The sequence below is a fragment of the Heloderma suspectum genome, chromosome 7, assembly GCF_057233095.1.
Source record: "Heloderma suspectum isolate Gila_16-S chromosome 7, 16-S_ref, whole genome shotgun sequence".
NCBI classification, from domain to species: Eukaryota; Metazoa; Chordata; class Lepidosauria; order Squamata; family Helodermatidae; genus Heloderma; species Heloderma suspectum.
This window is the reverse complement of record NC_139464.1, coordinates 102159631-102303809: the sequence shown is the minus strand read 5'-3', so window position 1 is coordinate 102303809 and position 144179 is coordinate 102159631. Positions and strand designations below refer to the sequence as shown.

Genomic DNA, 144179 nt, shown 5'->3' with positions numbered 1-144179 from the left:
TCAGAAGATGGTTAATTTGCCAGCAAAGGATTGGTTGGCTAGCAGCCATAACACCCAAGTCTTCAGTGCTCTCTTTCCCAAAGGAAAGTAACTGCGGTGGTACTGTCCCTGGAATTTCTCACTGCTTGGGGAAGTAGAAGGCATATAACAATGTGTTGTTTTTATGTTGTTGTATTTTTAATTGTGCTTTAATATATTACTGGTATTATTGTTTTAATCAAGCTTTAATTTAACTTTTTAATAGTTCCCATGATTGTAAGCTGCTTTGAGTGCCATTTTCCTGGTAGAAAGGCGAGGTACAAAGCAAATCAGTCAATGAATCAACAATGTTTGATTTCAAGTCTTTGCCTGAGTTGATAGCAACATTTGCAGCCAATTATTATGGTGAGATTTGGTATACTGTGAGATTCGGCATACAGCAGCCAAGCAGCTAAAAGGTTTCCCAATTCTCCTTTGTTTTGTAATATAAACCTGCTCTGCCTTAAGAGAACTATAAGCAGAGCTGGTTTGACCTTTAGGCAGAGTGAGGCAACTGCCTCAGGTAGCAGATTCACAAGGTACACAAAGGTAGCAAATAGTCAATTATTTAATTTATTGTTACATTTTTACTGTGAGACACTGGGACAGGTTGTGTCAGGCACCAGAATGTTTTAGTCCAGCCCTGCTGTTAAAGTAAATAAGGGTGCAACCCTGTGCGTGTTTAAACAGAAGAAAAAGTCCTACAACTCCTAGCAATTCCAGGCTGGCTGGGGAAATGCTGAGATTGTAGGATTTTTTTCTGTCTAAACATGCATAGGATTGCACCCTAAGAGAGCAATAAATTGAAGGGGGAAGGGATCTATGTCTAAACCTGTAAAAGAAATAAAGTTTCTACACTCATTGCAAAAACTAAAAATGGCTATTAAGTTGCAGAAAAAGAGAAAGAGGTATATATAAGAAATCACAATAGGTACTATAACATGTTGTTGTTGTTGTTGTTCAGTCGTTAAGTTGTGTCCGACTCTTCGTGACCCCATGGACCATAGCACGCCAGGCCTTCCTGTCCTCCGCTCTCTCCCGGAGTGTGCTCAAGTCCATATTCATTGCATTGGTGATGCTATCTAGCCATCTCATCCTCTGCCGTCCCCTTCTCCTTTTGCCTTCAGTCTTTCCCAGCATCAGGGTCTTTTCCAGAGAGTTTTCTCTTCGCATTAGGTGGCCAAAATATTGGAGCTTCAGCTTCAGTATCTGTCCTTCCAATGAGCACTCAGGGTTGATTTCCTTTAGGATGGACTGATTTGACCTCCTTGCAGTCGAGGGGACTCGTAAGAGTCTTCTCCAGCACCACAGTTCGAAAGCATCAGGTCTTCGGCACTCAGCCTTCCTTATAGTCTAGGGATGGCGGAGAATTTCTCCCCGAATCTTCAGGGGGCTGAGCGCCAACGCATTCGGCCCCCCGAAATCAGCAGTGAAATTCTCTGCCACCCCCCCCCCCGGGATGGGACTTACCTTTGGCGAATGTCCCTCCCGGCGGTGGGTCCCGGCAGCGGTTCGTCGGCCTTTCGTTGGGGGCAGGGGCGGCAGCCGGTCGGAAGACCGGCTGCCGCCACCGCCATTACAAAGTGTAAAAAAACACAAAAAAACCCATGATAGGCTACGTAATGATTAATGTAGCCTATCACGGCTAGATTTCCAAAGTCAGCCGTTATAGGCTATGTAAATCGTTACGTAGCCTATCACGGGTGACTTTGAAAAAAAACAAAAAAAAAGCGCGTACGCAAATCGCGGCGCTCTATGGGCGCCACCATTTGCGTTCCTTATTTGGTCCCGGTAGTCTACGTAAAGATTTACATAGACTACGCCGTCTTTACGTAGACTACCAGGACCAAATAAGGAACGCAAATGGCGGCGCCCATAGAGCACCGCCATTTGCATACGCGCTTTTTTTTTTTTTCCAAAGTCACCCGTGATAGGCTATGTAACAATTTACGTAGCCTATCACGGCTGACTTTGGAAATCTAGCCGTGATAGGCTTCGTTAATCGTTACGTAGCCTACCACGCGTTTGTTTGTTTTGTTTTGTTTTTACACTTTGTTTCGCGGCTGGGGAGACAGGGCGCTTCCCCCCCAGCCTGAATTTCGGGGGGAGAAGTGAAGCACCCCTGTGAAAAGGTAAGTGACTTTCGTACATCCCTATTATAGTCCAGCTCTCACAGTCATACATTACTACTGGGAAATCCATAGCTTTGATTAGACGGACCTTTGTCGGCAAGGTGATGTCTCTGCTTCTTACTATGCTGTCTAGGTTTGCCATAGCTTTCCTCCCAAGGAGCAAGCGTCTTTTAATTTCATGGCTACAGTCACCGTCTGCAGTGGCCTTGGAGCCCAAGAAAATAACATCTGTCACTGCTTCCATTTCTTCCCCTTCTATATGCCAGGAAGTGATGGGGCCAGATGCCATGATCTTAGTTTTTTTAATGGTGAGTTTCAAACCAGCTTTTGCACTCTCCTCTTTCACCCTCAACAAGAAGCTCTTTAGATCCTCTTCGCTTTCTGCCATTAGGGTGGTATCGTCTGCATATCTGAGGTTGTTGATAATTCTCCCAGCAATCTTAATTCCAACCTGTGATTCATCCAGCCTGGCGTTTCTCATGATGTACTCTGCATATAAGTTAAATAAGCAGGACGACAATATATAGCCTTGTTGTACTCCTTTCCCAATTTTGAACCAATCGGTTGTTACATGTCCGGTTCTTACTATTGCTTCTTGACCCTGGTACAGGTTTCTCAGGAGACAGGTAAGGTGGTCTGGTACTCCCAACTCTTTACGAATTTGCCACAGTTTATTGTGATCCACACAATCAAAGGCTTTAGCATAGTCAATGAAGCAGAAATAGACGTTTTTCTGGAATTCTCTTGCTTTCTCCATGATCCAGCGAATGTTGGCGATTTGATCTCTAGTTCCTCTGCCTCTTTGAAACACAGCTTGTACTTCCGGTAGTTCTCAGTTCACATACTGCTGAAGCCTAGCTTGTAGGATTTTGAGCATAACCTTGCTAGGAATGGCAGAAAATTCCGCCATGGATTTCAGTGAGGCCGAATGCACTGGCATTCGGCCCCCCAAAACCCGTGGTGGAACGGCCTCCCAGCCCCTGCCACCCTGTGGAATCCCCCCCCCCCCGGGACAAAGCTTACCTGAGGCAGATGTTCTGGCGGCGGCGGCTCTGGTGGTGGCTCTGGTGGCAGCAGCTGGTCTCTCGGCCAGCTGCTGTGGCCACAAATGGCGGCCACTATAGTGGCCGCCATTTGCGTCCTGCCAGGCTGCTGTGATAGGCTACGTAACTATTTAACTGTGATAGTAACTACGTAACTATTTACATAGCCTATCACGGCAAAGAGCAGGGGGGCAAACGGCGGCTGCTACACCGTTTGCGCCACTGCTCTTTCCGTGATAGGCTACGTAAGTATTTACGTAGCCTATCACGGTAAAGGCAGCCACACGAATTTTAAAGGCAGCCACACAAATACTTACGTAGCCTATCACGGAAAGAGCAGTGGCGGAAACGGCGTAGCGGCCACAGTTTGCACCCCTGCACTTTGCCATGATCAGCTATGTAAATACTTACGTAGCCTATCATGGCAGCCTGGCAGGACGCAAACGGCGGCTACAGCAGCTGGCCGTGGCCGGAACTCCGGTTGCAGATGGCCCTGGCTGGCGGCTCCATGGAGCCGCCTCGGAGCAGAGCCAGCCCAGGGAGGATTCCTGGGGGAGGGACGGAGCACCTCCCCCCCCCCACGAATCAAAGCTGCAAAAAGGTAAGTGATTTTCGTACATCCCTAAACCTTGCTGGCATGTGAAATGAGCGCAATTGTACGGTAGTTTGAACACTCTTTGGGATTGCCCTTCTTTGGAATTGGAATGTAAACTGAACTTTTCCAGTCTTGTGGCCACTGTTGAGTGTTCCAAATTTGTTGGCATATTGAGTGCAGCACTTTAACAGCAGCATCATTTAGGATTCTAAATAGCTCAGCTGGATTCTAAATAGCTCATCTCCGCTAGCTTTGTTGTTAGTAATGCTTCCTAAGGCCCACTTGACTTCACTCTCTAGGATGTCTAGCTCAGGTTCAGTGACTGCGCTATCATGGCTATCAGGGACATTCAGATCTTTCCTGTATATTTCTTCTGTGTATTCTTTCCACCTCTTCTTAATCTCATCTGCTTCTGTTAGGTCCCTGCCTTCTTTGTCCTTTATCATGCCCGTCTTTGCACAAAACGTTCCCTTGAGATCTCCGATTTTCTTGAAAAGATCTCTAGTCTTTCCCATTCTATTGTTTTCCTCCATTTCTTTGCATTGTTCATTTAAGAAGGCCTTCTTGTCTCTCCTTGCTATTCTCTGGAACTCTGCATTCAGTTAGATATATCTTCCCCTTTCTCCCTTGCTTTTAGCTTTCTTTCTTTCCTCAGCTACTTGTAAAGCCTCATCAGACAGCCACTTGGCTTTCTTGCATTTCTTTTTCTTTGGGATGGATTTCGTTGCTGCCTCCTGAACAATATTACGGACCTCCGTCCATCGTTCCTCAGGCACTCTATCAGGTCTAATCCCTTAAATCTATTCCTTACCTCCACTGTATATTCATAAGGGATATGATTTAGGTCATACCTGAATGGTTTTCCCTACGTTCTTCAATTTAAGCCGAAATTTTGCAACAAGAAGCTCATGATCTGAGCCACAGTCAGCTCCAGGTCTTTTTTTTACTGACTGTATAGAGCTTCTTCATCTTGGGCTGCGAAGTACATAATCAATCTGATTTTGATATTGACCACCTGGTGATGTCCATGTGTAGAGTCGCCTCTTGTGCTGTTAGAAAAGAGTGTTTGCTATGATCAGCGTGTTCTCTTGGCAAAACTCTATTAGGCTTTGTCCTGCTTCATTTTGTACACCAAGGCCATGCTTGCCTGTTATCCCGGTGATTTCTTGACTTCCTACTTTGGCATTCCAATCCCCTATGATGAAAAGGACATCTTTTTTTGGTGTTAGTTCTAGAAGGTGTTGTAGGTCTTCATAGAACTGATCGACCTCAGCTTCTTCGGCCTCAGTGCATAGACTTGAATTACTGTGATGTTGAATGGGCCTGCTCTACATGATAATGTATTGTTTTATTATTTGATAAAACAGTACTAATTTATTTCAAATGGACAGAAATGTACATGGGCAGAAGAGACACTATGACCTGGTTTGCACATAATGACAACCCAGACTACGGGTTGAGTATGGATTGTCATTGAATTGTGGGTTGTTGTTGAATCGGGGTTGTCATTATATGTGAACCCTGCACTATGGTTTAACTATAGGTTGTTTACCACAAACAATCTAGAGTTCACAACCCAACAACAAACCATAGGTTCTCTTCCTGGGTTGTTTGTGGTTAACAGCCCATAGTTAAACCACAGTGTAGGGTTTGCATGTAAGGACAACCCATGATTCAACGACCATCCATACTCTGCCCATTCCATACTCTGGGTAGTCATTACATGTGAAAAGAGGTATAATTCTTAACCTCACAGGAGGAGTTCAGAATATGCTTCCTAAAAGTGTACATCTTTGCAAATCACAAATGTGGTTTGGAAAAATGGGCATAGGAACTTTTCAATCAACATGAAAAATGACCTAAGGCACTCCATGAAAATGTTTACACATTTTCTTCAAATTAAAATAGATAATATATTCAGCACAGTTGTTCTGCATAACTGAATGCAGAATTTGTTCTTTCATGTTTATTGCCTTAGCCAGCAACTACTCTGGTTGTAATGAACAGAATTGTCTGTCGACAGTAGAGGCTAAAGAGGCCTAAATTACATTGGTGAAACTATTGAACTAGCTACAAAAGTTGTCATCAAGGGCAATGGCCTTGATAGGGCAAAGTTAAGCACATTTATGTCTCTTTTATTTCAATGGCAGGTGTTGATTCAGGCCCTGCTGGCATAAAATTTATCTGGGAAAAAAAATCAAGCTCAATTCTAACTTCACACAAGAGGAAACTGGGCCATCATCTCTAAAAATGTCTGGATAGTTTATGACATAGCAGTCATGACATAGGATAAATAAGTCCTGACACATTGTTTTAAAAAGTGTTTCAAGCTGTTTTATGATATTCTATTGAAACAGACTCTAGTTTCATTTATTTACTATATTTATATAGCTGCCCCGTTATGTAAGTTCTCTGAACAGCTCACAAAACAAATACTACATGAAACTACAATATAAAACAATGAAAACAATTCAAAACTAAAACACAATTTTAAACTGAGATGCCCTGGTTATGAGACATAAGTTATTGAAAAGTCCTGGGTCAATAGAAAGGTCTTCATCTGGCACTGAAAAGACTATAAATCATAGAATAGTAGGGTTGGAAGGGGCCTATAAGACCATCGAGTCCAACCCCCTGCTCCATGCAGGATGGCACCAAACACACCTCTCTGGTGTCACTACAAAAAAGTCCCTCCCCTCACCCCATTTGATAAGGGTACAGCAAGGTGTTGTGTTGTAGGAGGTAGCAGCAAGGTGTTGTAGGAGGTAGCACCAAGGTGTTGGAGGAGAAAGCAGTGTATCATGGGGCCTGCTCTACACCCCAAAAGTTAGCCTGCTGCCTTCAGGTGTAGTGGAGGATGCTTTCCCATCATCACTGCTGAAGGCAGATCCATCCGCCAGTTTAGCTTTTTGTAGATGGAATGTGAGGGGGCACCATCCTGTTCTTTGCCTCAGGCAGCAAAAATGTCTTGGGATGGCCCTGGGTTGAGCAGTAGCAGAAACAACAAAACAACACAAATCTGGCAATGATAGCTGTATCAAGCTACTTTGAGAGCTTTACCTATAAGCAGGGTATCAGTAAAATTAACTGCTGTTATTCAACAGAACATATGCATGAGGAGTCTAGAGTAAGCTGTAAACAGAAATCATTTTTTTCTTTTTCTTCTCCCCAAAGACATCCTTGTGTCATCCCAATCTTGGTGATGTTTCCAAAAAAGAAAAGCATTGCTTGGCTGATTGTTGCTCTGAGTAAGACATCTACAATCATACAAGGGTCTGTAGCCAGAACTCCATGTTTAGTGGAGATCTGGGTCTCGATGTTAGAAGTTTCACAGCTGATTAGTGGCAGTTTGGTATTAAATTACTGCTGGGAGATCCAGAAGTGATTTACTGCTGCTTCAACAGCAGTGGAGTTGATAGCAGGACAAAAAGAAACTGGTGTGTGAGAGAGCCCTGGGCAACAACGGTTTTCTCATACCCCTTTCAACTTTCTTAAAAACTGGTCTGTGCCCAGCCTTGGTCTATGCACAAAAGAATCTACTTTATCCTCTCTGCAAGGGGATGAGGAGGAAGAACATTATTTATTTACTTACTTATTGATTTATTTCAATAGTTTGTTTTTATCCCGCTCTTCTGTTGAACAAGTATTTCATAGCAGCTTACAAAGATCAGTTTTAAGATAGTCCCTGCCCTCAGGCTTACAATTGAAAATACACCACCCAAAAGGAAAAGGCCTGGGGGGGGGGAAGCAAATTTGGACACTAGTTCTTAGTTACAAATCTCTTATAAAGACCAGCTGGAACAGAGACAGTTGAAGCAGAGAGGCCAACATTTGCTGGTCTCTCAGAAGAGCCAATGGAGTGGCATTTCTTCCCTTCTTTAGCCTGATGGAATGGCTGTTGCTTGGTGATAGATGATGGAAGGAGGAGTCTGATGGAGGTGGCTTCAGCAGAGCTGATGGTGGCCCTGCTTCCCTTCACTCCCTCTATTGCAGCCTAATGGAATGGCTGCTGGCATGTAATGGCTCAATAAGCCCTGTACTGCCCTTGCAAAGCATACAAATCATATATGTTGTCACTGAAGTTAAAGTCAGAGTAAACTATTACTGTGGTACAAATGCACCATCCCCTCCCCTGGTGTGTCATACTTTTTCACTGGAATTGACCGATCAAAATGTGCCTTTAGAATTTGAACTCTGTAGAATCGTTGCACCATCACTGCAAGTCTCCCGTTCGTAGGAGCTCTTACAACCCACTACACTGTGTCAAAGCCTTGCTTCGGTCTGAGTCTCGCAGCCGGTGTGCCTCTCTCCCTATTTACCATCTCATCTGCTCAGCTTGTCTGTTCCTGTTTGATAATAAATTGAGGAATGGATTTTATGCCACCACCAAAATTGAGCTCCCCTCTGAAACTCCACATGTCAGCATCTGTCTGCTCTATCTTGCTTGACAGCCAACGAGCAGAGCTATCGCTATGCAGATTGCTCTGGTTCCCCGAAATTATGACTTGACTTGGCACCTGGCCATGTCCAGCTTTGAACGTGTTGCTTTCAAGGCAAAATATGTTATTGAGGATATTCTCTGCCTGAAAGGTGTCGAGGGGAAATGGTACAGCCTCATGTGTGTTGGCCAATGCTGGAAAATGTGGCGCTATACGCACAGGCCTGCATGGCAAAGGTTTTGAGCAGCCTTTCCCAATCTGGCACCCTCCAGATGGGTTGGACTGCAACTCCCATCATGCCCAGTGTGCCCAAGGGGATGATGGGAGCTGGATTTTGGCTAGCTCCCCTGTATTTTGGATAGCTCTGTGTAATTCCAATGGGAATTACACAGAGAACGTTAAGTCCTTGGGGGGGGGGGAACGACATTATTTTTGGTGTCCTGTCTGTAGCAATGGATCAAATGTATTCCACACTTCGTACTGCGTACGTTGTATCAAGGTTAGGCTGATTGCAATCCTGAGTCATCTCTCTTGCCCCACACTTCTGTCTCAGAGATTTCTCACAGTCTACCATAAATGGCTGCAGCAGGTTAGAAAAGGGAAGGAAGCGAGGCCACCATCAGCTCTGCTGAGAGACCAGCAATTTTTGGCTCCTCCTCTATGAATTTGTTTACATTCCAGCTGGCTGTGATCAGATGATCAACAGTGCATTACAGCCATTCCAAGGGCATTATAGCTGGCTGTTGTAAGAACTATTATATTAACAAAATAATTGGTGCCAGAGCTTTCTTGCTTTCCTTTTTCCTCCCTATCCCTTTTCCTTTGGTGCCATGTCTTTTTAGATTGCAAACCTGAGGTCAGGGGCTGTCTTGTGTTTATTGATCTGTAAACTACTCTGGGAGCCTTTCTGTTTGATGGGTACCAATGCTGTAAATAAATAAATGTATGCATTTATAAATGCATTGTTATGCTCCTGCACCACTCTCCTGAGAGGGGAGGAACTCGCAGGGACTTCAGTGCTTATGCAGACTTCAGTTTCCTGGAGGGAGGGCACTGGAGACTTGTGTCTTTTCTTTTATCAAAGGTTTATTTGCATTGTGCTTGCGATAAAGGTCTACAGCATCAACAGTCCAAGCAAGCCCTGCTTCCTCTCAGCTGCCTAGGGATCTTCCTCTGCAAGACAAAAGCTGCTCTCCCTTTTTGTCTTAGGTTCACCCTTCCCCCAGATTCACTTCCTCCAACCCCCTCAGGCCTCATAGAACAAAGGTTACCAATTCAACAGTTACTGGTTGGGGGAAATCCTCAATCTCCTTGTACTTAGAGGCACTGAATTGTAAGGTGCCCCTTGGGGTAATTTAGACTGACCACAAACACATAACAGTATGAAGCTATAATGTACAGTCAGGTTCTCTTAACAGTTAACACACAGCTAACCTGTGCTAAGTGTCCTGAGGCTGCAGTCTTGCTTAAGAACATAAGAAGCAGCTTGACAGGTCAGGTCAAGGTCAATCTCATCTAGCATTCTTTGTAAGATTCCTAAGAACCAGCAGTTACCATGTGGTCCACCGGAAATTGGAACATAGTTTACGTTCTGCCCATCCTTGGTTTATATGACTAACTTATCTGGCAAGAAATCTTAAAGCACTTTCGAGACAGCTTTTTGTCTGTCTGTTGTTATACAGTTCCTATTACATCCAGTCATTAAAATGTATGAGACAAGATATTAACTTTTTTCTTTTTACAAACATGCAAAGATTTTCAATCCTAGTTATGTTCTATGACAAGTCTTTTCTTCTCTCTTTCTGACAGGGTTATAATGCCTGAGAGGTTTGAAGGAAATTACTCCAGCTTTGGAAGTTAAAAAAATACAAGTGGAACCAGCAACAAAATGGCTCTGAGGGCTGGTCTGGTCCATTCCTCCACCATTTCCATCCCCCTACAACAGTCAGCATTCCATGCCCACTGAACATGCTCAGCCCACATTGAGCAGGGTTGGGGGCGGGGCTGATGGTTTCCCCCGAAAGATTTTTTTGGGGACTTCTGCAAGCCAGCTGTTCCCTCCCTCTTGTTGTTCATCAGTGGTGATGGAAAACAGAGCCAGCCCTACCATTAGGCAGAGTGAGGCAGCCACTTCAGGTGGCAGATACTATGGAGTAAGAGGCAGATGGAGCTAAATGTGCCATGTGCCCTGCCTTGTGCCTGCTAAGCTAGCATCTAACCCTCAGGTGCAGTGGAGGGTGCTGTACCATTGCCAGTGTTGAGGATCCAGCTGCTAGTCCCACTGGCTTTTGTATATGGCATGAGGGAGGCACCATCTTGTCCACCACCTCAGGCAGCAAAATGTCTTGGGCCAGGCCTGGTGGAAAGCTCCCTACGTCACACCCAACTGAATGTTGGCAGAAATCCATGAAAGGTGGACACAGAATTTAGGGGAGGGGGAGGGGAGAGAGGCATACCCACAATGTTTGGAAATTCAAATTCATTTCAGTTGCAGACCCAGATGTGAAGTTTAGTGAAAATCCCCTGGAAGATAACACTGTACTGAAGTTTAGGGTGTCATATTTTAGGCTTTCCTACCCAATATGGTCCGTTTGTTTATTTTCGGTGGGTTTGTTGGATGCTACACTGTCCTAACAAAGACTGTAACCTATTTTAAAGATGGGGAAATCTCACTTCAATTCTCCAAATACAAAGTTCTCAAAACTTCCCCAGTTAGGCACCTGAGGTTCTTCCAGGATAGACAAGATTATTAGGTGGCATAAAATCAGTGCTGCTCCAGCCATCTGGAGTGGAAGTCATTAGAACTGAGGGTCACTTCATCAACCGTCATTGCAGCTTACTGAGCCAATGGAACAACTCAACAATGAAAGACAGCTTAGAGGGCCCCCTCTGCCCTGTAATTTCAACCATTTAGGCACTTCCTCTGCTCATGAAAGAAAACCGAAGATTTCCTCAGTCTGAAAGATAGTGATGTGGTTGGGAATCGACATAAGCTGAATGTTTTTCCAAGACAGCCATGTACTGAGGTGATCATAGAAAAGGAATAGTTTTCTTTCTTTCTTAAGATATATTTATACATCTTTTATTTAGTGAATTAGTTATTTCGTTAGCACATTTATATCCCACCTTTCTTTGGTCATGGGACACAAGGAAGCATACATGGGGTACCCACGCGGGGTGCCCCACACATGGGGTACCCACATATGGGGTACCCTCCAGGTACCTCCTGGGTACTAAGTAGGCCCAGCCCAAACCTGCTTAGCAGCTTAGGCCACCATCTTATGTGTGCTTAGAAAGAAAAAAATTCCTACTACTCCCAACATTCCTCATGCTGGCAGGGGAATGCTGCGAGTTGTAGGACTTTTGTTCTGTCTAAACACACATAACACACACTTTAAGAAGGATGCAGACAAGCTGGAGAGGGTTCAAAGGAGGGCAACAAAGATGATCAGGGGACTGGAAACAAAGCCCTATGAAGAGAGACTGAAAGAACTGGGCATGTTTAGCCTTGAGAAGAGAAGACTGAGGGGAGATATGATAGCACTCTTCAAGTACTTGAAAGGTTGTCACAGAGAAGAAGGCCAGGATCTCTTCTTGATCATCCCAGAGTGCAGGACACGGAATAATGGGCTCAAGTTACAGGAAGCCAGATTCCGGCTGAACATCAGGAAAAACTTCCTGAGTGTCAGAGCAATACGGCAATGGAACCAATTACCTGGGGAGGTGGTGGGCTCTCCCACACTGGAGGCGTTCAAGACGAGGCTGGACAGCCATTTGTCAGGGATGCTCTGACTTGGATTCCTGCATTGAGCAGGGGGTTGGACTCGATGGCCTTGTAGGCCCCTTCCAACCCTACTATTCTATGATTCTATGATAAACATGCATAGGAGTGTGCCTTAAAAGTCTTCTAAGGACAGGATGTAGTCTGTATTTTCCAAGTTACCCTTGTATTTGATATTTGCTTTGTGGTCATTCTTATCCCGATACACCTCTCCCCCCTTCCACTTCGAAACCTCATTTAGCTCTATCCTGCCTGCACTCTTAAAGCCCCCATGGACCCTTTTCCTTACCTGGTATTCACAGTGTTTTCTGAACTGAGTATCATCACTTTAAATCTTTAATATGCTGATTACTTTCCTGCTAACTCTAAATTACTGAACATTCAATAATGCTACCTTTTACACTGCAGCCTGTAGCAGGCCACCACCTCCCACAGCATGCAAAGGCTGAGGTGCTGGTGCTTCATTATGTCAGTAAGTTATTCCCATTACAAAACAATGAAATGGTATTGTTATGAACCCAGCTCCAGAAATATTTTTAAAGCTTCAGGCAGGCACCAGTTTAGGTCACCCTTAAACTTGTTTACTAGACTTACAAAAGGGGAAACTCAAGAATATTTAGGGGGATCAAAAACCCTATGTCCATATGCTTGCATTAAAGGAACATATCCTCCAGGGATGTGACAGATTTCTCTGATAAGGCAGGCCTGGAAAAGCTTGAAATTACTGAGCTTGTTCCAAATTAAGCTGAGGGACGTTCGCCCCGCACAAGCAACGGCAACATAATGTAGCCCCACATTTGATGTCTCACTGTATATTCTATGTGATATGTATTGGCTGCTGAGTTAGACAGGAGAATCCCAATGGAGGCTTGGGGAGGTGGGCAATAATCTAGGGCTGTCCATCGACTTCAGTGGGAGTGTTTTTATTTATCCCAGTGTGAAGTTTTGAGGACTAGAGGCAAGGAAAAGAAAAAGGTCAGGCCTAGAGGCCTGGAATGTTTTTTGGGGGAGGGGGTATCCTGAAAGGAGTAGTTTCATTTCTCTGGTTAAGTTTCAGTTTCATTTCCCCAGTTAAGTTTCATTTCTTCAGGTCTGAAGCAGTACTTTCAGTTTTGAGAGAGAAGGGTATAAAAAGAGAGAGTCAGAAAGGCCAGAGCAGGAAGAGCAGAGTCAGGAAGAGCAGAGCCTGAAGAAGGAACAGGAAGAAGGAGCCTGGAGAAGTCTAAGTACAACTAGGGTAAAGGAACTTGTATTTTGCAAATTTTACTTTCTCTTAATGCCTCTTTATCACTCCTCTCTATTGCATAAATTCTTTTTGTTGTGACTTGCTTGCTTTAATTTACCAGTAAACTGTTGTGGTTAAACCCTGTGTCTAGAGTGTTGACCATCCCATGTCTACAGCCTAAACCCCATGTTATTGGAAAGGGGAAGGTAAAAGAAGGAAGGTGGGACTCTTAAGGAGGCAAGAGATCCTAAAGGAGTTGTTCAGGGGATCCAGGTTAATGGTGGAACCCTGACACCCAGGTTTTTCATAGCTGAAACATTCTGCCAGTGCAGTGGGCCCTGAATAAGTCACCACCAACCAATCCTCCCCGCCTCTCTCCATGTCCAGCCTATGGAAGAGTTCCACTGGCAGTTGCTATGGCTGGTGAAATGAGAGTACCTCACCTGTAGAAATTTGAGACACTGTTGTATCCCTAGCCCCCTTCACACATTACTTGTGTGAAGGGGGTTCACGTGAGTAATGGGGAGTGAGGCTGAGCTCCTGGCCCTGCACACTGTCTGGTAGTGCAGATGTCCATGGTTGGTCTCAGGGGGAAAGCCTATGTGCGGGCAGCTGCCTGTGTGTAGGCTTTCGTGCAAATGGGATCGGGGGGGGGGGTCCTGATTGCTTAGAAGCCTTTGGCTGGGGCTGTAGCTCAGTGGTGGAGCACATGCTTTGCATGCAGAATTTCCTTCATTTGAGCCCCGGCTTCTCCAGGTAGGGAAGATAAAACTCCTGCCTGAAACCCTGGAGAGCCACTGCCAGTCAGCGTCAACAATACTGGGCTGGGTGGACCAATGGTCTAACTCTGTATACGGCAGCTTCCTGTGTTCCTAAATCCCTATGTAAGCTTCCACCTGATTAGCTGCTCAAGTGTAAGATTTCCCCCTGCAGATGACCATGCTAACACGTGGACATCTGTAGGGGTGGGGGCAGGAGTGTGGCCCTACTTCTTGTTATCCTCTCCACATCCAGCAAGTGCAATTCAACCATCAGATACACTGACCACTCCTTCACAGTGAGCTTTTATGCTGCGATTGAGATGGCTCCTTCACGAAAGTTTGTGGGCTCTTTACATGACGCCGTGATCATTCAAAGCGTCTCCTGCACTAAATGCCCTTTGTTCCATTTTTAAATAGATCGCAGATAATGAGCTGTCAAATTAACCCGTTGTGTTCTGCCTGAGTTCCCTCCGTGAAAAGAGGAAAAGCAGCAAGAAGAGGAGCGAGATCAATGAAAGATAATGGAAGGCTCAGATATGGGGAGAAGGAGGGGAAAGGCGGTGGGGGGAAAGGAAGCACATGAAAAAGGGAGTCATTGTGATCCTGCATTTAAAACGGAAGCAGAAAGCCCCATTTTAAATGCAGGATTCTAGGCTGGTGTAGAGATAACCCAAGTGTGATGGAATGAAGAGGCAACATCTCAGGATGTTGAAAGATGTGTAGTTTTATTCCAAAGAGTAGCCCACATGTTTTGTAAGGGCAAGGCTGGGCGATGTCTGGGGGTTGGGGGCCACATTGCTCCCCTGGGACCCCTAAGGGGCTCTGCCGCACCCCCACTGAAATTGCCAAAGTTTTATGGGGATGCTCTATGCTCCACTCATAGTTCAGTTCATAGTTGAGAATGTCAGCTGATGAAATATCATAAACATTACTTTAGAATGGCAGCAGAAAGGGGTGAATTCCCCAGAACCCCAGAATTTGCCCACCCCTGCTCTACCACACACATTTATGGTATTCAAGTCCATTCTAAAATTCAAAGAACAACTCCTCTACAGCTCAGTGGCTCCATCTTTGAATTCTTTTCTTTGGAAACAGTAAGCTACACAGAGCATTACTTCTACTTCCCTGGAGGGTGCAGGGGGTAGATTTAGCAAGCACATTCCCCACACACCAAGCCCGTAAAGAGATTAAGCAATCAGGAGACAATTAAAGTCAATTAGACCAATTTTGCAGCTGTGAAAGGAGACCTTTTTGTTGCGGGGATTTTGTCCTTATGGCATATGTAATGAGAAGCTTGTGACTAAGAAAAGAATTCAGTTTAAAAAAATAAATACGGGCAAAGCACTAAAAATAGGAAATGCTTTCCAATTTTTCATTTCTGTCACATGCTAGATGATGATGATGATTACATTGTGGATATGCATTTTAATCCTGCTTTCTCATTGCCTCTATCAGCCAAATGCAATACAATATTCTATTCACATGAAGCCAAAGCAGCCAAATCTGCTTGAACACTTCTTTGTAAACCAAATTCCGGTAGAACATATTAGCCCCTATACAGAAGAGAGTTAGGTATGCTTAAACCCACCCAGATCAATGGGCATCTAACAGTGTGACACTGCAGCCATTTTGTACATGGATTTGGGCTGCAATGCTGTTGGGTACATGCAAATCCTTCAGTCCCGCTGATTACACGGATGCTTAAACATCCTGAACCAAGTGTATGATTCCAGTGGTAACATTTTAAATAAAAGATCTGCTTAGCAGATTAGGATAATGTTTCCATAAAAACATTTACTTAGCTAACAACTTACTTTCATGTGGAACTGGATTTATAGACATATTCATGCTTTCATTTAATTCACACCAGTTTCATTTCAGCTGCAATTATCACATGCAAATCTCAATTGTAAAACTTAATGCTGACAATTGGAGCTTAACAGCTCAGTCTTCCAAATGCCCCGTGAGTGCAAACTGCATTCCCTTTCAATGGCTGTCAGTCATAGGGATGTACGAAAGTCACTTACCTTTTCGATAGGGTGAGTCACGATAGGGTGACTTCAGCCCAGCAAGGCATAGGAATCTTGGAAGACCCCGAATTCAGCAGCTTCCAAGCAGTGAGCAGTAAATGCAGAAAGTACTGACAGTGACAATTATCACATTATTAACAGTGATCAAGATAACTCTGCTGAGTTAGAATTGAACCTATTGATGAATTCTATCACTAAAGACTTGAATTGTGATATTTATCACACGATGTGTGTTAATTGCCTTACCTAGTTCCAGGATGTTTGTGTTATCAGCAGCAACTATTTTGTGAATGGCCACTGTTAATAATGTGATTGTCACTATCAGTACTTTCTGTATTTAATGTCCTTCTGAGCTTACTGTTTACACTCCCCACCACTATTATATGTAGTGTATTAAAAAACTAAACATTTCATACATTTGATGAAAAGGGTTATAGTGCATGAAAGTTTATGCCAGAATAACTTCTCTGTTTTTAAGGTGCCACAACACTCTTTATTGTTTTTATAACACAATATGTTAAAACAATTAATAAACAGTGACCTGGTTCACATATAACAATAACCCATGGTTTATTTAAACCATGGCTAACGTAGGTTTGTTGCCCTACCCAGGGTTTGTCTAGCACACTATGGTTTATTTTCTCAATCCCTGGATTGTTTGTTTCCCTCCTCCTTTGCCTACTCCCTGCTAGGGATATACGAAACCCCACTTACCTGGCTCTGCCGGGTTCCGCAGGTGGGGGGAGGTGATCCATTCCTCCCCCCCCCCGGAATCCTGCCCAGCTGGCTCTGCTCCGTGGCCAGGCTGCGGAGCCGCCAGCTGGGGCAACGCGCAGCGGGGCCTCCAGCTGCTGCCGGGCTGGTGCGGAAGCAAATGGCATCCTGTGTAGGGGACGCCATTTGCGTCCCTACGCTGGCCCATGATAGGCTATGTAAATATTTAAGTAGCCTATCACGGCTAAAGCAGGGACGCAAATGGCATCCCCTACGCCATTTGTGTTCCCACTTTAGCCGTGATAGGCTATGTAAATATTTACGTAGCCTATCACGGCAAAAAAAAAGGGAACGCAAATGGCAGCCGCTATGGCGGCCACCATTTGTGTTCCCTTTTTTAGCTGTGATAGGCTACGTAAATATTTACGTAGCTTATCACAGCCTCCGCAGGGACGCAAATGGTGTCCCTGTGTTGGCAGTGATAGGCTACGTAAGTCTTTACGTAGCCCATCACGGCCATTTGAAAGATGCAAATGGCGGCTGTAGACGTGGCCGCCATTCGAGGAGCACCGGAATGGCCGACCAAGATAGGCTCCGTTCTGGGCCCATTTTGCAGGGCGGGGGGCTTAGTTCTGCCACGGATTTCGGGGGGCCAAATGCGCTGGCATTCGGCCTCACCGAGATCCATGGTGGAATTCTCCACCATGCCTACTCCCTGCCTATATCCCAAATGCCTTTGTGGTACTGTAGTACTGGTATGTAGACAGCTGGCTTTTTTTTTTTTTTAACCACTCTTGCCTACTGTCAGGAGCACTCTAGCAGGTGAGCCCAAATGGCATCACTAAGTATTCATATGCTCCATACCAGGTGCCGAAACAGGTCTTCCACTCATCCCCTTCCTGGATGCGAATCAGATTGTAGGCACCACGCAGGTCCAACGTTGTGAAAATCTTGGCTTGCCCCAGGCGCTCCAGCATCTCTGGTATGAGGGGGAGGGGATACTTGTCAGGGATCTAGACCGAATTCAACGCTTGGAAGTCAGGCACTGGGCGGAGTTCTCCCGATTTTTTGCGCAAAAACATGGTAGGGGTGCAGGCGGGGGGGGAGGAGGAGGGGCGAATGAAGCCACGGCTGAGGTTTGTGTCCAAAAATACCCGCAGAGCTCAAAGTTCTGGCTCTGACATTGAATACAGCCAGCCGGCGGGGATGGTCGCCCCAGGAATGAGGTTAATGGCACAGTCAAAAGGGCGGTGAGGGGGGAGCTGGTCGGCCTCCTTCTTGTCGAAAACATCCCGAAAAGCCGCATACTTCTCTGGGAGGATCACGGTAGCTGAAGAACTACCAGAAACAGACGAAGAGGGGGAGGAAAGGGTTAAGGCCTGCACTGGGACTGGCGCCTCAGTCGGGAGGCAATGCTCCCGGCAGTAGGGAGACGCAAACTCCACTTGCTGAAGCCCCCAAGAAATGTGAGGATTATGCTTAGAGAGCCAGGGAACACCCAGCACGATTGGGTATTGGGGAACCTTGCCAAGTGAAAGTGAATCTGCTCAACGTGGGACTTGGTGCGCAGAGTGAGCGGAGCTATAATCCAGGTCACCGTGCCTGAAGAAAGAGGACACCCGTTGATGGTCTCCACTGCCAACAGGGCAGGAAGAGGCAGGGTAGGAATCTTGTGGAGGTGAGTGAATGTTTCATCCATGAAACTGGTCGTAGCCGCAGAATCCACTAAAGCTAGGGCCTCCACCCCACTCCACTGGGAGGAGTGGAGGTGAACATGCAATAGCAGATGGGAGGGTGGAGGGGTTGCGGAAGGCACCCACCTGGTGGGGAACCGACCCCCACACTGGAGACCCCCAGCAGGCTTGGGGGGCACCCTAGTCAGGCCTGGGGATGAGGAGGAGGAGGAAGGAGAGGAGGAGGAGGCAGTGGGGCTGTGGGTCTGTTGTGGTGCTCCACGCGCCGCCGCTCTAGTTCCTCCAGTGGCGGCAGGGCTCGGGTAGCTCCCAGCTGCATCAGGGTCTCCTCCACCCCCACCGCAGGGGTGGGGGCTGGGGGAAGGGCAGGAAACATGGGGGAATGGGAGGAAGGAAATCTCGGCGCCCCGCCAGGTCCGCCGGCGCCCTTCCAGCCAACTATCTATCTGGAGGCAGGTCTGGATGAGGTCCTCCAAAGTAGGCGGGCTTCTTTTCTTTTCTACTCTTTTTCAACTAACCATCGTTCCCAAAGCAGCTTATGCAAAAAATAATAAAACAAACAATTTAGAGCATAATTCTATATAGGAGACTGACTGGCTGAGGGGAAATAGGATTTGGTGGAAGCCCTGCTATGACAGTGGAACTTGAGATACACCACCACTAAGAAAAATACAGTGGCGGAACACCCCAGATACACTGACAAGACACTCCACTGGTGGAGCTGTTCCGCCAGTGAAGATAAGCTAGCAGAAAAGCTGAAATGGAGTGGAGTTGTGGCAGGATGTGGGTGGCACTGGGGAGGAGTACATTTACACCGTATCTTATACCCCAGCCATTCCCCAGTTGACCTGATGCAAAAAGTTTCCTTCCATTGATTTCAGTGGGAGGGAACAAATGTTAAAATAGCAGCCCCCCCACCAAATACTGCCATGACAGTATTGCCATGGCAGTGCATAGTAGCTCAGCTCCTAATCACTGCACACCACAACCAGAATATAAATCCCACATCGGAGAGACCATAACTCAGATGACAGGGTGTACAGCTTATGATTATCACACAACTGCTTACAGTTGCTGTACCCAACAGTTTATTCTCTCATTGATTTAAGTTTGGAATAGACAGAAACAAAGATGCTGTACTAAGGATTTATTTTCTAATGCCTGTTATTGTCATGTAGCAGCTTAAGGCTCTATCTACTTTACAAACCTGTGTAAGTTTTATACCAGTTCAACTATAATGGCGTCCCACCAGTAACTCCAGGAAATGTTGTTTGATGTGATGCTGAGAATTTTTGGCTGGAGATTGCTAACGTACCCCTCACAACAAACCCGGCATTCTCTTAGCCTTAGCGCCCTTCCCCCTGCAATGCAGGAATAATAACAGTGAGGGCTATTGTGACAAGTATACTCAGAAGCTCTTTGAACCTCAGAAATGTGCTATATAAATAATAAGTATTATTGTTAGTAGCATTATTAATTCCCCTCCATTTGGAATCTTTACAAGGATAGCAAGCACGGATATATCATTTCATCTGATTATCTTTGGTGAACAAATTACTAACAAAGCTTAAATACTGCCTTAGAACTTTTTTTTCCTTTTAAATCAACAACAAAATTGACTGAGCAATTTTTCCCCTCTGCTTCCATTCCCTTAATTGAATTTTCCCCTCTCTTTTATTGCCATGTCATTAAACTTTGAAAGGAGCTATATTAATAAAATGGAACGTATGTTTCTTGAGGAAGGAACAAACAAAATAAAAGCATTGGGGGGGGGAGAACAACACATGTGTGGTATTAAACTAAACAATTTGCTCTTCATCATTCACTGAGAGAATTGAGCAATAAGGCAGATGAATAAAGGACGCACAACTCGATAAGTCAAAATAATGCTATTCTCTGTAATGGAATAAGAGTATGGATGGATTTGATCCAGGTTGCTTTTGGTTTTGTACAGTATTGGTTTAATTAGGGCTATGATGGAGTATAATGGCAATATGTAATTGCAGCAGTGCCCATTATGTGTGGCATTAAACCCCAGAATAATTGCCCCCTTGAAGTGCTTGGGACCAAAGAATACCCTAGAGATCACAATATGCAACACATGAACATTATTCCAACCCTTTCATTTTCTTTTGGCTGTAGGCAAGGGTAATCTAATTCAAGTTATCCACCTTATTTGCCCTAACTTACCTCAGGATCCTTTGTTCATAGAAATACTAAACACTAGGGCAGCCTTCCCCAACCTGGTGCCTTCCAGATGTGTTGCACTACAACTCTCATCAGTCCCAGCCAGCATGATGGGAGCTGTAGATCAGCATATCTGGAAGGCATCAGATGGGGGAAGGCTGCAGTAGAGTATTATAGCTGTTGGGCATGGGGAATGACCATGGGAGCCAAGAGAAAGGCAAGTGAGCGTAGCCTGAAGGCTCATAGGTATGTGGGGCTGTTCCTTCCTCTCTTGATGAAAGCAATTGGAAAGAGAACAAGCACATTTTGCCCATGCTGCTGAACTGAAGAGGGCTACCACAAATGAATTCATGGAAGCATTAATTATGCCATTAGTTAATGGCACACCCTTGTCTTTTAGGATTTGGCTTCAGGATTTGGGGGATCCTTGGGTATGACACTTCCAGTGGGCCCCCTTAACCTACAAAAGGTGGAACATGCAACGTGAAATGAGAACACTGAGTGAGAACTGCTTGAGAAAGCTTGTGCTGTTGCGATGATGAGCTCGATCTGACCTCTGGACAATACCTGACCTCACCACCCTCTGGAGCTGGCCCTTCTGTTGCCCTTCAGTCTCAACTAGTGGCACTGTCAGGGGAGGACTTTGGGGCAGGTGTCCAGGGCTCCACTCAGCAGAATGAGCAGGATGGTCCCCAAAGGCAGCAGGGCTGATGTACCATATTTTAAAGGAAATGAATTGTAATACATATTACTACCTCCAGAGAGGCCACCTGGAAGGCCATTTGAAGTAAGTGAAATAATGATCATCTAAATGAGGGTGGGTAGGTGGAGGTGGGGGATAAGTCCAGACTATAAATGTACGTAACCGCACCCCTGACCTCAACAGCTCATGAAGTGCACAGGACAGCTTCCATTATCATTAAAAACAAAATGGGATGCCCTGCCAAATACTGGTTTGCTGAACACCTAGGGACAGAGGTCCGTAACATTGTTCAGGAGGCAGCAACGAAATCCATCCCAAAGAAAAAGAAATGCAAGAAAGCCAAGTGGCTGTCTGATGAGGCTTTACAAGTCGCTGAGGAAAGAAGGGAAGCGAAAAGCAAGGGAGAAAGGGGAAGATATACCCAACTGAATGCAGAGTTCCAGAGAATAGCAAGGACAGACAAGAAGGCCTTCTTAAATGAACAATGCAAAGAAATCGAGGAAAACAACAGAATGGGAAGGACTCATTCTCTTCAAGAAAATTGGAGATCTCAAGGGAACGTTTTGTGCAAAGACGGGTATGATAAAGGACAAAGAAGACAGGGACCTAACAGAAGCAGATGAGATTAAGAAGAGGTGGAAAGAATACACAGAAGAACTATACAGGAAAGAGCTTAATGTCCCTGATAGCCATGATAGTGCGGTCACTGAACTTGAGCCGGACATCCTCGAGAGTGAAGTCAGGTGGGCCTTAGGAAGTATTACTAACAACAAAGCTAGCAGAGATGACAGTATTCCAGCTGAGCTATTAAAATCCTACAAGATGATGCTGTTAAATGCTGCACTCAATATCCCAGCAAATTTGGAACACTCAGCAGTGGCCACAAGACTGGAAAACGTCAGTTTACATTCCAATTCCAAAGGGCAATGCCAAAGAGTGTTCAGACTACCGCACAATTGCGCTCATTTCACATGCCAGCAAGGTTATGCTCAAAATCCTACAAGCTAGGCTTTAGCAGCATGCGAACCGAGAACTACCGGAAGTACAAGCTGGGTTTCAAAGAGGCAGAGGAACTAGAGATCAAATCGCCAACTTTCGCTGGATCATGGAGAAAGCAAGAGAATTCCAGAAAAACATGTATTTCTGCTTCATTGACTACGCTAAAGCCTTTGATTGTGTGGATCACAACAAACTCTGTCAAATTCTGAAAGAGATGGGAGTACCAGACCACCTTACCCGTCTCCTGAGAAACCTGTACGAGGGTCAAGAAGCAACAGTAAGAACCGGACATGGAACAACCGATTGGTTCAAAATTGGGAAAGGAGTACGACAAGGCTGCATATTGTCGCCCTGCTTATTTAACTTATATGCAGAGTACATCACGAGAAACGCCGGGTTGGATGAATCTCAGGTCGGAATTAAGATTTCCAGGAGAATTATCAACAATCTCAGATATGCAGACGATACCACCCTAATGGCAGATAGCGAAGAGGATCTAAAGAGCTTCTTGTTGAGGGTGAAAGTGGAGAGTGCAAAAGCTGGTTTGAAACTCAACATTAAAAAAACGAAGATCATGGCATCTGGCCCCATCACTTCCTGGCATATGGAAGGGGAAGAAATGGAAGCAGTGACAGATTTTATTTTCTTGGGCTCCAAGATCACCGCAGACGGTGACTGTAGCCATGAAATTAAAAGATGCTTGCTCCTTGGGAGGAAAGCTATGGCCAACCTAGACAGCATAGTAAGAAGCAGAGACATCACCTTGCCGACAAAGGTCCGTCTAATCAAAGCTATGGTTTTCCCAGTAGTAATATATGGCTGTGAGAGCTGGACTATAAGGAAGGCTGAGTGCCGAAGAATTGATGCTTTTGAACTGTGGTGCTGGAGAAGACTCTTACGAGTCCCCTGGACTGCAAGGAGGTCAAATCAGTCAATCCTAAAGGAAATGAAGCCTGACTGCTCATTGGAAGGACAGATACTGAAGCTGAAGCTCAAATATTTTGGCCACCTAATGCGAAGAAAAAACTCCCTGGAAAAGGCCCTGATGCTGGGAAAGACTGAAGGCAAAAGGAGAAGGGGACGGCAGAGGATGAGATGGCTAGATAGCATCACTGATGCAATGAATATGAACTTGAGCACGCTCCGGGAGAGAGTGGAGGACAGGAAGGCCTGGCGTGCTATGGTCCATGGGGTCACGAAGAGTCGGACACGACTGAATGACTGAACAACAACAACAAACACCTAAGGGTCTCCAATGTGATGTCCAAGGGCACTCTCTTGGTCCCCTCCAGATTCCGCAACCCTCCTGATTTTTACTTTAGTTCTTAAGATTAAAAAAAATTCTGGGAGGCTGACATGCTGCAAAATGAAGCACTTTCTTTATTTGGGTTCAAAAGAGTGGCTTTGTGTTTTAGAGCTCAGACTCCATCTCTGCCTTGTACTTAGGTTCTTGGCCAATTTACTTTTCTTTAAGGGCTGCTTTGCATGAAGCTAAAATCTCACAACTTTACCGGGGCTTCTGCTTCCAGATTCCTTCTGGGATTATGCTTGGCTCCTTTCCAGGTGGTCCCCCTCTTTTTTTCTTTCTGAGCAAGTTCTATATGATTCATTGTAAAGCCACTAGATGGCACTGTGGTATTGCTGTGATAAAGCACCATGTCATCAGAACACCATAGATTTACTGCGGTTCATAGTGGAAGGAGGGGAAATGCTGGACTTTCATCATCACAAAAAAAACTGTGATAAAGGTTGCAAAGAGTGGGAAATGCCCTGGAAAATGACAACATCATGTATAGGACCTGCAAACTTCCATGAGTGACCAAGCACAACCACATGATAAATGCTTCATGTAGAAACGGCCTTAGTCTCATCAGTTTCCCATCTGGGAAATGAATGTTTTGTGACCAGCCATACCCACCATGGTAGCCATTTTATGAATGGGCAACCCCAGCCCCCATGGCAGCCATTTTATCAGAATGCCCAAGACACTCTCTCAAAATTACAAATGCGCCCAACAACCCCAAAAGGGTTGTGTTACCAAGCATTTGAAAATTGATTTTTTAGAAAGAAGTACAGTAGAAAACTTGAAGTGCAGAAGAACAAATGTTGCTATTTGTAGCCAGAATGGGCTCCTAAATAATAGCTATAATGCAGGAAAAAAACAAAAGGGGGGGATCCTTCCATAAATAGTATTATAACTCTATTTGCAATTCCATGTTTCTTCTCACTAAACAACAGTGTTATTTTGTTTAGGAGTGCAAAGACTGAGTCATGAAAGTTGTCTTTTTCTTGAGATGTACTAATTAATGACCTACCAGGAAGAAAGGAGAGGAGGTGGGGGCGGGGGAGCGATGGATGTTTGCATCCTCTAGCAGTCAACTTCAATTATACCATGAAATTTGGAAGGAGCAATGTTAGAAGGTAATTTATTCAGTGCTATACATTTCGTTTATTCTAGATAGAATAGACTGCATATAAGTTATATTTTCCTTTCCCCTGAAATCAGGTTGCTTTTTTAAAAAGCTAGCAAGACAAGTACCAGGTAATTAATCTGTGAACCACCGAGAGAGCTTCAGCTATAGGAAGGCATAGAAACGTAATAAATAATATTTATTTATTACATTTCTATACTGCCCAATAGGCGAAGCTCTCTGGGCAGTTCAGAGTGATGATGATGATGGGAAGAAGAAGAAGAAGAAGAAATAATAGCTAGGAATAGTTCCCTAAATGACATCAAAGTGTTGCCTGTGTTGCCTTTCCAGTCTTGCACCTGGTCAGAGGCTCTTTCACATGTTATGTTGGCAGTGCAACTCCTTCCAGCACTGCCAGGACTACAGCAGAAGCCCAGGACTGAGTGGGAGGAACCCATGCTACAGTAGGTGGGAGCCATGATGCAGACTCCTCCCATACACCCTAGCCTTCCCACATTGCCCCAGCAGAGCTGGAAGAAGCCACTTTGCAGGTGGTCCCACAACAGCTGTGTAACAAAGGAAGAGTGCACACCATATCACCTTACAATAGTTCAGAACAGTATTTCAGAGCAGTATTAGAGGCTGGACCTGTAGCTCAGTGATAGAATACCTGCTTTGCATGCCAAAGGTCCCAGGTTCAATCCCCAGCATCTCCAGGGGCTTCTCCACAGCAGGCTTTTTATTCCGCAGTTTACTGGGGCTTCTGCTTCTGGATTCTTTGCAGGATTAAGATCAGCTCCTTACACAGGCTGACATGGGCTTTTTTTCTGGGGACTTCTCTTGTCTGAAAGTTCTACATGTTTCATTATACAGCCATTAGATGGTGCTGTGGTATAGCGGAACTGCACAACTACACACGGTCATTAAAGCAGATTAACATTTATTATTGCATTATCCCCGATCTTTTTAAAACCAGGATAAAGGACAGAAAGTGTGGGAGACGCCCTGGAGGTTGACGATGTCGTGTAAAGGATCCACAAATGTTTGTGACCAATAACGAGCGCACAGTAAAAGCCTCATGTAGAAATGCCCCAGGTAGGTCTAGGAAAGAATTCTGCCTGAAACTCTGGAAGGCTGCTGTTGACAATACAGGGCTAGATGAACAATTGGTCTGACTCAGTATAAAGCAGCCATGTTCCTATGTTCCTGTTTGTGGCATGTGGATTTTTTTTAATGCTTTCTATATTCATGCCCATATTTGTAAGTACTTTTTAAAATGTTAATACAACTCTGGTGTGTTTAATGAATCCAACACAATATTGCTTACTAGCATGCCTTGTAATTATCTATAATGTTTTCTATGACATCCATTCAACACACACCATGTCACGCTTGGAACAACTTCTAGCAGGGCCAGCCCTAACATTAGGCAGAGTGAGGCAGCCACTTCAGGGAACAGATGCTTGGGGGAGGGGGTAGAGCAATGGAAAGGTGTTGGAGGATGGAGTTCTGTGTGCCATACAGACTGCCCTGTGCACCATAAGCCACACTGCTGTCTTCAGTGTGGGGGAGGTTATCCTGTCACCAGTAACATTCAACTATCAGTCCAGTTGGCTTCTGTATGTGGAATTGGAGCAGGGGGCATCTTGTCCTCTGTCTCAGGCAGTAAAATGGGCTGACCCTGAATACTAGTCATGCTCTGGAACGTCAAACACTTCATAACTGACATTTTTCCTACATGGAGATACCCTCAGCATAAGGAACAACATGTACACCACCATTGGATATAAATCAAGAGAGGGCTTTGTTCAGGTGTATTTTTTCTCCAAGTGATGTATGAACTACAAGATGGAGGGTTAGAAAAGTAAGATGAATATGCAAAAGAAAACTAGCCAGAAACGTATGTGAGATTTTTTTTTAAACCTAGTGGTGGCACAAGTATGACCCTCTGGTTATCATCACTGGGTATAATCTAAGTCAATTTGACATTCCATTTTTAAAATAGGCAAATCTAAAATGCTTTTAGGTTTTTCACCTACAGAAGCAGGAAAAGCTGTCTTACATTCAGGTACATGTGCCTAGAGATCATTAAAAATAATATAAATGAATGAACTGTATTCATCCTGGAGTAAATGTATTGACTTCTGTCTGTGCACACCTGTATCTGTCTGTTAAGGTTAAATTTCAAATGTAGCTGTCTCACAAATTGGGTAGATTTTCATTTTTATTCCTTGAATCGCGTAGTTTTACGCCCAAACTATTAGAAGAAAACATAACTTCAGAGAACAACAGCATCTTGATCATTATTCCAAATGAAATGCAACCTGGAAGCTTTGCTTTCTGTTTCTTTGCTTTATTCATATGTTCATGAAATTATTTTTACCAACTTGGTCTTTTCAACTATGCTTGAGGAAACATCATTAACTAGATATCATATATTAGCAAAGGTTCAAAAACCAAAACCAAGTACATAATGAAACAAACCCACTTGGATAATCTATCATAAGGCAGGCAAATCCAAACTGATCTTAAAAACTTGTATTTCTAATTCATTTCTGAATATCTCTGAATATTTATTCATATCTGAAACATGGGATGATGAAAAACATATCCCAGGGTAACAGTGGTTTGGAATCTTTGGATATAGTACAGCTGGAGCTAAAGAGGCTTTTGATTTCAGCATCTGTTATTAACAGTTCGTGTTACACAGTAAATCTTATCCCTGATTTCAGCATTTTTAAACTAGTCTTTTGCAGGCTAATTCCTATCATTAATAATCATGGAGCACTACTTTTTCTAGAGCGCTACTTTGCAAGCTGAAACCCATCATTTCATGGGTGTAATTTCAAACCTGTTTTGGCTTGCCAACCACAGGTTCATCAGTTGCAAACAGTATGGGAATTGGGAAAGGTTTAGGGCAGGATAGGGGAATGTGTGGCCCACCAGGTGACTGTAACTCTCGTTAACCCTAGCCAGCATAGCCAATAGTAAGGGCACTCCCTGCCCCTCCACGCCCCAGCTAGTGTGGAAAGAACCACACTGGCTGCTGCTACACGCTCGCAAACACGTTCCTGGGGGCGGGGACTTGCAAATGCTTCCCCAGCCTCCTTTTGCTAGACAGGCAAAATCGCCCATTTAGCTAAAATGCAGAACGGGAGGCACAACACATCTCCCGCTCTGCATTGGATAATAAGCCTCCAGGGTCGGAGGCTTACGAGTACCCAGGGCGCATCCCATTGGCTTACGCCTTTAATGGTTTTATGGGAGGGGCCCTTAGATGACTATGCTGTGAAGCACACAACTAATGTTTCTCTTCACCACCAAACACCATTCTATACTTTACAACTCCTACATTCCTAATACAATAAACAAACAAGATAGTTTGCCACTTGGATAATCTATCATAAGGCAGGCCAGTGTAGTGTAGTGGTGAGAGTGACGGACTGGGAGCCGGGAGATCCGGGTTCTAGTCCCCACTTGGCCATGGAAGCTCACTGGGTGACTTTGGGCCAGTCACAGACTCTCAGCCCAACCTACCTCACAGGGTTGTTGTTGTGAGGATACAATGGAGAGGAGGAGGATAATGTAAGCTGCCTTGGGTTCCTTGCAAGAGGGAAAAAGGCAGGATATAAATGCAATAATAAACAAACAAACAATGATAAAAAAAGAAATGCCTTGAACATGTACAGTTTCACATTTTAAACTCACTTAAGTCATAGCATCATTATGACCACAGGAATAAAATGGACTTTGCTTCTGCTGTCCTCATCACCTGCCACTCTCTGGGTGCTCTTTTGGGGGTGAGGGCTTGACTGTAGGGCTCAGTACCTTGGAGGTAAGTTCCAGCCCTAGCCCACTATATGTTGTCTGCATAGGCCCATTTAGGGTGCAATCCTATGGGGATAGGCGGCTGTCTCTGAACTCAGAGGTGACAGCCTATCCAATGCAGGGCAGGAGAAGCACAGAGGGGATCATTCCCTCTGCACTTTTTCTGCCCTGCATTTTCAGCTAGACAGACGATTTCGGCTGTCTAAATGCGGGAGGGTGGAGTACGGGAGGAGGCTGCCGGACGATACAGAGGATGTGTTGTACCAGCATCTCCGCCTTCCTCACCCCGAAACGCCCCCCAGAATGCCCCATTTTGGCTGCTCCACGCTCCTCCTCTGAGCACAGAGTGCTGGGCTGTTCTGTAAGGCAGCGCGGAAGGGGGGGGGGAAGGTCAGTTCTCCGGGAACTGTGGGTTCTGTTGTTGGTTCCCAGAAAACCAGATATCTATACTAGCAGCCATAGGATTGTTCCCCCCCATTGTTTATAATATAGCTGGTCATAGAGGGGCTCCTGAAGAATAATCACATCTCGTCTGAAGGCACTGGTGGGTATGTGTCAGTGTGAATAAGAGAGAAAGAGGAAGAGAAGGTCTGGAAGATTATGCAGTAACTCAGCATTCTGCTTCTTGATCTGTCAACAATCGCAGCTACTTGGCTTCTGCTCTCAAAGCTTGGCAAAGAGCCCTAAAGAGGGTTTCAGCAGAGTGGAGACTCCACAGATTTCATACGAGGTCATTACAGTTCAGAGCATGCAGCTATTTGTCCATTTCAGTGTGCTGACCAAGGAGAGTTTTCAACTTGCATTTTAAATTGTTTTACACCCTATGAGGTCTAGCTGTGGAAGAATGACATCGCCAGAGAAAGTTACTGTGCTTAAAAGCTTCAGAACAGAATGACTTTTAGTCTGGAATGCAAAATTTATGAATGTTAACACAGCTTAGAAAGCAGAAGAGATTTATAGCAAAAGTGTCTATATTACATTGTGCTCCTGGCAATGAAGCCTTTGATGCTGATTGGCTGAGCTGGCATGATGGCTTGGAATGCTCAGTTGCTAAAGGAACTAAACATTCTGTAGTTCAGTTTCTGTGAGGGAAGGAAAAGTTGTTAGTTGGGCTTGGAACCTCACCCAGGATTGCTGAGCATTGAAATCCCAGCACTTAGGGCAGGGGTGGGCTTCTTGTAGATCTCGAGATGTTGTTGGACTGCAGCTCCTATTACCCCTCACTATTGGCTGTGCTGGTAGGTCTGATGGGAGTTGCAGTCCAAAAACATCTGGAGGGCCACAAGTTTTTTACCTTTGACTTGGGGAGACTAAGGGACAAAGGGCCTAGTGACAAGGAGACTGATGCTGAGTAGGCAATATAGTGAGAAAGAAATCCAAAAGAAAAGTAGGTGGAAATGAAGTTTGCGGGAAAGGGCAGAGGAGACTAAGTTGTTTGATGTGGTGTGGGAGGAAGAGTGTTATGAAAGTTACTCTGGAAACAAGGTGGTTAAAGGTGCAATCCTATGCATGTTTAGACAAAAAAAGCCCTACAACTCTCAGCATTCCCTAGCCAGCCATACTGGCTGGGGAATGCTGGGAGTTGTAGGACTTTTTTTTCTGTCTAAACATGTATAGGAATTCACCTTAAAGGAAGTGGTACCAATTGGGCAATAGCCTGAAAAACTGGGACATAAAGGCAGCAATGGGTGGTGGAGAAAGTAAGCTAAGGTAATGGAAAGTAAGATTGGGGCTGTTTACTATTGTCAGGAAATAAGTAAGTGGTCAAGAAAGAGATCCAAGGAGGCATAATATTGCTAGGGCTAGAGCAAGAGTGAGCAACTTGTGGCCCTGCAGATGTTTTGGTCTACAACTCCCATCATCCCTCACCATTGGCTATGCTGGCTAGTGGGAGTTGTAGGCCAAAACATCTGCAGGGCCACATGGTGCCCATCCTTGGCCTATAGTGATGCTGGAATTCTGTCAGTTGTAGTTTCTATTGCAGCACTGTGGCAACCCTCAGAGGGAAATAAGAATCAAGAAGCCATGTGCGGTTGTAGTGAAGCTGTATTTCACATATTGATTTGAACTAAACCTAATTTGATTGCAGGCTTTGAGTTCCAAATTCAATATGTAGTTTCTCTCTGTCCCATCAGCCAGGACAGCTAGACTGGTGGGGACGAGGGAGAGGGCCTTTTCTGTGGTGGCCCCCACTCTGTGGAACTCCCTCCCTAGGGAACTCTGTCATGCCCCCTCTTTAATGAGCTTCCGTTGTGCATTAAAAACGTTGTTGTTCAGGCAGGCATTTGGGGTGGGTTAGGGTATTTTAGAAAATGTTTTTATTGTAGAATTTTATTGTTTTAAACTGTTTTTATTGTATGTTGTACATCGCCCAGAGTGGCTGGGTGACCAGCCAGATGGGCGATTAATAAATTTAATAATAAATAAAAATAAATAAAAATCTTCATGAATATATAGTGTTTCGCTCCTGCGCCCCACTCCAGAGAGGGGAGAACTTGCAAGGGCTTCAGCACTTACACAGACTTCATTTTCCTGGAAGGAGGGCACTGGAGACTTGTGGTGTTTCTTTTATAAAGTTTATTTAAACTGTGCTCAGGATGAAGGCCTACAACATCACCACTCCAAACAATCCCCTGCTTCCTTTCCCGTGCCCAGCAATCTCCTTCTCCAAGACAAAAGCAGCTCTCCTTTTGTCTTAGATTCATGTCCCCCCCCCCCCATCCATTTCCTCCTATCTCCTCAGGCCTTGTAGAACAAAGGTTACCAATTCAAGATAACCTTTGGGTAACTTGAGCAAAAGACTGCTTTGGGGGGAATCCTCAGCCTCTTTGTACTCAGCAGCACTGAATGGTAAGGTATCTCTGGAGGCAATATAGGCTGACCCCAAATACATAACAATAGTATCATGTGTGGGAACAGGAAGGGTAGTTATTATAGCCTTTAATTAGTGGGAGTGGGATATAAAAATGAGGGGGTTTCCTTCCCAGAGGTAATTTGAAGGCACACTGGCACAGGAATTTCTGAGAGGAACTGGGAGGAGCCATGGCCCCTGATTCATGTGGGTGCATGCAGCTTTAAGGAGGGCAAGGAGGGGCTTTAGGGAGGACAAATGGGGCCTACAACAAAATGTTGTAGTGTGGAGTGCTCCTATTCATTGTTCTACTCAGCCATATCTTCATAATACTCCGTTCCATTCCCACTCCCACCTACCCCTCCAAATCAGCTAACATTGTTCTCACTGAATGCACTCAGTCCTCAGTGTTTGGGGTGGGGGGATCCCCCAAAGAGCCCCCCACCCCATCTAAAGATTGTAGTTTTTCTCCCTCTCTCATAATACTAGAACTTGGGGTATCCCATGAAGGTGATTGGTGGGAGATTCAAGGAAGTACTTCTTCATACAGTGCATAGTTAAACTGTGGAATTCACTACCACAAGATGTACTGATGGCCACCAATTTGAATGGCTTTAAAAGGGGGTTAGACAAATTCCTGGAAGGCTATCAATGGCCACTAGTCCTGATGGCTATATGCTGCTTCCAGTACAGAGGTAGTGAACCTATGTATACCAGTCGCTGGGAAACATGGGTGGGAGGGTGCTGATGCCCTCATGTCCTGCTTGTGGGTTTCCTGCAGGCAGCTGGTTGGCCACCGTGTGAACAGAATGCTGGACTAGATGGACCCTTGGTCTGATCCAGCAGGGCTCTCCTTACATTCTTAAACCTTGGAGTTCCTCAAGCCTGCTGATACCTCCCTCTTGTGGATAGTGCCATTTTGGCTACATAAGGATCCACGCTCACTTGGCTTCTGAAATAGAAAGCAGTACTTCCAACTGCTGAGGCAGCAATCCTATGGGGAGTAAACTATATTGAACTCGGGGGAATTAATTTCTAGGTAAATATACACAGAAACAATTAGTTAATGGGATTTTTGCTGTAAACTGTTGCCCCTTCCTAAACCTTTGGGATTAGAGCAAGCTGTAAGCTCAGTAAGAACAACAGTAACAAATGAAAGCCAGTGTGGTGTAGTGGCGAGAGTGCTGGACTGGGAGCCGGGAGATCCGGGTTCTAGTCCCCACTCGGCCATGGAAGCTCACTGGGTGACTTTGGGCCAGTCACAGACTCTCGGCCCAACCTACCTCACAGGGTTGTTGTTGTGAGGATAAAATGGAGAGGAGGAGGATTATCTACGCCGCCTTGGGTTTCTTAAAGAGGAAAAATGGCGGGATATAAATGTAATAAATAAATAAATGATTTCCAGGGAGTTTCAGAAAAACATCTATTTCTGTTTTATTGACTATTCTAAAGCCTTTGACTGTGTGGATTACAACAAATTGTGGCAAGTTCTTGGTGGTATGGGGATACCAAGTCATCTTGTCTGCCTCCTGAGGAATCTGTATAACGACCAAGTAGCAATGGTAAGAACAGACCACAGAACAACGGACTGGTTTAAGATTGGGAAAGGAGTGCGGCAGGGTTGCATACTCTCACCCTACCTATTCAACCTGTACGCAGAACACATCATGCAACGTGCTGGGCTTGATGAATCCAAGGCTGGCGTTAAAATTGCTGGAAGAAACATTAACAATCTCCGATATGCAGATGATACCACTTTGATGTCTGAAAGCGAGGAGGAGCTGAGGAACCTCATGACGAAGGTGAAAGAAGAAAGTGCAAAAGCTGGGCTGCAGTTAAACCTCAAAAAACCCAAGATTATGGCAACCAGCTGGATTGATAACTGGCGGCAAATAGAGGGAGAAAACGTGGAGGCAGTGACAGACTTTGTATTTCTAGGCACAAAGATTACTGCAGACGCTGACTGCAGCCAGAAAATCAGAAGACGTTTACTTCTTGGAGGAGAGCAATGAGAAATCTTGATAAAATAGTTAAGAGCAGAGACATCACACTGACAACAAAGGTCCGCATAGTTAAAGCAGTGGTATTCCCTGTAGTAACCTATGGCTGGAAGAGCTAGACCATAAGGAAGGCTGAGCGAAGTACTCTGGCCACATAATGAGAAGACAGGATACCCTGGAGAAGATGCTGATGCTAGGGAAAGTGGAAGGCAAAAGGAAGAGGGCTGACCAAGGGCAAGATGGATGGATGATATTCTGGAGGTGATGGACTCGACCTTGGGGGAGCTGGGGGTGGCGACAGCCGACAGGAAGCTCTGGCATGGGCTGGTGCATGAAGTCAGGAAGAGTCGGAAGCGACTGAGCGAATAAACAACAACAAATGATTTAACAGTAACAAGTGATTTACGTGAGAAACTGGCCTCAACTTTAGTATGATTTGATGTTGGCAACTACTGTGCTTGAAAAGGGGACAGCATTTTTGGTGGGGGGGGGAGGAGTGGAAGGTGAAGAAACAGGAGCGACTTAATGGAGCTTCGCGTTTTCCAAAAATTCTAGGCATAGCTCCAGAATTACTGTTGTGCCTGTGCATCCCTCTGGCTCCGTCCCAATGCTTTCGGGAAAGCATGCAGCACTTTCCGTCTTTTACAAGAAACGGAGGGGTTCCTCTTTTCAAGCTTGCTGCGCCGCGCCCAGCAGAGCGAGAGACTTCCGCAGTCTTTCTCCTGCTGTTGTTCCTTCGCCTTGCTCAACGCTTCGGAGTTCTTGCGTCACCCTGCTTCAGACATCCACACGTATCACTCTGGTTCGATTAAAAAAGCATCAAAAAGAGTAATAACAATCCCTGGGGATAGCCTGTATACTTTTATTCTTACACTGTGTAACGTGCTATTTATATACTTTAAATTCATTTGGCCTATAGGAGATGACTCACGCATTTTGGGGGGGTGAGGATCTTTCCGCATTTGGGGGGCTCCTACTGCCCGACTTCCTTTCATGAAGAGGGGCGAGGCTCCATAGTGGAGCTTTCCTTCGAGGACAATCGACACGTACGACGATTTATTTCACACCTCATTCCTCTCTCTTTTCTTTTTTAGCAGGAATGCAAGATGTGGGAATTCCCTGTTACGCTGGTGGCTTCAGCCGATACGCAGAAAGCGGCAGCCAGTCACGTGCCCTGTACACGCCTACTGAGAAGTCCCGTTGGGTTCAATGAGACTTACTCCCTAGTAAGCGGGCACAGGATGGCATGCGGCCTGGCTTTTACGGGCAGCGCTGCATTGCACTTCACATCTGCCGTGGGGAGGTGTAACGTGGCTGGACGTTGGCGAAGCGCGGTCAGCGGGGCTCCCAGGCGCGTTTACGCGGATGGCGGTCCAAGCTGCATGTGCAGGCACAGTAGAGTTCCACACTGCACATGTTTGCCGAGGAAAACGCCGGTGTAACACGGGTGTTTTCCGAAGAAATTGTCGCCGCGGTGCTAGCCCGCTGAGATTTACAGCGCCGCTCCCTCGCGAGCAGCGGCCGAGTCCGGAACAGTGAATCTCCCGTGCGACACGCGCGCCCCTCGCACGCCCGGCCTCGGTCCCAGGCGGGGCAAGCCGTCGCCGCCGCCACCCCTTCCCGCAGCTCCGAGCGGTAGACCGCGGCGCCCTCCTCCCCCGCTTCTTTCCCGACACTCCAAGGCGCCGCTTGCCCCCTCACAGACGATGAAGCACGCCGCTTGTTCTGGATTTATCAACCCGGAACAAAGGATCGCCCTGCTTCGATTGCCGCCTCCGATTAGAATTCCCACTCCGCCTCGGAGTATTCCTCCGAAAATAGCAGCGGGGAGAGGCGTGCGTTGTGTAGCGAGGGGCGCGGGGGAGGCTCGAGTAACGCGTGCCCTCAGTGTTTTTGCAGTCCCGGGCCTGCGCAGGTCTGCCCGTCAGTAAACTGCATCCAGCTCAACGCGCCTTACTCCCAAGTAACTGTGTCTCATAGGACTGCAGCCTTGAAAGTAACACCGAGGGGGTAGCCAGGCAAAGCAGAGAACAGCGTCAACGCGCCCGAAAGAATTTCTTGAGTACCCCGACGAAACAGTTAACGCGCCGCTGCCCTTTCTATTTCCTGCGACTGCGACGCCCGGACTGACTCGCCCGCGCCAAGAACTAGGGGCACGACGCAAACTTTTCTCCCCTCAGGCGCATAGCCCCGCCCCCTGCTCCCGCGGCGGGAAGCAGAGCAAGCCAGCCGCGCGCCGCTTGGGAACCGTTATAAGAAAGCCCTCCCCCGCCCCCTTCCTGGACGGTTCTACTGGTCAACCGGGAAGGGGGGTCACGCGCGACTCTCATGGTGGTGACGTCACACACACACACACACACACACACACGCGCGCGCGCCCCGCTCTTCGTCCCCTCCCCCTCGGCCCCTTTCCGTCAGTCCGCTGTCGGCGTTTTTCGCCCGCGAGCTTCTTCGGCGCTGCTCAGTCGCTTCGCTCGTTCCCGCCCTCCTCTCGCCACCCGCCCCGCGCCATCTCGGTGCCTGCCCGGGAAATTCCGCTAGCGCCACCTCTCCCCCGTTCGCTCTGCCCCGCCTCTTGCCCTATGTTCGGTCCGGACAAACTGTTGGGGCAGCTGTCCAAGCTGGACAGATACGGGAATATGGCGTCCGTGGGGGATTTGAACCCGTCCAGCTCCAACGTCCCGGCCACTAGGGTGGAAATATCCGTGTCCTGCAGGTGAGAAAAGGGGGCAGGGCATGGGGGGCGGCTTTGGGTTGTCCCGGTACTGATATGCGTCTGACTCTGGCGGACGGGAAAGTAGAAGAGGTCGGAGCGGCGTGGCGTGGCGTGGCGTGCCGTGTGACAGAGGAATCCCCGCTTTTCCGGGTTTGTGCGGGTGGACGAACGTGTGAACGAGAAAGATTTAGTCTCGTGTTGCCGCCGTCTCGGGGGTGGTGGGAGGTGAAATGGCTTCCTGCTGTGGTGCCCCCTGGATGTGGAATTCCGCGACCACGGAGGGAGCGAGGCGCCTGCAGTTCCTCCATCCGAAGAGGAGCGGGGTAGGAATTCGCCACCGCGGAGGAAGTGGTTCTCGGTGGGCACGCACAGATCACAGCGTGACCCACCGATGGTGGTGCTGGTACGATGTTCTCTCCCCCTGGAAGTTCGTGGAGTGTGAAAGCCCTCCTCTGTGCAATATGGGGGGGGGGGGAGGTGACGCACACTCTCAGGGCAGTTAACAGCAGTAACTTGTGCCTTAATGGACCGCAATAAAAAAGGTAACTTAACAGGAACCTAGAGAGACGGGTAGGGAGAGCGTGGGGTGGTTGTGGAAATGAGAATTTAAAAAATATTAATACCAAGAGTACTTAAAAACAACGGAACACCACTCTTACTGCCTCCCCACATGTTCCCCCAGATATGCGAGGTGTATGACATCTGGTTCTACTTGTGGTGTGTTTCTTTTCTCAGCGCTCCTGCCATTCTGAAAAGTTGTGAAATGCATTTCCTCTGTTTGTTGTGTTTTGGGGCGGGCAACATGACCATCCTTCTTTCTAACCTAAGGGGCAACTTCTTGTTCCACCTGTGGTGGCACTTGCGTGGTGCTCCTGTAGGTATTAGACTTGTAGTGGGAGTGAAAATCCCCTTTGCATTATACATCTGAAATTATTTTCCCCTGGTGTTGCTTCCTGTATGTAACTTGGGCAGGAAAGTACTGTGCTTTACTTCCCATCATTTATTTTACCAGTGTTGGTTCTTGTGTATGAGAGGAGATCACAGTCTGTGCCTCTACACCATAGTATTTCCTAGATCTGAACGAAAGTCAACATTTCCATTGGTAACCTTCTGGGTTTGGATGGGATGAGAATCCCTATCTCTCAGTTGTGGACTAAGGTGGCAATCCCCTTCCTTTGGTGAGTGAGATGAATAGGATCAGGGATTGAAATGTATCTTTTGGCTCTGGTGACCCCTCCTCCCCCTCAAAATGTGTAAAGCATAGCAGGAGTAGGGTCAAAAATAAAAATCCCTTTTCTCCTAGAGTCTGATTGAAATCACAAGAAGGATAAGGGTGCCATCCTTTTCCTTGTGTTGGAGTAAAGTAAGGAAGGTTATGAAACCCCAGAAATTGCATGTTAGCTTTTCTCCATACACTGGGCATGAGGCAGTAGTGATTTATTTGCAGTGTCTTTGCTTGATCTGTGAGCTTGCTGAAGATACTTTTGTTGTTGTTTTGGGAATGAGTCAGCCAAGAATGTAAACTGGGGTACAAAAAGGCTGAATACTCAATGTTTCTTTGTTCCTTGTTACAGGGAGAAGGAAATGGTAGGGAAATGTTGATTGCATTCCCTTGGGAAGAGTAGTGTGTGTTCCTGTAATTTACTTTACTTGAGACAAAGATTTCTTAAATCAGATTTATCCTGAAGAAATTGCCTTGAAATTTTGTTGTTAGGGAGCAGGTCATTCAATCTGATTTCTTCACTATGCATACTTTTGAAATTGGTAATGCATATTATGAAGTCAGCATCCATTGTGTTGGGTTTTTTTTTAACTGTTGCCTCCTTATTTTAATAGGAATCTTTACAGAGTCTGGGGTCTTGGAGCTCTAACAAAGAATTATAGCTTATTTCTAATACAACTCCTGTCCTTGAAGAGGGAAAAATGAATATGTATATTCATGCTCAGAAACTTGTGGAGGAGAGGGAGAAAGATATTCAAATTATTATTGTCTCCAGACTTTTGCTTTAGCTGTTTCCTTGAACGGTTATACTCAGATGCCTCTATCATCAAGAAAATCAGATGAAAACAGAATATTCCTATCTTATTCCAGAGTGTTTTCTAAATGTAATAGTGTTTATTTTTGTAATGCTTAATTATAAAATAGACATCAAAAACAGTGACTCTGTACTTCTTTGCAACATAATTGGTTAGGTATCTTTTTCATGTAATCAAGCAAATGTAGGTACCTGTGTCTGATGCTGGCAAACATAGGGACCAGTGTCAGATGTTGACAAAACATGGCGTGATCCAGTTTTTGCTACACCTCTGTAGTCATACTTTGCTTGTCATGGGAGTAAAATCCCCTGGTGACAGATAACAATCTGTCTCTTGTACTGTAGTAGTACCTTTTAAAGCTGCACTCCAGATGTATATTGTCCTAATGTTTTGGAAACATTTGTCCCTTTCTTAGAGATGGCTACAAATGAAGAAGGAATATTGGGCAGAGCACACTGATGCTAATGCAGGGCTGGAAATACTTCTGGTGCCTGGTTTCTCAGGCACTTGGACATTTGACACTGAGGCCTAGAAATCTGCAGCATTTATTAAGCTGTTTGCAGAGATGATACTTACACATTTGATGCAATTTTCTAAGTAACAAACACACAAAAAGTGGTGTGGAAGTCTAGGAATTTGAATTAATGTTCTAGCCCTAATAACTTTACTGTAGGAAATGCTGTTCTTGTTACTAAAAAGCGTATGTATGATTGGACATACCAACCATGGACGGAGCAATCTTATGCGGATAGACAGCCGCCTCTGAACTTGGAGGTGACTGCCTATCTAATGCACAGTGGGAGGAGCACAGAGGGGATCATCTCCTCCATGCTCCAGCTTCCCTGCATTCGCAGCTCGATGGCCGATTTTGGCTGTCTAGCCACGGGACATCGGAGCGCAGGGTGGGGAGGCCGGACGACACATAGGAAGTGTTGTATGAGCACTTCTGCATTCCCCGCCCCTGGGAATGCCTCCCTTTGCCCTGCTGTGCGCTGCTCATATGAGGGCGGAGCGTGGGCATGATCTGCGCCACCTACAAGGGTGGGGAAGCGGTTCTCTGGGAACTGACCTTGGTTCCCAGAAACGGACCAATCCTATGGCCATCTAGCCGCTGTCTAGCAGCCACAGGGTTGGGCCCTAAGACACTCACCCGATTCACACATAACGGTGGCAGATCATGGGTTAATTGGTCCTATCAGAGATTGTTTCCTGATGTGTGAGCCCGAATGCTACGCCTCTGTTTGGATGTAATGGTAGCATCCAGTGGCAAATTGTGTCTTAATTAACCCACACGTTGTGGGGATGCGCATTGTGTGCGAGCCGCTTCCTGTTTCCATTAACAGCCTTTGAATGACACATTCGAGGACTGTTTCTGTGATGTCTGAACAAGGGCACTTGGGGTTGTTTGTGGGTTAAACAACCAATGTTAACCCAAGAACAAGCTATGATTACTTCTTAGGTTAACTGTGGGTTGTTTAACCCCCAAGTAACCCCTAGTGTCCAGGTTTGCACATCACAAAACAACCTCCGATCGGGCTGATTGGAAGGCATGCACTGGGCACGTGACTCAGCAAATCGTGGGTGAATTAACTGCATTTCAGTAAAAAATCTACATAATATAACATTTAAATCACATTAAGACCCTGTTCAGATGTTGCTCTAAACCATGATGGATAGGTGGTTTTTGCTAACAATGGTGCCTTAGCGTGTCGTGTGTGGGGAAAAACCCACGTTCCTCGTGGTTCGTAAGCCACCCCAGCTAGCCACCCTCCTGCAACAGGGTTAAGGGGTCCCAGGATGGGTTACCGTATCATCTGGAGGACTCCCTGGTGGTTAAAACGGGCTCCCTAATAGGCATGGCGGAGAATTCCACCACGGATCTCGGTGAGGCCGAATGCCAGTGCATTCGGCCCCCCAAAATCCATGGCGGAACGAAGCCCCCTCACCCTGCGAAATGGGCCTGGAATGGAGCATCTACCTGCTGCCGTCCGTGCTGCATAGTGAATGGTGGCCGCAGCCGCCATTCACTTTGTCCATATAGCCATAATAGGCTACGTAAGTATTTACGTAGCCTATCATGGCTAACGCAGGGACGTCATTTACGTCCCTGCGGAAGCCGTGATAGGCTACGTAAGTATTTACATAGCCTATCGCGGCAAAGCTAAGGGAACGCAAATGGCGGTGGCTGCGGCGGCCGCCATTTGCGTTCTCTTTTTTTCCTGCTGTAATAGGCTACGTAAATATTTACATAGCCTCTCGCGGCAAAACAGAGGGACGCAAATGGCATAGTGGCTGCCATTTGTGCCCCTCTGTTTTGCCGTGAGAGGCTACGTAAATATTTACGTAGCTTATCACGGCGGGGAAAAAAAGGGAACGCAAATGGCGGCCGCCGTAGCAGCCCCCATTTGCGTTCGCTGTTTTTTTTTTTTTCCGTGATAGGCTACGTAAATATTTACGTAGCTATCACAGGGTGGCGTAGGGACGCAAATGGCATCCCCTACACAGGACGCCATTTGTGTCCACAACAGCCCAGCAGCGGCTGGAGGCCCCGCAGGAGCGGAGCCAGCCGGGCAAGATTCTGTGGGGGAGGAACAGATCACCTCCCCCCCCTCGAGGATTCTAGGGGGAGGAACGGATCGCCTCCTCCCACCTGCGGAACCCGGCAGAGCCAGGTAAGTGGGGTTTCATACACCCCTACTCCCTAAGACTTCCAGGCTCTGACCATGGAGTCTGCCGGCTAGATCATCCACCTGCCGGCAACGCTCTAGCTGCCGCAGACTTTCTCTATGGTCACACAGCATTGCAGATGCCAGGAATGGGTTGTTTATGAAAGCTAATGAAAACAGAAGTGATGAGCAGATGGGAAGCAGTTTGCTTTGGTGCAGCCCCAACAATTCATGGATTAAACAACTCATGAATTGGCATCACAGGCAAACCATGGTTTACAGATGCTTGTTTGATTTCATTGTCTGTCTCCTCTGTGCTCCAGTCTGTACATTCAGTGACCATTGGAGACAAAGTAGTGGCCCTGTAGTATGCCAAACATGCCAAACCATAGGTAATGTAAAGCCACTTCAACCCATGGTTCTGATCTGTGTGGCCAATTGCAAACAGTGGTTATCAATTCAGATATTGCTCTAAACCAAAATTAGCCTTCCTAAACTATGATATGGCATAATGTTTGATTCCAGACAATGAGGCTAACTTCCCATTTTAAAAAGACAGCTGTCATGCATTTGACGTTAGTTTTGCGAGTATGAAGTCTAGAAGTGTATATTAAACATAAAATTTGAGAATCTGAGGTTTCTGGCAGTTACGCAGATTTATTTGAAGATACCTGCTTTGAACCTTTGAATCTGGAGGCTTAAGTAAATGTAGCTTTGTATCTTAAAAACAGATTACTTGTGTCACATTTTGTGAGCTGTATTTTTAAGGTTTAGTTCAAATGTAATATCTGTTGTATGATACTTGAAATTTTAAGAAACATATGTTGAGATGTGTAATCACATCAGGCTGGTATAATAAAAATATATTCAAAGAGCTCTTTCATAAGATATGCTTAGGTGATTTCTTTTTCCATATGTTAGGTAAACAAAGCAAACAATGCTAGTTATTTAATATTTATGCAGAAGAAATACAACTTTTTCAGTTGATTATTTTTGTATTTGCAAAACCAAAATAAGTCTGAAGAGTAGCCACCTTGGGCTCCTTGTGAAAAAGGGCGGGATATAAATACATAAAATGTTACTCTTGCATAGGTTTTTTTGTAGGCATGAATCAACTTTGTCAGATGGATGAAGTGATATCATCACTGGCATATAACAACACACACACAATGTTTTTATTTGGTTATATTTTTGTATCCCACCCTTCAATCCAATAACTCAGGGTGATGTACATGGTGTTCTTTTTTTGCCCATCCCAAATGTTTTCCTCATAGCAGCTCTGTCAGGTGGGTTAGGCTAAAAGAGTGACAAGCCAGGGCTGTCCTACGACCTTAATGGATGACTTTGGATTTGAAGCTGGGTCTCATAAATCTTCCCATATATAGTATATATTCCTTATTATAGACCAGAGGTGGACAGAAGGTAGAGTGGGATCTACTGGTAGAACTCCAGGTTATTTGTAGTAGATCAGCAAGGGTCTCTGAGTCCCAGTTGTTCAACAATATCAATGAAAAGACTGCAGTTCTGTGCAAATTTACCCTGATCCATGGACAAATTGTATAATTCTGAGCCTCTGTGTTACCCAGCTGTAAAATGGGACTTTATGCTTAAGAGTGCTGGCATAACTTGCTATTTCATAAACTTGCAATTGGGGTTTTTATAAAATCACCACATTTCTCTGACTCAGATGATCAGGGGACTGGAAACAAAGCCCTATGAAGAGAGACTGAAAGAAGTGGACATGTTTAGCCTTGAGAAGAGAAGACTGAGGGGAGATATGAGAGCGCTCTTCAAGTCCTTCAAAGGTTGTCACAGAGAAGAAGGCCAGGATCTCTTCTTGATCATCCCAGAGTGCAGGACACAGAATAATGGGCTGAAGTTACAGGAAGCCAGATTCCGGCTGAACATCAGGAAAAACTTCCTGACTGTTGGAGCAATACAACAATGGAACCAATTACCTAGCGAGGTAGTGGGCTCTCCCACACTGGAGGCAATCAAGATGAGCCTGGACAGCCATCTGTCAGGGATGCTCTGACCTGGATTCCTGTATTGAGCAGGGGGTTGGACTCGATGGCCTTGTAGTTACCTTCCAACTCTACTGTTCTATGATTCTATGACTCAGTATTTCTCACCCATAAAATAAGAGTATTAATTTGTTGCCTTTGACCAGGTCTTGATGCAGCTCTGTTGCCAGTTTTAGAGTTGTGTGTTAGAATCTCTGATATGTAGTCATTCATATGTAGACTTGTACTTGTAGTAGCACATGCAAGTTATTCAAGCATGTGGGTGTGCTGGGAGCAGGGCCTTTAATTACTGTGGCCCCAAGCCATGAAGGACTTTGTAGGTTAACATCAGCATCTTGAAATGAACTGGGAGCCAGTGAAAATGATACAATACTGGTGTGATACGGTCATAACACCCAGTTCTAACTGGCATATTTTGTACTAATTGAATTTTCTGGACTGTCTTCAAGGGGAGCCCCACATACAACACATTGCAGTAATCCAACCAGGAGGTTAAAAGGGTATAGATCACTGAAGCCAGGCTATTACTATCTAGTTAGGGTCATAGCTGGCATACAAGTCTAAACTGGTAGGAGGTGCTCCGAGCCACAGAAGCCCCTTTTCCTCTAATGGGAGAGCTGGCTTTCCAGTCATCCCCATTTATGCTCCTTTGGGGGGGGGGTGCGCACGTGTGCGTGCAAACCCTTCCAGGCAGATTGAAACCTCTCATCTGAACAGTCGAACCACCCACCAGCAGTACCTCCATCTTGTCTGGATTGAGCTTCAGTGTAAAAACTATAATTTTTATACCTTTTAGATAAAAAAAAAAAAGACTTCACAACCAGCATGACACCCCAAGTAAAGACTTACAAAACTGGGCTGAATATACACATAGCAGTTATACCATTATCGTACCATTATTATAACTATTGGTACACGTGACACCAGTGGTCACCAATAGTTATGATAACGGTATGATAATGGTATAACTGCTATGTGTAGCTTCAGCCTGGTCTGAATGTTGGAAATGCTGATTCTTACCCTAAAACAAAAGACTAGACAGCCTTTCCTGCCATAGCCATAACAGAAAGGAGTACTTTGTGAAGATGGCTGTCTCAAAGATGCACACTGAGGAAATCTATTCATGACATTCATGGCATATTGGACATCACATACCACATTTCGGAGAGAAATCACTCAACGTATGAGTTGCATACCTTGCTCAGTGTTGCCCTCTTGTCCTGCTTTGAGACATATGCATATTTGCAGGTCTGAATAGAATCTGATACTGCCCCATCTAGCCTTGTGCACGTGACAGATGTTTTGCATGATCCCTTTCTCTTCCTTTTCCCTCCTGGGCTGAGGTTGAAGGAAAGACTCCCAGCTTACTGTTCTTTTGCCAAGATGGAGTATGTGTGGTCTGCTCTAAAACTGAGGAACCTAGTAACAACTGTGTGTCAAGAAGTATTTCCTTTTGTCTGACCTGCATCTACTACTAATCAATTTCATTTGGAGACCCCAAGTTCTAGTATGATGAATGTGAAAAAATTCTTTCTCTCAACTTTCTTTGAACTACTGACAGTCTTATATACCTCTACCTAGGCATGTATGGATTCCCCACCATCCGTTCCGGTGGGGAATCCACCCGGGGGGGGGAGGAGATCCATTCATCCCCCCCCCGGAATCTTCCGGAGCAGCTCCGCTCTGCGAGGATTCTGCAGAGCCACCCGGCTTGAGGGCCGCTTGCCTGCTGGACCCGTCCCGTTCTCCTCCGTGCCGATCACCTTAAAAAAAAAAAAGGCGATCGGCGTGGAGGCGAATGGGATGGGTCCAGGAGCAAACAGCCAGAGCTCTTCCATGAGGAATCCTCCTGGAGCGGACGTAAGTAGGGCTGATCCCCTGAGGATTCCGGATGCCAGGTTCCAAAGAATCCGGCCCCATTTGAATCGGCAGCGGATTTCTCTAACATCCCTACCTCTACCATGTGTCGTTCCCCATCTTTTTTTTTCTAAACTAAAGAGGCCCAAACATTTTAATTTTTCTGCACCTTTTCCAGCTCTACAGTATCTTTTTTGAGCTACAGTTTTTCAAAAGTGGCTGCATCATAAATCTGTGTAAAGGTATTAGAGTACTAGTCATTTTATTTCCAATCCCTTTTTTTAGTCATCCCTAGCATTGATTTTGTCTCTTAACACCTCTATCACATACTGAGTTGGTGTTTTCACTGAGTTATATAACACAACTCCTCAATTTCTGGAGCTAGTACAGAGCCATTCAGTGTATTTGTAGTTGAGATCCCCCCCCCCCCGCCCCAATGTGCATTGCTTTACACTTACGTTGAAGGTCATTTGCCATTTTGTGGTCCATTCACCTGATTTAGAGAAGGCCTTCAATTTCTTTACAGTCTGCTTGGGTTTTCACTATATTGAATAATCTATATCAGCTTGGCTGCATCACAGTTCACTTTAGAGCATTTATGAATATTACCATCAGTCCCAATACAGATCCTGGGGGGACCCTATTTGTTCCCTCCATTGTGAAAATTTTCAATTTACTCCTACCCTCTTCTTCCTGTTTTTCAGCCAATTGCTGATACTTAAGAAGACCTGCTGTCTTATCTCATGACTGCTCAGTTTACTCAGGAATGCTTGATGAGAAATGTTGTCAAAAGCGTTTTGGAAATCCATGTTTATGTCTACTCACTGGATAACCCCATATACATGTTTATTTGACACTCTCAAAGAATTTTAAAACATCTGTGAGGTAGAACTTCCCTTTGCAGATGCCATGCTGATTTTTCCTCAGCGAAGTTTGTTCTTCTGTAGGTTCAGTGATTTAATAATGTTCTCCACCAATTTGCCTGAATAGATATTGGGGTAATGGGTCTGTAAATTACTTTTAAATTTCTGTTTGTAAAAATCAGTGCCCTATCCTCCTTTGTCAATGCCTTCTTGTCTCTGATGGTCAGAGCCACCTCCCTGACTGGTTTCATGCTTATGATGTATTCAAATAATTTTTGTTGTCTTAATTTTTTTTGAGTCAGAGGAAGAAAGTCTATGCCTACCTATTCTTCTTTGCAATTATGTGGATTTGGCAACAGTTCTGTTTTTTTTAATAGGAACTTAAAACTATTTCTGCACTGCAAGTTAACATGCTTTAACTTGTTTTTAATTTTCCCCATCCCATGTTTGCCCAAAAACAGGGCCAGGAAAAAATTTTGCACTTCCCCATGCCTGAGGAATGTGCGAAAATGGTTTTTTAAAAAACAGTTCTTTGGTTTTCCACAGATGCATATGTTCAGAACAATGGGAAATGGAAGGATACCGGCTGGCCCCTTCAGCATCCCTGTATGTTGCACTTGGCAAACATAGCGGAGTGCAGGAGTGACAAGCCTGTATCATGTCCCCTTCCCCGTAAAGATCCCTCAAGCTGCCTCTGTTTTGAGATCTGTCAAAGCTGAGGTAGCAAGAGTAATCTTTAGGGTGCTTTTAAATTCCTATGGGTTTGTATTACTGCAGTTATATGTTGGGCTGCCCTTGAAAACTATTTGGAAACTTCAGCTCGATTAGAACATGTTAGCTAGATTACTAACTGTAACAAGCTAGTCTGAACATATTTCAGTTGTGTTAAAAGATCTTCCCCTTTACTTAACAAAATACACTTTCGTCCTAATGCAAATGTTATCCTATAATATAGTTCAGTATTTTATGAATTCATGGTTTGCTCATATATATTGCCCTTAGAAATGAATATGGATGTCAGTGGATACTTTTCTTATCCTCTATTTAGCTACAACTATGAAAGATTTGATTTCATCATAAGTAGAAAATCTAGTTTGGGGCTAAATGTAGTAAAAATTAATGTTCATTTGGGGGTAAATAAAAATAAATCCTCTGATAAATACGGGGTTGGCTAGGTTTTCATTTGCCTAGTAGAGGGTAGTATATATATATTTAGAGGAATTGTTAGCAGAGCATAAAATAGTTCTGTTTTCTTAATCATTTTAAGGAAACTTTATACCCTCAAACATTTCATTGTAGAAAATAGAGATGTTACATTTGAGTAAGTCTTATAATGCCCTTTTGCTTTAGTGGCCCCTCTCTTCCTTTTTTATTATATTTTTTGAAAGCATTTCTCTACCTGCTTGTATTCATTTACTCAGCAATAGCCATTCTTGTTGTGTACTGGCTGTGTTAGTAAACTGACCATAACACTTCTATTGTTTTAGAAAATTACCAATGTTTAATAGAATGATTGATTTATTATTTTATTTATTATTAGCATTTATATACCGCCTTATCTGTTAAATAGCCATCAAGGTGGTGCACAACAATGTAAACAATAAAAGGTTTCAACAATAAAAAATTTAAGTACATTAAAAACATGAAAATATTAAACTACTCCTTTTAAAAGACTAAATTGGAAAAAATGCATCTTTACACCCTTTCTAAAGGCCAAGACAGCGGGAGTCAATCATAGTTCTTGAGGGAACACATTCCATAATTTGAGGGCACAGAGGAGAAATCCCTTTCATTGTGCCAACAGATGGTCCTCTGTGTTCATAGTGAGACAGGTGATCTCTTAGCCAGGTCCTAAGCCATTTACGATGCAATCCTATGCATGTTTAGACAGAAAAAAGCTGTGGAATCCTGGGAGTTGTAGGACTTTTTTCTGTCTGAACACGCATAGGATTGCTCCCCTAGGGATTTAAAGGTTAAGACCAGTGCCTTGAATTGAGCCTGGATTGGCAACGAGAGCAGATCTTTCAGGATAGGTGTAATATGGTTCTTATACCGTATACCAATTAGCAGCTTCTGGATACTCTTCAGAGGGAGGCCCAAGTAGAGCCCATTGCAGTAGTAGTCTAAACATGATGTAACCAAGGCACGGATAACTGTTGCCCAGGCAGACCAATTCAGGAAGGGTCACAACTAGTGCACCAAGCATAATTGTGGAAATACACTCCTTGCCACTGCTGTCATCTGAAGATCCAGGGACAATGTAAGATCAAGGCGCACTCCCAAACTAAAGATCTGATCCTTCAGGAGGAGTGCAAACCCTCCCAGAATAGGTTGAATTCCAGTCTCTGAGTCAGGCTTTCTACTGACCCATTAACACCTCTGTCTTTGCTGGGTTTAATTTCAGCTTGTTCATCCTCATCCAGCCCATTATTGAACCCAGGCAGCATTCAAGGGTTTCATCTGCTTCCTTGGTGATAGGTGACAAAGAGCAATAGAACTGGGTGTCATCAGCATATTGGTGGCACTTTACTCCAAATCGCTGCATGACCCCTCCCAGTGGTTCCATATTGATATTGAACAAAATGGAGCACAAGATAGAGCCATGTGGGACACAACAGGCCAATGACCATGGAGTCGAACAGTAATCCCCCAGCACCACTTTCTGGATGTGGCCTAACAAAAAGGATGGGAACCACTGCAAACAGCACCCTCAAGGCCTAGCCCTGCCAGATGATCCGAAAGGATGCCATGGTCAATGGTATCAAAGCTGCCAAAAGGTCCAAGAGAACGAATAGGGCTGTGCTTCCTCCATCCAGTTCCCAGAGTAGGTCAGTTACAATGGTGACCAAAGCAGTCTCCGTCCCATATCCCAGCAGAAAGCCTGATTGAAATGGGTCTAGATAATCAGTTTCATTCAGATGCATCTGGAGTTCCAGCACCACCACCTTTTCAATCACCTTAGTCAAGCATGGTACATTTGAGACTGGCCTAGAGTTAGCTCTCCTCTTTAATAAAATTCTTATTACTGCCTCTTTTAAGCAAGAGGGAATAACACCCCCCCCCCCTGCAAGGAGGCATTAATCACTTCCCTTAGCCATGGCATCAGTCCTACTTTGGCTGATTTAATCAGGCAAGGACAAGAGTTGAATACACAGGTGGTGGCCTTCATTGCTCTAGTTACCCTGTCCACATCCTCAAGATCCACAAGCTGAAAAGAATCCAAAAAACCCTGGACAATGTTTGCCAAGATTATGTCACTTCATCCGCAAAGAATGAAGCAAATTGTTCACAGTGAGCCACTGACTGCTCTGTTTCCCAGTCTCCAGCATTCTGCCGAAGGAGGCCTTGCACAGTATGAAAAAGCATTGCCAATCTATTCTTGGCGGATGTGATGGTGACAGAAACATGAGCTTTCTTTGCAGCTTTCACTACTGTGGTATTGGCAGCCAGTCCAAAACTAACCAGATAGTGATCTGATCATGACAACGGAGTCACACATAATTCCTCCACCTTCAGATTAATATCAAAGTGGATCTATTTGTACTTCTAGAATAATTGCAAATAGGGAAGGTGATTTACCTGGGATTGTTGTTCAGTCGTTCAGTCGTGTCCGACTCTTCGTGACCCCATGGACCATAGCACGCCAGGCCTTCCTTTCCTGCGCTCTCTCCCGGAGCGTGCTCAAGTTCATATTCATTGCATCGGTGATGCTATCTAGCCATCTCATCCTCTGCCGTCCCCTTCTCCTTTTGCCTTCAGTCTTTCCCAGCATCAAGGTCTTTTCCAGGGAGTTTTCTCTTCGCATTAGGTGGCCAAAATATTGGAGCTTCAGCTTCATTATCTGTCCTTCCAATGAGCACTCAGGGTTGATTTCCTTTAGGATGGACTGATTTGACCTCCTTGCAGTCCAGGGGACTCGTAAGAGTCTTCTCCAGCACCACAGTTCGAAAGCATCAATTCTTCGGCGCTCAGCCTTCCTTATAGTCCAGCTCTCACAGCCATACATTACTACTGGGAAAACCATAGCTTTGATTAGACGGACCTTTGTCGGCAAGGTGATGTCTCTGCTTCTTACTATGCTGTCTAGGTTGGCCATAGCTTTCCTCCCAAGGAGCAAGCGTCTTTTAATTTCATGGCTACAGTCACCGTCTGCGGTGATCTTGGAGCCCAAGAAAGTAAAATCTGTCACTGCTTCCATTTCTTCCCCTTCTATATGCCAGGAGGTGATAGGGCCAGATGACATGATCTTCGTTTTTTTAATGTTGAGTTTCAAACCAGCTTTTGCACTCTCCTCTTTCACCCTCAACAAGAGGCTCTTGAGATCCTCTTCGCTTTCTGCCATTAGGGTGGTATCGTCTGCATATCGGAGGTTGTTGATAATTCTCCCGGCAATCTTAATTCCGACCTGTGATTCATCCAACCCGGCATTTCTCATGATGTACTCTGCATATAAGTTAAATAAGCAGGGTGACAATATGCAGCCTTGTCGTACTCCTTTCCCAATTTTGAACCAATCGGTTGTTCCATCTCTGGTTCTTACTGTTCCTTCTTGATCCTCGTACAGGTTTCTCAGGAGACAGGTAAGGTGGTCTGGTACTCCCATCTCTTTCAGAATTTGCCACAGTTTATTGTGATCCACACAATCAAAGGCTTTAGCGTAGTCAGTGAAGCAGAAATAGACGTTTTTCTGGAATTCTCTTGCTTTCTCCATGATGCAGCGAATGTTGGCGATTTGATCTCTAGTTCCTCTGCCTCTTCTAAACCCAGCTTGTACTTCTGGTAGTTCTCGGTTCGCATACTGCTGAAGCCTAGCTTGTAGGATTTTGAGCATCACCTTGCTGGCATGTGAAATGAGCGCAATTCTGCGGTAGTTTGAACACTCTTTGGCGTTGCCCTTCTTTGGAATTGGAATGTAAACTGACCTTTTCCAGTCTTGTGGCCACTGTTGAGTGTTCCAGATTTGTTGGCATATTGAATGCAGCACTTTAACAGCATCGTCTTTTAGGATTTTAAATAGCTCAGCTGGAAGACTGTCATCTCCGCTAGCTTTGTTGTTACTAATGCTTCCTAAGGCCCACTTGACTTCACTCTCGAGGATGTCCGGCTCAAGTTCAGTGACCGCACTATCATGGCTATCAGGGACATTCAGATCTTTCCTGTATAGTTCTTCTGTGTATTCTTGCCACCTCTTCTTAATCTCATCTGCTTCTGTTAGGTCCCTGCCTTCTTTGTCCTTTATCATGCCCATCTTTGCACAAAACGTTCCCTTGAGATCTCCAATTTTCTTGAAGAGATCTCTAGTCTTTCCCATTCTGTTGTTTTCCTCGATTTCTTTGCATTGTTCATTTAAGAAGGCCTTCTTGTCTGTCCTTGCTATTCTCTGGAACTCTGCATTTAGTTGGGTATATCTTCCCCTTTCTCCCTTGCTTTTCGCTTCCCTTCTTTCCTCAGCTACTTGTAAAGCCTCATCAGACAGCCACTTGGCTTTCTTGCATTTCTTTTTCTTTGGGACGGATTTCGTTGCTGCCTCCTGAACAATGTTACGGACCTCCGTCCATAGTTCCTCAGGCACTCTGTCTATCAGGTCTAATCCCTGAAATCTATTCCTCACCTCCACTGTATATTCATCAGGGATATGATTTAGGTCATACCTGAACGGTTTAGTGGTTTTCCCGACGTTCTTCAATTTAAGCCGAAATTTTGCAAGAAGCAGCTCATGATCTGAGCCACAGTCAGCTCCAGGTCTTGTTTTTACTGACTGTATGGAGCTTCTCCATCTTTGGCTGCAAAGGACATAATCAATCTGATTTCGATACTGACCATCTGGTGAGGTCCATGTGTAGAGTCGCCTCTTGTGCTGTTGGAAAAGAGTGTTTGCTATGATCAGCATGTTCTCTTGGCAAAACTCTATTAGCTTTTGTCCTGCTTCATTTTGTACACCAAGGCCATGCCTGCCTGTTATCCCGGTGATTTCTTGACTTCCTACTTTAGCATTCCAATCCCCTATGATGAAAAGGACATCTTTTTTTGGTGTGAGTTCTAGAAGGTGTTGTAGGTCTTCATAGAACCGATCAACCTCAGCTTCTTCGTCCTCAGTGGTTGGGGCATAGACTTGAATTACTGTGATGTTGAATGGTTTGCCTTGAATTCGTACTGAGATCATTCTATCATTTTTAAGATTGTACCCCAGTACTGCTTTTCCCACCCTTTTGTTGACTATGAGTGCTACTCCATTTCTTCTAAGGGATTCTTGCCCACAATAGTAGATATGATGGTCACCTGAATTAAATTCGCCCATGCCTGTCCATTTTAGTTCGCTGATTCCCAAGATGTCGATGTTCAATCTTGCCATCTCATGTTTGACCACCTCCAGCTTACCTTGATTCATTGATCTGACATTCCAGGTTCCTAAACAATATTGTTCTTTACAGCATCGGATTTTCTTTTCACCGCCAGACACATCCACAGCTGAGTGTCCTTTCGGGTTTGGCCCAGCCGCTTCACTCTTTCTGGCGCTACTTGGAAATACCCTCTGCTCTTCCCCAGTAGCATATTGGACACCTTCTGACCTGAGGGGCTCATCTTCCGGCGTCATATCTTTTAGCCTTGTGATACGTTCCATGGGGTTTTCTTGGCAAGAATACTGGAGTGGGTTGCCATTTCCTTCTCCAGTGGACCACATTTTGTTAGAACTCTCTGCCATGACCTGTCCGTCTTGGGTGGCCCTGCACGGCATAGCTTATGGCTTCACTGAGTTACGCAAGCCCCTTTGCCACAACAAGGCAGTGATCCATGAAGGGGATTACCTGGGATAGGTAGCAGAAAAATTTAGTCTCTGGTAAGTAGGGATTGTTGGTGCACATTTTTATTATTTTAGAATGTGAGTAATTATTATTTTAAACAGCTATGGGTCCAGTCTAACCGCCCTGGTCACAGAAGGAGAATTGCTGTCATAGAACGACCCCCTTTCGTGAGTGCAATTTTCTTTCTCTGAACAAATGATTAAGTTGGATGCAGCCACATGGAAATAATCACTTGCCTAATGACCTATGATGAGTAAGAACATCCTCCAGGGGATCAGACAGGGAACTTTTTAAAAAGTAGGGTTTCCTTTGTTTTATGCTTCAAATGACTGAAATGCTAATGTTATTCACACTTTTGTGGTAGAACATAGTTCCAACTACACATGCATTGGAACAGGCTGAACCTAGAGATATAAAATTTCCAGAAATTTTGAGGCAATGGGGAAAAAATCATGGAAAAATATGTAATACTATTTTTAGCGCTTTTTACAGATAGGAAGTCATTTTGTTCCTTTAGGAATATAAAATGTATTATGCAAAACCTGTTTTTTCATTAAATTATCATTAAAATTAAAAATATTTAAATATAAACACAATAAATTTGTAACTGTTGTCTGAATAGCCTGTTCTTTAAAATTTATATACCAAACATGATAATAAGCAGACCAAATCATACATAATACAATTTACAGAGCAATCCTACAGTCCTCAGACATTGCCTGTAGACAGAGCTACAACCGCAGAGGAGTTCTGATCGTGGATCTTCCCTTCCCCCTCCCAGTTGCTGGTGGAAAGCTTCTCTTATGAGGTCGCAACTGTGACCTTGTAAGAGATGGAGAGGGAGAAAAGGGAGCAAAATGGTGGGAGGGGAGGGAGGACAGGCCTGGGTCTGCTCCATCGAAGAGCCTTGCTGTCCCCACCAACTTCTGCAAGTAGTCCCTGAAACAACTGAATCATCCTTCCTAGAAGCTAGAAGAAGCAGGAAGATATGGACTGTTGTACAGCATCTGTTCTTGTTTGTTTGGAATTGGTTGGGGTGGAGTTTAAGGAGGTCTGCTCTGAAGGAAAAGTTATCAAGAGCTTATTTAGCTGGGGAAGACATGCTTACCTATTAGGAATGGTAACCAAGTATATTTTTATTCCCTTTTGTAAATGTTTCCCCTTAATAAACACATTTATTTTAGTTTATTCTGAGAGGTTGTCTCTAGTGGTTGTATCAAGCCCATGGCTACACCATAGGAACCAGGCTACTGAGTTTCTTTTAGGTATAGAGGGTTTATTTTGGTGACAGCAGTAAAAAGTTTGATAGCTGAGGCAGCATTCCCTAATGGTGCAATCTAACTGTGTCCTTTATTAAAAACTCTGGCAGTGAGTTCCATAGACCCAAGCCTCAAAGTGTTTGTTTTTTAAAAGAAGCATATATGGAATAACCCACACGTTCCATTGCATGTGGTAGTAGTGGCAGGATAATATACAGTGTTTCTCTCATATGTGGGGTTTAGAATTATGTTTATTGACTGTTATAGCATCAAACCCAAACAAGCCCATAAAGATAGGACTTTAAAAACTCAAACTGTCAAGAATATACATTTTCTTCACATTTTATGGTATAGTGACTATAGTCACATGTTGGGAAACTGATCATGACTTAAGAGAATTCCTAAATATCTATGAGTAAAAGATACATTACATCAATTTTAATAAGGAATGAAAGTAATAATCACTCTGAGAATTTTACAGAGAGGATTAAAAAACCATTTTCCCACGTGGCTTCAAAATTTCCAGAAATTTTACGTATCTTCTCTTATCAGGCATGTACAAGAACTTCATTCACAAATTGTGGAAACATCTCCCGTTTGCAACCCTGAATGTGAGCACGGGAAGGAACACAGTTCTTGGGAAATTATCACAATTCCCTGAACTTGCATTCGTGTTCCAAAGTGCAAATATGCACAAGTATGCACTTCTGAAAAGGTGCAAATCCCCCCAAAATCTTCATTTTCACATTTTAGCCTGTGGGAGACAATGCGTATTTTTGATTGGGGAAAAATGCGCATTTAAAAAGGTGTGCGTGGGGGTTTCAATTGGGGGGAAATGCACACTTTAAAGAATGTGTATTTTTCTAGATCAAAAATGCACATTTTTCCCAGTTGAAAAAAGTGCTCACATTCAGAATGCAAACAAGATGAAGCAAGCTTTGAGGAAAAAATCAGAGAACCTCAACAAGCTTGAACACTACATGTTTGCCTATGTCTTACATAAAAGTCTTCCTATCACGTAGAAATCATTTTGTGACAGTAAAGCCAAGGTAGTAATAGATGAACACCTTGGCTTAGGCATTTCATTAATTCTAAAATAAAATACTTCATAATCCAAAATTGTTCTATTCCCCCCCTTTTTTCTTAGCCTTTGCACACAAATATGTAATCTTTCTTGATTTCAGTGTAAATTTAGGGCAGAAAGAGAGTCATTTTATTGCTGCTGTTGTTAAACAATTTTGAGTTTGGAAATCCTTGCTGATCTACTGCAAATCACCAAGAAATCTACCAGATGTTGATCTGGCTTCCATCCACCCCTGGACTATACCACTTCAGATTGCAAGAACATGGTTGCATGCTCCCATGTGTAAAAGCTTTCCCCTTGAAGGGTGTTAACAGATCAGATTGGTTAAGCTAAAAGGACCATACCATCTTCTTTTTTCAGTTCACGTTTGAATTTGTTCTATGCGATAGAAGAAAATTACATTTACATTGTTGCAAATCCTTTCTGGCCGCACTGAATCTTCTTTCATTCACACAGACCTTTGCGCACTCTCTCTCTTTTCATTCCCAGCCTCGAACCCTGCTATTTCTCTCCACCCAACACCTTTCCTTGCTATTTCTCTCCCTTCCCTGTCCCAAGCCTTTTTCTTTCTCTCCCTTTCTAGCCCCTAGCCTTGTTCTTTCTCTTTGACATACCCCTTTATCTTGCTGTTTTTCTCCACTTCCAGCCTCTAGCCTCACTACTTCCCCCCCCACGCCTCTTTATATTGCTGTTTCTCCCCCCAGCCTCTAGACTCACACTTTCTCTCTCCTCTACCCCTTTGCCTTGCTGTTTTCCTGTCCCTCCCTCCTAGCCTCTAGCCTTGCTGTTTCTATCTCTCCCCCCCCCCCCGCACCTCTTTTGACTATCCTGGCTCCCACGGCAGCTATTATGTAACTAGCCACATCCTCTGTGGGAGCAAATTTGTAGTTGTGCCCACAGCAGTTTCTCCAATTTCCAAATGTTCCCATGGGTCCGAAAAGGTTGGGAGTAGGGATGTACGAAAGTCACTTACCTTTCCACGGATTATGTTCATGGTGTGTGGGGGGGAGGCGTTCCGTCCCTCCCCCCAGAATCCTCGATGGGGGGGGGGAGGTGATCTGTTCTTCCCCCCCGGAATCCTCAACGGCCGGCTGTGCTCCGTGGCGGCTCCGCGGAGCAGCCGGCCAGGCCCAGGCCAGAGCCATCCGCAGCCAGATTTCCGGCCACGGAGGGCTCTGGGTAAACCCCCCAAAAACACGTGTACGCAAATGGCGGCGGCTACGGCCACTGCCATTTGCGTTCCTTATTTTTCACCGTCTTATTTACGTAGACTAATACGGCGAAAATAAAGGGGAATGCAATAGCGTAGTGGGCGCTATTTGCATCCCTTTTTGATTCACCGTTTTAGCCTACGTAAATATTTACATAGGCTAAAACGGCAAATCAAAAAGGGATGCAAATAGTGCCCGCTACGCTATTTGCATTCCCCTTTATTTTTGCCTTAATAGTCTATGTAAATATTTACGTAGACTAAGAGGGTGAAAAATAAGGAACGCAAATGGCGGTGGCCGTAGCTGCCGCCATTTGTGTACGCGGGTTTTTTTTTTTAACCCAGCTGTAATAGGCTACGTAAATCTTTACGTAGCCTATCACGTCTCTGTAAAAAAAAAACAACACACAACAACAATCTCCCGACTGCAGATGGCGGCGGCGGCGGCCGGTCGGAAGACCAGCCACCGGAGCTGCCGCCGCCGCCCGGAACATCTGCCCCAGGTAAGTCTCGTCCCGGGGGGGGGGATCTGTGGGGGGCCAGGGGTGGAATTCTCTGATATCCCTAGTTGGGAACCCCTGCTCTGCCCTATTGGTACTCAATTCAAGTTTGTAGGTTTCTGCAGTAGAGTTTCCTTAAAAAGAAAAAAAAGTCACGGGGAAATTATATGCATCTATATACAATGGCCCTGTTGGCATGTAATGGTGGCAAATTGTGGGTTAACTGTGGATTAAGTAACCCTCGATCTACTGCAGCGTGTGCCCAGCATGTGCCACAATAATTTTGAATATGCAATCTCTAATCAGACCAAAGGTTATTCCGTGATGTGCTAGCCCTGACACTATGGGTTAATTGAAGGTTAAACAACCCACATTTAACCTATGATTCGTTCTCAGGTTAACTGGGTTGTTTAACCCACAATTAACCCGTAGTATCTGGGTTTGCACGTTACAGAATAACCCCCAATGAGGCCGATTGCAGATTGCATATTCAAAATGGTAGCGGCACACAACCCCAGCAAATTGTGGGTTAATTAACCCATGATTTCCTGCCAATACATGCGAACTGGGTCTATGGGTTAATCATGGGTTAAACAACCCACAGTTAACCTAAGGTTATTTCTGAAGAAATGCCTGTAAAGTAACTATTGTGGTTCTGTAATGTGTACTTTGTGGGGCCTCTGTGAAGTTACAATGTATCTTGAGTATACCCGAGGCCTTGTTTTCTTTCTGTCAGAGTCCTGTGTAGTAGTTGTTGAGTGACATTCTGACGTGGGGGAGAGAGAGAGAGACAATTGCTTTGAATATTGTTAGATGGGGCCTGGATCAGGTAAATTCAATTCTGATTGGCTGGGGATTCTAGCTAGATGGAAAACAGTGGTTGGAAATGGCAGTTAAGGTATGGCAGTTAACAGGAGTTTAGTCAGAGTTTGTCTGTGGAGAGAGAGGGAGAAGGTCTGCTGGTTGGTATGTGGTGTTTTAGAAGGACTGAGGACAAAGTGAATAGCTATTATTTCTCTGTGGGATAACTAGGGATGTCAGAATTCCACCACGGCCTGCCGCCCGCCCCCCCGCGGATCCCCCCTTGGACGAGACTTACCTGGGGCGGATCTTCCGGGTGGCGGCGGCTCCAGCGGCGGTTTCTGCGGCGGTGGTGGCTGGTCTTCCGACCGGCTGCCGCCGCCGCCCTTTGCAGTCTTGTAAAAACACACACACAAAAACGACGTGATAGGCTACGTAAAGATTTATGTAGCCTATTATGGCTGGGTTTTAAAAAAAAACACCATGTATGCAAATGGCGGCGGCTATGGCCGCCGCCATTTGCGTTCCTTATTTTTGGCTGTCTTAGTCTACGTAAATATTTACATTGACTATGACGGCGAAAATAAAGGGGAACGCAAATAGCGTAGCGGGCGCTATTTGCGTCCCTTTTTGATGTGCCATTTTAGCCTACGTAAAGATTTACGTAGCCTAAAATGGTGAATCAAAAAGGGACGCAAATAGCGCCTGCTACGCTATTTGCGTTCCCCTTTATTTTTGCGGTCATAGTCTACGTAAATATTTACGTAGATTAAGACGGCCAAAAATAAGGAACGCAAATGGCGGCGGCCGTAGTTGCTGCCATTTGCGTATGCGGTTATTTTTTTTTCCCCAGAGCCCTCCGTGGCCGGAAATCTGGCTGCGGACAGCTCTGGCCTGGCTGGGATAACTAGGGATGTCAGAATTCCACCATGGAGTGGAATTCCACCACAGAGCTGCCGGGGAGCACAGCCGGCCGTGGATGATTCTGGGGGGGAGGAACGGATCACCTCCCTCCCGTCGAGGATTCCGGGGGGAGGGACGGAACGCTTCCCCTCGCACCATCAACATAATCCGCAGAAAGGTAAGTGACTTTCGTACATCCCTAGGGATAACCTTAGGTGGCTGGTGAAGATCAGTAGGAAGCAGGTGGCTGTGTTATCTGAGAGGCTGCCCTAAGATCTTGCCAGAGAAAGGTTATACAAGCAGGCAGTAAAAACCCAGATAAACTGTCCTAGCAGTCAGTAATCCAGTGGGAGGAGCTTTTGTTGTCAGAGGAAGACTGTACCCAGATGCTGGACCTGGATGTAAGGGTATTTGGCTGGGGTGGAAGTTTAGGGAATTTGCCTTAGGTAAAAGAAGTCCTTAGAGCCTTGTATCAGCATCAGTGTCTCTTGAGTCCTAGAGAATTGTCACTAAGCAGTCTTTTGAAATGCCCAAAGTAAATATTAGCAATCCCTAATATTTAGCATAATTAATATTAGCAATCCCTAAATATTTGTACAATATTTATGTACAAAATATTCCTATAATAAATTACTTCTTTAATTGTTCAGCTGGTCTCTAGTGTTTGTGCCCATCTCATGCCTAAGCCTCTTATACCAGTTACTAGGGGTTTTTAAAGTATTCTAATAGAATTGGTGACAGGAGAAAAGGGTCAGCTTGTGGAATTCTTGAGTTGTAGTGGCAGACTGTTCCTTAGGCCCATAAATATAAGTATTTATTTATTTATTTATTTATTTATTTATTTATTTATTTCTATACCGCCCAATAGCCGAAGCTCTCTGGGCGGTTCACAAAAATTAAAACCAAACAGCACACAATAAAACAATTTAAAATATACAGAACATTAAAACCACAATATAACAATGCAACCACAATAAAACCTAGCAGCAGTGCAGGAGTTTAAAATACAGATTTAAAACAGCAAAGCTAAAAGTTCAGAAAGCTAAAATGCTAAAATGCCTGGGAGAATAAAAAGGTCTTCACCTGGCGCCGAAAGGAATACAATGTAGGTGCCAGGCGAACCTCACTAGGAAGCTCATTCCAGAGCCGGGGTGCCACAGCAGAAAAAGCCCTCCTCCTAGTAGCCACCCGCCTCACTTGCTTTGGCAGGGGCTCACGGAGGACGGCCACTGACGATGATCTTAAGGTCCAGGCAGGCACATATGGGAGGAGGCGATCCTTCAGATAACCTGGCCCCAAGCCGTTAAGGGCTTTAAATGTTAATACCAGCACTTTGAATTGGGCCCGGAAATGGACTGGCAGCCAGTGCAGCTGGAATAGTACTTGCTATAAATAAAGTATTTGCTATAAATAAGATACTCCATAGATGAGAATGTCCAGTGAAGGAGCAGTTTCCCCATAGGTAGCGGCAGTAGTGGGGAGAGGAAATCTCCCTTACGTTCTTAGGTTAACTGGATTGTTTAACCCATAGTGTCCAGGTTCGCATGTCATGAATCAACCTCCAGTTGGGCCAATTTGAAGTTGATTATGCAAAGCAGAAGCAGCATCCGCTGGGCCCGCACTGTGGCAAATCGTGGGTTACTTGACCCACAATTTGCTGCTATTACATGCAAACCAGGTCAGTGTGTAGTTTGGCCGCCACTCTTTTATGCTATTATATGAAATTCATAAGCTTGTTAGTTCAGTTACTGCTTGCTTGCATGTTTAAACTATGGTTTACAATTCTGTTTGGGAGTAGGGGCAAGCACTTAGTTTCCTGGTTTGTATAACGCTTTGTCACTGGGGCTGAGATGCTTCATCACAGGGGCTCCTTATGCTTGGGGAGGAGGCTCCTGCTCGTTTGCAGGGGGCTCCTGCAAATATAGACTGCAGTCTATATTTGCTTCTTTCATTCCTGTCTTCCTCTCAGTTACAACCTACCCCAAACTTGCCTTGGTCTTATTCTAGATGGAATAATTCCTGAAGAAAATATTGATTGATTTTTGAAGTCTTTTTAAAGTCTTCTTTTAGTAATTAGTAATATTACTATTCTATTCTATGATTACCTTTTAACAAAAACAGAATTTGGTTTTCTTTCATTAATAGGAACCTTTTGGACAGAGACACATTTTCAAAATCCGATCCAAGTAAGTATTGTATTCTTTTGATGCTTCTCTGTTGGAATGAGGTAGTGATGAAATGATGCTTATTGTCTCTTCTATTCACTACTCACCACGTAGCTAAATGTTTTTCTTTAGATTAGTCTGAATTCAACACGGGATAGAATAAAAGGTCAATAAAGCCTCTTTCATGTATACTGTATTACTCAGGAATCACTGCTGATAATGACATTAGTTCTTGTAAATAAATCCATACCCCAGTACTGTAAAGCATTGTTGTTGACAAGTCTCCAAAAGGTACTAGCCTGCAAACAATGTTACTTGCCTGCCTTTTTTACACATAAAAGGGGCTGGTAGATGATGGACAGAGTACTTCATTCCTCCCTTGCCAGCCTCCCTTATGAGTAAAAATAAGGAATCTAAAACGTTCTGCAAATTACAAGTGCAGCAGACTGGCAGAAGAGGCATGAAGTGCTATCTGCCTTCTCTGCCAGCCTGTTGCATTTTTAAGCTTGAGTGCACAGGAGAAAGTGTTGAAAATGGAGGAGGCAAAGCCACCCATCTGGGCAGAAGAGAAATCAGGGAACCAGGCAACAAAGGCACCCGCCTGTGTGGAAGCAGAGGTGTTGAAGGAGATGGCAGCAAAGCTGTGCATTCAAATGGTGCCAGCTCCATGACCTTTACTCTGAGGCTGCCAACAAGAAGAAAAAGGCTATTTTTGCCAGCAAGAGCTGTTGCTGGTGTATGTCATTTTAATCCCCCCAATACCTGGTCTGTCCCTGATGTAAAGTTACTTGAACAATGCTCCATCAGGGCCCCAGGGATAGCATGAGGGAATTAAAGTGGCAGGCACTATTTTAACCTGCTAGTGGTTAGCCCAGCAGCATACCATGGGCTAACTGCTGGATTGTTTAGCCTCTAAACAACCCAGCAGTCCGGATTCACACATCATGCTGCACAACCTATGAAGGAGCTGATCATGGGTTGTGTAGTAAAGTGGAAGAGGTGAGCGTGCTGCAGGTAGCATGCCCAGTTGTGCATGACACAGCCCCGTTGGTTTTTAAACCGGTGGATTGTCGTTATGTGCAAACAAGGTCAATGACTAATTAAATACAAAGCTGCTGTAAAGTCAGGGCTGTAATGAAGGTTACCTCGCTTTAATCTGCTATGAATTGTCGTTTATCACTAGTATTTCAAGAAGGAATACGGTGAATGCACAAATGAAATGAATATTTGTTGTGGCATTCTAAATAATGTTTTAAGGAGGTAAAGACGGGGGGGTGGGGGAGATTGCAGGAAAGCCTCACTCCCATCATTGCCAGTAGCAGTGCCTTAGAATGTTGCTTGGGTAGGATGAGCAGACTGGAAGAGCCAACCTCTTTATTCCAGAGTGTTAAATTGTTGGAAGACACTGAATAGTTTCCTCTAGGATTCCATTGACGTGCTAGTTTTATGTGCAGGTGTTCTTAAATAGGAGAACGTTTGGAGATGTAGTCCACAACACTGATTGAGAAAAGTAGATTGATTTTTATTGGCAACGTGTCATGTGGGCACTTTGAAAAGGACTAGAATTTCAACACCTGAAACGTTTGGAACAATACATCTATATTACTGAGTTGTATGAATGGTATCTGGGTGTATTATCTTTTATGACTTTACAGTGGTGTTGCTGTTATAAACAAATTAACCATCTAACTGGCTGGCTATTGAATTGACTGACTTAATGGTTATTAATATAATTTTATGATAACTTTGAAGTCAGATTTGTTAGTCTGTTGGAAGAAGGTGGTCAGGAAACAAAATGGTTTATATTTGGTATGGGCTTGTAATTGTTTGGCATGTTTGTATATATTTCATTCCTAGCCCAATCTACCTTATAGATAAGATAGTTTTGGAGCTCCTGCCTGATCTCATGTTACCCTTTCCCAAGTTACCAATATTAAAATCTTATAGCACAACCATTGTTTTTCCTTCTATGTCCTTATTTTTCCCCATTGATGGTAATTACTTCTCTGACCTATAGATTGTGAAATAAATTTTATTTGTGAGAGGGTTTTTTCTCCTCCTCCACACAGCTGACATGTCTAACAAAAAGTTATTGTATCACTTCAAGTGATACTTTTTAAAATAACAAACAAATCATGGTTTAAGTGAACTGGAGTTTCCAGTCTTAATGAGAATCACATACGCATTCCAGTACAATCTGAAGCAGATGTACCTAGAAGTCAGTCCCCCTGAGCTCAGTGGAACATGCTCTTGAGTGTTTTTAAGATTACAACCCTTGATTCTGTAAGTATGGTTAGTAAAATGTCTTGTATCCTAGCTCATTAGACTAGGCTAATGAATCCTGCTGTTTCAGTAATATTGAACACTAACTCATAAGTCTTGGGTTTTAATTTTTAAAAAATTATAATCTTTATACATATTTACAAGTGAAAAACATAATCTAAATCTTATCACCAGGTACAACATAAATATACATAAATATCAAATACCAGTTTCAATTCAGTAACTCCTAAATGAACTCAGATGTCTTACATAATATTTGAATGTTCTGCCTAATACCTATAGCATTATAGAATACAAGTTTGTAATAGAAATGTTAAAATACAGAATTTTCTGAAATAGATTGCCTGTTCCTTTTTTCTCTCCACAGTCTGTGTTTTATATACACAAGGTATGGGAAATAAAGAATGGAGAGAGGTAATGTTTTTGTTTCAAATATTTATGTATAGCAGTTTGTTATTTGTAATGGTAGAAGGAAAAACGTGTGGATTAGTTCCAATAAAAATGAAAGCTGCATATAGTCATATAAAGGAGACTTAGAATCACATTTTTGAAAGTAATATATAATAGTGGTTGCATTCATACATCATCGTAAACCCAGATTTTAACATAATGACACAATTGGAACGAGCCTGAGCTTGCTTCCTCCTTACCTTGCCTCCTCCCGTACAACCAGGAGAAGGATTTTGGCAGTATTCAGTTTCTCTATCCCTGAATCTCAGCTTGTTGTGTTGCGTGGACCAGGATATCATTGTTTATGGCAAACTATAGCTAGGTTGACACACTATTTTGAAGTTATGTGTGATGTATGAATGTGGCCACTCTGTTCCAGTTCTCGTTAACAACCCATGGTTAACCCATAGTTCTGAGTTTGTACATAACAACAACCCATGATTCAACAAACTATGCTTAATTAAACCATGGTTTGTCGTTTCATGTAAATGAAATGTCCCAATGGCTCTGTTTTTGCATGTGATGATGGCCCATGGGTTAAAGAACGCATGGTTTGACAGGGAGGAGCGGTTGCACTGCCTGCAGAGCTCCTGCCGCTTCTGCTTTTACTGCACAACCCAAGAACAGACAATAGGTTAACATGGGTTAAGGGCTGAACAACCCAGTGGTCCAGATTCGGTCATCATGCTCCACAATCTATGAAGGAGCTGATTGTGGGTTATACAGTAAAAGCAGAAATGGTGGGTGTGCGTGAGACAGCGTGCCCGCACCTCTCTGTTTGTGCGCAACAACCCATGGGTTGTTGAACCGATGGGTTGTCGTTACGTGTGAACCAGGTCACCGTGTTTAAACATACTCACCTCTACATAGGATTTGGTTCTTCGGGGCAGACTAGAAATCACAAGAGCAGAACAGGTTCCCAACCCCTTTTTTCCCTCAATGCTAATGCAGTGGCTGGGAAGGGGGACAGTTAGCAGAGAGAATTAGTGTGTGGAAACAGTTATTCAGCCCTTCTTCTACCTGCCACCCCAGCAGTTTTTAATTTTTTCCCCTGCAGCTGGACTCTGAAACTGGGAATAAGACCATCTAGGTTGATAGGAGTGTGTGTGTGTGTGTGTGTGTGTGTGTGAGAGAGAGAGAGAGAGAATGAATAAGAAAGGGACACACACCTGCACACACTACCCCTCCTATACAGTATTTTATTTTTACCATTGTAAAAATGGTAAAATACCATACCAGGAGTTGCTATTAGTTGAGGTCTCCTCTCTCTTCCCCCCCCCCCCCATGAAAGCATATATAGGTTCATATTCATTGTTGATCTTGTGTATGTGTACATATACGTTACATGTAGCTTTTACTGATGTGCTTTCTGTAAAATAAATTTCTTCTATAGTTTGGAAGAACAGAAGTAATCGACAATACTTTGAACCCAGATTTTGTAAGGAAATTTATAATGGATTACTTTTTTGAAGAGAGACAGAACCTGCGATTTGACTTGTAAGTTTATTTACATACTTTGGGCTTTGATAGTATTATGTCAGTGTATTGATGTACCAGAATACAAATAATTAATGAAGTGGGATTTTAAACCATTTTGACATTATAAAGATAATATTTTAATATAGCAGTAAAATGTCTCTCTAGCCAGCTCTCAATATTGTACTGAGTTATTACAAATTCAGTCCATTGCTCCACAGTTTTCATCACTAAAATAAGATGTGTCTAACAGTGCAATCCTATGTATGTATGTCTACTCAGAAGTATGTCTTGCTGAGTTCAATGAGACTTACTCCCAGATAAGTGTGAATAGGATTGCAGCCTACACTGTAATTAGAATTCAGAATTGAAATTATTGTTTTAAATGAAAGTTTGGGCTACAGTAGATGTCTCATATGAAAATTCTGCTCCAAAATCACAGCTGTACATATTTTATTGTGTTATCAGGTTAATATAAATGCAAATTTTATTGTACTTTGCAAGAGGCATGGCAATATTCACAAATTTACCAGAATACAACATTAAATAAATACAGGCCACAAGGACAGTTGGGATACAGAGAGGGAGTGGGTGAAGAAGGAGGGGAACAAACAACCCAGGGACTGAGAAAGCAAACCATGTTTTGTTCAATTGTCTGCCATACAAATCCTGGGTAGGGCAATAAACCATGGTTTAAATAAACTATGGGCTCTTCTTCGTGGTCTCTCTGCATCACACATATGGGTTCTGCGCCTGCACAGAGACTCATTCGGGAAACTTCCAAGCTGAGCAGGTTTTGGTGGAAAGCCCTCCCCACTGTCCATATTAAATATCGCCTGGGTTCCTGCCTTCCCCCTCTCTTCCCGCCTCAGGGTTACTTTGTGGAGAGCTTCTTCGACAATTTGTCAAAGCTGGGTGGTTTTTTTCACTTCTTCTCTTTTGCTTCTTGCCTTTTTTCTTCTATTTTTATCTTTATTAAAAGAGAGAGTGGTGAAGGACGAGGACAGTTTCATTCACGGCCCAAAAGGCCTCATTTAGAAAATGTACAGCTTGTGGCATTAAAGTGCCTTCTTTGGATGGTCACTCTTTTTGCTTAATTTGTTTGGGAGAATCTCACAAAGTGGAATCTTGCCACCACTGCAAATCATTATCAAAGCAGGGCTGCAAGAATAGGGCAGATCGTCTAAAAGCGATCTTTGGCAGTGGGCCCTTCAGGCAGTAGACATACCTAAGGCCCAGACACCTCGTGAACAGTCTGCTGTTGCTCCTTCAACAAGTGCAAAGGGGCGGCTGCTACAGCTCAAACGTCTTCTCTGTCAACTACGGAACCGGTTTAAATAGACCCACCTATGCCAGGAAGGACTCTAACCATCTCGGTGGCCAGAAAAATTTCCAAAAAAGGCAAAACGCCCCAAATCGGCTGTGGACGCACCGGAAAAAAAGAAGAGGAACAAAGTCTCTAAACAGCAAGAGAAGAAGAGGGATTCCACCTCCACCTCCTTTACTTAATTCTGCTATATGTACTGTAGCCTCTCCCATACAAGTAGTGGTTTTGGACCTGGCCTCTACAGTCTTGGAGGGTGAATTGAGGGACATGCCAGCTCCCCCACCCCGTCCAATTCAGACAACTCAAGACCAAAGATCTAGGTCTCCGACGCCAAACCGTCAGGATACGCAACTGCAGTCTCCTGGGTACCAAATGACATTGTCTCCTCGACAGAGTGCCTTATCTCCTCGATACCGATCTCCGGATTGATACCGTGTGGACTATTGGCGTGGGCAATACAGCTGTGATCATTCTCGCTCTCCAACACGTGATTGGGATTGATATTATGATTGGTCTCCTCCTCCCCGTAGATTGTGGTGAGATGAGGATTGGAGCCTTAGAAGGGATCGAGACTTTTTCCTTGATCACTCTTGTTATTTGGGAGCTACTTTTCCATCCTATGCACCTTTTCAGCCAGAGCAAGTTCCACGGTCCAAAACCCAGGACATTTTCTTGCCTCCTCCTCCGGTACCAAGATGTACTACCTCTATGATGTTGCAAGAGTCTGGTTGGAATCTACCAGCTCCTCCTCCATTTTCACCTCACAGTACAGCAAAAGTGGCACAGACACAACCTGCCCCATCACCTGAATTGAGAGAAGACTACCAGTCGGACTCTTCCTCCTATTCTTCTGTTCCTCCTTCAGTCTCCTCTCTGGTTGATGTAGTTGGAACGAGATATAGAGCATCGCCTTCTGAGGATATGGGACACTTTTCTGAGCAGGTGCTTAGAATGGTGCAATTGTTAGGCATTGAGGTACGACAACTGGCAGAACAACTCCATGATCTGGTGTTCGATGTCATCTCGACGGATATGTCGAGTCCCGTAGCCATTCCCTTCCTCCTGGCTGCAACAGACTTGGAAAACGACTTCGTCCTTGGCCCCGACTTCTAAGAGACTTGTATCCATGTATTGGGTTCAAGAGACGAATGCCTCTTTCCTTTTTGCACATCCAAAACCAAATTCGATAATGGTGGAATATGCTCAAGGCTGCTCTCAAAAACCACACGCTTCGCCTGTAGATAAGGAGGGCTGTAAGTTAGATCTAGTGGGACGTCGTCTCTACTCTTCAGCAGCATTGGGACTTCGAGTTTCCAACTCGAAACATGATGGCCATGATGGCTAGGTACCAATTGTTCGTTTGGAAAAAAAATGGATTTGCTTAGTGCCTACCTCCCTGAGCACCAAAGAGAGTTAGCAAGAATGTTCCATGTGGAGGTGTCCAAATTATCTCGCCAGCAGATAAATATGGCTCATCACCAGACTGACTGCAGTGCGAAGGTGATGGTTGGTTCTGTAGCCTTAAGGAGACATGCTTGGCTCTGCTTTGCGGGTCTGACCCCAGAAGCTCTCTCGAGAATAGAAGAGCTACCCTTTGATGGAGAGAGATTATTTAATGCGAAAATGGATGAGCAAATGGATTCTATACAAAAAGCAAGAACTACTGCTCGTAAAATGGGTATCGGTCAAGTGCAATAGCAACAGCACACCCCTTATCGTCCTCGTCATTGATACCGACAACACCAAACGTACACCCCTAGGCAATCTGGGGATCGAGCACCTAGATATCAACCTCACCAACAACAAAGAAAAAGCTATCCCTTTACTAAGTTTCAACAAAAGACGAAGGGCGACGGGTCCTCCAAACGTCTATGACTCCAGACTTTTTCCTCTGTGCACTGACCGTTACAACCTACCTTTTGAGGATCTCCTGAACAATTTTTACTGGCTTGGACAAGAATAACATTGAATGAGTGGATACTAACTATTATTTGTCAAGGATACAAAATAGAATTTAACACTCTCCCGCCGTTAGGTTCGATATGGACCACGCCATCTTCGAAAGCCCTATAGGAAGAAACACAATCTCTTCTAATGAAAGGAGCTATTCAGCGCCTTCATCCAAAGCTCGGTGCGGAGGGCTTCTTTTCCAGGTACTTCACCATGCCAAAACGGGGCGGGGGCCTTCAACCCATTTTAGATCTTTGAGACCTAAACGAATTTGTCACTACCAAGAAATTCAGAATGACAACTCTAGCTACGATTTTGCCACTCCTTCGAAAGGGTTTGTGGTTCGCCACAGTCAATTTCAAGGATGCATATTTCCACATAGCAATAGAAAAATCATACAGGAAATTCATCCGTTTTGCCATTGGCCCAGACATTTTCCAGTTCAAGGTTCTTCCACTTGGATTATCAACAGCCCTGCGCATATTCACGAAGTGTATAGCCATGGTCTGCACTTACCTCTGTATCAAGGGCATAGAGATCTACCTGTATCTCAATGATTGGCTTTTAGTGGATGTCTCCGAGGAAGCGTGTGCTATTGTAATCATTCTGAACCTCCTCCAGGCACTAGGACTCAGGTTCAACAGCGAGAAATCTCACTTGACCCCCACACAAGGAGTACAGTTCATAGGGGCCATACTTGAATCCAGGACTGGTCAGACATATCTTACCTCAAATCACGTCAAAGATTTGGTCAAGCATGCCACTTAGGTATTTTTCGAGTGCCATACCAGAGCACGCAACATTCAATGTCTGCTGGGTCACATGGCAGTTACAGTATCAGTCGTGGAATGGGCCAGAGTGCGGATGAGGCCCTTACAAAATTGTTTCATTCAAACTTTCAACATAGCTGACAATCCCTTCTTGGTCAGGCTCATGGTACCAGAGGAGATAGCTTCCAGCCTGAAGCGGTGGATGAACTCCCAGCATCTAATCCGGGGGGATGCCCTTTCTTCCCTCTACTCCGTCCAGGGTCCTGACGACAGATGCTTCCTTACTAGGTTGGGAAGCCCATTGCGGACCTCTACAAACTCAGGGTCTCTGGTCCCCCACAGAAACTACCTCTCACATAAATTTCCTGGAGTTAATGGCAGTCTGTGTGCCTTTGAGCCGTATCTTCTGCATTGACATATCCAGATCCTCACAGACAACACCACTGTTTTATGGTACCTAAACCAACAAGGGGGAACCCATTCCTCGAGTCTTCTTTATCTCACCATGGACATTTACAACTGGGTCATTGTGAGAGACATTTGTCTGATGGCTCTCCATATTGCAGGAATAGACAGTGGCCTAGCAGATTCTCTCAGTCGCCTTCACCAGTGCTCCCACGAATGGCAGTTGGCCAAGACAATTCTAGGGATGATTTTAAGAAAATGGGATCGACCCATAGTAGATCTTTTCGCAATGCCCGGGAACGCCACTTGCAAAAACTTTTGCTCCAGAGTGGGAGTCGGTCAGGGATCATTAGGCGATGCCTTTCTCCTAGAATGGAGAAGAGCCCTATTCTACCTTTTCCTCCCATTTCCCCTTCTCATGAGAGTAATCTTGAAAATCAGAGAGGATGCTGCGGATTGCATCCTAATCACCCCATGACAACCTTGGTTCAAAATACTGACGGACCTGGCAGAGGGACATTGTCTGCCACTTCCACAAGTAGACGACCTGATTTCTTGGGGCCAAGGTCGGGTTTGTCACCCTGATCTCCACACTTTGAAGCTCACAGCATGGGGGATTTGGTGTCCAGAGACTGCCCTCCATCAATACTGGCAAATGTACAGGCAATACTAGATGCAACAAGAAAGCTGTTGACACGCTGTTCCTACTCTGCCAAATGGGCTTCTTTTGGTAAGTTTGTGGCTGCAAACAATTGTGATCCTAACAACTGTTCACTTATACAGTCATGTGAAAAAGAAAGTACATCCTCTTTGAGTTCTATGGTTTTACGTAACAGGACATAATAAAAATCATCTGGTCCTTAGCAGGTCTTAGAATTAGGTAAATACAACCTCAGATGAACACAACACATGACATATTACACCGTGTCATTATTTATTTTACAGAAATAAAGCCAAAATGGAGAAGCCATGTGTGAAAAACTAAGTATACTTTATGATTCAATAGCTTGTAGGACCACCTTTAGCAGCAATACCTTGAAGTAATCGTTTTTTGTATGACTTTATCAGTCTCTCACATCGTCGTGGAGGAATTTTGGCCCACTCTTCTTTACAACATTGCTTCAGTTCATAGAGGTTTGCGGGCATTTGTTTATGCACAGCTCTCTTAAGGTCCTGCCACAGCATTCCAATCGGGTTGAGGTCTGGACTTTGACTGGGCCATTGCAACACCTTGATTCTTTTCATTTTCAGCCATTCTGTTGTAGATTTGCTGGTGTGCTTGGGATCATTGTCCTGTTGCATGACCCAATTTCAGCCAAGCTCTAGCTGTTGGACAGATGGCCTCACATTTGACTCTAGAATACTTTGGTATACAGAGGAGGTCATGGTCGACTCAATGACTGCAAGGTGCCCAGGTCCTGTGGGTGCAAAACAAGCCCAAATCATCACCCCTCCATCACCGTGCTTGACGGTTGGTATGAGATGTTTGTGCTGATATGCTATGTTTCGTTTTCACCGAACGTGGCGCTGTGCATTATGGCAAAACATCTCCACTTTGGTCTCGTCTGTCTGAAGGACATTGTTCCAGAAGTCCTGTGATTTGTTCAGATTCAACTTTGCAAACCTAAGCCATGCTGCCGTGTTCTTTTTAGAGAGAAGAGGCTTTCTCCTGGCAACCCTTGCAAACAAACCATACTTGTTCAGTCTTTTTGTAATTGTACTGTTATGAACGTTAACATTTAACATGCTAACTAAGGCCTGTACAGTCTGAGATGTAACTCCTGGATGTTTTGCAATTTCTCTGAGCATGGCACGGTCTGCCCTTGGGGTGAATTTGCTGGGACGTCCACTCCTGGGAAGATTGGCAACTGTCTTGAATGTTTTCCACTTGTGAATAATCTTCCTCACTGTAGAATGATGGACTTCAAATTATTTGGAAATGGCCTTATAACCCTTCCCAGATTGATGGGCAGCAACAATTGCTTCTCTAAGATCATTGCTGATGTCTTTACTCTTTGGCATTGTGTTAACACACACCTGAATGCTCGAGACCAGCAAACTCCTGAGACTTCTGCTTTTATAGAGGTGGTCACACTTGCTGATGATCAATTAATCAAGGGCATTTGATTAGCAGCACCTGGCTGCTACTTGGCCTCTTCATACCTATGGAAGCAGTAAGGGTGTACTAGTTTTTCACACATGGCTTCTCCATTTTGGCTTTATTTCTGTAAAATAAATAATGACACAGTGTAATATGTCATGTGTTGTTATTCATCTGAGGTTGTATTTACCTAATTTTAAGACCATTTGAGGTTGTATTTACCTAATTTTGAGAGCTTTCTGCATTACATATAGACTCTCCTTATGCTATTTTCCATAAGGAAAGGGTAATACTCATAGCCTTTCTCCTGAAAGTGTTGACCAACTTCCATGTAAATCAACCAATCATGCTGCCTGCCTTCTTTCCTTCTCCAAATTAGGACTTGGAGAAGAGATTACACTCTCTGGATGTCAGAAGAGCCCTGGCTTTTTATAAATCAAGGACTGAGTCTTTCTGTAAGTCACAGCATCTATTCATATGCTACGGAGGGCATAGTAAGGGCTTACCAATATCCTCCCAGAGACTAGCATCCTGGATTGTACAGACTATTCGATTAACGTACCAAATCTCGAAAAGAGACCTATCGCCTCGGATCCAAGCGCATTCGACACGGGGAGTGGCAACTTCTACAACCTTTCCAAGAGGGGTGCCTCTGGTGGATCTGTGCAAGGCAGCTTGTTGTTGTTGTTGTTCAGTCGTTCAGTCGTGTCCGACTCTTCGTGACCCCATGGACCATAGCACGCCAGGCCTTCCTGTCCTGCGCTCTCTCCCGGAGCGTGCTCAAGTTCATATTCATTGCATCCGTGATGCTATCTAGCCATCTCATCCTCTGCCGTCCCCTTCTCCTTTTGCCTTCAGTCTTTCCCAGCATCAGGGTCTTTTCCAGAGAGTTTTCTCTTCGCATTAGGTGGCCAAAATATTTGAGCTTCAGCTTCAGTATCTGTCCTTCCAATGAGCACTCAGGGTTGATTTCCTTTAGGATGGACTGATTTGACCTCCTTGCAGTCCAGGGCACTCGTAAGAGTCTTCTCCAGCACCACAGTTTGAAAGCATCAATTCTTCGGCGCTCAGCCTTCCTTATAGTCCAGCTCTCACAGCCATACATTAGTACTGGGAAAACCATAGCTTTGATTAGACGGACCTTTGTCGGCAAGGTGATGTCTCTGCTTCTTACTATGCTGTCTAGGTTGGCCATAGCTTTCCTCCCAAGGAGCAAGCGTCTTTTAATTTCATGGCTACAGTCACCGTCTGCGGTGATCTTGGAGCCCAAGAAAGTAAAATCTGTCACTGCTTCCATTTCTTCCCCTTCTATATGCCAGGAAGTGATGGGGCCAGATGCCATGATCTTCGTTTTTTTAATGTTGAGTTTCAAACCAGCTTTTGCACTCTCCTCTTTCACCCTCAACAAGAGGCTCTTGAGATCCTCTTCGCTTTCTGCCATTAGGGTGGTATCGTCTGCATATCGGAGGTTGTTGATAATTCTCCCAGCAATCTTAATTCCGACCTGTGATTCATCCAACCCGGCGTTTCTCATGATGTACTCTGCATATAAGTTAAATAAGCAGGGTGACAATATGCAGCCTTGTCGTACTCCTTTCCCAATTTTGAACCAATCGGTTGTTCCATGTCTGGTTCTTACTGTTGCTTCTTGACCCTCGTAAACCCTCTATCTTTATAAGGCACTATAGGCTAGATATTTGGGCTCAATCAATCAGACTGTGCCTTTGGCAGGGCTGTGCTCTCATTGATACTGCAGTGAGACACCGACCCATCTCCAGTAAGTTAGCTTGTTATTCGCCCATATGTGTGATGCACAGAGACCACGAAGAAGAAAGACAGGTTGTTTACCTATAACTGTAGTTCTTCAAATGGTCATCTGTGCATTCACACAATCCTCACACCATCCCCACTTTGATGTCAGTGTCATCTCTTATTGGTACTGAGGTATTTTTCTCCTTGGCCTTGAGCCTGCTTTTACGGTCTTAAGGAACTGAGTGGAAGGCAGGAACCTGTGTGGTATATAATATGGATGGTGGGGAAGGGGTTCCCGCCAAAACTTGCTCAGCTTGGAAGTTTTCCGAACAAGTCTCTGCGAAGGCGCAGAGCCCATATGTGTGAATGCACAGATGACCACTCGAAGAACTACAGTTACAGGTAAGCAACCTGTCTTTAGTGTTACATGCAGACCAGGTCTATATGTACTCCACAAAGCTACATAACCCAACTATCACCCATAATCTGATTTTGGCGACATCCAGTGCACTTCATATTTTATAAAGTTGATAATGTCTAGATTTTTGTCTCTAACAGTGCAATCCTATACATGTCTACTCAGAAGTAAGCCCCATTGAGCTCAAATAAGTGGGGTATAGGATTTCAGTCTTAGTAAGATAACAGTTTGTGGACATGATCTTTTTCCCAATATTGAGGTTAACCATTTTGTTTTGACTTGCAAATACAGTGGGCAATCTAAAAAATAATGTGGCAGTACCTCAATTGAACCAGATAGATAGATAGATAGATAGATAGATAGATAGACAGACAGACAGACAGACAGACAGACAGACAGACATGCAAAATCAGCACTTTGTAATGAAACTTCTGATAGTAGCTGCTGGATATTTAATATGAAATTGGACCAGATGCCAGCACGTGACATACTTGGGCAAATCCTTCTGCTGCCACCACCATAGCTGATGTGGCTCAGTGAAGTGGTGGTGGCAAATGGGAAGACATGTGTGCTTGCTGTCTTCTGGCCTACTGTAAGCACCTGAAAGATTGGGAAGACTCACAAGAGGGTTTTTTCCCCCTTAAAATGACTTATTTTTAGTAACCAGTGAGTCTAGGAAGTAGAGAGACCACATTTTAGCACAATATATCCTACTGCTGCTCTCAGAAGACCAAAAGCAGACCTATGATTGGCAAGACAAGAGGGGGTCAGAAATTGTGTATGTTCTTCTTATTGATCATTATATGCAAGATATCACCCTACACTTGTAATAAGTTAGACTCACAAACACTGCTCCTAGTTACCATATATTTTGGAAGCCAATTCTGAGATCCCCTGGGCAGAAGTGTCAGTTGCCCAAAGCATATAATAGAGAAATCAAAGCCAGGATTAGGTAGAAAAAGATAGTAGCAGAGATAGAAGTTCATGGTCTTTCTAACTTTAATTTTGTATGAAAAAGTTAATTTCCCCCAGTTTTTAAACATTCTAAAGGATCCATACAAATCCAGTGAAACACAAGGCTTCTGCAATGCAATTTACTGCCTCTAGACTGAGACCTAAGAGCAATTTAAGTGCATTGACTTTTGCTGCAATCTGAGTAGTTTTCTTGTATAGCAAATTTTTGGTTGGAAATCCAAACCAGCCTCAGTTTCAAATCTGACCTGCACTATAAACAGTGAATGACATTCCAAGGTGTCATAAGCCACTTTCAGCAACAGACTTCGCAATCTGCAATATGGGGACAATAAATTATAATCAAAATGATAATCTTTTCCTATCTCTATGGATATCACTGCTTCCATTTCAGTAATAGCTGTGACTTCTCTCATTGTCCACTCTCATTCACTGGGTACAGTGAATGAGCAGCATGCTGGAAAACACAGATGCTCACTCCCACTTTGTGTAAGTGGGTAACAATACCCAGAAATAGATTGCTTATTGTGATGTTTGAACAGCGATCCTGGTTTGTTTCTCCCAAACTTTGTTGCTGATTTATGAACCCTGGCTTGTTTGGGAGCAACAACCAGGACCCCAAGTTTGGACCTCAGAATAAACTATCTATTTCTGATCCGTTTTACCCATTCATGCAAAGGGAGGAGCAAACAGTTTGTGAGCTTGGGCATGCTGCTTGTTCACAGTAAACCAGGATAAGCCAGGAACCCTGACTTAGCATTCCATGCAGACTTGGCCACTGCCTAAAAACCATAGAAGGCAGCACAAAATGATATGACAGAATATTTCTTGCACGTTTTGCCTTGTATCTCTAGTTATGTGATGGCTGGAGACTTGGCTTTCTTAAAAGGAAAGCTGTGAATCCAGGACATCTGATAGGCCAAGAAAGCACTGGGTAGCAAGCCCAGAATCCAGGGTAAACCCCATTAACTGGGCCATATGGCAACCCTTGTCAGAGGTGGGTGCAGATTACACGCCCTCAACCTCTGTGATTATGCCAACTGGAATATCTTTTTTCATTTTCTTCCATGGATGTCAGTGGGAGTCACTTAGTTTTGTAAGACAATGTAAATTCCATTGTCATTAATGGGCACTTCACTAGCACTGTTTAAATAATAACTCTGATAGTCCAAATATCACGTTACTCAGTTGTTTTAGTTTCTGTATGAGTTTTCAGTATTGCATCTTAAAGGGAATCTTTAATGTTTTCCCTTTTAAGGTCCTCTCTATGCTGCATCTAAAAACTTTTAAAACTCTGATGAACTACCTGGATTTTGGTGGTATAGGTAAAATATGCAGCAAACCCCGCAAATCATGCATGCCTTTTTGCTGTAAATGCATACAAATGCCCTTAAATCTAGATCTTAATCATAATTACAGTATCTTTTGAATATAAAAAAGCCAAACAAAAGTAATTAAGTGTTCATTATACTCATTTATGTGTACAATTCAGAGTATGTCCTATCAACTGCACTGGAACCCTGGGTAGGAACAGGTAGCCTGGATTACCTCCAGTCTCAGGCTGAGGAAATTGCTTGGTACCTCACCTGTTACATTTGTATGACTTCTGGGTTTGCTAGTGTTTCTGTTGGTTATGTTTCTATCAGTTTCCTTTGCTATCTGTGACGATTTCCTTTTTTTAAAATTTTCCACTGAGAATTGTGGGGAACTGCAGCTGAGTTAGCGCTCGACTCCAGGGCTCAGCTAAGTTTTAAACACATGTTTCTCAGGTATAAGCCCATTCTGTTCTCTCTTTCATGAAATCAGCCATCCAAAACAAATACAACAACACAAACAACAAAATACTCTTGGTTTTGCCTGGATAGTTGTACATGTAAATAAGTTCCAATATTTGTTCCTTTTCATTTTAGGTATGATGTTGATTCAAAGAGTCCAAACCTATCGAAGCATGTAAGTGCTACTTCATTCAAAGCTTAAAAGGTCCAGATATGATTTATTTATGGCATTAGGAACCACTGGTCCTCACATAGGATCATGGTATTGCTGCTTGATTTAAAGAAACTGTTTTTGGGTTTTTTACCGCTGCCAAAAGTCTTGCAAACTAATAATATAATTTCCACTAATCACATGATTAAGCACTGCCACAAGTTCATGTCACCGACACCCACAAGTTCCTAAACCACAAAAGTAACAGGAAAAGGCTATTGGGAAAGAAACTGCTGCTCTCTTCCTTTCAGCTGTGCCAGAGGAGGGATAGGGGTTGAGCCCAAGGCACCCTTAGGCTCATTCCCATGACAATAAACCATAATTTATAATTATGTCCAACTGCAGCACATGTGATAAAATTATTCCTAAATACTGCATTTCCTATGCCTATAAGCTTAATAATGGAAAAGTGTGAATGGGTGGTAGGACTAAACTATGTCCCTGGAAAAAAAAATTGGGGCTTTATAATTTTACATAATAATTTTTCAGGATTTCTTGGGACAAGTGTTCTGTACGCTTGGAGAGATCGTTGGTTCACAAGGGAGCAGATTAGAAAAGCCGGTTGTGTAAGTAATTCTTTTTTAAGTATTTGTTTCTTTTAGCACTTACAAGGTGCCTAACATTTTCTAAGCACTCTGTAGTTAATAAAATATAAGACGGTCCCTCCCGGAGGCTCACAATCTAATATGCATTATGCAAAGGAGAACGAAATTGGGAGAGAAGGGGGCAGAAAGCATTATAGGAGCTGAAATTGATGCTAAACTTTCTATGTTCCCTACATCCTTACCAATAGCTACTAATGTTGTCTTTGGGTCAGGTGTGACCTTGAGTTTTCTGGTGTTAAATAAATGAGAATTCCAGACAGGCAATACTCATAGGGATTGGCATTATTTTATCCACTGAAAGTGTGTGGTGGTATTTTAAAATAGGTATAAAACTGTCTGTAATTAAGGTGAATAAACTTTTCAGCATTCTGTCATTATAAAGCCTGAAAACCTTAATCCTCAGAAATCACGGCAAAAATCAAGGCAATCAAGAAACACTAGCAAGGAAGGGGAGGGGATGGCTTATGTCATATCCCCAGGCCTCCCCAGCTTCCTTCCTTCCTTGACACCTCAGCTAGACAGGCGAAAAAGTCTGTCTAGTGAAAACAGGAGGAGCAAGAGGAGTGTGGAGGTAAAGATCGCTTTTGCTGCGCCTCCCACTCTGCTTTGGACAGTTGTAGACCTCCGAGTTCAGAGGCTTACAGCCATCCCCATAGGATTGCGCCCTTTGTGTTATTAGAATGAACCTCAGTGAGGTTCATTCTCAGTGACTCTAACATACCCCTGTCCTCCCCAAACACAGATGCGAGGAGATTGGAAGCTTTCACTTCCATTTTAGATTAACTGCAGCATGTCATGATGTCTGAACTGAGACAAACGGTAATTAATCCTAACTATGGTTTGTTGAAATGAGACAACTTCATAAACTATTATTTGAAGTTGGTTTGTTTCCCCAAACAATTTGTCTGGTTTTGGACATCACAGTATGCTTCAGTTCATCTAAAATGGAAGTAAAAATGTTCATGGTCCTCCTTGCGGCAGCAACTAGAGGAAGTGGAGGGAGTGTGTGAATCTGAGGCTTACTGCAGCTCATTCTCATCACGCTTAACCATGGTTTAGCGTTACATCCAAATGAGACAGTGGTGTTTCATCTGTGGAGCCCAGGTTATAAATATCTGTTCCCAGGAAGTTCGGTGCTTGCATTGTCTGTCAGGGTAAGACATTTTTATTTTCTCAGGCACTTTAAATGAAAGTACTTTTTAAGATCTGATGGGAAAGGAAGTTATATTCTAAACATTAATTGAGTAATCCCTGCTACTATCTGACTTGGTTTTGAAGTGATGGTGAATTTGGAATTTGTTTTTATTTTAATTTTTTGGGGTAGTAATTTAATTATGTAGTTGTATTTTATTGTAATTTCTTATTCTGAACCACATCTGGGATATATTTGTATGAAGGGTGGTATACAAATACCTTAAATAAAATGAAATGCATTTTAACATTCTCTTTTTGTCAGTTTACATACTTTATATCAAAAATTCAGGAGCCTTTCAAGGCTATGCCTTTAGCTGGCTTGGTGAAAATCCTTGTATTTCTAGTGTTATGATATTTCAGACTTCCCATTTTAAATCATTGAACTATGCCTTTGAAAACGGTCCGGAAACTTCAGCTGGTCCAAAATAGGGCAGCAAGATTGTTAACAGGGACTGGCCTGCGAGCTCATATTACGCCAGTACTTTTCCAGCTGCACTGGCTGCCAGTCCATTTCCGGGCCCGATTCAAAGTGCTGGTGTTAACATTCAAAGCCCTTAACGGCTTGGGACCAGGTTACCTGAAGGATCGCCTCCTCCCATATGTGCCTGCCCGGACCTTAAGATCATCATCAGCGGCCCTTCTCCGTGAGCCCCTGCCAAAGGAAGTGAGGCGGGTGGCTACTAGGAGGAGGGCTTTTTCTGTTGTGGCACCCCGGCTCTGGAATGAGCTCCCTAGTGAGGTTCGCCTGGCGCCTACATTGTACTCCTTTCGGCGCCAGGTGAAGACCTTTTTATTTTCCCAGGCATTTTAGCTTTCTAAATTTTTATCTTTGCTGTTTTAAATCTGTATTTTAAACTCCTGTACTGCTGCTAGGTTTTATTGTGGTTGTATTGTTATATTGTGGTTTTAATGTTCTATATATTTTAAATTGTTTTATTGTGTGTTGTTTGGTTTTAATTTTTGTGAACCGCCCAGAGAGCTTCGGCTATTGGGTGGTATAGAAATGAAATAAATAAATAAATAAAATAAACTACAGGCAAATATTATGCCTCATGTCTGTTTGGCAGATTGAAGCTTCCCTGGTGGAACCTGGTAGCCAAAACAAAATTGGCCATTGCTGGTGCAAGCAGGCTGCAGAAGTGTGTATTTGTTGATGGGCTGTATTTGTTTGTTGAGAAGAGGAGCTGCTGCGTGTGCTAGTGTAGTGCTTGCATGTGCTTGCAGATAGCATGGTGCCTCGTGTTCCTGTAGGTGTTTGTGTGATATATTGCTGCATGTGGTGTGATCTATGTGTCTTTGCTTGTGGCTGGTTCGTGGACATCTTTACATGAAGTGAGTTGTTTAATGCTTCAATGTGTTTGCGTTCATGTGCTCTTGCATGTTGCTGCACATTCTCCTCTGTGTGTTTGCATGTGGCATGCTCCTGCATGTCTTTATATGTGCTGTGTTGCAATGCTTTTTGCATGGGGCATGCTACTGCATATTGTCATGTGTATTTGCATGTAGAATGCTGGTGAAGGTATTTGCATGTGATGCTCCTACGTGTTGATGCATATGCTCCTCCATATCTTTGCATGTGGCATTCCACAGTGTGTTGTGTTGCTCCACTTGTTGAGGTATGCTCCTGAGAGTTTGCTTGCATGCGTTTGCTTGCATGCGTTTGCTTGCATGCGCTTGCATGCGTTTGCATGGGATGTGGTCCTGTGTTTTGCTTTTATGTTTGCATGGGGCCTGCTCCTGTGCATGTTTGCTTGTGGTGTGCTCTTGAATATGTGATGTGGTGTTGCATGTATTTGCACGTGACATATCTCTTCATGTTTGTGTGTGTTAGAGAGAGAGATTGAGAGAGAGAGAGAGAGAGAGAGAGAGGGTGGAACAGCCCTCTCGTCACAAGACTTGCAGTTTCTGGCTTGGCTCACTTATTCTGATATTCCGATGTACATCTTTGATATTCGCTTGACCTGCAGTGTGCGATAACAGTGGATTACATTGCAGAGTTATTGAAAGTCACTGTCTCACCTTTAGCTCCTCTCTTTCACTGGAGCTAAACAGTGGACTACACTGCATGCTTTGCACACTTTTTGAACTATTTGGCAAACTGTAAAGATAATAAAAGTAGGAATGGTATGGGGACAACTGTAAAGTCACCTATCTTACAGAGTTAATGTAAGATCACTGAGATATTGGCTGGTACAGTATGTGTTACAGAAGAGGGAAATACTTGGGGCAGGGATTGGCCTTTGTAAGGGTAGTGGGTAGAGGGATGGCAGCAGAAGGCAGACTGGCCATTACAGGGGAAAGGGATGGCCATATGTTTTTCTTTCTGCCCTCTAGTCTACCTGTTACCCAAGGCCCTGGATGCTTTGGTAGCAACAGCCTTGGCATGAAAGTTGTGCTGTTGAATGCCTATTCACTCAGTTAAAAAACATTAGTCCACTAGGACTTGATCCGACGTGAGGGTGTATGAGTTATGGAGACCTGGCTGGATGAGAGGGATGGCATGAGCCTGCCCCAGCTCTGCCTACTGGGGTGCTCTATGTACAGCATCAGCAGAGAAGAGGAGTGCAGGGAGATGGTCTATCAGAATTCCATCCATCTCACCAGGTGCCGTGTTCACCAATCTTCCATTTTCAAGTATGTGTTCTTGAAAATATGTGGCTAGAACAGAACAGGTTAGGTTTAGACTGACAGCAGCTTCCCACCTCCTCAGGGGCAGGGTACCTATTAAAAAGGTTCACCCTTGGAACATGATGGATCCAAATGATTTCCTGACTGTTCTAGTGGAGTTTATTACCACTTCAGCTGATGAATCTGTTGAAGCCATGGTTGGTTTCTGGCATGGGGAAATGACCTGGGAGGTTGGCACAATTGTTCATTAGATTCTCTCTGCTGATGAGGCAGTTTTCCAGAGAAGTTGGGGCAATGAAGGGCAAGCACAATGACTAGAGTGCTGATGAAAACTCAAGATTAATCTGATCAAACATGATGGCAGCAAACAAATCTTCTGCCACCATCGCATCCAAACAGAGTCAGCTGGCATAGTTGTTCCAAGTAGTCTATAAAAAGTTACATCAAGGGCCTGGTAAATTGGGGGAAGAGGTGGTTCATTGTGACCATTTGGTAGATACTTCGCAGATAAAGTTGCTTGCATCCGTTTTCACTTAGATGCCATGACTATAGCAAATCTTAGGGAGATACATTTGCAGCTGCTTTTTCTATTATGCTAGTTTCCCATTTATGCAGTCCAAGGGTGTGGACAACATTATTGGAAGTATGAGGTCAACCGCTTAACTTCTTGACCCTTTCCTTCCCTTGACTGGTTAAAACTTTCTGTTCTGGCAAGTTTTTGTTTTGCTGGGCGGGTAGTTTTATGTGGCAAACCCACATTTTACAATGTTTTTATCTGATGAGTCTGTTTCTATTTTTATGCTGTTATTTCATTTCTCTTAAATGGTACAGACCTGTTTTGTGTTTAATGTTTGTATGCTCTGAATAATGCAAATGCATTGGAAGAGTGAGGTATACCTTTTCTAAATAAATTAAATAATGTGTGTGAAGTTCTTCTGGTACCTTAAGCATAGTGTAAATGCTATGTAATCAAACAAACAGTGAAGTTCAACACCTGCTTCTCCCCACCAGAGAGGGCTTGTAACACTTAAAGAATTTCCTTTTCCAAAAAATTCTAGATTTAAAAACCTTCAATTTAAGAGATGAGTTAAGGTACTTACGAAGTCATTCGTGAACCACAAAGCATGGAAATTGTAAGCTAAGGTGCCCACCTTAATTTCTATGCCATGTAAGCAGAAAACACTTTCTGCAGACTCATATATTGGGCTTGCTTTACAACCTCCTTGCATCCACAATTCCCTTGGTTGTTCAGTCCCAGTCACCATCTTCTGTAGGCTGGGAGAACTCAGACATTCAAGACAGTATAGGACAGTGGCACACTGACTTTCCGCTTCCCCTATATGTTTTCATTTTAGTAGTGATGAGCTGTATATAAGAGAGAGAACAAGGTTGATTAATGGAGAGTGCAGAGAAGGAGCTCTACGGAGGGATGAATTGGGTCAGTTGGGTAGCCTATTAGTTAAGAAAGCTTCCGTCATTTATATTTGAGTGAACAGTGTTTGATGCTGTTTTGTTACAGAGGAATTCCTGGGAAGAAATGTGGCACAATAATACTGACAGCAGAGGAATTGAACTGTTGCCGGGTAACTTAAAATTTTGGTTTTCTTTTGCTAAAGTACATTGTTTGATTCCTACCAGTTACCATAAAGATTGTATGTAACTTTTTGCACATTAATAAAATCGAAGAATAGCTAGAGTAGCCTTTCTAACCTGGTACCCTCCAGATGTTTTGGACTTCAATTCCCATCAGCCCTAGCAACATGGTCGATGGTCAGGGATCATGGGAGTTGTAGTCCAAAACATCTTGAGGGCACCAAGCTGGGGAAGGCTAAACTAGAACATACTAAGGGCACAATCCTATGGGATTCCAAGACAGCCGACTATCCAATGCAGGGCGGGCGGAACATGGAGGGGATCCTCTCCTCTGTGTTCCGGCTACCCTACATTTGCAGCTAGATGGCTGATTTTGGCTGTCTAGCCCAGGCGCATCAGAGCAGGGGTGCGGGAGGCCAGACGGCACTTAGGAAGTGTCGTAATGGCACTTCTGCAGTCTCCTCCCCTCCCTGCCTCTGGGAATGCCCCCTTTTTGCACGCTTCGAGCTGCTCTTATGAGTGCAGAGCTGAGGATTAACCATGCTGCCTACGAGGCGGAGGGGGAGGGGAGTGAGGTTTCTGGGAACTGAAGAATCCTATGGCTGTCTAGATGCTCTCTCTTGTGGCCATAGGATTGCACCTTAAACTAACAGTCTTTGAAGGGTAGATGTCAGGGCATTTGCTGTGAAAACAGAACTACTTTGCGTTTCCTCTTATGCTGCTTTAAAGAATTCCATCTATGTTTCTTCTAGATATATCACTACAAATTCATTAGACTTGGTCCACTCGCATCACAGATGAGGGGGAAAATGGGGCTTATTAGACCTTTTGAGGATCCTCCACATGTAGAAATATGAGCTTTATAAGTACAATCTGTGGAAATGTTACAAAATTTTCTCTGGCAAAATCAAATGTCTATAAATTTAAGTAGAGTGTACGATCTGTGTTTTTAAAGTAGTTATTTCTTGACATAGCTAGTAGGAAGAGAGCAGGAAATAAGACTGTAAGTGGCAGGGTGATGGGTAAACGATCAGGACATTCTTCTGCACTATAATGTTTTAGTTTGTGGCTGGGGCAACCAACACTGAATTATCTGATGTAGTGAATGTAGTGCGGGCTATTCCTCTACCCATGCTGTATGGTACATTTCACTCAGTTCCAGTCCCCACTGGATCCATTAAGTTATTAGGTGGTATGTACCTTCCTAATTTAAAGGATCCTTTAGAGGTTAGCTGGGATCAAAGGAAGCACTTCTCCCGATGATGCCAATTAACCAGCACCAAAGTACATTTTAAACTGAGCAGACACAGACACCCTAACAACTTAAAGGATTCTGAAGGGGAAGGAAACTGGAATTGCAGGGAAAATATGCTGTCAGATTCGGGTCCAGAACCTCTGACTTCATGCTGCCAGGATTCCATGGCAACATGAGGGTACCACGTATGAATAGCCCTTGGTCTGCCCATGGGGAGGGGATCCTTAAACAGCACCCAATACTTTTTGTGCATAAACCACCCCCTTCTATCTGGATGATCCCTTTTCACTGCTGTCGTGGCTGGCACAGAACCACCAACTTTAAATGATAGTTTGGAAAGCAGAGTTAATATAATAGTTTTCTTAAACTTTCCTTTTCTTAATATCATTTCCTAATTTATATACATACTAATTCTTTTCTTAAGAAACTAATTCCTTAAAAAAATAAAAATAAACTGCAACCCAGTAAGACAGAGATGCTTTTGGTTGGTGTTTCAGCTTTGCTGAGAGATGGCATTTGCTTGTTTTGGATGGGGTTGCACTCCTCCAAAGGACCAGAGGGGTGTTTCCATGACAATAGAAAGAGAAGTGAATGGAGGAGTACCAGATTTTTTAAAAGGAATCAGCTTTGCTGCACTTTGGTCCATGCAGGGCTCCATGAGCGAGTGCTTCGCACCAGTAAAAATTGCTTCACAGAACATACTTCCGTGTGGGGTTGGGGGTTGGAGTGAACGTCATCTGACTGGGGCTGCTCAACCAATAAGATAGGCTTCCCCTCCTCTCCCGTTTCTCCTTTCCCCTGAAGCTCCAGATGCAGCTGCATTTCAGGAGCAAGTCTCATTGAGCACAATGGGAGTTACTTCTGAGTAAGCACTAACTGGTTTGTGCAGGGATGGGAAACATACAGGAAACACCCCTTGACCGGGGTCATGGTGGAAGGCACTCCCCTAGGAAGGCTAGCATACCTAAATGGGCACACAACGATTATACCAGGGAGAACTCAACTTGAGGAAAAGAATCGGACTTTAAGCAGTCTCAGGAAATCTGGTTTTTCCCTGACCAGCCCTGGGGTGGCTGCTGGATGGCCACGACGTCTTATATCCCTAACAACCTCCAAACACAGCCAGCTTGGAGTAAATTGCTCATGGAGACACCCCCCAGGCCTATAGTCTGGGGGTGCGATTAGATCTGGCCCTATCTCTAGAAGCCTGTCTGGCTTTGGTAGTGCGAAACACCTTTCACCGGTTAAAGCTGCTGCACCAGCTATGGTGTTCCCTGGACAGAGGTAGCCTGGCCACAGTTATCCATGTTTGGGCAATATCCTGTCTAGATTATTTCAGTATGTTGTATGTACAACTGCCCTTGAAGACAGTTCAGAAACTACAGTTAGTAGAAAATACTACAGCTAGGCTACTAACTGGGACTGGATGCGTGGAGCATATCTTGCCAGTCTTAAAACAGCTGGTCTGTTTCCAGGCTCAATTCATGGTGCTGGTGTGAAGTACCCTGGTGGAGAGACTTCAGACTTCTTGGATCTACTTTCTTTTTTTACTGGAAACTCAAGATCAACAAAAACTTAAGTGCAAATGACACGTGTTCAAGTTTAGTAGCAAAAGAGAAGGAAAGCTCTTGTCTTTTGAAGTTACTAGAATAAAAGAAATCTAAAGTCATGTAGTCATGCAAATTATTCTTTATGTAAATAAAATGCCTGGCATAGTTTATTCATCTGTGTATTGTACGCTTTTATTAGGATGCTGTACTGATGCAGTTTTGTGCAAACAAATTAGACAAGAAAGATTTCTTTGGGAAATCAGATCCTTTCCTGGTATTTTTTCGCAGCAATGAAGATGGCAGGTAGATACATCTTATTTTTTCTACTAAACATTTAAGAAAGTGCTTTAAGTTTTGGTGGCATCAAGGGATTTTGTATGTAGCACAGTGCTATCTTTCTTTCTAGATCAACATTCTATCTAAGTCAATATAGGTTAACTTTCAGTTGTATGGATGATGAGAGAATGCATATTTCCTCTATAGAAACAGATTCAAATATTTTGTATACATACAATTGCAGTGATGGGCTTGCTAAAATAAACACAAATAAACATTAATAAGATTACTACTTTAATAGTAATAATAGTAGTAGACATTTATAAGATCACTGTTTTAATGGAATCCAGCAAGTTAATCTGTCAGTATAATGTATAATAAAACAAAAGTGATTTGAGTCCTGCAGAAAGTCCACTTATTTACTTAACTGTTAAATTACTTTGCTGTCAAAATACCTGAAGTGTGTACAAAAAATAGTAAGATAAATACAAGCAATATTTACAGACAGTTTAAATAATATTGTATCTTTAGAGTGCTGTTTTTTAAAAAAAAATGGGACTGTCAAGTGCCCAAGTTATTTGCATCGTGTTTGCCTAATTTGCATACCATAGTGCAGGGGTGGGTAACCTTCCACCACAGAGATTCCTAAACCATGCCGTAGAGGAACCTCTATGCCCCCTCTTCTCCCAGGCCCGGCCCAAACCCTTACCATCATTCCCCCCTTTTACTTTTTTCTGTGCAGAGAGAGGCGTGGAGCACTGTACTTCTCTCTGCACGGAGAAAGGAACTTGGGCGGTGCTTGGAGGAGCTGCTATTCATCCCCCCACAACTAGTATTCAGAGGTATACTGCCTTTGAAGTTGGAGATTTTATTTAGCTATCACAGCCAATAGACTTCATGAACTTGTCTAATCTCCTCTAATGAGATTGGTTTTAGTGACAAGTTGTATATTTATGTTGGACAAGCATTTCACATTTGAACTCCTTGGGAATTCTCAGATGTCAGTGACTTGTTCATTTATAATTTGTCAGGTAGCCATCAGAGTTCATCCTTTGTTACCTATATTTGACATAGTTCCTCAGAAGTCCTTCCTCCAAAAACTCTTCAGGTGTGGGTATCTGCCCAACAGTTTATGTAACGAAGACTGATAAAATGAGGAATAGCACTCTACACATGCTGAGAAACATTTGGTGTTACGTTGACAAAAGTTGTGGAACAAAGAAGAGAGACACCTTCTCTGCTATATATAACTTTAGGCAAATCACTCTCTCTCAGCCTTGGTAGCATCTCATCTGTGTGTGTGTATAGTTGCTATTCATGCGATGGGGTGGAGTTCATTTTAAATGAACCTATTGAAGTTAGTTGGCCGTGCAACACTGCTTTATGATGGTGTCTACTTTCCCCCCATTCTATGAATCTGCATTGGGGAAATGGGACCATCCCTATTCATCCCTGAGGATTTAGTATTAGTATCTATTTTGTGTTTTGTCATATGTTTGGGTCTGAGATATTGTGAAGAGGAAAACCTAGTATGTCTTAGCAGATACACAATACATACTTAAGATCACTTAACATGGTAGTAGTTTGACACTTACACCTTTTAATTGTTCTGTCATGCTCATAATCAAGTGGGTTTTTTTCATAGTTCCATGCATGCTTATAAAAGTGATGTGGAATCCTACTCTATGTTAGTGGTTGTGAGCCCAGAACCAGGGGTGGACTGGGAATGTTCAGCACCACTTATGGATAGTGGGGGGCAGGCATCAGTTTCCATTGGTTGGAACATATTTTCTCTATCTAGCAGCTTCATGACTAATTTAGAAAATGAATTTTTCCATTCTCAATGTGTTAAAATATTCCTGTGATAAGCAGTATGAAAGAGAGACACTAATGCACCATACCCCTACCTCAGGCGTGTGTGCTTGTGTGCGTGTATATATAGAATGTGCAAATGAGTCTTAAAGGTGTTCATATGACTAAAAACTAAAACACATTTTTATTCACTTTAATTACAACTTTGTTTTTGGTCTGGCAAGCAGGCTATAAATACCCTTACATAAATTAAAATTAAAATCCTTTTTTTGTTTTAGTTTCACAATCTGTCACAAGACAGAAGTTATAAAGAATACATTAAATCCAGTGTGGCAGGCATTCAAGATATCTGTGAGAGCACTTTGTAATGGAGATCATGACAGGTAAGATAAACTGAACTTTTTATTCTAAGTCTGACTTTCTGTAACCTACAAATTCATGTAAGTAAAACTTTTGTAAGGTTAGAGGTTCCTCAGTTTAGTTAATCCTTTTAGAAGGCATGATAACAGTTCAGAACTCTTAGTAAATATTAACATTTTATTCATGTAGTTAAATATGCATATCTAACAGAAATATTCTACGCATGTTTATTCAGAAGTAAGTCCCACTGTATTCATTGAGCCTTTCTCCTAGGTAAGTGTCCATAAGATTGCAGCTTAAGAGATACATGAGATACAGCAGCATTTTCAGTATTCTAATAGGTCCCACTCCCTCCACAGATGATTGATAAGCAGATAAAAGGCAAAATATCTGGAAACAAAGAGTCACTGCTGCTAGTGCACCAAGAAATTAGTTACTGAAAAGCAAACATTGATGATACTACTTTCCTCAAGAAAGATTATTTCTGTTAAAGGTTCCTGGAAAGTTTCCTCTTGCTTTAGAATTCATGGGATAAAAATCAGTCTAAGCAGCAGCTAATAGAATATGCTGGTGCTTTGTTCCTTTTCATAAGTAGCAATCTATTACGTGAACATCTAATGAAAGAGAAATGGATGGAAAAGTTTATTCCCCATCTTGGCAACTTCATGTAATTATTCTTATGAATAAACTCATCAAGGTGCTTTCAGACATACAATCTCTACTTCAGCTGATTCAACTCTTCTTCCTCCTTTGCCACCTTCAGTGTGAAACTGTAAGCTATGTTATAGGAAACTGAATGAAAGACAAAAGTTTCAGAGCAGTCTGACAAGGCTGTATCTTACCCAGCCAAATCAAGGCATTCTGAAGTAAGTAAAAATAAGTAGAACAAGCACTTGTCAAAGTGAGTTACACACTTCTGTTCTACAAAACCTAAGGGCTGTTTTGCCCTTCCTTCATTTTGTTGTCAGAGAAAATACTTTTCCAAATTAGAGAAAGAACTTAATGAGAACAAACGTTAGGTATCAAAAATTGTAATTATATAAAATAACCTAAATAATTTTTAAAAGTCCAATTAAATCCTTAGGAAAATTTCCCAGCTTCATTATCTGACCTCTTAATATTTGCTTAAAAACATGTCTCCTTGAAATAAGTCTTGGCAAGATAGTATTTTTAATTAATACCCAACATTTAATTAATATCTCTCCTTTCTTAAAAGATACAGTTGTTGTTCAGTCATTCAGTCGTGTCCGACTCTTCGTGACCCCATGGACCATAGCACGCCAGGCCTTCCTGTCCTGCGCTCTCTCCCGGAGCGTGCTCAAGTTCATATTCATTGCATCGGTGATGCTATCTAGCCATCTCATCCTCTGCCATCCCCTTCTCCTTTTGCCTTCAGTCTTTCCCAGCATCAGGGTCTTTTCCAGAGAGTTTTCTCTTCTCATTAGGTGGCCAAAATATTTGAGCTTCAGCTTCAGTATCTGTCCTTCCAGTGAGCAGTCAGGGTTGATTTCCTTTAGGATTGACTGATTTGACCTCCTTGCAGTCCAGGGGACTCGTAAGAGTCTTCTCCAGCACCACAGTTCGAAAGCATCAATTCTTCGGCGCTCAGCCTTCCTTATAGTCCAGCTCTCACAGCCAGACATTACTACTGTGAAAACCATAGCTTTGATTAGGCGGACCTTTGTCGGCAAGGTGATGTCTCTGCTTCTTACTATGCTGTCTAGGTTTGCCATAGCTTTTCTCCCAAGGAGCAAGCATCTTTTAATTTCATGGCTACAGTCACCGTCTGCAGTGATCTTGGAGCCCAAGAAAGTAAAATCTGTCACAGCTTCCATTTCATCCCCTTCTATATGCCAGGAAGTGATAGGGCCAGATGCCATGATCTTAGTTTTTTTAATGTTGAGTTTCCAACCAGCTTTTGCACTCTCCTCTTTCACCCTCAACAAGAGGCTCTTGAGATCCTCTTCGCTTTCTGCCATTAGGGTGGTATCATCTGCATATCGGAGGTTGTTGATAATTCTCCCAGCAATCTTAATTCCGATCTCTGATTCATCCAACCCAGCATTTCTCATGATGTACTCTGCATATAAGTTAAATAAGCAGGGTGACGATATGCAGCCTTGTCGTACTCCTTTCCCAATTTTGAACCAGTCGGTTGTTCCATGTCCGGTTCTTACTGTTGCTTCTTGACCCTCGTACAGGTTTCTCAGGAGACAGGTAAGGTGGTCTGGTACTCCCATCACTTTTAAGAATTTGCCACAGTTTGTTTTGATCCACACAATCAAAGGCTTTAGCGTAGTCAATGAAAAGATACAGTTGGGCAGCAATGCATCTTTCTTTGCTTTTTATGCTTCTCAAAAGAATTTTATACATACACGCGCTCGCGCTTTGCCAAAATCCAAACTTACCAGATTTTTGTTTTTGGCACAATACTTGTGTCTATAGTTATGATGATCCAAGCGAGAACAATTTTTTTTATCCTTACAATTCATGATAACTTAAATAATGCTGCTGCACACTTCTGGATATAAATAAGTAGTTTTCCCCAATGAGTGCTCAGTTGAGATTTGCTTGGGAAAGCTAAACATTGCCTATATTTATTTATCTCCATGGATAATACAAGAGATGCCTTATAATCAGGATACATTTCCTGAACTTAGACATATATTTGAGAACACTGACATCAAACATATTGTCTCTTACTATTGCAGAGGTCCTACTATTCTTAATTTTCTTAATAAATTACCACGAAATGAACAGTAAAAATATTTGACTTTGAAAGCAGCTTATTCAGTGGTAAAACCAATGCCAGAGAACTAGCAAAGCTCCCCTAAATATCCTAATCGATAGACTTTATCTTGAGAAATATTTCATGTATAAATTGGAATCATAAAGTTGTCAGCCACAGTCGGTATCCACCTGGACATGGATCAGGAAGATAATCCTTCATAGGAAATGTTGATACTTTATTTATGGTTTGAAATATGTAACTTTCTGCACCTCCCATCCTTTATTTCTTCTCTAAGATCCTTCTGTTTAAAAATGATTTACTTCATGCATAAACTGCATCTAACGTTAATTTCTACCTGAACAGTTAAGCATACTGCTTCAGAAGCAGATTCATGTATAACATATTTTGTACCTGAGCTGCCTTACTCAGTAACTTGTGTCCAATGACTGTCACTCCAAATTATCTTTTTGGACAAGTTGATACCCTCATCTGACTTGGAACAGAACAAAAGATCAAAGCAGTGTCTAAAGTACTGATTTCTGCGGTTGATGACAACTAATTTAGTGAAGCATTCCTTCAGGAAAAGTGCCTTTCCCAGTTAGTTCACCACCAGATTAGAATGGGTCGCAGCCTCTGCAAAGCTGTCACTGGAATCTTCATATATAATGTTATTAGCATTACAAGATGGATGTAATATTTTAAACGGTTAATTCTCATCATTAATCCAGCAAGATGGCATATTTCTTATCCTTTGTTTGGCTTACAGTTATTGGTATATATACACTATCCATTCATGTAGTTTACTGGTGACTTTGTTATGACAAAGAGTTTGCTCCCAATTACAAAAATAAGTATTTCTCTGACAGTAGAGCCAACAAACCACATGTTTCCTATTAAATCTTTCTGTTAGCGTGTTACTACAAGAATGTCATTCTTCTAGTTATTATGTATACTAGGACCAGTACTTGTGTCTCATTGCTACATATGCCTGTCAGTCACCTATGGAGCAAGAAGTTGTTAGTTTGGATAACTGGACCTACCCTCACAGAAATGTATTTTGCAGGTAGGGAAAAATGTAAGGATTTATCACTTGTAATGGCAATTTCATTAAAGCATTTTTCTTCAGTACTTTTTTTGTTCTGAAGTACAGCTTCCTTAAATATATGCTGCCATTTCCTTACAGTTGGAAAATGTCACATGCTTCTGGAGAGTCTTTTCCTTCCATAGTCTCTATTCCCTTTTTGTTTCTAGCTTTCTGACTGTGCTGGAATAGCTTGTGCTTTGTCCTCTATTCACTGGAGGTTAACAACAGAGTCCCACTGGTATAGATGTGTATGTTACAAGAAAAAGAAATTAAAAAAGAATTGTTAGGGACCTCCCCTTTGACCTCCCTGCCAAACTCCTGTTTGCTCTCCCTGTTCACTTGCTCTCCAGGAGCTTGCTTGCTTGTATAGCCTCTAGTCCAGCTGGGGCAGCTTCTTCTGCTCTGTTCAGTTAGGAGTCAGGAAACAGACTGAAACTCCCGCCCACACAGCTGCTTTGTGTAATTAGGCCACGCCCCTTCAATTGAAGCTCCCAGGAGTACATGGTGAGCACAGGGTGACTCAGAATAGAAAGTCCCTGGGCTTTTCTATTCTGAGTCACCTACTGTCAGTAAGAATGGATATTAAATGTTTTAGAACCGAGTGTCAGTACTTGAAGATTGGGTTGTTTCCTATCCATAGTGCTTCTAATTTACATGTTTAATGTTCACATTTTCTTGTAAAGGAATTTTGACTGTTCTGCTCCAAATTCCCTCAAAGTGTGGAGGGACAGGACCTTCTCCACTGTGACATTTGTACTTTGGAACTCCCTATTCTGAGAAAACAGATAGACTAGAGACCATGTATACTTTCCACCATCGGATGAATTTTGTTTGTTGTCTGTTGAATGTACTGTTTCGTTTTTAAATAGATTTTTATTATGATGGGTTTTAGATTTTATTGTACATTGGCTTGAGCAACTGTTGGAAAGGCAGCTGAAAACTTTTATAAATAATTATATTCTCTCATATTTAACCAAAAGGAGCAAAAGTGACGGTCAACCTTTCTACTTAATCATTAGATGTGTAAATGCACAATTCAAGTAATAAAGCATATTACTTATTTCTTTACACTGACAAATATTTTCAGATATATTTGTGTATAGCTTTTCTATGTTTTTATGTATGTTTCTTTACAGAACAATTAAGATAGAGGTGTATGACTGGGATAGAGATGGAAGGTAACTATTTTATTGCACATCACTAATTAAAAGTGCAAAAGGAGTTGCATTCCTTACATTCTCATTATAGACACAATTTGTACTGCTTTGGGGGATTATTAAGTTATGGAATTGTTCCCATCAATAAATCCTATGTCTAAAATCTTAAATGTGGGAATATATGTATTAGCAAGAAGGATATTAATCTACTGAGCCACTCCCTTGTTGTATATACACATGCCTGGTTTGCAATCGGATGTGTACCTTACCTTTTCTTCATTATGCATTTTGACATGGGGGTGAGTATTTCTTGTTCAGCCTAACAGCTAACTATACAGAGTTGTAAAAAGTGTCTACCATTTTCATATGTGAATTGCAGCCCCCAGAGCAGGCTGAGAGCTCTTCTTAGAATCCTGAGATTCTTTCCCTCTAAAAATGTAGGTAGACCAGTGATATTTTCAAGAATTACGCTTTTGTATGTTTGCTGAATGTCATTTTTCCTTGAAGATAGAACAAGAGACTTGTACCCAAAGATTTGGCTGCTTCATTCAAATTTACGTATGATATCCAGCATCCCCAGCTCTTTTGCCTCCCTATCCCATTGTCTGTGTGTCCCACAGGCCAACTGCCTTTATTGTGCCTTTCTTTATTCCCTTCTTGCAAGCAAGTCTCTAAATATTTTTGCCTGATGTTGCTACTGCACTTCCTTACAAAAAGCATTAGTTAACTTTCTATCATTGATAGCTGTATGACATTACACCAGTTCATCCAGTGGCTAAGGTCAAACCCATTGAGGACATGCAGGTGACAGACAGTTGCCTATTTCCTTTATTATTTTGATTGTAAAGACCTGAACATGTGAACCAATTAACAGTTTTAAAAATGTTATCTATATTTGGTTTAAAATTAACAGTGCACTAATTGTGTGAAAATAGTGTGCAGCTATGCAAATGAACTAGATAGGAAATGTTTCTTAATTCTTAGCTTTGTTTAGCAATGTTAGTCCATTAGTGAGCTTCATGGAGCAGTGAGAGTTTCAAAGCACCAGATATGGGATGGTGGGAATTCCTTAGATACATTCCTATGATTCCTTTGTATTGGTAAGTGTTAGGTAATGTTTTATTCTTACCTTTAGCTATAATACATAACATATAAATACTAATGTACATTTTTGTTTTGTTTCTAGTCATGATTTTATTGGAGAATTCACAACAAGTTATAGGGAATTGTCCAGAGGACAGTCACAGTTTAATGTGTATGAGGTAAGGGCTGAACTATTTCTTTTTATATGTCTTAGAATGCAAATAATGAACAGCTTGCACTGTCTGTGTGTCCCTTGTAACATGTGCCAGCAGCCAGTTCCTATAATTTTTAAACATCTGCTTATGGGGAGCAAAAATTCTGGAACAAAGGTACAAGTCTATTTGTGTGTATACACATTTTCTGTGTATGTAGTCAATATATTTGTAGGCTCCCCCTAGAAGATAAACACCATTTTATGGAATAGTTCTAATTTTTCAGCACAGTTTTAAATACTGGATATATTTAAAGTGCGGGAGGGGGACTTCTTAGTGATGGAGGACACGGCCGTTTGGCTCGCAAGCAACGGCCGCCTCCCATGGACCCAAGGGAAAGAGGGAGGATCTCTCCCTAGCCCATAAGTTTTGGGTCTTCAAGTGACTCTCTTTCAAACGGGGATCAACCGTCTACTTGAAACTTAGGCTACCCTGCTGTTCCTTGCTTAGTCGCTGGTGATTAGCATCTGAAAGAGTCATTAAGTTGTAAAAGGATTAAAGCTTTGAAAAGAAATCCTTTCATCTGTGTCTTGAGTTGGCTATTGGAATCTACTGAGAGAAGCCGCCAGAGCGCTCCTGACAAGATGCATGTTTGATTCATATAATTATAGTCATGGCTCTCTAAACATGACGAAATGTTATCTAGCTTTCCTTGGTCATTTAAGTTAATTATCTGTACATGACCAGCTACAGTAAATTATGTGGATCCATTATATAGTTGCAAGGCTCAATTTGATCAATGTTTAGTTATTATACTGTTTTCTCTAGAATTTGAATGAGCCCTTCAGTACTGTTTTTTATTTTTATTAGATTACTGTGGCTTTGCATTGTATGTGACGCTAGGTATAAATGGCCAATAATTATGATGCACTTCTAAACTGGAATGGGAAAGTTATCATATTCAAGAACATACTTGAAGTATAAAGCTGGATTAATATTCACAGGGTTTTCCATTGCAAATGTATCTATTCTAGTGCAAATTTTTAGTGCTCTTTACCAATCCAAAGTTACTTTCTTACTTTAAGAACATAAAATGTATTATGTATAACTTGATTTGGTCATAAAATTATCATTAAAATTAAGATCATTCAAGAGTAAACTCAGTAAATTTGTAATTATTGTCTGAATACACTATACTTTTAAATTTAACATACCAAATATAATGTTATGAGCAAATCAAGTTATACATAATATATTTTAGGTTCTGAATTATATGTCTGACCAGAGGGAACTTCAGCAAGTAGTCCTTGAAACAACTGAATCATCCCAGAAGCAGCAGAGGAAGACTGGTATACAGCAACTGTTCCTATTAGTAATTTCAGAAACTCTGGTCTGAAGGAAAAACTATTGAGAGCTTATTTAGCTGGGGAAGACTCTCTTACCTTATTAGGAAGGGAAAGTAAGCATATTTAATTTAAGAACCTTTAATTAATCTCAACCTATTATTTAAAGAGTGACATTTTCATATTATGTCATTGCTCTATTTCCCAATAGCCAAAGCTCTCTTAGCAATTCACAGAAATTAAAACCACAAATACAAGATAATAGCAACATTGTGAAGGATTGTTGGGCTCACCCCAACAACTCTGCAAGGTAGGACAGGCCCAACTCACCCACAAGTTCCCCAAAACTGACCCAGTAGCTTCCCTTCCAGGCCAATAGGCACTGTATTTAGCACTGAAGTTATACAGGACACACCACACCTCATTCTTGACAAACATGATATAAAATCTTTAAAACAGCTAAACAATAGTTGCAGTAAGATAAAACAACAGACATTAATGCTCCATCACAGGCCTTCAAAAGCCTGGAAGTAGAGGGAAATCTTAATCTGGTGTCGAAAAGTTGACAGTGTTGGCACCAAGTGGACCTCAGTGGGGAGAGCATTCCACAGTCGGTGCTATAACCGAGAAGGCCCCTCTCCCTTGTTGCCATCTTCTGAGCCTCCCTCAGAGGAGGGCCTCAGATGTTGATCTTAGCATCTGGGTAGGTTCATACCGGGAGCGGCATTCCATCAGGTATTGCAGTCCCAAGCCGTGTAAGCCTTTATAGGTTAAAACCAGCACCTTGAATTGGATTCTGAAACATACAGGCAGCCAGTGCAAGCAGGCCAGAATTGGTGTTAAATGCTCATGCCTTCTGGTCCCTGTGCGTGCATGCACTCTCTCCCTCCCTTTCCAGTATGAGTGACTCCAGTTGCCTATCAGGCAACGTAGGGATATTAGAACCCTTCCCTTCCTCTTAGAAACTTGAACAAGCTTACGTTTGAATTCTTCCGTTTTCACCCTTCCTGTGGTTTATTCCAGGGACAAGAACTGGCTGGATACTATTTTTATTTTATTTATTATTTATTATTACATTTATTACTACACTTTTAAATTCCAGGGCTGAGCTCATTAGATGAGCCAGTGCCTCTAACCACAAGACAGTGAGGGTGCTAGAGGTGAGGGAAAGCAGGAAGCATTCCTGATAAAATATTTCAATAATACATTGCCCCAGCTGTCATATTAATGTGTGCAACTGCACAATGCATCTCAGGGCTCCATGCAAGGGCCATGCAAATGGTTTGTGCTGGGGTCAGGGGGTGTTTGAGGTGTGTGTGTGGTAAGTGGAGTTTAAAAGGGGTAAGACTGAATTCCAAAACTGAGAAATGCCGAAGAATAGCGATTTCTGGTTTTACATGCAGAAGGGTTAACATACTTGTGTTTAACTGCTTTTCTAGGTAATAAATCCAAAGAAAAAGGTGAAAAAGAAAAAATATGTTAATTCAGGAACAGTTAAGTACATGATTTTCTCTTCATTAATATTTCTTATATCCTTTGTAATACATTTTGAAGTTAATATATTTAATTTTAATGTATTCAGCAGAAAAGCCTTGGTTGCCCTGTATGATGTTGGGAGAGAGGTGGGGAGTGTGACCTTGTTGATTCTCTTTGGTTTCTCGGCGGCTTTTAATACCACCAGTCATTATTTATTTATTCATTTCATTTCTATACTGCCCAATAGCCGAAGCTCTCTGGGCAGTTCACTAAAATTAAAACCAAAGAGCACACAATAATATCCTTCTGGTGTGACTTTCTGAGCTGGAAGTTGGGGATACTGCATTCCATTCATTTTGCTCCTACTTGGATGGCCGGCTCCAGAAGGTGGTGCGCTGGGGATATTGCTCAGCCTTGTCAGTTCTCCAACATGGAGTTCCACAGGGCTCAGTTTTGTCCCTCATGCTGTCTAACCTCTACATGAAAGTAAAGTGGGGTCATCTGGAGTTTTGGAGTGCATTGCCATCGGTATGCTGATGACACATCACTCTATTTCTCCTTTTCATCTTCCCAGGTGAGGCTGTAGATGCACTAGATTGGTGCCTGGCTGTGGCAATGGACTGGATGAGGACTAATAAACTGAAATTAAGTCGAGACAGTACCAAGATGCTGTTAGTGGGTGGTTCTTCTGACTGGACGGAGGTTGTTCAGCTTGTTCTCAGTGGGGTTACACTCCCCCTGAAGGAGCAGGTTCATAGCTTGGGGGTTCTCCTGGAGTCATCATTGTCACTAGAGGTTCAGGTAGCTTCAGTGGCTTGATGTGCCTTCTACCTGCTTTAGTTGTTGGCCCAGCTACATCCTTACCTGGACATTGGGGGAAATGTCCCAAGTGAAACAGAGCACAGAGGAGGGACGGAATTGGTTGCAGGGACAGGATTGTCCCCAGATAGATTGATATTGTGGATGCTGGGGAGGGGAAAGAAGGGGGTACTAATACATGCTCGCTCCGCATGAAATGCTTATCACCTTTACTCCTGCATACTGAAGAAGTTTTAAATTGTTGGATAACAGTAAATGCTTTTAAAATTATCATCATAATCAATGGATTTTTTATATTTAAATCAGATTTTTTAAAAATTTAAATCAATTTTTAAAAATATAAATAAAAGACTATTTCTCTCTCACTTAAAAAATAACATAGTTACAATTAAATTTCATGATATACATGCTAAACCTATAATTACAGCATCATAAAACTGAAATGACCTACCAATCAAACATTTATTTATTTATTTCTATACTGCCCAGTAGCCAAAGATCTAAAGATGGGCATTAATTTCAATGTTTGAACTCACGAAAATCATTTTGTCCAGCCTTACTACTAGCTTTTGCTTCTTGAAAGTTCTGGGCTTTTAGTTTCTTTGACTAAAGTAATGTGTGAAAAGACAAAGGCCAGGTAGGGTTGATGTTCTGTGCTTATGTGTTTATGGAGTTGGACCGAGTTAAGATAGAAAAGCATAGCAGAGTGGATAAACATTGATGCTTTAAAAAATCGAAAAAATTGGCTTTACATTTTTTAATTGTTTTTTTCCCCTGCCCAGTAACTATCAAAACTTGCTTTGACCTATCAATAATGGGTATTTCGTTTTTGTTTGCTACTTTGTTTTTCGCAAGGCCATGCCTGGGCCAAGACACAGTGAAGCAGAAAGGAGCAACATGGAGGGGGGAGGGGATGGAGAGAAGACAAATTTGTTCAGTGTGCATCTTCCTGTCTTCCCATACAAAGGCTGCAGTCCTGTACCCACTTACCTGGGAGTTAGCCCATTGAACTCTGTGGAACTTATTTCTGAGGAGACATGTATAGGATTGTGCTGTCAACCTCAAACTGTCATGAGTGCTAGTCATAAGAAAAACCCTATATGGAAATGTTTTAAAGGCATTCCCTGTATATGTAAAAGAAAAGAAAGATGCAAAATATATACAGTAAGACAAAGAGATGCAAAGACTGTAAGAATGAAACACTGTAAATAATACTCTATTTAGTTTTAAATTAACATGGCTTAGTTGTCAGATTTGCACATTGTTCAAGGGATATATGAAAAAGTTTCAATCGGAAACTTGATTTAAATTGACCTTTTTTTGCTAATTTAAATAAAGATTTAGGTCAATCTACCCTGCTTTAAATAATTTCTCAAGATTCTAAAATACTATACACAAGCTTTTATATTGGTGCCTGGTTTGGAGTTTAATGTTCATTACTTGTTCTGTGTCACTTGCTCTCAGGTAACATTACTTTCCTTCCTAGTGGAAACAGAAGTTTCATTTCTTGACTATATTAAAGGCGGGTAAGTGATTCCTTACTCCAGAATTCTGCTGAATGGTAGTAGAGCAATAATAGCTACATTAAGATTTTATCTGGAAAAATAAATGGACTCGACCTTGCGGGAGCTGAGGGTGGCGATGGCTGACAGGAAGCTCTGGCGTGGGCTGGTCCATGAAGTCATGAAGAGTCAGAAGCGACTGAATGAATAAACAACAACAAAGACTTATCAATGTCTACACTGTTTCTTGCAAAGAAACTTTATGCTAGAGATATAATTTCAGGTACATAAGGTCCTAGAATTTTGTACTCAATTCAGTATAACCCTCTTAAAACTACAACTTCATGCACTCATCACTAGAAAATGATATACCTAATGGAGTACCTCTCCCCATATGAAATTACCTGTGCATTATGATCAACATCTGAGGCCCTCCTCCAAGGGATAATTGGAGGATAACAACAAGGGAGATGGTCCTTTCAGTGGTGGCCCCTCAATTGTGGAATGGTCTCCCTAGTGAGGTCTGCCTGGTGCCAACATTATCAACTTTGCAGTGCCTAGTTAGGACTTCCCTCTACTCCCAAGGATTTGATGGCATATGATGGACTTCTTAATGTAGTTGTTTTATCAGGTCTTGGTGTTTTATTATTGTTTTTAGCTGTTTTAAATAGCAGGGCAGGGGGGACACCAATTTTCATCAGAACTGCTGGAGGGGGAAAGGCTGTAATTGGGGAAGCCCATGTTTGCTTAAATGTGATAACACATTTAACATAACGTGTAACTTGATTCTCAGTTGGTCCTAATAAAGGTATTACCCTATTGAGGCTGGGGGGCGGGGGTGTCTGATGGACCTACTGACACTTTTTGTATAAATGCAATAGAGGTGGTGTTTATTTGTTAGTTCATATGTATTGTATGACTATATAATATTTCAAATCTGTTTACTTTAGAAAAAGATAATTTGCATGGATTAGCCCTTTTTAAATGGTTATGCTATAGCGTCTTCGTTGTAGTATGCTGATTAAATTTATATGTACATTTTAAATTATGGAATGCTCAAGAAGTGGAATGCTTAGAGAAGTTACCCTTTAAAGAATCAATTTAATAATAAATGCTTATTATACTTTTTAAAGGCAACTTTATGCCTGCATATGACTTAATTATTGATGGATGCTATTTGATAATTCTGTATATTGTAACATGCATATTTATCTACTAAGTGGCATTTTATTGGTTTTTTTTGATTTATTCCTCATATAGCCACATTCAGTTTGTATCTATTTAATTTGATTCATAGGACTCAAATCAATTTCACTGTGGCTATTGATTTCACAGCTTCAAATGGTAAGTGTACATTTGTTTTCTATTAAATTAAGTAACCACAGTGTGTCAGTTTTTTTCTTTTTTTGTGATCTATTTTTGCAATGCATTCTTTTGCTTGGCCTGTTATAGGAAGCTGGTGCAAATAAGATACAGTGTCTTGGAACCAAAGGTTCCTGTGTAAGCAGAAAGGCATTTGTGGTAATGTGAGGTTGGGGAGGAGATTTTTGCCGTTTCTCCCTTCGTGATGAAGCCCCCACACCACATCTCGTATTATTCCAGATGGTCCCCCAACCCTCAGAAGCATATTTTCAGGAGGCACAGGGGACTGCATCAAGAAGGGGGAGGCAGTCAAGTTCTGTGTGCATAACTGTCTACAGAAATTTGGATACAAGCTAGAGATGTAAAACCTCTGGAAATTTTAAAGGCATGGGAAACAAGCATGTATTTCTGTTCTGGATTTCTGTGTAACAATAAAACCTGAACACTTTGGGAAAAATTGAAAAGTGCAATACTTATTTTTAGCGCTCTTTACCAATCTAAAGTCACTTTAAGAACATAAAATGTATTATGTATAATTTAATTTGTTCATAAAATTATCTTTATTAAAAACATAGAATCATGGAATAGTAGGGTTGGAAGGGCCCTACAAGACCATCGAGTCCAACCCCCTGCTCAGTGCAGGAATCCAAGTCAAAGCATCCCTGACAGGTGGCTGTCCAGCCTCGTCTTGAATGCCTCCAGTGTGGGAGAGCCCACCACCTCACTAGGTCATTGGTTCCATTGTCGTATTGCTCTAACAGTCAGGAAGTTTTTCTGACTGTTTAAAAATAAACTAAGTAAATTTGTAATTATTGTCTGAATAAACTATATTTTTAAATTTAACATACCAAGCATGATAATGTTATGAGCAAACCAAGTTATACATAATACATTTTAAGTTCTGAATTGTGTGTCTGACTAGAGGGAACTTCAGCAAGTAGTTCCTGAAACAACTGAATCATCCTAGAAGCTGGATGAGCTGGAGGCAGAGGAAGACTGGTGTATAGCAACTGTTCCTGTTAGTGAGGAAGTTTAGGGATTATTTTAGAAAAATTTGGTCTGAAGGAAGAACCGTTGAAAGCTTATTTAGCTGGGGAAGACTCCCCTACCTTACTAGGAATGGTAACCAAGCATATTTACTTTAAGAACCTTTAATCAATCTCTATTATTTAAAGAGTGACATTTTCATTTCATTTACTTCATTGCTCTACCGCCCAATAGCCAAAGCTCTCTGGGTTGTTCACAGAAATTAAAATCCACAAATACAAGATAATAAAAAATTAATATAAAACCTTTAAAAAAGCTAAAAAGTGTTACAATAAGATAAAACAACTGACAATAATATAAAACAACTGTGACACATCACAGGCCATTAAATGCCTGGGAATAGAGGGAAACCTTAACCGAGTGTTGAAAAGATGACAATGTTGGCACCAAACAGACCTCAGTGGGGAAAGTATTCCACAGTTGGGGCTATCACTGAGAAGTCCCCTCTCCCTTGTTGTCATCCTTTGAGCCACCCCCAGAGGAAGGCCTCAGATGTTGATCTGGGTAGGTTCATATCGGCAGAGACATTCTATCAGGTATTGCATTCCCAAGACATGTAAGCCTTCATAGGTTAAAACCAGCACCTTGATTTGGGCTCTGAAACATACAGGCAGCCAATGCAACCAGGCCAGAATTGTTATATGCTCAAACTTTCTGGTCCCTGCTAACAATCTGGCTTTCTCATTTTGCACAAGCTGCAGCTTTCGAGTAGTCTTCAAGGGAAACCCTAAGTAGAGTGCAGTAATCTAACTTGGAGGCGATCATTTCATAGAGTACCAAAGCCAGGTAATCCCTGTCCAGATAGGTGTAGCTGGGCCACCAGCTGAAGTTGGTAGAAGGCACTCCATGCCACTGAGGCCACCTGAGCCTCAAGTGACAATGATGGTTCCAGGAGAAACCCCAAGCTACAAAGCTGCTCCTTCATGGGGAGTGCAACCATATCCAGAACAGGATGAGCACCCTCCATCCGATCAGAAAATCCACCCACTAACACTGTCCGTTTTGTAAATAATTCCCTTTAATAAACATAGACATTTTTGTTCATTTTTAAAGGTTGTCTGTAGTGGTGCTGTCAATCCCATGCTTACACCATAGGAACCAGGCTACTGAGTTTCTTTTAGGTAGAGAGGGTTTAATTTGGTCGCAGCAGTTAAAGATTTTATTGCTGAGGCAGCATTTCCCAACAGTGAGGTCTAATACTAAAAACTGTGGTAGTAAGTTCCATAGACTTCTGTGAAAAGTCTTTTTTTTTTTAAAGGAAGAAAGAAACATAGGTAAGATAAACCCACACATTGTTCCGTTGCACGTGGTGGTAGTCGCAGGGTAACGTACAGTGCTTCTCTTGCATAAGGGTTTTAAAGCTACTTTAATTTACCACCCCAGCATCTAACCACAACAAACCCAGAAACACAGGACTGTATAGAAGAAATTCAAACTGTCAAGAATGCAGATTTTCTTCACATATTATAATATGGTGACTCTACTCACATGTTGGGAAATTGATTACGACTTGGAGCATCTTTAAATGTCTATCGGTAAAAGATCCATTAGAACAATTTCAATAAGGAATGGAAGAAAGAACTGTTCTGAGAATCTTACGGAGTAGATTAAAAAAACATTTTTTCCCATGGATTCAAAATTTCCAGAAATTTTACATCTCTGATCTTACTATAAAAGCTTTCCTATTATGTAGTTTTTAGAAGTAATTTGGCAGTGTGGGGGGGAGGGGAGGGGAGCAATATATGAACACCTTAGATAATGGATACCAAATCAGAGGAAAATATGGCTAAGCATTTTATTCATCATTCTACAACAAAAAAGGTCCTTGGGGGGAAAAACAGGGGTTGTCCCCAGCTCCTTGACCCTGAATTTTTCTAGGTTTCCTTCACCTCTCTAATCCAAGGCAATAAATTCAAGCCTGGAACTGATCCATTAAGTATTCTAAAAAGGGACTTTTTTAAGCCCTCTTTGCAGTGAAATGTTGTTGTTCAGTCGTTCAGTTGTGTCCGACTCTTCGTGACCCCATTGACCATAGCACGCCAGGCCTTCCTGTCCTGCGCTCTCCCGGAGTGTGCTCAAGTCCATATTCATTGCATCGGTGATGCTATCTAGCCATCTCATCCTCTGCCGTCCCCTTCTCCTTTTGCCTTCAGTCTTTCCCAGCATCAGGGTCTTTTCCAGGGAGTTTTCTCTTCGCATTAGGCGGCCAAAATATTTGAGCTTCAGCTTCAGTATCTGTCCTTCCAATGAGCAGTCAGGGTTGATCTCCTTTAGGATGGACTGATTTGACCTCCTTGCAGTCCAGGGCACTCGTAAGAGTCTTCTCCAGCACCACAGTTCGAAAGCATCGATTCTTCGGTGCTCAGCCTTCTTTATAGTCCAGCTCTCACAGCCATATGTTGCTACTGGGAAAACCATAGCTTTGATTAGACGAACCTTTGTCAGCAAGGTGATGTCTCTGCTTCTTACTATGCTGTCTAGGTTTACCTTAGCTTTCCTCCCAAGGAGCAAGCATCTTTTAATTTCATGGCTACCGTCACCGTCTGCGGTGATCTTGGAGCCCAAGAAAATAAAATCTGTCATTGCTTCCATTTCTTCCCATTCTATATGCCAGGAAGTGATGGGTCCAGATGCCATGATCTTTGTTTTTTTAATGGTGAGTTTCAAACCAGCTTTTGCACTCTCTGCTTTCACCCTCAACAAGAGGCTCTTTAGATCCTCTTCGCTTTCTGCCATTCGGGTGGTATCGTCTGCGTATCTGAGGTTGTTGATAATTCTCCTGGCAATCTTAATTCCAATCTGTGATTCATCCAACCCAGCGTTTCTCATGATGTACTCTGCAAATAAGTTAAATAAGCAGGGTGACAATATGCAGCCTTGTCGTACTCCTTTCCCAATTTTGAACCAATCGGTTGTTCCATGTCCGGTTCTTACTGTTGCTTCTTGACCCTCATACAGGTTTCTCAGGAGACAGGTAAGGTGGTCTGGTGGGGTAGCCGTGGTGGCTTAGTGGTTAAGACGCTGAACTACAGACCAGAAGGTCGGCAGGACAGCAGTTCGAGACTCGAGTGCTGCTTGACGGAGTGAGCTCCCGTCTTCAGTCCCAGCTTCTGCCAACCTAGCAGTTCGAAAGCAAGAAATTGCAAGTAGATAAATAGGTACCGCTTCGGCGGGAAAGGTAACAGCGTTCCGTGCACCTCAGTGTTCAGTCATGCCGGCCACATGACCACGGAAGCGTCTTCGGACAGTGCTGGCTCTTCGGCTTAGAAATGGAGATGAGCACCACACCCTAGAGTCGGACACAACTGGTTGGGGACACCTTTACCTTTTAAGGTGGTCTGGTACTCCCATCCCTTTAAGAATTTGCCAGAGTTTGTTGTGATCCACACAATCAAAGGCTTTAGCGTAGTCAATGAAGCAGAAATAGATGTTTTTCTGGAATTCTCTTGCTTTCTCCATGATCCAGCGAATGTTGACCATTTGATCTCTAGTTCCTCTGCCTCTTCGAAACCCAGCTTGTACTTCTGGTAGTTCTCGGTTCACATACTGCTGAAGCCTAGCTTGTAGGATTTTGAGCATAACTTTGCTGGCATGTGAAATGAGCGCAATTGTACGGTAGTTTGAACGCTCTTTGGCATTGCCCTTCTTTGGAATTGGAATGTAAACTGAACTTTTCCAGTCTTGTGGCCATTGTTGAGTGTTCCAAATTTTGTTGGCATATTGAGTGCAGCAATTTAACAGCATCATCTTTTAGGATCTTAAATAGCTCAGCTGGAAGACTGTCATCTCCGCTAGCTTTGTTGTTAGTAATGCTTCCTAAGGCCCACTTGACTTCACTCTCGAGGATGTCCGGCTCAAGTTCAGTGATCGCACTGTCATGGCTATCAGGGACATTAAGATCTTTCCTGTATAGTTCTTCTGTGTATTCTTTCCACCTCTTCTTAATCTCATCTGCTTCTGTTAGGTCCCTGCCTTCTTTGTCCTTTATCATGCCCGTCTTTGCACAAAACGTTCCCTTGAGATCTCCGATTTTCTTGAAGAGATCTCTAGTCTGTCCCATTCTATTGTTTTCTTTGATTTCTTTGCATTGTTCATTTAAGAAGGCCTTCTTGTCTGTCCTTGCTATTCTCTGGAACTCTGCATTCAGTTGGGTATTATCTTCCCCTTTCTCCCTTGCTTTTCACTTCCCTTCTTTCCTCAGCGACTTGTAAAGCCTCATCAGACAGCCACTTGGCTTTCTTGCATTTCTTTTTCTTTGGGATGGATTTCGTTGCTGCCTCCTGAACAAGGTTACGGACCTCCGTCCATAGTTCCTCAGGCACTCTGTCTATCAGGTCTAATCCCTTAAATCTATTCCTCACCTCCATTGTATATTCATAAGGGATATGAGCAGTGAAATGTACTCTCTAGTAATTTGGAATTCATTGCCTGAAAAGACCCATCTCCGCCCCTTCCTGTACATTACTAGAAAATGATAGAAAACCGTTTTATTTACTCAGGCTTGGAACTATTTTTAGACATTTTACACATTGGGCTATTAATTTGCAACAACTCAGTTACCTTTATATTATCACCAAATTAATGTTCATGTTTATTAATTTAATGAATGGAACACATTGGCAGGTGAACAAAATAATTATGAAAATAATTAAGCTTAAGCCTCAGTTTGCGCAAATGTACAAACCACAATCCATAGAATGAGATAGCCATCGTTAGCTATGTTTGACAGTAATACCAAACTATGGTTTAATGAGACATGGACTGACCTAGCCACCCTCAGTCTCATGTGCTTCCCCTTCCCCTTGCCTTCTCTTGCTTGACCAGAAGGAGTATTTCAGAAGCTTTTACTTCCACTTTTGATTTAGTTTGTCATGTTGTAAGAACTTTGAACTGTGGTTAATTTTAACTATGGTTATTTTAAACAAGTCAGCTGTGTAAACTACAGTTCGAATTGCACTTGTTTGAAACTAACTGTGGTTAAGATAGACCAGAGTTTATCAGCATTGCATAACATAGCAAGCTGTAGTTAATCAAAAGACGAAGTAAAAGCTCCTCAACTTCTCTTACAGGATTCATGAGAACAGGAGTCAGGATAGGGATCCATGAGCCTATGGGGAGTCTAGGCTTGTTCACATCTTGCTAAACCATAGTTTACTGTGATGTCCAAATGCAGTCGTGGTGGTCTAAACAGGATTTCTAGCTTTTTTATTTAACAGCAATTCTTCATTCCAAATGTAATATACCACTTTTGAAGAAACAGAGCAATTGGTAATGCAGTTGTGAAGGGCTGCACTTAAAAGAAAAGGTCATGCTAAGCATGTGCAAGTTCTTAGGCATGCCAGAAGCTCTCTGGAATTTGGTCCATCATATACCTAAATTAAATGCCGATTTTAAAATATTTGGAGTAAAATACATACATCCAAATTCATTATGACATACTGTATTTCAAATTAATAGTTAAGATTTGAGCTAGTATGGAACTGCTCTTACAGGTCTTTAATGCCTGGTGAAATTTGTGTCCTGGTAAAGCCCACTAAATAATGTGTTTTGTTTCCACAGGTAACCCTGCACATCCAACCTCACTCCATTATATGAACCCATACCAGCTGAATTCTTATGGCATGGCACTAAAGGCAGTAGGTGAAATCATTCAAGACTATGATAGTGACAAAATGTTTCCAGCTCTAGGTTTTGGTGCAAGACTGCCTCCAGATGGAAGAGTATCTCATGAATTTGCTTTGGTAAGAAATGGAGATACCATTTTAAAAACCCAAATACCCTATTTGCTTGTGTTCCTCATATACTTTTGTGCTTCTGCATTTCCTCAAAATCATTCATTTTTTTAGGACTGTTGCAAAGAAAATCTGCCCTTTTTTCTTGCAGTATATTTTATATTTTAATGAAGCAAGGAAACAGGAGGTGAACTCTTGAAATCTTCATATTTTATTTTAACAACTGTTCAACTTTAAGACATTTAGGAAGCAATCCTAACTAGATAGGCGGCCACCTCCAAACTCTGAAGCGACCACCTATCCAGAGCAGGGCAGGAGAAGCACAGAGGGGATTGTTCCCTCCGTGCATCTCCTGCCCTGCTTTTTTGGCTAGACAGCCGATAGCGGCTGTGTAGCCGTGGGAGCACGGAGCAGGGAAGGACACTGCTGTTCAGCACATTGGATGTGTCGTACATGCAGCTATGCTCTCCCTGCCCTGGAATGCCCCCATCCACACCCCTTTCCGGACGCTCCACGCTCCTCTTGCAAGCGTGGAGGATGGGGCTGTTCTGCGCTGCCTTGGAGGCAGCATGGAAGTGGGGGGAGGTTGATTCTCTGGGAACCGACCTCGGAGCTCAGGCTCCGAGGTCAGTTCCCAGAGAACACCATATCCTATGGCCTTCTAGCCACTGTGTAGCGGCCATAGGGTTGCTCCCTCCATAGTTTCCAAAAAGGGCACTTATTTGTGTGCCTGTCTACATGGCCCTCAAACTCTCTGAGCAATTAATCAAAAGTGTTCACAACACTGACAGTTCTTTGTTTATGTATTGATAATAAATGCTCCTAGCTTAAAGAAATAGCATTACAACTAACTGAAAAATACCGTGCATAGTTTTTGGTTTATCCATTAGTCTAAGTGAAATGTTTAAAGGAATCTTGTCACACAAATTGTACTAAATGAGCAAGGTGGACTGGATGGCCTAGTTAAGGTGGAATAAGCAGCATCCATGGATGCTTCTTTAGAATGTGTTGTGCCCCAGTGGTTGAGTGGAAGGTCTCTGAACACAACCTTGGTAGCTCCCAGAACAACACCCTATAGTGTCTATGAAGAATTAAAAATATAAAAGTCAAAAGAAATTAATGCAATTTCTTCCAAAATGTGCACTTGTACAATTCTCATCAAGAAAGATTTCATGTATTACACGTTGTGTAATTGTATAGTTTTTACTGCAACTATAGAGTGTGGGCCATATATATAGGTACATACAGCATTCCATAACATTTACAATAGTTAATACTTTATTCCTATTTTTACTTATAGAATGGAAACCCTCAAAATCCTTATTGCAGTGGAATAGATGGTGTAATGGAAGCATACTACATGAGTCTAAAATCTGTACAGCTTTATGGACCAACAAATTTTGCTCCTGTTATTAATCATGTAGCAAGGTAATGATCATGGCAGCTATTCTGGGAAAATTCAGTTCAGTAACCTTATACTGCCAATATAATTATATTCAAGGAAGGATGAGAAAGCTACAATTACATTTTTCTTTTGCAGTAAGTGCTAACACTCTGCCCTGTTAACACAGTTTCTTCAGCCTTTGTGTGTCACACTGGACATTTTCACAACAGGATTAATTTGTCTTTGAGCTTCTTTAGCTAATCATGCGAATACTTAATTATTAATGAAGAATATAAATGGAAGAGAGGCATTTGTAGTTCTTATGATCGTTCTAACCAGTGATAGTTTCATATTCACAATACAAACTGGTTGAATCAAGAACAAGTTGAAACCTCACATGTGAAACCTCTACTTTTATCTTCAGAGCACTGATAGGAGCTTCCTGAAATGGGGTTAGTTTTCATAACTGTGAAACATATTTTCTTGAATCTTAGAAGCATTTTTTTAACTTATGAAAGGGTAGAGTTGACTAGATTTCAGACTTTTTTAAAAAGTTAAAATATCTCACCTGCTGGCTATTGTTTTAATCTCTTCAGCAATGAGATGCTACTTTGGGAAAGCTGGTTCCTTCTTTGTACAGTACTACTTATGGTCATTTTCCTAATCATCAGAATTTAGAGAGCTGAGATATGAACACCAGATAAGATGGCATCACCAGATCATCTGATACATGGAATGGAGATGGACATACTTCAGACTTGTGAAATCAACTTTCTGTTTTTTACTAGATCCCCTAGATCCACCAGTTGGAGCCAGGTGTTTGCATAGTAGCTTAATGTGGCTGACATACACTTCGAATTAAAGAATGATAAAGGATGTTGCTGAACGCATGCTCAGCCCAAGAGTTTTGTTCATTACCAGAACTGAGCTCTCAGCCTTTTCCCACAAAAATCCATCTCCCCCCACCCCATTTTTCTTTCTTTCAGCAAAGAAAGAGAGAGACTTTTAGTAGTTGCTATTGTTAACAGCTGGAAGTTAGAAACCCTTGCTAATCTACTGCAAGTCACCCAGAGATCTACCAGTAGATCCTGATCTGTCTTTTAATCTAGAGGAAGCTCAGCTTTTGGGATCCATATATTCTTTGACAAAGACACTAAACATTTTTTTCCCATAAAATTGAATCAGTTTTTCTTGGAGATTTCCAAACAGCAGTTTCTTATTGATGACCATCAGCAAAATACGTTTTTCCTAAGAAAAATCAAGATATCACCTTTATATTGTTTCATCCACTAAACAGCTAAGTACACATTACATGTGATACATGCAACTGTGCCCCAATACCTTTTTTTAAGCAACCAGATTTAGGAGTGGGGGAAGCACTGGGGGAAAGAAGGGAGTACTTAACTTTTTCCTTGCCTGTTTCTCTGCTCCAAATCACATCTCACCACTACCACCACCCTGACTTTTGGTCCTGCAGGATTCTAAACATGACTGCAAGACATTTTCATCTAATGTGGGGAAAATCCACAGTGGGAGGGTGTGCAATCTGTAGCAAAACAAAAACAGGAATGGTCAAATGATTAAGTACCCCTTCTTGGTTCTATCACTTCTCTCTAAATTTCACCTCCCAAACCTGCTTTGCTGCTTAAGAAACAATGATATTGAGGCACTGTTAATATGTGCCTTGCCCTGACATAATAGAAGAGGGATCTCTTTCTCTCAGTGAAGTAGATGTGGATGTCCACAGAACATCACTTCTGAGTTGTTAGACTGACATTGCAGGTGGGCAAGCACCTGATGGGCAATCTTATGCATTATGATTTAGAAGTTAGTCCCATTGAATCCATTGGACCTTATTGCCAGGTAAGTGAGTATAGGATGCCAGCCTGAGAAGAGTTTAATTATGTATTGAAATGATAGAACCATTATTGCAGTATAAACAGGTAAATCAAGATATGCTTGTTCATAGAAAGTATTTTCTAAAGGAGCATTACTTGGAACATTTATCTTGTCTGGAGCAACAAATGCTACCTTATTTTACTCGTATTGTTTCTGTAGCTTTACTAGTGTACGTTGGCTGTACAGAGTTTCCTAAGCAAAAAGAAGATCTCCATTGGGCGGGGTGGAAAGACAAGAGAAGTGTGAGCAAAAGTAGTTATGCAGACTTAGGAACAAGGTTTCAAGGCTTTTTGGAAAAAGCTAGGTTGTGAGGAAGAATTTAAAGTAATGGAGGCTACATTCTACATTATGTGACTCAGTCTTTTGGATTAAGGCTACATCTGACATTTCTTCTTCATGGGCTCTGTGCCTGTGTGGAGCCTCGATTCAGGAAACTTCTATAGCTGAGGAATTTTAGTGGCAACCCTTACCCCACCGTTCCAGTGCACGTCCCTAGCCGGTTCCCGCTTATTCCCTCAGTTCTCTTTCGACCACCGTTGTGGCAGCCTCGTGAGGGAACTCCTGTTGCATTCAGTTCAGTCTGAAAGCATTTTCAAAGCTGAGGTTTTATTCTATCTTCTTACCTATCAAAGTATTCTCTATTTAATATTTGTGTTGTTTTTATTTCTATTTGTTTTTTTGTGGTTTCGTGATTGCCTTCACGGGCGTATGGTCCTTAAGACGCCATTTTGAAAGTGCGTCCATTGTGGAGCTAAGTTACCACCATCTGACGGACATTCCCTTTGTCTTTTTTGCATCGAAGAAGGACTTGTTGTTGAGGCTTGGCCTCATTGCCAAGCCTTTTTGAAGCAGGCGAGGTGGAATCATTCTGACCAGTTGAAAGCTGCTCTTTGGAAATGAGTGTTGGAAGCCAGTGTGTTGAGGAGCCAAAAGGTATGGCTGAGAAACTAACCTTGTCCTCAGTGAGCTCACCCGCTGAGTAGGAGCCCACCCTAGTGTTAGGGATATCTTCCCCTCAACGTTGTACTCCCCTGAGTACATAAGATCCTCCTACTTTGGCCCGATCTTAGATGTTCTTACCAGCTAAGAAGCTAACCAAAAATGCTAAAGCTTCAAAACAGGCTAGTCTATTTTTTCACACTTAAAAAGGAGAAGAAAAATACTTCTAAAACGTTGGATGACTTTACTTGGGATTGAGTGTGTCCCTTGGGCCCTGCTGCTGTCCCTAATCTTGCACAGGCATCTTGGAATTGACAGCAGCTTCCAGCACCAACCACATCTCCCAGCACCCCACTTCAGGACTGAGCATGTTCTTCACTTCCATCTGCTCCTCCCAATTATGGCTCGGCATCACGGGATCAACAGCAACCTCCAGTACTGGCCATGTCTCCTGTTGTCACCTGTACTGTTGACCATGCCTCCAACTCCACCAATGTTGTTGTCACCGATTCCAGTGGTAAACCTGACGCCTCTGGTGGACCCCATTCTGATACCTTCTACATCGGAGGGTGAGATCATGGATCAATCCCCAACTGGTCCTTCCACTTTGCCACCCTGTTCGTACTGGCCATAATGGTACAGGACATCTAGAGACCAACATCAGGAATCTCCAGATTCGCTATACTTGGCTGCCGCCTTCAACAGAGATCATTCCGTAGTCTTTACGAGTGGACCCAGGATAGAAATCAGCCCAGATCACCTTTCTCTGATTGGGAGAGACATCCAACATGGGATTCTCAATACAGGAGACCTGTAATTGTGATGAGATCAGTATGATCCATACTATTCCCCTCCCTGTCCTGACCTTCCATATCGGGGGAGGAGTTGCTACCATCGGTGCCCATTGGCTACCTTGTCGAGACCTCCAGATAGAGAGGATACCTTTTGAGTGCTTCTGTCGGTCCCTAATCCTGTTCTGCAATCGCAGCAAGCAGTCCAGGTACCAACATCCTTGTTCCGTGGGCAACCTCTGGCCATACTACAGCCACCAATGCAACCACTGGCTACATTACAGCCACAGTTATGCCTTAATGCTGGTAGCGAGTCTTCACTTCCCTCCCTCCTGGAGAGAGTATGAAACAGTCCTGGAAAGCCCCATCCACTGTGCCACCAGTGTCAAAGCACTTGGAGGGAATGTATCGTTTGCAAGAAGCCAAAGCAGAATACCTATTCAAGCACCCTGCTCCAAACTCAATGGTGGTAGAAGCTGCACAGGGAAAGTCTCAGAGAGCACATTCTTTTCCAACTGATAAAGAAGGCAGATGCCCTGACCTACTTGGAAGGAGACTATATTTCTCTGCAGCGATGGGCCTAAAAATCTCAAAACTACCAGGCAGCGATGTCGGGATATCAGCTACTGTTGTGGGATAAAGCTGGCCGCCTCTTTGGACATTTACCAGATGATAAGAAGGAATTAGGTTGCCTTTTCCAAGCTGAGGCAATGAAGTAGTCAAGGCAAGAAATACATATGTCACACCATCAAGCTGATTGCAAAAAAGGTCTTCATCAGATCCATTGCTTAACATCACCATGCCTGGTTGAAGTCAGCTGGCCTTCCTCAGGAAACTAGAGCAGGCATCAAGGATCTATCTTTTGATGGCCAGAGACTGTCAGTGCAAAAGCTGATAACGAGTTGGCGTCAGTACAGAAGGTCCATACCATGGCACGTCAAATGGGATTCATGCCCCAACTGGCACCCTGACAACGGTGTTGGTTCCAACCTTCCACTACTAGGTACCAACCTCAACAACCCAGGTTTTCACAACAGCAAAGTCCTCAACCAACAACATTGGGAAAGTCTTTTTCAAGTTCAAAATTTCATGGCTGTAACAGCAAACTCACAGCAGAAACAAGCAGTGCCTTTGACCCCCATCCTTTTTGTCACTCTGCTCATCTTCCCATCTTTGGAATTCTTCTGTCCTCCTATCATCTGACTTGGTGCAACGTCACATCAGATTCCTGGGTCCTTTCCATAGTCCACAGAGTTTTATGCCCTCTGTCTGCTCAACCATGCATGTGACCGCTCCATTCTAGGTCCTCCACCTCAAAGTTCAGATGCTCCTGGAGAAGGGAGCAATTCAGACAGCCCCACATGCTCTACTTCAGGATGGTTTTTACTTCAACTTCATGTTCCACAGAAGGATGGCGGTCTTCAGCTGATCCTGGTCATGCAGGAGTTAAACCTTTACATCTCTCCCAGGAAGTTCCATATGATTTCCCTAGCGTTGATACTCCCTATTCTATCCAGAAGAGATTGGTTCACCTCTGTTGACATCAAGGATGCATATTTCCACTTCACTATAGAAGAATTGTACCAGCGTTACCTCCACTTTGTCATTGGTACTGATGCCTACCAGTTATGGGTGCTACCTTTTGGCCTAGTCACCACTTCAAGGGTATTCACAAAATGCATGGTGGTGGTCTGTTCCCATCTTCAAGGTGTACCCGTATATCAGCGATTGGCTTCTGGTAGCATTGACACATAGTTGTCATCTTTAGTCAGTAGAGGTGACCCGTAATCTCCTTCAGAGCCTGGGACTTTGCCTAATTCTTGAGAAGTCTCATCTGCAACCTAACCAAGCTCTACAGTTCATCAGGGCGCTGCTAGAGTCCCACTCAGGCAGAGTGTATCTTCCCCTGGGATTGAATTGAGGTGCTGATCTCGTTGGCAGCAGAGCTAAATCACTGCAGGTCCATCTTGGCCCTCATTCAGCAGCTATTAGGCCTTAGGGCTGCAATGACAACTGTGGTCCACTACACTCGATTGAATAGGAGGCCTCTTCAGAATTGACTCATATGCAACTTGGATACCAAGCAGGATGCCTGCCAGACCAAACTGCAGGTTCCATGAGGCATCAGGTACTTCTTACAGTGGTGGATGGTGCCAGCCAACCTGTCAGAGGGCATGCCCTTCCTTCAATCTTTTCCATCCCAAGTAGTAACTGTGGATGTGTCGCTCATGGGATGGGGAGCCCACTGCTTGGGCCTCATGGTCCACGGGCAGTGGTTGGCCTTGGAGGCAATTCAACATATCAACCTTCTAGAGTTCAGAGCCATAAAAGATCTTCAGGCATTTGGGCTGGACCTGGGGGGCAGACTGGTCCAGGTCACTTTGGACAACACTACAGTCATTGCGTACCTCAACAAGGATGGGGGTAGGAGATCACTTCCACTCCTTGACCTAACACTCGATCTTTCAGTGGTGTTCACCTCATATGATCGGACTGGTCGCATTCCATGTTGCCGGAGTGGACAATGTTTTGGGCAGCCAACTCAGCTGGACAAATGGGAGCTGGACAGATCGGTCCTGAGGGACTTGTTTCACCTCTAGGCACACTGGAGGTGGATCTCTTTGCCATGCAACACAATGCTGCTTGCCAAGCCTTCTGCAGTTGGGCGGACCATGGCACAAGTTCGTTGGGAGATGTCTTTGTTCTCCAATGGACTGGAGCGTTAACCTTTTTTTATCCTTTCCCCTTGATTACGAGGGTTCTGACAAACATCAGGACAGACAGTACCAAGTGCATCATCAGAGAGCATGGACCTGAGCCTGGACCAGACACAGGCAATAATGTCAAACTTGCATTGTGAATACCGATTTTGCTAGGAGAAAATAACAGTTTTATGGTTGAACTTTGGGGAAAGGCTTGTGGAGGAAGAGTAAGGAGCTCATGGAGGGGGAATAAGACGAATTACACACAGACTTCTCTGCACCTGGGTCTGATGGCTGCACCTTCCCAGATGAATTGTTTGTAAATGAAAATAAAAGATTAAGAAGACAAACTTTAAAGATCAAGTGCAAAAAGAAGATTGAGCACAACAAGAAGGCTGCTGGCAATTTTCTGAGGACAGTGAGAAGAAAGGAGAAAAGTTTTTCAGTGGTAAAGCAAAGCCTGGGGGGATGGGAAGCCACGCAGCACTTAGCTGGTAATCTCTAGAGGTACTGCCCAGTCTAGGAGTACATAGGCTGTGGAGATAATTAGATGGTGGTAGCAGGAAACTTGGCAATTTACAGCATTACACAACGGGCATCAGAAAGCGAACGAGAAGCCCCTCAGCTTTGTTCCCATCTCCTGATCCAAAACAACTAAAAATTGATGACTTTTTTGCTCCGACTAATGCTTGTCTAGGTTCCAGAGAGTTTGCAATACCAGTGACTAACACATTTGACCGTTTGAACACAGAAGAAATACCTTTGCATGACTCTGACAATAATATGCCATCCATTTCAGGTGGCTTTGCTGGTAAACTTGATGTTGTGGATTTTGCCATCAACCTTGGAAATACCTTGGTTGACCAGTTTTGTTTGGTTGCAAAAATGATTCAATCAGTATATGACCTCCTCAGTGGTATTTGTGTTAAGTCTATCTGTCTTTTAAGAAAAGTGAATTTGATACTTTTCTGTTTGACTCTACCTCAGGGAAGGGGTTATCCCAAGAGAGGGCTAAGCGTAAGTAGAATCTTGTTGCTACTCAGATTAGTGGCAATTTGGAGACTGATGCTCCGTCTGGGACTAAGGACTCAGTGCAAACTAGGGGTCAGTCCCCTGGGAGCTCTTCAATTCATTCACAAGAGTATAAGGAAGGCCCTTTGAAACAGCATAGTATTTCTGGAAAGGATTCCTTCCAGCTGGTGGTTAAACCCTGTCAGGTTAGTTTGGCAGTTTTACCAATTAATAGACACTATCCTCCTTGGAATGTAAAATCAAAAGCAATATACTTTTTGCACTCTTTTAAAATGTAATCTTAAGTATACTGATTTATTGAGTGTTAAGACACTCTATAGCCCTTCTTTAAAAAATACCTTTTTACTTTTGCTACACCTGGTATTCCTTCTTTGATTATGAAAAGAGAGAAGCCGTTGAAGGAGAGGCAGGTAGGCCCTACTTGGGTATTTTGTAACACCATTCAGCCCCCTCTGTTGAACTTCCATGCTAAGCAAGCTCCTGATTCAGACACAACAGTTGCAGCAAGATTGCCTGGGAAGTTAGCAGATGCCACTCACAACCTAATTAGTTGGGATGAACCTGAAGTAGTACAGCTACCTAAAAGTACAGTTTTACCAACAGGAGTTTTGAGGATTCTACAGAAGAAAAGGTGATTGATTCTTTTGTTGCTCTCCCTGATAGTTAATAAACAGCTATTGTAGATAGGCTGGAGATTTTAAGAAGCACCCTTTTGAATATACGAAGTTCCAGATGTATTTCTCCTGCCTTAGCAGCGTCAAACCCTCATTCAACTGATGGTTCAGTATTGCAATCTCAAACAGTTAACTCTTTGGCTACACTTGGGGACCCTGATAAATTTCAGTCACCCCATGGAGTATAATTGTAGGCAGTTTTCTCATGATCACACATTAGCACAAGAATGGACAGGTTGACTTTTTTTGGAACCCTCTAAGCATGGTTTAGAACCATCATACAAAATCTCTTAACCCCATGGCCCCTATACAACCTTTACTTCTTGGTAATGGGTTCATATACAGCAACAAGGATATAGAGTGCATCACTGTGGTGGCCTCACCAGCCATGGTTTGCTCTGCTACTCAGAATGGCTTGGGAGTGATATTGTCATTTCCCTTGCACCCATCCCTCTTCACCAGGGAGAATGAAAAGGTCCAGCATCTAGTCCTTGCAAATTGACAGCCTAGAAGATCGGGTGACTGAGACTGACTCCATTCCTGCATCGATACAGAGGATCCTTGATGACACTCGGAAGCTGCCTATGCATTGCTCGTACACAAGGAAATGGGGCTGCTTTCTCGTCTTTTGCTCAAGCTGAAGGTTTTCACCCGGTCTGGTGCTCTTTGCACCAAATCCTCTAGTGTTTTCTGTCCCTTTTTGAGAAAGGACTCAAGTTGTCATCTTTAAGAGTTTATCGGTCTGCTGTCTCTGCTTTTCATCCTCTTGTTGGGGGGTTTTCCGTCTTCTCGCATATGATAGCAAAGAGATTTCTAAAAGGGATTAGGAATCTGGCACCACCCGTTCATTGCACATACCTAGCAGAAGTCTGTCTGTGGTGCTGAAGGCACTGTCATCCAAGCCCTTGGCTGCCAAAGAGTTGCACCTTCTCTCCTGGAAGGTTGCTTTTCTTGTTCCTGTTACATCTGCACGATGTTCTAGTGAACTCTGTGTGCTCAGAGTAGACCAGCCTTACCTTACTTTTCACCAGGACAAGGTGGTCCTCAGACCACACCCTTCCTTTTTACCCAAAGTTGTATCAGAATTTCATTTAAATCAGGACATTATTCTGCCTGCGTTCTTGACTTCTCCATCGACACCCTTGGAGTCGACTTTGCATTCACTTGATCTTCGATGTCACTGGCCTTTTACAAGACTAAACCGTTTCGACTGTCACCCCACCTCTCTGTCTGCTACAGTGGCAAGCACAAAGGCCAGCCTCTCTCAGACTCAGATTCGCGTCTTGGGTCGTTAAGACTGTCAAGCTGTCATATGAGCTGGCTGGGCTCGAACTGTCTGCCCCAGTCTGAACTCGCTCTACTCATGCGGTAGTGACATCGACATGGGGGTTGCCATCCCTAACTGTGCTGCACTGCTACCTGATCGACACTGTCTACTTTTGTTAAGATGTTACAGGCAAGATGTCTGGGCTAGAGCTGTGCTTTTGGTCGTGCCATCCTTTTCTCTGTGTTGTAATAGGACACCGACACACCTCTTTGTAAGTTAACTTGCTACTCGCCCATATGTCTGATGCACAGAAACTACGAAGAAGAAAGTCAGGTTGCTTCCTGTAACTGTAGCTCTTCAGGTGGTCATCTGTGCATTCACACAACCCCACCCACTGTTCTCTCTTCAGTATCATACTCAAGTTCGATGTTGGGAACCAAAGGTATTTCTTCTCAGTTCCAAGGCCACAATGTCAGTCTCAAGGAACTGAGGGAATAAGCAGGAACCCACTAGAGACATGTGCACTGGGACGGTGGGGGAAGGGTTCCCACCAAAATTCGTCAGCTATAGAAGTTTCTCGAATTGAGACTCTGCGCAGGCACAGAGCCCATATGTGTGAATGCACAGGTGACCACTCAAAGAACTACAGTTACTAGTAGCAACCTGTCTTTCCTAAGTCTAGACATTGTTTTTCCTCTGTATTTAACACTGTTGGAGCATCATAACAAATTCCGCAGTCTTACAGATAATTAATTTTCAGAATTCTAGAAGTGTTACCGGTTGAAGGTTCTGAGAGCCACTTCCAGATTTTCTCATTGGAGTTCAACCAGAAGGTACTCCTATGATGAAAATGATAACATCACATAGACTTGTTTTCTCATGAGCCAGATACAGATCTGCTCAGAATTCCAGAAGCAAACGAGCATACAGTATGTAACACAGCCATACATGGGTTTTCCAGTTTTTTGGTCGTCATGAGGATGACTTGTGGCTAATCTATGATTGTATATGGAGCATTGGAAGCAGCTTTGAGTGAACATGATTGACAAAGGATGCTAAGTTAACACAATTAGTGAATATTTCTAATTATTTTAAATGCCCGATAGTACAACCAAACATTGTAATATTCCACATACTTTATTTACAGCCTTTAAACATACATTCCTAGGTAGCTTATACACATTTTTGTTGCAATATTACAAATCAGCCTGTCCTGTCACTATTGTTTTATTACATCATGTGTCCTTAAATATCCATGGACTTGCCAGATCAAGGTGAACTTGATAAGTATGCATAAGGGAGTCTTACAATGCCATAGTTAATGAAAACACTACAGTTACTTAGCTGTTTCATGCCTGCCTTTCAAACTATTTTTATCTGAATTTTGTAGTCTGTTACAGTAGTACATGGACAGTATCCAGCGCTGCCTGTATGCTAGCAGGACCCACTGTTCAACGGGAAGCTAATGGATCCTGCAGCAATCAGAAATGAATATAACACTCATTTCTGGGCAGATCACTGGAACTTGCAGAAGGAGTTCTCTTGACTGGTCTTGATCCAGAAGTGAGCATTTCCACTCATTTCTGAGATTACTGTTAGAAGCGCTAGTTCCTGTTGCGCAAGCAGTGGGTTCTGCTAGTGTAACAAAAACAGCAGAAGTACGGTGGCAGTATTGGATACTGCCCCATGAATATACATTTAAATGCATTCTAAAGGTTTTATTTTCTGATATTAAAACTATGTGTATTGTGTTTTGTTTTTTTAGATATGCTGCCTCAATTAAAGATGGCTCCCAGTATTTTATTCTTCTCATTATTACAGATGGGGTCATTTCTGACATGGCTCAAACAAAGGAGTCTATAGTGAATGTAAGTTGTGTTTAAATGTGATAGTGGATTAAACAAATGTATTTTTAAAATAGAATTATTAAATGATGTTGGCTAACTCCAACATAATTCAGAGGCCAAACTTTCAAAACTCAGAATGAACTTATTCTCAGTTGGTCATGCACCTGTCCCCCTGGCCACCTCTCCTTCACACACATTTTCATACTCCTTCAAATTTGAATAATTTGATCATTTCTGCTATTTCAGTGTGTCACTTTACTACGTGTGCACGCACGCACATGCGCGCGCACACACGGAGAGGGGTGGGGAGGAAGAAAAAAAACAGAAAATCCATAAATGTAATAGTAGCAACAAAACCATCATGAAGACCCAGGAACCAAAAGCTCTTTTGGAACAGGTCAGGTTTATACCTCCTGCAAAAGAGAAGAACTGCTGTGAACCCAATTCCATTAAAGGCCCTGCAACTTGCCACAGATTGTCTTTACTTCAAGCTGCGAAGTATCCAGACCAAGCCTGGCCTGCAGAACATAAACAGTGTTGTATGAAAGATAAGTTGTAGTGGCTTCCGATTAGTTCTAAGTATAGGTGTGTGCGCTCTCCCCCCCCCCCCCGCAAATTCTGGTTTAGGGTACAGAGAGCAGGAGTGCAAAGCCACAAGTTTCTGTTTTCACTGCATTTTGATTGTAGCAATAGAGAGAGTCACACTTTAATGTAATATTAGAAGATTATGTAATATTACACAATTTAATACAATATTAGAAAATTATATAATGATGTTTATATGTGTGTTTCTTCCTCTTTTGAAGGCTGCAAAGCTTCCAATGTCAATAATAATAGTGGGAGTTGGACCAGCAGAATTTGATGGTGAGTCTCTCTGTTTGAGAATGTTTTTTGGAAAAAAAGTCTCATAGATGTTAGTGAAATTGGGAGCCAGTTCACAAAACTGGCAAAATGTCATTTCTGTACATTTAATTGTATTCATTTATTTATAAAGTGATACCCTGCTTTTCTTTGCAAAGTGAGCTTATAGCAGTTCAAATAATAAAACATATTACAATAAAATAAATAATGTAATTATTATATTAATAATAAAAACAAACCCAAAATAAAATTACAAAAATCAAATACCAGTAATAAAACAATATCTGTCATGGAGATAATATCACTAAAATAACCAAAATCTAGGAAAAGTAATCTGCTAAAAGCCTTCAGGAACAGTCATGGTTTTGGTCAAACACAAACCTCCCAGTGGAGGGGATTCCATAAATGAAAAAGGTCCTGTTCTTGATGGCTGTCTGCTGTTTCTCATTCAGCAATGGAAGTTGGAGCAGGACCTCAGACCTTAAATGGAGCATGCATTTAGACTCTAAACTTTAGAGATATAAAGTTCCAAACCAGCATCTTCAAACCAGAAACAAATGAATAACCAGTACAAATCAAACAAGATGGAAATAATATGTTCTGAACACCAAACTCTAGCCAACAACCTGGCGGTAGCATTTGATACCAGTTGAAGTTCCATGGGCAACCCCAAACAGAGCAGATTTAGTCTTAACACTAACCTGGATGTAACTAGAGCATGAACGATGGTGCCAAGATCTCTTCTTCATTCATACGTGCAAGGTGGGGAGTGTACACTGTTTTCACTTTTAACTAAACTATAGTTTCCTGCTATATACAAATTCATAACTGTGATTTATTCTAACTCTAGTTAAAACAAAGCAAGATCAAACTATGGTGTGACAACCATATTTGTTCACTAACTGTGACTAGAATAAACCAGTGTTTCCCATGGACATTCATATTGTAGAACTGTGGGTTTGTTTTAAAGTGAAAGCAATGATTTAATTCCCCTTTTGTGTATGAAGAAGCAGGAGGAAGAGTATAGTTTATTAGTTGTCTGACCTGAGCCAATGACTTGCTTAGCTCATTCACAAATTTACCCGTATATCCAATTAGTTCTGTCACACTATTCTCTTACAGTACTGTGCTACTTATTGTATTGCAGCTAAGCATTGTGTTGCAGACCAAATAAATACTACTTAGAATATAGTGGATCGGATCAAAAAGTTTCCTTCCTCCAATGGAAGAAGCTTCCACTGGAGGAAGGGAACCTTTGGCTCCAACTAGGGATGTACGAACGTCACTAACCTTTCCGTGGATTATGTTCATGGTGTGGGGGAGGCGATCCGTTCCTCCCCCCTGGAATCCTCGACGGCCGGCTGTGCTCCGCGGCACCTCCGCGGAGCAGCGGGCCAGGCCCAGGCCAGAGCCGTCCGCAGCCGGATTTCCGGTCACGGAGGGTTCTCGGTAAAACAAACAAACAAACCATGTACGCAAATGGCGGCGGCTACGGCCACCATCATTTGCGTTCCTTATTTTTCGCCGTCTTAGTCTACGTAAATATTTACGTAGACTATTACGGCGAAAATAAAGGGGAACGCAAATAGCGTAGCGATTTGCGTCCCTTTTTGATTCGCCGTTTTAGCCTATGTAAATATTTAAGTAGGCTAAAACGGCAAATCAAAAAGGGACGCAAATAGTGCCTGCTACGCTATTTGCGTTCCCCTTTATTTTCACCATAATAGTCTACATAAATATTTACGTAGACTAAGATGGCGAAAAATAAGGAACGCAAATGGCGGCGGCCGTAGCTGCCGCCATTTGCGTACGCGTTTTTTTTTTAACCCAGCCGCAATAGGCTACGTAAATCTTTATGTAGCCTATCACGTCTCTGTAAAAAAAAAAAAACAAAAAAAACCTCTAGACTGCAAATGGTGGCGGCGGCAGCCGATCAGAAGACCAGTCGCCGCCACCGAAGCCGCCGCCTGGAACATCCGCCCCAGGTTAGTCTCGTCCCAGGGGGGATCTGCAGGGGGGTGGCAGGCCGTTCCGCCACAGATTTTGGGGGACTGAATGCACTGGCATTCGGCCTCACCGAGATCCGTGGCAGAATTCTCTGACATCCCTAGCTCCAACACAATACTAAGAGTCTTTTCAGCTGTCTATTTAGTGAGCTGTAAAGTACAGATAATTAGGTTCTAGACAGTGCCCAAACCAGTATTGGAAGGGAGATATAGGCATGATGTGCTTGAAGGAAGATGTAGCTGGGAGAGTTTGGATCATTATTTCTCGGCACAACTTTTACACAAAGATAGGGATGTATGAACCCCGCAATTTATGGTCTGGGGGGGTCCCCAGTGGGGAAATCCAAGCCACTTGGGGCTCCGCGGATTTCCCTGGAGCCTTACTGTGTCCGTTGGATTTCGTGGGGTGACTCTCTTCTATATGGGCTGGCTGCACTGGGACCCCAAAGAAGCACTTGACAGCCAGCGTGGTGAGAAAGGGCCTCAGCAGCACCCCAGCGCTCCCACCCTGGCCTCCTCTTGAGGCCAGGGCAAGGGGGCTGACCACGCTGGGACCCTTCTTCCCTGTGCCAGCTGTTAAGTGGCACCCCAGCACCGTTTAGAATGGAAGAGAGCCATCCCATGAGAAATCCAACAGACCTGGAGGTAAGTGGGGTTGGTCCGCTTCAGACTTCACAGGCTGGATTCTTGAGAATCCAGCCAGATTTGAACCTGCAGCAGATTTCTCCACCATCCCTACACAAAGAGATAAAATAGATGTGGCTAGATTACGTTGTTGCTAAAATTAATCATTGGCCTTTGATTCTTTGATTCTTTTTATGAAATTGTGAATTTATGTTTGTGAATTTAGATGTTAAAGCTGGGGTTTGGAAATTTATGCTGTGTCATAGTTAACTGAAAACCCTGGAAATACGATGCAATAAAATGACAACAATATATTAACTGTGTCAGTATATGGTGCCTTTGATTAATTACTGATTGAATTTTTAAGATGGATGATGTTAAGAATAATTGTGGAATTGGCAGTAAATCTATAATACTAATCTCACATACAGGTATTCAGAATGCCACACCCTTGTAGATAGCAGAGTTAAGTACTATCCTAGCTGGTTTCTCTTGGCTGGATCTAAATGAGTAACACAATGACTGCACTTCCCATCATTTTGTTTTTATTTCACCGGCAACGTTTTTTTAATCATAAGAGAAAAGGAAAGAGGAAGAGAAAGATGGGCTTATTTGTTTTTATAAAGAAACCTAAAACTTAAACGTAGGCAGTTTTCCACCTATTATCTTTCTGCTGCCAACTTTCTGCTGGTCTTGAGCAAGTCATTTTATTTTCACCTCACTACCCAGTATATAAAATTAGAATCAAAATCACTTAATTCATGTGCTTGTGAATGGTACGAGGATATATTTTCCCACAGTACAGGTGCATTGTCCAAGAGGGTGCCCAATCCGAACTGCTTGCTGATAGTTCAACAAATACTATGATTACGCCATAAAAGTACTATATAATTTAATAACTAAACAAAAAACTATAGTTTTCTTTTTTTTTAAGCTATGGAAGAATTGGATGGTGATGAAGTAAGAGTCTCGTCAAGAGGAGTATATGCAGAAAGGGATATTGTACAGGTGAGAAGAAAATACTTCTGCCAAGCAGATCTTTTCAGTGTTCAAATGTGCTCGTGTGCGCACATTGCATTTTTGTGGCTTTCATTCAATCACACTATTGGAACCTCTGTGCAGGAAAGCACACTGGAAAGTTCTGGATTGCTGTGTTGGGTTTGATTATTTCCCTCAAAAGCGTGCTTGGCATTAATGGGGGTCACTCTAGAGTGTGTTCTTGTTACATCTTTTAATAAGTTGCCATTGTGGAAACAAAATTTAACTTGTATTTTTACAAGATAGTATTTCAGGTTGAAGTTGAAGGGTCTTTTCCTAGTGAGCATTTCAGCAATTTGCATTCTCTGTTTTGTGAGAGTGTCATTAGATGGCACAGGGTTATGACTGTAATGGTTTTCATGCAAACACAAGGTCGTAATTTGTACCTCAGTTCTTGACATAGATTGTACTCAAGCTTGAATGAGAAAATCAGGAACATATAGATATGCGTGCTGCAAGAAGTTCGGCATAACAGCATACTAAGGACAATTCCATCTAATCACTTTGGCCAGGGTGACAAGAGAATAATGGGACCAAACTAATATCTACAGTCTCTGCTCAAAAACCGACAGCCAGAAAGAATGGATTCTGAGCTGTCCAGTACTAAAGGTTTTTTAGTCAATTGATTAACTTATTAATTCCTAAGAATCCAAGAACAAGTACATCCAAGCATCTAGCTGGCAAAGTACATTCTAAATGATCAGGGTCTAAGAATACTGAGGTTTCCAAGACAAATAAAAAGTAATCATGAACTAATTCTGAAGAATTTAAATCTCTGGATTTAAGCAAAAGCATAAGCAAAATAGTCTGAAGACAGTGAAGTACAGAAATGCCCTACACAGATTGGCCTTGGATTTTTCTGCATTTCCCAGAAATAAAATCAGAAAGAGCCAGAAAAAAATTCCCATGCCAAACTGAAGACTCAGAAAGATGTCACCAAGCAAATCAGGCTCACCCTGAAAACACAGTCCCTCCTTCCCTTCCCTGGAGTGTGCCTGGAGAAATGCTGGAGTGTACAGCATTTCTGTACAGCTTAGGCTGGTGTGTCAGCTGTGCTCTTTCCTGGAGAAGTCAGATCTAGCCACTGTCACATGCCTTGTCACATCTAAGTATTGTAACGTGCACTGACTGAAAAATATTCAGAAACTGCAGTTGCAGAATACTATGGCTGGCATGGTGTTGGAAGCCAGTGGCATGGATCATTGCTGTTTAATCTTCACTGACTTCTGATTTACTTCCGAACACAATTCTAAGTTCTGACCATCACCTCTAAAGCCCCATACAGTTTAGGATTAGGTTATTTAATGGACCTCCTCCTGCCGCTTAACCCTGCCAGCCAGCTGAGATCATCAGTGGAAGCCCTGAACCATGTCCCACCACCATCAGCAGAGCAATTGGTGATGACACAAGCCAGGGTCTTTTGGGTAGCAGCACCTAGGCTTTGAAACTCCTTCTCCTGAAAGATTCAGCTCCCCCTTTACAGACTTTCTGAAGCTCAGTGAAAGTAGTTTATTTCATCAGAACTAGTAAATGGTAGTACATTTTTCCTGCTTTGCACTTTTAATATTTTGCTTCTGTGGTTTTGATACTTGCTGCTCTGTGTTTGCTTTTTCTCATAAAGATAGATAGATAGATAGATAGATAGATAGATAGATAGATAGGCAGACTTTATTTTAGTATGTTTTGATGGATTATATTACTGTGATGTTTTTATTTATGTTTGTTGGTTTGAAGAGCTCCAGCAGAAAAGCAATCTAAAAATACAAATAGTAAAATATAATATAATGAGTTATATCCAATGTTACTTCCACTTAGAGTAGACCCATTGAAATGAAAGAGACTTAAGTTAGACTAACATTGAATGCAACCCAATATATAAATCTAGAAAGACCTGAAATAATATATGTCTTACCAACTTTTAAAATAAGTGATACTTCATGTCGAGGCTTTCGTTTTCTTTCTGTATGATATCATAGTAGCAATGCTGAACTTTTTTTCCCATTTCATTTCAGTTTGTACCATTTCGGGATTACATTGACAGAAGTGGAAACCACATATTAAGTATGGCCAGACTTGCTAGAGACGTCTTAGCTGAAATCCCAGACCAGTTTCTCTCCTATATGAGAGTCAGAGGAATCAAGCCATCTCCTGCACCTCCTCCATACACACCACCTATTCATGTAGTGCAGACTCAGATATGAGCAGTCCAAATATTTAATGCTTTTCAAAAACTATTAGAGCGCTGCTAAGAAAATGCTCCAGTACATTGGTGCACTTTAAAGAGCCAATAAGCTGAGGCCAAGGGTCCCTCTTTGTGAGCCATGGTGGTGGTGGGCTTTGGAGCAAAATAAGTTAAACTTCGTATACCAAAATGTCCAATCTGGTTGCATGCGCAACAAGAAGCAAAATGGTGGTGTTTGTTTCTAAGTTTTATTATGTTTCTAACAGAAAAAGGTACTGTTGTCATGTGTTTGGAGAGAAAGCACAAGTCACGGGTTCCACTCAGAAGTCCTTGTCTTTCCTGACTTAATATGTACATATAATGTGAATGCAATTCTTCTGTATCAATGTTTACATGTTACTACTTTTCAAATTGAACTACTTTTTTTAATAATTATTCTTAATCTTAAGAATTTGGAATATTGAATTGTCTATCTTGCAATAGTAAAATCCACAAGAGAAGCAATATCTCTTTGAATGATTGTCCAGACAAATGTGAATGCAAAACTAATGGTAGATAGCAGGGGGACAAATACATTCATAGATCTTGATAATGGAAACACCTCACTCAAGTGCTCAGTAAAGAATTCATCTGACATATTTGAGAATAAGCTTCCAAGATGTGAATACTGTAAAGAATATGTATTTTTGCAAGATATTCCAGTTCCTGAAATAACTTGTGTTTACATTTTTAAAGACTGATTATGCTGGCATAATAAATTTCAACAACAACAATAGTGTAATTCTAGGAAATGGCTGCATCAAATAACTTTTGAGTCCTACGTTTAAGCTCATGTAACATGAGAAATCTGTAGAGTATCTTGCATAACAACAGTAGAGCTTTGACATCATATTGCTTTCTGCAGGTGAATCTTCTACTATGACTAACTTAAAAGCTCTTATGCAAATTGCCAGTTGCTGTGAGGTTTGTCTTGATTGTCCATTCAAAGGGATGCTGGCTCATTTTGAACTGGCTGTTGAAATAGTTACACTAACATATAGGGTACGCAAGTGGTAACGTATTAATTAACTGGGTTAAAATTGCACAGCTGTGTTGCTTTGTGCACAACTTCGTGTATAGAACTACTCAAATATTTTATGATATGCCTGTTCTTACCCTAAATATCAAATGTTTTTGCATGTACAGTTTTTACAAGAAATTCACATTTTTGTGGGTATTTGTGTCAAAACTTTTAATTAGAACAAATGGCCTTAAATCTCACAAATACCTTGGAAATGATTGTGAATTGCCTTCAGATACTGGAAGACATGTTTTATGTTTGTGTCAAAAGTGTAATTACCCTGTAATGTGTAGCTCTCTCTTTTGACACGTAACCTGTTTACTACTTTCGTTACTACTATATAAGTTATACTGAACAGTATTAAATTAAGGTGCATTTTTTAAGCATGAAAGGGTTTTTTCTGGAAAAACATATATAAATAACATCAATGGCATATAATCCTATGTAATACAGAATCTTCCATTTTTAAATATATTAAAAGTCCTTAAAATATTCTCATATTGGAAATTGCTTCTCTGAATTTTATAACCATTAAGGTGAAGTCCAGTCAGTGCAGCCAAATGAGCAACTCCTACTGCAAATATTGAATCTGTAAAAATGAGAGAGCTGTCAAGTTTATTTGGGTAAGGGCTGGTAATTGTTTTCAAAACTTTGAAATTCAAAACTTTTCAGAATAAACCACTCCATGGAAAAGATATCAGCCTGGTTCACACATAATGCATGGTTTATTTAAACTGTGATTTGTTGCCCTACCCAAGTTTTGTCTGGTAGATGACTGAACAAGCCATGGTTTGTTTTTTCAGTTCCTGGGTTGTTTCCCTCCCCCTTCACCTACTCCCTGCCTCTATGCCGATGCTTTTGTGGCAGTGCAGTACTGGGATATAAAGAGGCTGGGGGGTTTGACCACTCTTGCCCGCTGCCTCTGTAGCCTGGCAAAATAACCCATGAACAACCCACAATTCTGGTTCCACACATAATGACAACCCATGCTTTAAACAGCCCATAGTTCACAACCCAACAAACAAACCATGGGTTCTCTTCATGGGTTGTTCGTGGTTAACAACCCATAGTTAATGCATAGTTTCAGGTTTGGGCGTAATGACAAATCACAATTCAACAAACCTTGGTTAATTAAACCATGGTTGGTCATTATGTGTGAGCCAGGTCATTAACAGAAAGCAGGACCACAGAGTTTGCCAGCCACTGAAAAAAAATCTCTCTTGAGTAAGGGATAAATATATATCTTCACCAAATATCAAATAACACAGCAAAGTTTTTTTTGTCTTTATTGCTTCAGAAGGTTCCCAAAGGAGCTGCCTCAGATTACATGTCATGTAAATTTAAGTGCTCCAGTTTCTCATTTGTGTTGCCATCAAAATCAAAAAGGCAATTTTCTAATGTGTCAGTTGGAATATTTTCTCTGATGGATGACATTTGATGGATGCTGTAAGCTGCAAAAAGTCTGTCTCAAACTTTTCAACATAATTTAATAATTACTTATTTAACTTGGAGTACAGTCCAACAGGTTTGTCACTCTTTAGATGGAAAGCTCTGAGATTGGAGCCCTCCCCCTATCCAAAGCCTTGGAAGCAGAGGCTGGTGGTGGAATATTCCACCTTAAAAACAATTTCTAGGTGGATCCATATCTTTCCTCCCCTGCTCACCATCCTGTCCCCTTTCCTCCCTCCCCAACTCTCTCCCGAGATGTATGCATGCAGGGAATCTGTTCTGTCCTATGCTCCCTACAGTGGACCATAGGGTTGCTATGTTAGCAATCTCAGGGACCATAGGATTGCTATGTTAGTTGATCAGATAAGCTAGTATTTTAAACTGCATGTAGTAAATTTCATGTCAAATAAGTTGTCCACCTCATCAGCCTGCAAAGTTGCTCTTCTATCATCATTTTATACCTAGGGTTAGGAATTGGCCCTGATGTCTGTACATCTCAGTAGAATATTTGTATACCAAGATGCTGTGGTGTTAATAACATATGGTATAAAATGCTCCTCTCTTGTCAATAGTTTATAAGAGAAGCAATATGTGAAATGAAACATTCTTAGTCTGCTTTATTTGAAGAGCCATGACAGTTGAGTGTGTCTGATTCCAAGAGGAAGGATTAGGGTTCCACAATTGATTTTCCATGTGATAGCTGCTTGCACCCTATTTCTGTTAACCATGTCATAGACTTTGAAATTAAAAGGATAAAATCCAAAGTATTACACAGAGAACCGAACAACTAAATCATTTTTTCTATAGTTCACAGTCTATTCCCATAAGCACTTACACCATCATCATTATAACAATTAGCTATGTTTTAAAGGACATAGTCACATAAGCAAACTGATACCTCTCTCTTGTAGCTGTGGAGCAATGGTGTGTTGCACAACTTTGTTCATGCAAGCAGTTTAAAGAGAGATGAGGCCAGGGCTATTATAGATTATCATGATCAGTCTAAAGAGTGATGGTACTTTGACTGCTCATGTTCAGGCTTGCAAGGTGTTGTACTGGAGAAGGTAAAACAACACCTTTGACCTAACATCCAGTAGCGAATCAACAAGGGGGGGAGGGGAATGTTATGGTAATGTATTCTCATTCTCTTACTGAACAGATGAAAACATATTCTGAGTGAACTGCAATTGAGGAGAAATGCATACTGGCCATTGAAGGCTCCCTGGAGAAATGGGTGTGAATCTGAAGACCTAAGTTTTCCATTTTGCACATAACAACCCATTAGTTAAAAAACTGATGGGTGATTGTGCACAAGTGGGAGAGAGCAGGTGTACTGCCTGCAGCATGCACCCCCCTTTTGTTTTTACTCAACAACCCATGATCGGCTTCTGCTGAGTGTGACATGTGAACCCAGACTGCTGGGTTTAGGGGCTAAACAACCCAGCGGGTTAACCCATGATTTGTTGTTGGGTTAATTGTTGGGTTGTTTAGGCCCTAAACAACCCAGCGGTCTGGGTTTGCAGAACACAGTCCACAACCTATGAAGGAACCAATTCTCCTTCATAGGTTGTGGAGTAAAAGCAGAAGAGACCGGCATGCTAAATGCAGCAAGATTGCTCGTGCGTGACAACCCATAATTCTTTAACCGATAGGTTCTTGTTACATGAAAAAAGGTGTCACTTGGTCAGACAGCCAATTCTAAGTAACCAAGTTAATTCACGAAGAAATGGGCATGGATGGATGGAGAGAGTATGGGTGTGTGTGTGTGCGAGAGAGAGAGAAAAGAAAGAAAGAAAGAAAAGGAAAGAGCTTCTCTACAAGAGGCTTCTCTTGTGTGCTCATGATTGGTCACTCATGGTAGTTTGTGGGTCCTTTACACAGTGTCGTCAACCACCAGGCGCTCTCCCATGCTTTCTGACCATTATTGTGACTTTTTTTTCTGAATGGGAAAATTAAATACAGTGCAGTATTTAATTTTTAAATACAGTGCAGTATTTAATTTTCCCATTCAGAAAAAAAATTCTGACTTAATGTAAATTTTAATTTACATTAAAATTAAATACAGTGCAGTACTTAATTTTAATGGCGCTCCAACAGTGTGTATTCCCACAATTCTGCTATACCACAGCACCATCTAGTGGCTGTATAATGAAACACAGAACTTGCAGACAAAAGAAATTCTGGAAAAACATGTGTAAAGGAGCTGAGCTTAATCCCGCAAAGAATCCGGAAGCAGAAACCCCGGTAAAGGTGCGGGATAAAAGCCTTGTGTAGAGATGCCCAGAGAATAACCAGTGGTAGAACAGAATTATTTAGGATCTTATCCAAATCCCCACCAAATCAGCCTATAAGGGCTTGCCATTGTATACTACCCAACATTTCACAAATAGGGACAAACTTATAATCCCATTCTCATGTGAAAAATTATTGCCCAAGTGTTGCCCAAATTATTGCCCCAAGGCCCATAATACACATTGCTAAAGACCATCCTTTCTCTGCTGTATGCTGTATTCATTTACTCTGTAACAGCCAATCCTGTTCTGTTTATAAAGCAAAAACCAAGATGTTCCTTAGGTTAAAGATATGCTGAAAAAGCACAATTGTCCTACAATCTATTTTAAGCAGTTCAAAATGGAGCCTCACCAGCACACAAAATGATAGCTAGTGAACTTACAGTGCCTTAGTGTTTATATGCATGCATTTAAATGGATGTATGGTAGAGGCAACATGTACCAACCCATTAAAATGTTTATGGAAAAGAGCTGAGCCCTGCATACAACTGTAGCAATACACCGCCAATTTTTTAAGGATCCCTAACATCTCTCACAAAGGCAAAAATAGGAACAATAATTTACCAAGGCATATGTGTAGCATATAATCAAGAAATTAAGCTTTTGTAAAATGACTACATTTTTCTAGCCTTGTGTTAGAAGATGAGCTGTTGGGGGTAGACAGAATGCATTTTACAGATGGAGTACACCTAACACAAGTAAACGGTTAAATACTGAGACCCCAAGATAATAACTCGGTAGGCTGGGCCCACTTTGAATTTCACTACTGCGTTTCCTCCTCCCTGCCAGTAAAAATGCAATAGTAATAAAAATGTGCTCCCCTTTCACACCCCAGATTGGCTACCTGTGGCAGCTGCTTCACTCTACATAATGGTAGCGCCAGCCTTGGAAACAGCCTTCAAAGAAGCTTGAATCAGAAACATGATTTTCTCTTTAGCCCTCAAATAAGTGATAGAGAATGTTGTAGGACTTTGCAAAATGGACACATTTTATAATTGGATCTTTCATTCTGGATTTTAAATCAACACTGGCAATACAACTCAGTTGCAGAAGCATCTGTTCTCACCAGGTTTCGTGCTTTTCAAGCCCATGCCTCTGTGGGGGTCATGAAGAAATTTTTTTGCCAGCTGAGGCTGTATCTTAATCCTTCATCTGAATAATTCTTCCCTCACCTTTAGGTTTGTTCAGAAGCTATCTAATCACCCAGCCTGGATTTTTGTCTCCCCACAATATATAATTTCCTCTTTCTTACCCAGGAAACAGTAGTATGTCTTCCCTGGGCAGAAAATGACAAGTACAAGATGACTGTATTAAAAGCACTCAGGTGCTGAGCCAAGCTCAGAGGCCACCTGTTTATTCGCTCCTTTGCCAGCACCTGCACACATATACAACAACCCCACCCCCGCCATCTTGTTCTTGAAATCAGCCAAAATACAGAAACCAGTGCTATGGGCAGGACACAGGTATCCTATATGCCTTTCTGCCTGCTTTGTTTTACTTTTTCCTGACTGCCTGAAAATACCTCCATAATACCTTTTCACCAGGAAGGACAGCCAATTTAAATGGATGTCTGTAGAATCTCATCAAACAGCCTTGCGAAACTTTCTAGAATATTAACTGAAGAAGTGTATGTATAACTGTACAAAACAGTTGTACAAACTGTGCAAGTAACCATTTTTTATCAACTGTAAATGTTTCAGCCTTCAATTCACACTTCCTTGGAACTAAGAGTCAAACTACACAATATGTTAAATATGTAGCGTGCAGCTCACCCTCACTTTCTTTTTTCTAAACTTTAAGAGTCTAAAGTAAGCATGCAGGACCCTGATCTAGATTGGGACTACCACATGTGGGTAGTGGAGGTTTAGACCTCTGCCCCCAGCCACTTGTTTTCTGACCCCACCCCACCCTGCATGTGGGTGCCATGGTGCCAATGCAGGCTCCTGCCCCTTTTTTTAGCCCCTGTGTGGGGTGGGGGCAAATTCTGGAAAACAAGTGGCTGGGGAGAAGGTTTAAACCTTCCCTGTCTGTGGTGGTCCTAATCTGGATCATGGCCCCACATGCTTTAGAGTAAGAAGAGAGGGTCATCTGCGTACTTCTTTAATGTATCATGTAGTTTGATACTTCCATTCAAATCCATGGGATTTACATCTACATAAATATGTTTTAGAATTGGGAAAGAAGGCAGTCATTTAAAGTTTGTGTCACTTATATTCAGACAGAATTGGACATGCAGGTCCCGGACATCCATGCATGAGATTACCTATGCAGTTTAGGGATGCCTATGTGAAAACATACTTCTGTACACTCTTGGCCCTTAGCTTGTGGTGCTTTGATTTGTTTTTCAAATTCATTACAAATCTGCACTCCATCCTTTTCCTGCCAGTTGCATTGTGACCATGTAATCTAACTTACATTTCTTCTTCATGGTCTCTGTGCATCACACATATGGGCTCTGCACCTGCACAGAGACTCGTTCAGGAAACTTCCAAGCTAAGTAGTTTTGGCGGGAACCCCTCCCCCACAATCTCTGGTATAGCATGTGTTCCGGCCTCCTCCTCAGTTCCTTTTCAACCACCTTAGCATTACTTTGTGGGGAACTTCTTCGACATTATATCAAGCAGTATTTCTCCTTTACCAAAACATGAGTGAGAGAGAGAGAGAGAGAGAGAGAAGGAGAGCATTGGACAGCATCCATCACCTCAGCGGTGACGTGTTTTTTTTCCTCCAGCTTATGGCCCAAAAGCCTCCGTTCAGAAAGTGCATGGTGTGTGGCAGTAAGGTGCCTTCTTCGGACGGTCACTCCTTATGCCTACTCTGCTTGGGAGAATCCCATAAAACTGAATCTTGCCATCACTGCCAATTGCTGGCGAAGCAGGCTCGCAAGAATTGAGCGGATCAGCTAAAGGCAATCTTTTGGCAACCTTCAAGCAGTTGATATGCCTAAGGCTCAAACTCCTTGAGAGCAGCCCGCTGTTGCTCCTTCCACAAGTACAGCGGTAGCAGCCCCTGCAGCTTAATCTTCCCCTCTGTTAACTGCAGAGCCAGTTCGAGTGGATCCACCTACTCTGGGAAGAAACCTGACTATCTCAGTAGCTAAAAAAACTTTCCAAAAGGGCAAAACACCCTAAACCAGCAGCCGATGCACCGAAGAAAGAGCGGAGAAAGAAAACCTCTAAACAGCAGGAGAAGGAGCGGGACGCCTCGCCTCCCCCTCCTCTACTTGATTCTCCAGTCTGTGTTGTGGTTCCTCCAACACAGGTGGTGACTTTGGATCCAACCTCCATGATCTCGGAGGGTGAGTTGAGGGACACCCCAACCCCACCACCCCGTCCAGCTTGGACAGCTCCAGAATGGAGATCCAGGTCTCCTACACCACACCGTTACGATATTCAGTCACCTCGGTATCAGCCGATGCCCTCTCCTCAGCAGCCTCCTCGATACCAATCTCTGGATCAATACCATATGGATCATTAGCAGGGACAATACGACTGTGATCATCCCGTGATTGTGATCGTTTTTCGGTCTCTTCGCCTCCTCCCCATGGGCAACAACATGATACAGACTGGAGGCTCAGGAAGGACTGCAACCTTTTCCTGAATCGCTCTCATTACTCGGGAGCTACTTCTCCGTTACATGCCCCATTTCAACCCAAACAACGACCACGGCTCGAGTTACATGACACTTTCTGTCCTCCTCCTCCAGTACCGTGACGTTCTACGTCTCTAACACTACACCAATCTGGCTGGGACCATCAAGCTCCGCCGCCTCCAATCCCACCTCACGGTGTGACCGATGTGGCACAGCAACCTGCCCCTTCACAGGAATCCAGTGAGGACTATCAATCTGATTCCTACTCCTACCCCTCGGTACCCCCATCGCTCTCATCCCCAGATGATGTCGTTGGGACACAAGATAGAGCCTCGCCTTCTGAGGATATGGGGCATTTTTCTGAGCAAATGCTTAGAATGGCACAATCGTTGGGCACTGAGGTGCAACAACCCTCACAACAACTCCACGATCCAGTGTTCGATGCCATCACAACAGACATGTCCACTCCGGTGGCCATTCCCTTTCTTCCAACTCTGCTGAGCGCAATGCAACAGACATGGAAAACGCCTTTGTCCTTGACCCCAATGTCCAAGAGGCTAGAATCAATGTACAGGGTTCAACAGACAGACACTTCTTTCCTCTTTGCAGATCCAAAACCGAATTCGATCATAGTAGAGTCTGCTCAAGGCCACTCTCAAAAAACACATGCCTCACCTGTGGATAAGGAGGGCTGAAAAACTTGATCTTGTCAGATGCTGCCTCTATTCTTCAGCGGCACTGGGCCTTAAGATTTCAAATTACCAGGCAATGATGGCCAGGTACCAATTGTTCCTTTGGGAAAAAATGGATTATCTCATTACGTACCTTCCTGAGGATCAACGTGACATGGCCAGAATGTTCCACGCGGAGGTATCCAAACTTTCCTGTCAGCAGATCAATACCGCTCATCATCAGGTGGACTGCAATGCCAAGGGGATGATGGGCTCGGTTGCCCTAAGGTGACATGCCTGGCTCCACTCTGTGGGCCTAACTCCAGAAGCTCACTCTAGGACAGAGGATCTACCCTTCAATGGCAAGGGCTTATTCAATGCAAAAACAGATGAGCAAGTGGACTCTGTACAGAAAGCCAGAACTACTGCTCATAAGATGGGCATCTGCCAAGTCCAACACCTGCAACACCATCTCCCTTATCATCAACGTTGCTGGTACCGACAACACCAGACCTACCACCACCACCTGGCAACCTGGGAATCGGGCACCCACAGCAACAACAACAGCAACAAAGGAAATGTTATTCCTTTCCCATGTTCCAGCAAAAGACGAAGGGCAAAGGATTTTCTAAGCATTGTCTTTGACTCCAGCCTCCCTCCCTTTCATACCAACCATTACAAACCACTCATCGGAGACCACCCAAGGAAATTCCACTCGACCTGGATGAGAGTGACATCAGACAGCTGGGTTCTAACTATTGTCCGTCGAGGATACAAAATAGAATTCAACACCCCCCTACCACTGGGTTCAGTCTGGGTCACCCCACCCTCAAAGGTCCTTCACGAAGAAACACACGCTCTCCTGAGGAAGGGTGCCAACCAGTGCGTTCATCCAAACCTCAATACGGAGAGGGTTTTCTCCAGGTACTTCATCGTACCGAAACAGGACAGAGGCCTCCGACCCATTCTAGACCTTCAGGACCTGAACAAATTTGTCACCCCCAAGAGGTTCAGAATGACAACCCTAGCCACGATTCTCCCACTCTTCTGAAAGGATTCGTGGTTTGCCACGATTGATCTCGAGGATGCGTATTTCCACATAGCGATAGAACACTCACACAGAAAGTTTCTCTGCTTTGCGATCGGAGCGGAACTCTTCCAGTTCAACGTTCTCCTGTTCGGTCTTTCAACAGCCCCATACATTTTCACCAAGTGTATGGCTGTGGTTTGCACTTACCTCCACCTCAAGGGAGTAGAGATCTACCTGTATCTCAACGATTGGCTGCTAGTGGACTCCTCTTGGGAAGCCCTATCACGCGCTATTATAATCGTTCTTCGGGTGCTGGGACTAAGGATCAATATGGAGAATTCTTGTCTGACACCCACACAAATAGTTCAATTCATAGGGGCCATCCTTGACTCCAAAACTGGCCGGGTGTAACTTCCTGCAAATCGCGTCAAAAACCTCGTTGCACATGCCACTTTGATATTCCTCACTCACCGTGCCAAGGCACGTGACATTCAATGCCTACTCGGTCATATGGAGGCAACAGTATCAGTTGTGGATGGGCCTGGCTGTGGATGAGACCTCTGCAAAGCTGGTTCATCCGAACCTTCAACTTGCCCAGCAACCCTCTCCTCATCACACTTACAGTACCAGAGGAGGTTGCTCTGAGTCTGAAGTGGTGGATGAACCCCAAACATCTGACCCAAGGAATGCCATTTCTCTCTGCTCCTCCATCCAGGATCCTGACCACAGACGCTCCCTACTAGGTTGGGGAGCACATTGCGGACCTCTACGAGCACAGGGTTTTTGGTCATCCACAGAAACACTCTACCACATAAATTTCCTGGAATTGATGGCAGTTTGGAGAGCCCTCCACACCGTCAAACCGTACCTCCGACATCAACACATCCAGATCCTCACAGACAACACTACAGTTCTCTGGTACCTAAACAACCAAGGGGGAACGCACTTCCCCCTCCTCCTTTCTCTCACTGTGGATATTTACCGATGGATAGTTACAAGGGAAATTAGTCTGACTGCTCTCCATATCGCAGGAAAAGCAATCTCCTGGCAGACTCTCTCAGCCACCTGCTTCGGTGCTCTCATGAATGGCAGCTGGCCAAGACAACTCTATGGCTGATTTTCAGGCAGTGCGGTTGACCCGACATCGATCTCTTTGAGACTCCAGTGAACACAGCCTGCAGACAATTTTGCTCCAGGGCTGGAGTCGGTCGAGGATCTCTAGGCGATGCCTTTTTCCTGGAATGGAAGGATCGCCTATTCTACCTCTTTCCTCCATTCCCACTCCTCACGAGGGTGATCTCAAAAATCAGACAGGAAGCCACAAACTGCATCCTAATCGCCCCTTGGTGGCCCAGGCAACCTTAGTTCACAACACTGAGAGACCTGTCGCAGGGACATTGCCTACCACTCCCGCGAATAGACAACTTGATCTCTCGGGACCGAGGTCAAATTCTCCATCCCAATCTCCACATCCTGAACCTCACAGCGTGGAGGATCCAGACTCTGGATATCGCTCCCCACCAATCCTGGCGACAGTACAAGGCCATACTCGATGCAACGAGAAAACCATTCACGTGCCACTCATATTCAGCTAAATGGGCTTCATTTGTGAAGTTTGTGACTGACAGCAACTATAACCCTAATGACTGTCCTCTTCCGCATATTTTATGCTTTCTCCAACACTTATACAGTAAAGGACTGAAATATTCCTCCATCAGAATATATGCCTCAGCGATTTCGGCAATGGGGGTAGCATAGACAGGTGCTCCATCTTCAGTCACCCCTTATGCAAACAATTTTTGCAAGGACTTAGGAATTTGGCTCCCCCTATGAGAGACTTCATCCCTCAATGGGACTTGTCACTAGTGCTCAACAGCCTGTCGTCTCCACCATTTGATTCTCTTGCTACAGTAGTTTTGAGGCTGCTTTCCTGGAAGGTCACCTTCTTGGTAGCGATCACGACCTTGAGGAGAGCAAGTGAGTTCTCCGCTCTATGAATAGTTTCGCCCTACACCATCTTTCACAAGCAAAAGGTGGTACTCAGGCCAGACCTAGCTTTCCTCCCTAAAGTGCTTACGGACTTCCATGTGAATCAGCTGGTTGTCCTCCCTGATTTCTTTCCATCTCCAACTTCCGATTTGGAGAAGAGACTGCACACTTTAGATGTCTGGAGAGCCCTGGCTTTCTATAAATCCCAGACAGAGTCTTTCTGTAAGTCGCAATGATTGTTTCTGTGCTACGGGGGACATCATAAAGGCTCTCCAGTCTCATCTCAAAGACTAGCCTCCTGGATAGTGCAGGCTATTTGCTTGGCGTACCACCTCTTGGGGAAAGACTTACCGCCTCAAATCCGAACACATTCAACAAGGGGACTGTCGACTTCCACAGCTTTACAAGAGGTGTACCTCTAGTGGACTTATGGCTACCTGGTCTAAGCCTTCTACCTTTATAAAGCACTACAGAATATATGTTTGGGCTCGAGCGGACTGTGCCTTTGGCAGGGCTGTGCTTTCTTCAGTACTACAGTGAGACACCGACCCACCCCCGGTAAGTCAGCTTGTTATTCTCCCATATGTATGATGCACAGAGACCACGAAGAAGAAAGCCAGGTTGCTTACTTGTAACTGTAGTTCTTTGAGTGGTCATCTGTGCATTCACACAACCCTCCCACTGTCCCCACTTCGGTGTCAACATAATTGTTGGTACCAAGGTGTTCTTTCTCCTCGGTCCTGGACTGCTTGCGGTCTCAAGGAACTGAGGAGGAGGCAGGAACCCACGCTATATATACCAGAGACAGTGAGGGAGGGGTTCCTGCCAAAACTTCTCAGCTTGGAAGTTTCCTGAATGAGTCTCCACGCAGGCGCAGAGCCCATATGTGTGAATGCGCAGATGACCACTCAAAGAACTACAGTTACAGGTAAGCAACCTGACTATATCATTTGCAGAAGCTGTCGATATTAAAACTGGCCTTTCTGTCTAGTAGAATAAATCAAATGCCAAATGGCCCTGAAGAAGAGGCAAACTACCCTACAGTGACTACCAAAGTTCTGCTCCTAGGCAGGGCTTATACCAGAAGTTGAACAGAGAATGCTGAATACCACTGATGAGTTTTGGACATAACTGGAGTTGAGCTGTCAGGGCAGGAGATGATGCAGTACACTGGGTTGGTTGACACATCATGCCCAGGCTATGGTTTGGTACTACAGGAACAAGCCTTGTGCTTGCATGCTGCTACCTTCCCTTGCATTCTCTCTTCACTCTCCATCCTTCCCTTGACCATTCAGTTACTTCCTCTTTCACAGAAACCATAATTTTGTGGTTCCTTCTGAACTGATAAAAGTGTGTCAGATGTGCAATCAACAGGTAAGTTACTACATAAATTCCCTGTATTTTTGCATTGATGGTGGGAGTAAACATCCATGATAAATGGACAAAAAATACAGTGCAATTTTTGCAGAGGGCAGATTACACAAAGAGATTTATTGACCAAGTTTGGCAAAGAAAGCTATATTTGTTTACAGAAAAATAGTGCCATGCAATTGAAAGCTTTCTGACTGAGGAAGGATGATTTGAGTAACAGATAATTTTTGTGAACTGCCCAAAGACCTTCAGCTGTTGGGCGGCATAGAAATGAAATAAATAAAATAATAAAATAACAGGACAATGGCATCACAGGTGGAATTCAGGGTGGGCCCTGCCTTCCTTGTTATTTTAAATGATGTGTCCAGCTTACCTAGTTGTTATTAACATGGGCTCTCCGTATTTATCTTTTTGCCTGAGCAGAAAACAGCAGACATATTTAGAATTTTTAATTTCACTAGTGTACCCCATCTGTAAAATGGGTTTTCCCCCCCAGCCTGTCTTAATTCCTTGATCATATGCTACATAAATGCATCTTCCATATTTTGTGACTTGATGAGATCATGTGGATGACAGCATGTGCTTGAGTTATTGGCATTGTGCAAATGTCTGGTTCTTTTGTGCTTGTGGCACATTTTAATGTATAAATTAGTGGGGAAATTCCCCTCAGCCCTCATGAATTCCCTATCAGTAACCTCACATGTTCTCACCAGTAAAATGCCTTTTCAATTCACCCAGCCTCCTCCTTCAACCTGAGGACGTCACGTAGGCACCTTTGCTGCTCTGAACATCCTACCCATCCTATGTCCTTCCTTAGTTAACACAAACTTCCATCCCATAAATGTTATTTTCACCCTGCCCCCTCCAAAATGTATTGTTTAGAGCATCACACAGAGCAGTGATAACTGGGAAGCAGGCCACTGCTGTCTCTTTCCTTGGATACCTATAAATGGTCCCAGTTCTAGTTTCGACCCTGGAATCTTGCTTGAGCAACATGCAGCTCAGTCATGGCTTTCTGTTAGCTCCAGCTTTTCTTTAGCACAAACGTGACTGCTCCCTCAATTATTTCTTGCTTATTCCTGTTCCTGCTGCCTATCAACCTCTCTTCCCGGTGCTATTCCATTTCTGTGCGTTTCAAAGATGCACACAATTGCTGTGTATATTTGGAAAATACGCACACAAATAATGGATGAATTTTCATGCGAAAAGAAAGCAAAGCTTGCAATCTGATACAGACATGAAATGGAATGAGCTTTGAGGTGCAATTTGGTGAATTTTGGAGAGCTTGAGTTTTGCTTGCATGCACATCCCTGCTCAGTACTGACAAGGCAGATACATTGGTATTTGTTGTTGTTATATTGTGATTCTCTGGGCCATTTCACAAATTATGTATATAAATTGTACTGAATGTTCACATCAGGGAGCTGTGTTCAGAACTCTGCATGCTCGCTCTCTCTCTCACACACACACACACACACACACATGCACACACATTTGCCACATTCACACATTACATTTTAGATGTACAAGTAGGCAACCCTGGGTGTACACCTGATGAAATGTAATATGCAAAATCCCCCCATTTGTACACAGATTTTAGGATGCCTTTACACCAGGGGATGGCAACCTCCAGCCAATAGGAGAAGGCCCATGGTTAGCAAAACCAGTTCCCAGGGGATGTGCTGGAAGGATCAACTTTTCAATGCACCCACTGGGGACCAAATGAGCAGCTTCGCCTGCCCCATGTCCTCTCCCTAATGTGAGAAGGTATGGGGCAGGCCCAGCAAAGCCAGCTCCTGGTGGAAGTGCCAGGAGGGTCATGCTTCTGACGCACTCACCGGGAACCAAATGGCACCAGGGATGGAGCCCCCTTTTTATGTTATTTGGTCCACAGGTGGTTGGGTGGGGAGTCATACAGCTCCCCACCCAACTTTCCCACGCCTGATTTAGTTTCAAATTAGCATTCCCTTAAAATCAGTCTATAATACTAATATAAAACCTACACTGGCTGCACTGCACATACAAGTTCTTTTCATTTTCTGTTTCTTTGAACGGTTATTATATTCAGACAAACAGGCCTTCCCACATGTTGACATGGAACTGGGTAGAGTTTGCTTAATTTCATGCACTCCAAATAGCTCTGACACGGCCTGGGCTCCTCTACAAAACTTGTACGTCAGCCTCAACTCTGATGAGTTTATATGTTATTCCAGTTTCCGTTTTCAAGTCTCAGCCATTGCCCTTTATGGAGTGCTTAAATGATGATTATTATAATGAAAACTAAACGATTGTAGGCGCCAGGCATCTCATTATCTGCTCCTATCAGGAATAAAGCAGCAGCGGGGGAAGGAAAACACATGCAGCCTTGTTCACATTAATCCCACTCTAATAACAGGGCCAGTTTCATTAGAAGCCTGAGTGCTTACTGATTCCTTCCATTTTCCTGCTCTGGCACATCCTAATGTCTCCGAGTCCTTCCAGGCCTGCCACAATTGATAGACAACGGAGGGCTTGGATGACTGAGGTGCTCTATCAGGAAGGTTGCTCTCTTTTGCAGTGGGAGTACAGCCCTTAGCTAGTCTAGGATTCTGCTTTCAGGCTGATGGGGGCACAGCTGTAGAATGAAACACTTCAAGGTTTTTCTCCCCCACAAAGTTTGGAAATGGAACATTTCCTCTGTATTTCTTGGGAGACGGTATGTGATATATATCCTTAAATACGATAGGCAATAATCTGTAACCCTTCTTTTTTACCCTAGTAACATACACACAAATTGTTGTGAGAATTTCTGAGCTTACTCTCAGAAATGATCTGCACAGAAACCCCAAAATTCATCCACCGAGATCAACAAGCAGTTTAAATAGCCCTCAACCACAAAAATGTAAACATCACATACGGTGGTGTGTGTTTTTATTTTTTTCTTTCCATTTTCCCTTTAGCTGTTCTTGCACCAACTCCCCAAACTATTTTATGAACTCAGTAGAGATTAAAATGGGGGTGCTATTTTGCAACCCAGAGCGTATGTGTGTGCGTTTGTGGCCCGCTTAGCTCCACTGGAAGCCGTTTTCTGCCCCAGCAGTGCCAGGGGGCACCACCTGCTGCTAGACAGCAACAGCCTCTCCTTGCTGTTGCTTCTTCCTTACTGGGATTCCTGTCCAGCCCAGGGTGGGGTGGGGAGGGGAATGGCAGGAAAAGTTCTCTCGTCTCCCACTCCCCTCAGGAATTTAAAGCCACCCACACATTTTCCAGGCCTAGCAACACTGTTTACAACAGAAGTTATCAATTTAGGCTTGGAAGCTTTAATTGGTTCAATGATGTGAGTAACCAACTAAAGCTATATGACATGATCCAACCAAAGTTAAGCATTTTTAGACCTAAAATGTATGTATGTGTTTAACTCTCCTGGGGAAATGAGCAGTCAATAGCATTGTAGGCCCCTTCCAACCCTACTATTCTATGAGTCCCATGGATTTCCACATGCATGAATCTTAAACGCATGCATGAATCTTAGATTTAAAAATACTTCAGCTTTAGTTGGATCCCACCCTTAGTCAGAGATTTAAGACGCCTACCAGAATTATGAAGATAATAGTCCTTGTGCAGAGCACTCCGTTTGTGTTCCCAAAGGTCTCTTTGCTTGAAGAAAGGAATATGAAACTCAGACCAAGAAAACTGCCTTTAAATCAAGTCCACCCTTGGGAAAGGATGTTCACTGCAGCTGATATTATGAACAGGCTACAGCCCTGTCTCTGCTGTTGGCAATTTGATGTGTTTAATGTCATGGCTGATGAACACTGGCTGATGGAAAAAAATTCCTAGCTAGACACAAAGCTGATAAGCTCAGAGCATTGGATCACTTCAATGGTTTGTCACAAAATAATAAAGATGGCTTTCCTTTCTATAAAAGATAGGGGTGAGAGAGTTTTTAATCTTAAAAATGGTTACTTCCTAAACAGAAACTGTCACTTTTATCCAGCTTCCCTCATAGAAATGTTACAGTGAGTGCTGGCTCCAGGTTGTTGAAGGCCCTAGGGCAAGAGACTCTCGATGGGCCCCTTCCCACAGTGAACCTACCTTCTCACCCCCATTGTCACCAGCTGCTATTGTTTTCATCATCTTTCTCAGCATTTGTTTGCTTTTCAGGCAGAGAGCCAGGGAGCAAGTAGGCATTGGCATATACTGCTCCTCCTTCTCACCACCATCGTCTGGGCCAGAGCAAGAGGCAGGCTGCAATGGTGAAGAGGCGGAGCAAATCCAGGGTGCTCTTGTCAGTGGGCCCTGTCTGGGCTGCAGACCTTCAGCACACGCCCAACCATACCTCCCCTTGGTGCTGGCCCTGGTTATGGTCTATAAACCCTATCAGCTTACTGCTAATCAATTCATTGGACAGAATTGGTTGATGGCCTTGTAGGATGTGGACTAGGGTTAATGTCATTTTGACATATGAATTAAATACTAAACATAACAGAAAAAGCTTGACGTAGGTGGAAGAGTTCAGCAATCTCCCTGCCACCCCAATTAATGCTTGAGC

General features: G+C 43.1%; 1 protein-coding gene across 8 annotated transcripts; it reads left to right on the top strand.

The window, feature by feature from the left end:
• Positions 1–35827: 35827 nt before the first annotated feature.
• On the top strand, positions 35828–126969 carry CPNE8 (copine 8). Of its 8 annotated transcripts, none has more exons than XM_084811000.1 (20): positions 35828–36127; positions 60280–60320; positions 62950–62996; positions 64426–64529; positions 76114–76153; positions 76679–76755; positions 82136–82199; positions 85214–85317; positions 87381–87485; positions 92414–92455; positions 93621–93696; positions 96452–96505; positions 98772–98833; positions 100107–100153; positions 106778–106959; positions 108251–108378; positions 119404–119506; positions 120292–120349; positions 123911–123984; positions 126027–126969. In XM_084811000.1, exons 1-20 carry the CDS (start codon positions 35994–35996, stop codon positions 126213–126215), a joined length of 1731 nt encoding a protein of 576 aa, XP_084667126.1. In that variant the 5' UTR covers positions 35828–35993; the 3' UTR covers positions 126216–126969. The 8 variants fall into 8 exon arrangements, with proteins under 8 accessions (XP_084667126.1, XP_084667125.1, XP_084667129.1 ...); XM_084810999.1 differs by having other exon boundaries at positions 60256–60320; XM_084811004.1 differs by having other exon boundaries at positions 36035–36277.
• The last annotated feature ends 17210 nt before the right edge of the window (positions 126970–144179 follow it).

What these genes read in the sequence shown, in the direction of transcription:
- CPNE8 (XM_084810999.1), top strand. Translation starts at nt 35,994, where the DNA reads ATGTTCGGTCCGGACAAACTGTTGGGGCAGCTGTCCAAGCTGGACAGA. An exon ending in TGTAATGGAGATCATGACAG is followed by an intron (nt 87,486 to 92,413) that starts GTAAGATAAACT and finishes GTTTCTTTACAG; the next exon opens with AACAATTAAGATAGAGGTGT. An exon ending in CACAGTTTAATGTGTATGAG is followed by an intron (nt 93,697 to 96,451) that starts GTAAGGGCTGAA and finishes CTGCTTTTCTAG; the next exon opens with GTAATAAATCCAAAGAAAAA.